Below are 136,409 nucleotides of genomic sequence, written 5' to 3' on the forward strand. Positions count from 1 at the left end.
TCTCCAAAATCTTATATAAAGGTAACATATGAGCTGAACAGGTTATATTTAGAGATATGTTTTATAATATTTTATTGTATGTTATATAATATACATGCATAAAATAATAATTAGTGAAAAAAAGAGACCAAGAATTTGAGGGACAGTGGGAGAGCAGTATGTGGGAGCATTTGGATGAAGGAAAAGTAAGGGAGGAATGTTATAATTATATTATAATCTCAAATATTTAAAAAAATACATAAAATTCTTCCTTTGTACACTTGTTTAAAGCATAAAAATCAACTGCTGTGTTACAAGTTAACACAGAAAAGATGAAACTATAATCATACCAACTGATTCAGAAAACCAACAAATTTCAATACTTTGTCTTGACAAATAGCATCTTGAGCAATTTAGATGTGAAAGGGAGATTCTACAGGTAGCATCAGAGTCATTGGAGAGAAACAGAGTTTCCTTCAACATTTGGCCTAAGACAAATACATCCTTCATGTCTCTCCTATTCAGCACTAAAAGTAATGCAAACAATTATATAACATGTGAGAGATAAAATGTCCACACATTTGAGAAGAAAAAGTAAAATAATCTTAATTGCAGGTTATATAATTCTGTACGTAGAAAATGATATTAAATTAACAAATTTCATGGCATTTTTATAAACAGCTGTGATGGGTTGAATGAAAATGTTCCCTGCTGTGAAATGTTTTTTCTGTACTTTGTGAATATGTATTGCTCTGATTGATTGATAAATAAAGCCATTTGGCCTATGAGAGGCAGCTTAAAGGCAGGTGGAAAATCCAAGCAGAGAGACAGGAAGAAGGCAGGGAGAGATGCCATCCCGCTGTCCAGAGAGCAGCACGTAATGGCACACAGGTAAAGCCACGGAACACATGGTGCCATGTAAATTAATAGAAATGGGCTGAGTTTAGTTCTAAGAGCTAGCTAGTAAGAAAATTGAGCCATAGGCCATGGCCATACAATTTGTAATTGATATAAGCCTCTGTGTGTTTACTTGGGTCTGAGCAGCTGAAGTACCGGGCAGGATGCAAGAAAACTTCAACTGTATTTGGTTGCCCAGTGTGTTGGCTTGACTTTCCACCGAAAACTTAAGAGCACTTAAAAAAAGATTTTAAAAATGGAGCTAAAACCAGCTTCTAGTGTGTCTATCAAGCTAGCCACAGCCTTCAGGCTTGTGCTACAGTATGGCAGGTTTGCAGTGTGTGGGCTTGACCTGCAGCATGGCAGATTCCTGCCACAATACACAGAGGCATCTCCAAGCTGTGCAGTATGCTGGATGGTAAATTCAGCTTTTGCTAGTACAGACAAAAAAAAATACATTTCTGGGTTACACACTCCTTGATAGAGGCATAGGCCCACTGCCTCCCAGAGTCAGTGGAGAGCATGGCTCCAAGAGCTGGCAGTGAATTATCTCCACCATGTTGGAAAGCTGAGGTGGGTGGAGCCAGCAGCCAAGGCTGCCACTTTTCATCCTAGCCAGAAGTTTAACAGTTTAAAATCTCTCCTGGTCAGAGAAGGATAATAGATTCACAACAAGGCAAATTCAGATGGAATAAACCTCTAAATGGTTTACATTATGTGTAAAAATGCATGTAGGCTTGGAAAAGAGAGGAAAAGGAGGATAGACAGTTACATAAAGAAATAGTTAAAAAAAAATAAAGCCCTTAAAGAGACAGTAAAAGTAATATAAAAAATAAGCCACATAAAGATGGAGATTATATTGTCTTTGGGATTTTTAACTGCAGAAAGACATTTGATTGTAAAGGCTGCTGGGTTAAGCCAATATGTGTATTTTAAAGGCATCTTGACTTCAAAGCTTATGTCTAAGGACATACAGTTCCCCATAAGCTCATATATTTATATGCTTGGTCCCCAGTTAGTGGAACTGTTTGGGAAGGAGTAGGAGGTGTGGCTTTGTTGGAGGAGGGGTGTCACTGGCTTTGAGGTTTCAAAAGCTCACACTAGACCCAGTCTCTTTCTCCTGCTGCCTCTCCTCGTGGATCAGGATATAAAGTTCTCGGCTACTTCATCAGTGCCACGTCTGTCTGCTTCCTGCCATGATGATCATGGACTATCCCTCTAAAACTGTAAGAAAATCCCAACATAAATGCTTCCTCTTATAAGTTGTCCTGGTTGTGTTATCTCTTCACAGCAATAGTAACTCTAGCTAAAACAATAATGTAACTTAAAAAATTAAAAATTTCTTTTATAGTTGAACCAAAATAGAATTAGTTATGAATACCTTAAGATATTTATGAATGAATTTTACCAAAGAAATGAAAGATGTATGTACTGAAACTAAGAAACATACATGAGAACATTAATGGCCACAGAAATGGAAAGACACCTTATACTTATGAATCAAAGAATTAATATTGTGAATTTTTCTTATTATCCAAAGAAATATAGAATAATTGCAACTTAATCAAATTTTCATTGGCATTTGTTATAGAAGATTTTAAATTCCAAAATTAATATGGAACCAAATATGCAAAATAATTCTGAGGAAGAAAAAAGAAAAGTCAAGTCAAAACAGAGAACAATGTTAAATTTAAAATTGTCTTACAAAGCCATGGTAAATTAAAACGGGATAATAGGAAACAAACCTAGGCATATATGGTCAAATTATCTTCATTTCCAAAAGTAAATGGGTAGGTAAGGGATAATTTCTTAAATAAATTGTGCAAGGGAAATTATATATGTAATTAAAAAAGTGAAATTTAATCTTTATTACATATCATATAAAAAACAAATTTAAAATGAGTGAAATGTCCTGAAACCATAAGATGCCTAAAAGAAAGTGGGGAGATGGCTAGAGAGATGGCTCAGTGGTGAAGAGCACTGGCTGCTCCTCCAGAGGACCCGAGTTCAATTCCTAGGACTTACACAGCACCTCACAACCACCTGTAACTCCAGTTCAAGGAGATCTAAATATCTCTTCTGGCCTCTTCCAACACTGTGTGTCCATGGCACACAGATATATAGGCAAAACACCTAGAGAAATAAAAATAAAAACAATTAAATGTTAAGATGAACGGATAGAAAAGAGTTCTTTGACATTGGCTTTGACAATGATTCTTTTGGTATTATGTCAAAAATTCAGACTCAAATATTTATTTAACAATGAAAGATAAGACCACATCACACCAGAAAGCCTCTGAGTAGCAAATAAAACAATGGCAAAACTGAAAAGATACTTCCTGGGTAAGGAAAAATATTTGTAAGCAATATGTGAGATATAGTGTCAGTATTAATTAGTTAGAAAGAATTCACACAAATCAATATTAAAAGAATAGGTGTTTTTTTTGTTTTTGTTTTTGCAATAGGTTTGCTGACAGAGGTAGCTGTTATGAAAAATCCGTTATAATTTCAAGCCAAATTGGGATAGGAAAATTCCCATACAAACACAGGCATAGCCATTGGGCATGTAAATTGGGGAAGTTCATACCACTGGCCATGTGCTCTCCAAATGTGGTAAAGTTAATAAACGGAAAACTGTGAGAAGGAGGCCGCTGATGAGACAGGGCTCCTTTGGGTGTGCTGTGGAGGACACAGGTTAATGTCAGATTTCTTGCTCACTTGACCTCCACATTAATTTTCTCTTACTGAGTCTGGAATTCACCAGTTTGGCTAAATTAGATGTCCAGACCTCACATCCTCTTGTTCTCATTCACCCATCTCCATCTCCAGTGCTGGGGTTACAAAAACATCAGAGAAAGAGAGAGGGAGAGAGAGAGAGAGAGAGAGAGAGAGAGAGATTTTTTAAAGGATTGTCCTCACTTTATCCACTGAGCTCCCAAGCTCCTTCCTCAGGTCTCTAATCTCCATTTTCATTTTTGCAAAATATCCTGAATTAAATCACTTTTTCCCTTGTCCTTGATAAGTCAATAGAATAAGCAAAGATGCAAAAATATAAAAAAATAATAACTAATGATCTCAAAGTCTGAGCTGTCAGGGCATGGGGTATATTAAGATAGATGCCTGGAGAAAGGCTGGCAAAGCCAGCTGAGGCCAAGCCCCAAGGCTCTCTTTCTCCCCAAGCTCAGCTTTGCTTAGGACTTAGTGAATCATAGTCTATTGAGGGAAGATGGTTGGCTGGATATGAGCACCCAGGATTGAATGAGTAGAGGTAATTCTGTTTACCTAGAACGGCGAGTGGAGAGAACCTCAAGATCTCACCACAACTAAAGGAGAATGAAAACATGAAGAATTCGGGGACATTGATCTGAATGTGTCTCCTGAAGGAGGGAGGAATCTGACATAGATACCAGTTTGCCCTGTCCAATATGCTTGGTCCTGTTCCTTTTGGATGCCTGTGTCCTTTTTAGTTCCTGGTTCTCATCTTAATAGTCTTTGATAGCAACCAGAGAATCGGAGTTGGCTCGAGTTCCTAAGGCAGGCTGGCAGGATTTGGGCTTGGTTGGAAACTCCCTGTTCCTTCTGTGGTGTCTCAGTTCAGGAAATTGTTCTTGGCCTCCCCGGCCCCACGCTCACTGCACTTGAGGAATTTGTCTCTCCTCCCTTGGTTACACATTCCCTCGCTGCACCTACAGAATCTGAGGAACTTCCTATCAGTTTGACTCACTCCTTGGCAAGCCTGGAGTCCTTTGTAAATCCTGTCATCATTTTGTTCTCTACAAACAAGCCTACTGTTGCTGCTGGTCCACTTTTTCCGTTCCTTCTTTTTCATTTACTTTCTGGAGGCCGTTCTCTTTCCTATAAGCAGTACAGTGCTGTGGAAGGACCCTTGCATGTGAGAGAGAATTCTAATCCTTGTTCTGCTGTTGCTGCTTGCTGAGTTTGAGACAAATGTGTTACCTCCTGAACTTCTAGCTAATATTCTCATGAAATACAGGATAGGGTTGAAATCAATGTACTTTAATATTCACCTTTCCATATTATTTTGGGTCTTATTTGCTTCCAGATGATCTGCCAAGCTGCCCACCTGTTCCATCTCACACAGATACTATCCTATGTTTGCTATCATATTTATTTTAGTGTATACAAATGATTATAATTTTTTACTTATGCAATAAAGTATCTTTTGAACTCATGTGATTATATGCCAGGTACTTAGACTAAGCACAAAGAATAGGAAAAGTGTGGCCAGACCTCCCAGTGCAACTTGGAATAGAGGTGCACATTCACACACAGATGGTAAAGCCAGAGGAAGCAGAAATGAAAGTGACCAGGTAATGCTAAACAGTGGCATTCAGGAGTCCTTTGTAGGAGGACTGTACACAGTGGCTGAAAAATGAGTTACCTGAAAAGGAAGAAAGAATATTTCGCATAAGGAAAACACTATAGTAGGAAGCCTAGAGATTAGACATTGGGTATTTAAAATGGGGAGAGGAGGTGTATCTAGCAGGAGAAGAGGTAAGAGAGAAACAGGCATTCATAGAAAACAGGGTGTATCCAGAGTTGCTTTTCACTAGCTTTAAACTTTGTTCACTCTCCTGTGGATATTAAAATGGCTCTGAAAATGTTGGACAGACATATGCCTTGGTCGTGTTTGCATTTTAAGAGCTTTAATTTGGATTCAGAATAATAACAAAGATTAAGTGTATAAATTTTATCTCATATTTACTATGGGCACAATTATAACTGTAAAAAAAAATTGATTTGGCTACCCAGTCTTTTGTGGTTCCATGATTTTTTCCCCCTGAGACAGGGTTTCCCTGTGTAGCCCTGGCTGTCATGGAACTCTGTAGACCAGGCTGGCCTTAAACTGAACTCAGATATCTGCCCGCCTCTGCCTCTTGAGTGCTGTGATTAAAGTTGTGCTGCCATATAATTACAATTACAATTGTAATTTCTTGACATAAATTGTTCTTTATCCTCACAATTGTGTTAATTTCCTGGAGTAACTACAGCAAGTTACCACATCTGGATGAGTTAAAATGAAAGGAATTCTGGTGCCTATAAGACTGAAACCATCAAGACGGTGCCCTCTCTGAAGACTACAGAGGTGGGCTCTTCCTTTCTTTTCCTGACTATCAGCAGCAGCTCTAGTTCCTGAGGTTCCTCCCCTTTCTGCCTTTATCTTCCCATGTCTCCCATCATACTCTCTTTGGCATGTCTCCAGGTTTAGATTTCCCTCTTCAACAGCACCAGTCACTGGAGCTGGGCCACACTTATCCAACAACCTCAAGTTATTACATTTGTTAAGACCATATGTGTAGATATGATCCTGTTTGCTTTTGAGGAGACACGTATTTTGGAAGGATGCCATTTAACCTAGTGCAATAATGTTAAGAGTAACTCAGCAGGGAGACAAGGAAAGACAGACACCTTGGGAAGTTAAGAGATATGTTCAAGGTCACAGGTTAACATGTGGCAGAAATGTTTTGGCAAGATAACTCATTAGGAAATTATTGCAGACCCACGGCAATGGTGGCATCAGGGATGAGAAAATATGGGTGGAGCTGTTAATTTAGACTGAAGGGTTACAAATAAGAGGGATCTAGAAAAACTATCAGTTTTCAGACCGTAGCAAATAGGCAAAAGTTCTTGTTTGTACAAAGCCCCAGACAGCACTAGACAAAGGAAGGGTTTGGAAGTTAGGTGAAAACTTGAGGGTTGGTGATGTTGTGCCTGTGGTACCCATAAAACATTTGCTTAGAAATGGATATAAGTGCTTAGCACCTAAGAGAATGGTCTGGGCTAAGCTATCAGAAATCAGAATCAAAATCATTCATTCATCAAATATTTATGAGCCCTTCCCATGTGTCAGCCACTATTATAGGCACAAGGACACAGCTGTGAACAGACAGGCAAAGTTCCCTCTGTTATGAAATACATCTGGATAGAGAAGGCATGCAATAAATCATAAAAATAACACGGTTTAAAATAGAAATAAGTGCTGAACAGATAATAAGAATATGTGGTATAAAAGGAAAGGGCTGGTAAAAACTTTGTACCTTAGTTTGCATGGTGAGGATGGGCTTCTCCAAGGAGGTGGCCACTGAACTGAGACTTTAGAAGGTTAGGTGCTCATCTCATGAATGTAAGTGCATAGTAGCTCAGGGGCAGGAACATCTGGGTGGTCTGTGTAGAACAGAACAAAGGTCAATGTGCTTGTAGCCCAGAAAGGGTAGAAGCAGCACTCATGGGAGTCAGTCCTGATGCTAAGTAAGCATTAGTGCATATGTCATTGTGAAATGGTTTCTGACAAAGACACACACACACAGAGAGAGAGAGAGAGAGAGAGACAGACACACACAGAGAGAGAGAGAGAGAGAGAGAGAGAGAGAGAGAGATTGATTTTTGTTTTAGTTGAAGCACTGAAATTGCCTAGGAAGACAGCAAAGGGAAGAGTACCATAACCCAAACAAGAGGTTAGACAAAAACTGAATCACTCTTCATCTTTTTAATGATTTTATTTTTGAGACTGTATTTTATCTTTTTTTTAAATTTTTTTTAGTTTTTCGAGACAGGGTTTCTCTGTGTAGTTTTGGTGTCTGTCCTGGATCTCACTCTGTAGATCAGGCAGGCCTCAAACTCACAGAGATCTGCCTGGCTCTGCCTCCTGAGTGCTGGGATTAAAGGCGTGTGCCACCACTGCTAGGTGAGACTGTATTTTAATTGCAACATTTCTCCCTTCCCTCTCCTCCATCTAAACCTCCCAATATACCCCTCTATATTCTCCTTGAAATTCATGTCCTCTTTTTTCAATAATTGTTATAGCATGCATATATGCATTTGTATATTCCTAAATATAATCTGTTGAGTCCATATGATGTTTTACACACACACACACACACACACACACACACACACACACACACACACACATTTTTCAGGGCTGACTATTTGGCACTGAACAACCAATTAGTGTGCTCTTTCCTGGGGAAGACCACCTCTTTCATTCCCAGCCTTACTCAGTTGCCTGTTATAATATGAATTGCTAAATGGTCTTAATAATACAAAACCCAGAGCCAGATATTGGTGTGAAAGCTGAAAGATCAGAGAAACAGAACAAGCCACAGCCAACCTCACCTTACCAATTCCTCAGCCTCCAAAGTGAGACTTACTGTTTACTCACGCCTTACATACCTTTCTGTGCCCTGCCTTCTTCCTTCCTTCCTAGTGTTGGGATTAAAGATGTGTGTGCTTCTCAAGTACTTGGTAGCAAAGGCATGAGACCTCAAGTGCTGGGACTAAAGGTGTGTGCCACCATGCCTGACTCTGTTTCCAGTGTGGCCTTGAACAGATCTAGACAGATTTCTACCTCCTGAGTGATAGGATTAAGGGTGTGTGCCACCACTGTCTTGCCTCTATGTCTAATCTAGTGGCTAGCTCTGTCCTCTGATCCCCATATAAGTTTATTAGGATATACAATATATCACCACATTTCTCCTTTTTTGTCTAAAATAATAAAAGAAAGGTTATAACTAAGAAAAACTATATACAATAAGTACTATAAATATATACAAAATATACAGTCAAGAATTACATTAACAATGTCCAGTCCATTAACATTTAGCAAATTCAAACAAAAAAACTCCATTATTTATCCTATCTTGGTGAGTCCAAAATGTTGTACCTAATTCATGTTCTACCCTAACTTATATTACCAACTGAAAAGTATCTTTTGATGTCTTTCAAATTTATACATATTATACTTCTTTAGTGAATTTCTTTTCTGAATTTGTTAACAAGGAACACTATAACTATCTAATCTTCAGCTCCCTCAGAGACCTGAGAAGGAAATAATATTAACTGAGTAAACAGGAAGTGCAAACAAGAAACTTACAAAAAAAAAATGTGAGAAGTGACAAAAACATCTGGCTGCCTAGACAGTCACCCAAGATTTCTCTGCAATGTTGGGGCATCTTTCTTCGGCCTACAGGCCTAGCATATCTGACATCTGTGAAGCAGGATTTTCTAAAGAGCCTTCCTACCTTGTCTTGGCTAAGATTGGCAGTCCTATCTTTTGTGTCCTGCTTGTCCATTTGGACAGCACACTGTCAGCAGTCAAGGCAAGGGCACTTTCTTGCCCCATGGCTAACTTTTGCCACAGTGAAAGTAAACTCCTTAAGAAGTTCCTTCAGTGCCCATCATCTTTTCTGAAGTAGATTGCTGCTGCCAGGAGCAGACACGTCTCATTGTCATAAAAAAAAAAAAAGGAAAAAAAATCTGTGGGCCGGGCTGTGGTGGTGGCACATGCCTTTAATCCCAGCACTTGGGAGGCAGAGGCAGACAGATCTCTATGAGTCTGAGGCCAGCCTGGACTACCAAGTGAGTTCCAGGAAAAGGCACAAAGCTACACAGAGAAACCCTGTCTCGAAAAACGAAAACCAACCAACCAAACAACCAACCAAACAAAAAAACTGTGTTATTAAAACATCTTAAATGCCATATTCTGTAGATCTTTGAAGTGTTTGAAGATGACCTATCTAAAATGTATTTCTACTTGATCTTGAAAACATATCTAATATGACTACAAGTTGGATTGTAATGATTAACTACTAACTTACGTTTCTTTATTATCCTAAATAGTTGGTAATAATTACTTTCAAGGACTAGCAACTTGCATTACATTGTTAAATGAACTGTATAGGTACAATACCTTGAACAAGATTAGAAATATATGTACAGTATTTTCTAACAAAATCAATCTCAAATTTGTATCAATATACATAATTTGTATACAATATACAAAATTCCAATCCAATGTAAAATATTTAAAACTAGTAGTTGCTTTTTAAAAGTACATTCAATAATCTACCTTTTTAAAATCTTATCAGCCTGCAGTTATTTGTGTAGGGTTGAGTCCTCGTGGACTTTCCCCCCATCCAGCTTGGCATGTTTATCGGTGTCATCCTTCTTCAGCTCATGTTTGGGTGGTCGTTTTGGTCAGAATTTACAAGTATAGCTTCTGATGTTACTAGGAAACAAAATATCACAGCAAATTCCCTGATCCTCTGGCTCTTAATATCTTTCTGCACCCTCTTTTGGAATGTTCCCTGAGCCTCAGGGATGGGAATGTTTTGTAGATGTATCCATAGGGACTGGGCTCCACAACTCTACATTTTGATTGGTTGTGGTTTTCTGTCGTGGACTCCATCTGTTGCAAAAAGAGCTTTCCTTGATAAGGGGTGAAGATCAAAGGACAAATACTTATGGATTGTTGTTGGGGATCATGCTGGTTTAGTAAATCAGTGGCTGTAGATTCTGCAATAACCATAAGTTTCTTTCTTTCTTTCTTTCTTTCTTTCTTTCTTTCTTTCTTTCTTTCTTTCTTCCTTCCTTCCTTCCTTCCTTCCTTCCTTCCTTCTTTCCTTCTTTTTTCTTCCTTCCTTCCTTCCTTCCTTCCTTCCTTCCTTCCTTCCTTCCTTCCTTCCTTCCTCCCTTTCTTTCTTGAGACAAGGTCTTTCATTGAATCTGGAGCTCACCAATTAGGTAAAGCTAGCTGGCCAGTGAGTCCCCAGGATGCTCCTGTCTCTGCACCTCCAGCACCAGCATGACAGACTTGTGCTACTGTATCTAATTTTTATGTGGGTTCTGGAAATAAGTTCCTCTTGGTTTATTCTACAATTGCTTTACTCATGGAACTATCTCCTCAGCTCTGAAAGTTAAATTTTTCATATCAGCTTCTCCCATTGAAATGGAAGCTGTTCCCACATATCCAAGCAATATAGTATCAATACATAGTGACTTCATTTCAAATACATGAAATACTATAGCCAGATGAAGTCTTCTCTGTGGCATTTTAATCAAAATCTTCAAGTATTTGTGTTTTCAGAGGTGGCACCATTTGTTGGGTAATTTTACTTCTCATTATTTACCCATTGAAGTGATTACTAGCTAGTAGCTAGCTCTGCCCTCTGATTCAAGGTAAACTTTACTGTTAGTCTCAGGAGTGGCAGAGTATGACCAAAATATCCCACAACAACTCAGTATTAAAAAGATTAAAAAAAATATTTTTAAAGCAACTAAGAATGGCCCGTCAATATTTCAAAATGCTGGAAAGAAGCTATTTGATTCCAAATTTGAATGTTTGAAGTTCAGATAGAGTTTGTAAGCCTATGAAATCAGCATTACATAAGTGAACTTCAACTTCTAAGAAACTGGGTTTGCCAAAAAACTTCAGACCTCATAATTTGAGTGAACACTGCAGTCTTTGAAGTCCATTACTACCTTGGCACCGAGGTCAGGCCTTGCCCAGGTGATCTACCTAGGGACTAATTGTGCTGACAGAGACACTAAGATCACTTGCTCTTTGCAATCGGGGAATTCAGTGGCTAATGATTTTTGGCCCATGGGCTCTGACTAACACTGACCAAACTCCCTGAAAAGGCAGGCTGTCTAGGATTCTCTTCTCTCCTTGAGCTGGTTGGCTTTTGTAAAAGGAGCACCTGGGAAGAGGGCATCTCAACTGAGGAATTAGCTCCATCAGATTCGCATGCCTGTGGGACATTTTCTTGATAGTTAATTGAAGTTGGAGGATTCAGCCCACTGTGGGCACTGCCATCCCAAGGCTGTATAAGAAAGAGAGCTGAGCAAGTCAGGGCGAGCAAGCCAGTAAGCAGAGCTCCTCCAAGGTTTCTTCTTCAGTTCCTGCCTCCAAGTTCCTGCTTCAGCGCTAGCCTTCACTTCCCTTGATGATGGACTGTGAGCTGTAAGGCAAACAAACCCTTTTCTCCCCCAAGGAGATTTTGGTGTTTTATCAGTACAACAAAAAGCAAATTAACATGTTCATCTTCTCTTCCTGGGTCCTTCATTCTGGCAGGATGTGTCTTGTCCTGGTTTTTCTTTGGGCCTTCTCCAACTTCCTCTCTATTTTTTTCTACATTGGGGTTTCTTACAATTCAGTTTTTCACACGTTGAATACCAGTTTGGGTCCCAGTTCTTGAGAGTCCAGTTTAACACCCATCCTTGCTGAGTCCTGTTTTCCCTGTGAATGGAAGAAAAGCTGTCCGATAAGGTGGTTGTAATACATTAAGTGTACCAGTGAGGAGCTTAAAGCATCATTACACAGCAGCATGTCATAAAGTTTTAGTTAATTAATGCAATTGTTTTATGAATATTTTTACACTATCTTCTAGTTAAAAAAAAAAGCTCCTGAGCAGTCTGTGCCTAGGGCAACACAGGATGAAATAAATGTAAAACAAAACAATTAAGACACTATGGGCAAGATATAGCAGTAAAAACCCACAGACAAGATTATCTTCTCTGTTACTCACTTATGTGAAAGGTTTTATTGATTGGGATTAACTCTCCTGCCTTCATGTTATGTGGCCCTTGGGGCTGAGTTCTTTGAATATACCAGAAATCAGGAGTTGTCAGTTAAACTGAACCAGCTTCTCACAGGTAGAAATATGAATGTCAGAAAGAGGGCTAGAAAGGGCAGCAAAATGCTTTTCCAGTTTAAATTATCCCAGTTATTGCATATATTCTACAGTTCCTTGATACTGAGGGCAGACATGTCATTGATGACCTTAGTTTGGCAGGGATTATAACTTGGGGATCATGCTTAATATTCTTTCCCCAAAACTGGAATAGGAGAATAACTTAAGGAGTGACCTACTTTTTAAAAATAGGAATTAGAGTTATTTAATAAAAATAAAAGAGGAGTAGAATTCAGTATTGCCTCCTGTTAAATTGAAATACAACTTTAAAATGTATAAAGACTGGAGGGCTGCCAAAGGATTTTTTTCTTTTACTTTTATTTATTTATTTACATTTTTTATTTACTTATTTATGTTTGGTACATTATGCATGGCACAATTCTCAACAAATGTTTTTCTTTATTTTCTTATATTGGGGTAGTTTATATATGTGTAGAACATGTAACTAGACTCATCTTTATTCTGCCTTAAAGTAAAGAATAGCTTAATATCCAAGGTCAAGTTCTATTGTCAGGGTGTTTCTGGTGCTGTGTGCGGTTATTTAACTAATGGTAAATTCTGCTTTAACATGCCCCTGTGTGGTCTTCCCATTTAGATTTTTTTCGAATCAGTTCATTTTAAATCAGTTCTGTCATGGTTGAGAACAGTTGCTCAGAAAGCTGCCACATCTGAAAGTGATGCTTTTCTTTTTTTTAGCAGATCAGGAACAGAAGCAAAAACTCTACTCCAGGACACCAAAGGGACTTTGCAGTGTTTCCGCTGCCTCAGAATGTTTAGGTCTGTCAGTCATGTCTTAGAATTCATAATGGCAGTGTTCAGAATTCAGAAGAACAAGCCTGCTCTCTTGGTATAAGCTGCCTCCCAGTGATCACTGGATTGAATGGTTATGATAGTGGTCAGTTATTTCACATTTTCCATTCCCCTTTCTTTGCCCTTTTGGAAACAAACACAAAGAAAACATGGACATGGCACTAGCTCAGTTTCTAGAAGTTGCATAGCCTCAGAGAGGCCCTTGGCCGTGTACTAATAGACGGTGACAGAGACAAAGTTGCACAGCCTTGGAGGGTCTTTGACTATGTGAATACTAACGGAAAGTCACAGAGCCATCACCCGGCTGGCAGTCCCATGTGCTACTTATTCTAATATTGACCTCATTCACTGTATGGTGTAGTTAGAGTTTTCCTTCCTGGTGCAGTCAGGACAAATCTCTCTTACCTGCCAGTCCCACAGTCGCTCAGACTCAACCAAGAAAGCACACAGAAACTTACATTGTTTAGAAACTGTATGGCTGTGGCAGGCTTCTTGTTATCTACTTCTTCTATCTTAAATTAACCCATTTCTGTTAGTCTATACTTTGCCACATGGCTTGAGGCTTACCAGTGTCTTTACATGTTGCTGTTCATGGCGGCGGCTGGCGGTGTCTCTCTCCAGCCTTCTACTTCCCAGAATTCTCTTCTCTCTTGTCCCGCCTATACTTCCTGCCTGGCCACTGGCCAATCAGAACTTTATTTACACAGAGCAACATCCACAGCAGTATGGCTGTGCCACCTTCATCCAAAGCTTAGCCTCAGGGACTAGTGTGAGAGGTCTACTTAGGCCAACTTTGTTTGCAAAACTTTCCTCTTCCCTTTCCTTCCTTTCCTCCCTCTCTCCCTTCTTCCTTCCTTTCTTTCTTAACTTCCTTTACTCCCTTCCTTCCTCCCTCCTTCCTTCATTCTCTCCCTCTCTTCTCCCCTCCTTCTCTCCCTCCCTCCCTCCCTCCCTTCCTTTCTTACCTCCTTCCTTTTCTTCCCTTCCTTCTTCTTATCTTTCTTTTGCTAACTCAGCACACAGAACCAAGGCTTTCATCATGGTGTTCTCATGCCCACTTGCACACTTGGTTTTCATTCACCCCTCCCCCATTGCCTTCACTGGTCCCTGTACAGGTCTTATTGATCCTCTTCTTCCCCCTCCCACCCTCTTCTGCCTACCCATTTTATTATCCTTTCTTCTTGTCCCTCTTTCTTTCCCAGCCCCCTTTCTCCTGGCATCACATACCAACCCAATAATCTCTGGCCTCCTCATTTTCTGTTTCCTCTCATTTTCATCTACTTTCTACATGACACTCGACAATCTTATTTTTATCATAGCGTTCACCTTAATGTTCTCAGTTTCCTTTTCTGTTTTTGTTTTTGTTGTTGTTTTTTATGGCTATGGCCTTCAAACTTTTTTGAATACTCAACCCTAACAGAAAATAAATGAAGCATATGCCTGTAGTACTATGTATATTTTATTAGTTATCTCTGTAGACTACAGGGCAGTTGTATTTCTTGTGTTACAAATGTCCAGCTACAAAACATTAAAAGGTTATGATGCAGATAACATAAATACTACTATAAACATCATGCTAATATGCTCTATGGTAATATTTTATGTCCAATAGACCCGTAGAATAAGGTGCAAATTAATAATTGATAGGGTGTGTCCTTTTCAGTTTACTTATTCATCTATTTATTTATGGCTAACATAATACAATTATACCCTAAGAGGAGTCAGGCACTAACATAGGGCCTAGAGCATGATGGGTAAACACTCTACCACTGAGCTATACTCTCTGCACATCAGACCAGTTTGTGTCATGAGTTTTATTCATGAAGTTATAACAAAAAGCAGTCTGTAGTCATAAACAGGACTGCCTCCTCTTCTCATAAACTTTGCCTGTTTGAGCATTAGTTACCTTTAGTCCATTGTCAATATCAACTGTATTTGTTTTCATAACAAATTTACAGTAATTTAGGGGCTTAAAAATGAACACAAAACTTCCCTCACAATTCAGAAAGCCAGAAATCCCAAATCAGTATCATGGGGCTAGAATTTGGAATAATAGGGCTGTAGGTTCCCGGGAGGGTTTAGAGGAGCAGTCATTACCTTTGGATTCTATTGTGTACGTACCAGCATCCCTTACCTGGTGGCTGTGCCACCCTAATCTCTGTCTCTGAGAGTCCTTTGCTTTCTTATCAGTCTGAACCACCTTTATGACTGCTTAGCTGGCTGCATTTATGGACTACCTTGATGATAAAGGACAATTTGTCTCACAGTTTTAGTCATTACATACTACCTTGTCATATACATATATGTACACATATGCATAGACATATACATCTAGCCTCTGGGAGTCCATCATTTGGTCCATTCAGGCTTTTTCTTTTTTTGCAGGGACATTAATTAGAGTAATATTTAATTAGTAGGAAGAATTCTACAATGACTCTTGAGATTATTGATCATGGGTATCCATTCCTTCCATATAATTGTTTGCTGAGTATATATGGAATGACCTAATAATGGGTTTCAGTATTAAAATCAGGATATGATATAAGAAAATGGCTTTCATTGATATAGTTAATGTCACAAATAATTTTTTTTATTTAGTCAAAATGAAATTGTTTGGGTAGATGCAACTTTAACACCCAGGAATTATTTCTCTCTCTCTCTCTCTCTCTCTCTCTCTCTCTCTCTCTCTCTCTTTTGTGAATGAGGGTTTTGGATTATTCAAGAACTTTCTCTTGATGGCCTTAAAGAAGAAGAATACCACCATGTCTCCTAGAAGTAAGAGAAAGTGAGTCTGACCAACAGGAAGAATGCCTTTGGAAGATGGGATAAAGGCTGCAGCTACCCCTTGGATGAAATCCATGTGAGACATGAACAGAGAAGCCATCTAGCAGGTACATGGGCTCCTGACCTGTGGATACTGTATAGGAACAAGAGGGTGCTGTTTAAGCCCCATAATTTATATGCATTGTTAGTTACCACTATAATACAGAAATAGCAACATAGAGCTACTTACATTCTTGTAAGAATTAGTTACCTAAACCCAAACCTGATTGTCTTTAGATACAGATTCATATTATAGAGATATGTGACAAAGCCGTGAATGTGAGTGAATGGCAGTGTTACTTGCCTCCCAGCTTGTGGACCTCTCCATTCATTCATTATAAAATACTTGATCGTATATAGTTGACATATGACTAGTAAACTGGCTGATCTAAAAGCAGAGCTCCTGACTAGTCTATCAGTGTGTGAAGTTATTAACATGAAACTTAAGGGCCTCCTCAGCCCAAGTTTTCATTCCCCTCCCTAAATTTACCTGTCCTTCCTTTTGAAGGCAATTCAGGGTACTCACTGATTTCAAGCACACTTTGCTTTATGCAGTATTAAACATCCCTGGAAGAGCTTTATGAACAAAGTTGTTGTTTCCCTTCATTTCCATTCATTCCCTCTACCATCATTTAAGATGGCTCAACACAAACAGGTCCTTTTCCGACACCTTCCCGATCTGTCTGTCATTCTCCTTGTAGAGCAGTTTCTGTCTATAGGCCTCTCACATGCTTCTGGTTAGTACATTACATGTGTTTACAGTTTATTTCTGTTGCATTGATTGTCAAATTGTGAATGCTGCAAGACTGAAAATTGGTTTTACCCATATCTCTTTTCCTGCTGAGCTGGGCATCTGATGGGGAGTTACCAGGGATGCTCCCATTCTTCTGTTAATAAAATCCTGTTTTCTTTGGAAACCTTTCTTTCTCCATGGGTTCTCCACCAAGGACAATTTCTGTTTATGGCAAAGCTTACAAACCACAGTATGTGGTATTCTAATTTGTGTATGAGATCCAAAGTGGTCACTAACATTTTGTAACAGTAGTGCTGGTAAAGAACAGGGCCTGCACAGGTTCAAGGCAGATGGGGTTCTAGCACTGAGATAGGGAAGTAGACATAAGCTCTCATCCCTAACCAAGAAGGTATCTCCAATTGATATCTGCTTGCAAAGGACAAGGTAGTTTTCTACAACAGATTCTCACTGGATACATTAACCACACATAAGGGTAGGCAAGTAGGCCACAGGCCCAGCAGTAGATGGCCAACACAAAACAAACTCAATAGTTTTTTTATCTCAATGTGCTGTGGTTGGGCATTTTTTGTCTCACTGGTCTTTTCTTTATGTATCTCAGTTTCCACTTTTGTGCTCTTGTGTATGTGTGTGTATTTCTTGTGTTATCTTGATTGTATGTGTTTGATGAATTTTGGTTTGTTTATTTGTTTCTGTTTGTTTTCTAAAGAGAGAGAAAGAAGGCTGTGCTGTTGGGTAGATGGGGAGGTGAGGAGGAGTTGGGGAAGTGGAACAGACATCGGAATATAGTGTATGAAAAATTTGTATAGATATTAAAATATAAAAAAATTTGCCCTTCTTAGGTGTGAGGTTGTGGGGAATGTATGCCCAGACCTGCTTGGAAATACAGACTTTCTAGAGTCATTGCTGTAAAGAAGAAAACAAACGGACAGAGAAGGGAGAGACCAGATGGGAAATCCTAAAGGTATAATGCCTTGAAGTGGATGTCTCTGGGCCTACCTCTCTCTATCCCTGTCCTTTGTGTCCCCTCTGCCATTTCCTGGGAACTCAAAAAGCCTTGGGGGTATTGTTTCTTTTTGGCTTTGTTTTGTTTTTTCCTTTTGCACAGGGCACTTGGATTCCTGCACACCTGTAAAAGCTCTGCTCAGTGAATCAAATACCTGGCCAGAGGTCTGACTTACAGGGAGTTTTCCAGTAATTGTTGGGTCAAAGCCAACCATGGTCTGTCTCTTCGGAGGCTGTGAGTCAGGGGGAGGACTGGGAAGTCAAGGGCAGCATGAGCTGTAGAAGGACACGGTCTTTAAAAGGGTCAGCTCTGTAGACTTACATGTGTGAGAAAGACTGAGAAAGTGTATTTATGTGTTTAGGGATACATACAAATGTGGTGTGTGTGTGTGTGTGTGTGTGTGTGTGTGTGTGTGTGTGTGCGCGCGCGATGGCAAGTAAAGAACAAAAGGACATGAGTTTGAAGGAAAGCAAAAAAGGATACCTAGGTGGTTTGGTAGGAAGAAAGGGAAGGGAAAAATGATACAATTACATTATGATCTCAAAAAATAGGACAAATGTATTTTGAAAAGTTCACTAAGTCCACACTGTTCTAACCAACCCTCCCTTCCCAGTTTTTGTTTTCAGTCACTGTTACATGTATTTGAAGAGAAGATTGAGACTCCCCAGCATATGTGAATCATTACAGTTATTTTTGAACTCCTTTGTGATAGGCTAATTCTTCCACACAACAAAAGCTCCCAGGAATGCAGTGTCTCTCACACACCATCATTACACATGCTCACGGGTAATTAAATGTCTCTGACAAATGGGATTTGTCATGGCTAGACTAAGAATCACTAATCTTTAGCAGAAGCCTTTAACTTTGTTGGCTTTATATTTTAATTGCACCTGAAAAATTCATTTCTGTGATCTCTGGTTGATGTACTTTTACCAAATATTCAACAATGACTAACTTGTTTCATATCCCCAGGATCAGATCCAGTCTTTTCTCCTCAAAGTTGTGATTTGGGAACATAAAGAGGATAAAGAGGTTCTGCTTATTTTTAGTTTTTTGGAACTTTCTTTTAGTATTATTTTTTCATTGATATTTTTAGTTGCCACACAAACTACTAAGCTTCATTATAACATTTTCATACAAATATGCCTTTGTACTTTGCTCCCGTCACACCAACATGGTTATTTTGGGGATTCTGAGGATTGAAGTAGGGCCTGATGCATGCTAGGGGTGGATGTGCTGTGGCCTTGAGCTGTAGCCCCTGTCTAGCTACCTGCCTGCTGACAAGTGTCACCACAGTGGGACGTAAACTTTTTAGAAAATACTCCTTGAGGAATAACCGTATAGGAAATTCTCTCTTTATTTCAAGCTGATTTAAAACTTAACAATTTAAAAAGAAGATATCAGATCTCAGATTCTTACAAAAAAGGAAAAGTTTCACAGCTTTTTCTATAATTGTAGTTGTAATAATAAGGACATTACTTAAAAATGATAAGCAGTTTTTCTAAAATCTTATTTTTTTAAAGTTTTTTTTTTCTTTGTAATCCTGTAAGAGTTAATACAGTCTGTATCAAGGGGATGTGATATTCATTCTAGTCCCAGTGGTATGTACACAGCCAATACTCTATCACCATAAAAAAGAAAACTTAAGTAGCTCATTATCCCAACAGCTTAGTACTAAAGAGAAAGAGAATCCCCAGGTACATGCTTAGATCCCTGATTTGTGAGGGTTTTTTTCCCTTTCCTTTTTTTTAAATTTCAGGATTACTTGTGCTCAAGTTTTGTAATTTTAGAATACTTCACATGAAGTAATTTAAAAGCATAAAAAACCAAAGTCAATCCAAAAGGAAATCAAGAGTGAAAGACAGAGTATTTATTTATCTCACAAAAGATAACAACACACCATTTTTTTTTCAGGCTGGATATGTACATTCCTTGTGTTTTACAGCATTTGAAAGCAAACAAGTATAAATAATATATTAATAACTTTATCTATAGATTATATTAAGAGTATATTTGTAGCATTAACAAACAAGTTTGAATATGTCCCCTGCCCCCAGACTCTCTGTAATTACTGATAAAATACTACTTTGCTAAGCCTGATGAAACCTAAATTCTATATTAACCTTCAAAGTTAAACAATCCTTGCTTCTAATAAAGTGTTTCTTTGCAAGGAACAGAGACACCTCATGTCTGGAGGAATCTGTAGATTTCAGACTAATTTGACTGTTGTTGAGAAGCTTTTGATTTTCCAGACTCAAATAACACTGTTGTAAATTACCTGTTTGTGGTTAGCCTAAGTCATGTCTGTGCAAAATTATTAGGTGGCATGTCCCCAACCTCATTTTTAAAAATAATGTTATTTGCACTAAATTGTTTAGAATAATTTTATGAAACTAGTGATGGGAAACATAATAAAACTACCTGCACTGAAATTTGAGGGAAATTTAGATTCTTTAAAAAGTATTACTAATCATTAGCTACATCTATGATGCTAGTTCTTATTCTGAATACTTAAAAATGATAAGCATTTAAAATGTTAACAGCCTATAAATGTAGATTAATAGAAAAATATTTTACAAATATAAAAAATAAAAGAAGCAGGGATATGATGTTTGCAAAGGGTATTGAAAAAGTGCCCTATATGAAGAGAGAATGTTAATGCTGTCCCTTACACCATAATCTTCTCAAGTAGTTATTGCATGTTATAAAAATAGAAGAATTGGGTCTGGGAAGATCACTTAGCTAGTATAGTGCTTTCACTGGCAGTGTTAGGACCTGAGTTCAATCCCATGCACCCAAATAAAAAAGCCTGGCATGGTGGCATGAATGGCATAGAAGTGTGGAGGCTGAAGAGAGGAGAGTCTATACGGCTTACTGGTCACCAACATTTCCTAATATAGGATAAAATACGTGTAATACAAAACAATAAAATAACAAACAAAACAAAACAACAACAAAATGCATGGTAAATGACACCCAAGGTTGATCCCTGGCTTCTATACTCATGAGCAAACCAGTACACACCTTCACACACATGATCACCTACACACATATGAACACATGTGTATACTTGCATATCAACAAAAATGCATGCACACAATTACAAGGATGGTTACCCCTGGAAATCATTTATGTAGTTTGGAAGTGGCAGGATGGCTCAGCTGGTAACAATGCTTGCAGCCAAGCCTGATGACCTCAGTTCCATCTCCAGGTCCCACACAAACTATTCTCTTGCCTCACATATAAGTCATAACATATGTAACCCTCCCAAATAAAAATAAATAGATTAAAAAATAAAATTGTTTTTAAAGACAAGTATCGATAACCACTTATTGTTCAGTTTGAAAATATTATACCATGAACTTATTGAACATTGTCTTCAAATTGAGAAATGAGCTAGTAAATTGTTATACAAGGATATCAGTATATTTGGAATCTAATTCTCTGTGTTTGACTATACCTATCCTTGTATTTTATATTCCAAAAAGGTAGCAATTGCCACTCAGAGTGGCTCATGCTTATTATCCTATCACTTGGAATGTAGAGGCATGAGGATGGTCATGAGTTCAAGGCAAGCCTAGGTGGGCTACAGAATGAAAGACTCTGCCTCAAGCAATAAAAGGAACCATAAAATGTTTATTACTGTTCAGCATTTTCAAAGTCCTTTTGATTGTGCCTACTTTAAAAGGACTCACGTTAGTCACAAAACACTGTTATTTTTGTGCTCAAATCTACATTGCTTCAATTTTTACAGATAATGTTCGGATGAAGTAACTACCCTCCAGTAGAGTGTATCCTAATAGCACATTTTGGAAGAATTCTATTGATGTGCTTCTAAAACCTGAAACCCATCCAAAACCATAAGAAGCTGGGATTCTAACCAAGATAACAGCTTGATTCAATTTGATCACTGAGCCATGCTCATCCTTAACTTAGAACAGACAATTTTGCTTTTAAAATCGTCCTCATAATTTGTTCCTGCATTGGGCTGTCAACAACACAGTTTCAAGCATCTTCAATTGTGCCTGACGAGAACAAAAGTCTCATTCTTTTTCCTCTTTATTCCTCCTTTCCTCATTTCTGCTCCTCTTTACATTTTATTTTTTTCATTTTACATACCAACCCCAGATCCCCCCTCATCCCTCTTCTGGCTCTCCCCAGCCTCTCTCCACAACCAGCACCCCCCTCCCCTCCATGGGGGTCAGCAACGCCACTCCTCTTTTGTACATCAGCTGTGAGAGATCTTTGCAGACACTGATACCAAACATGATCTTTAGAGATCCACATTTCCCAAAGACAAAGGACCAGAAATTCAGTACATCACTTCAATTCTCTGCAAAACAATCTGAATTGGGCTTTCAAACTTCTACTCTGCATCCGGCCTCTTCATACCCAGACTCCATTTCTTCTATCACATTCTCTTGTTTTACTCACTGTTTTCCATCAGCCCAGACTGAAAAATCCACTTGTTTCCTTCCCTTCGTAAACCTTCCCCTTCTTTATTACCGAGCTGAAGTACCACAGCCTGTTCAAAGGCAACTTTGACTCTCCCTACCAGCCATGTTTCATTTTCTGTCTTTCCTCAGCACTTCAGACTAGTTCAAGGGCTGGTGTTCTACTTTGATCTATGTGATCAGTAAGCATCTGTCTCTCACTGATTATAAGTGATCAATCCTTCCAAGAAGGGGTTATTCTTATGTTTGCCTTTTGTCTTGCTCGGGGAGCCCAGCAGAGACATCTACGTGTAAGTAGTAGACATCAGACACATTTTTATACACTGGGATCACAGCAGGATATGCAAACACATTGATGTTAAACCTTACAAAATAGAAGAAATGGGAGATCAATTCTATTCTTTATTTTCTCTTTATTTTTCACAAATGAAAATGGAGATAATTTGCTTTGTGATTTGGGGAAAATAGTTTTGACACAAATCCTTATTTTTTTAAATCTCAGAATGTAACTCTGAATTTTATATCATATTAATGATGATGAAAGCACTATAAAGATAACCCTGAGATAACCCTGAGATTAAGCATGTTGGAACTCTTCATGCACTTTCTTTCTGAACTCAGCAATGTTTGAAGTAGAAATGCCCATAAGGTCAAGTACTGCAAGTGAAATAACAGCCTGGCTAATTCCTCCTGACTGCAAATAAATGGACCAATCAAATGGAGAAAATAACTGTGGACCCTTTTCCATGGCCAAAAGGTAGATTCAGTGGCAGCAGTGTAGAATAAAAGCAAATGATGTGGGGTTTTGCTCTGCAAGCAGGACAAATATCCCATGATACCCTAATGTGCTCCCTGATGAACTTTTCCCGGAAAATTCGAACATGAATCCATTGCTCAACACTTCAACAATCCAAGCTGATTCTAAACAGTAGATGTTGGAATAAACCATCACGTTGAACTACCTGCCTTCAGTACATGTAATCTTATCATTTAAACCAATCCTGCTACAGATTTGCTTCTTTCTTTGGGTTGTCAACTTTGGGGGGGGGCAGGGCTTAGTTAGTTACTGAAGTTTGTAAATCTATTTAATATATAAGATTTCATAAATCAGAGGCCTTATAATTGGAAAATACTTATCATTTGGGACATTACTGAAACCCAACTTATTACCAAAGAAAGCAATTTCCAAGGTGTAGATGTTTTGTGTCACACTATTTAAATGCATATATCTACTCAAATTAATTAGTGACCCATTCCTGAATAGAAGTCTCTAAAATTTTCTTGAATATGGTTAGCTTATGTATAACTGAATGCCTGTTGTTAAAAATAAATTCAGGGTTGGGGATTTAGCTCAGTGGTAGAATGCTTGCCTAGCAAGCACAAGGCCCTGGGTTCAATCCTCAGCTCAAAATAAATAAATAAATAAATAAATAAATAAATAAATAAATAAATAAATAAATAAAATAAAATAAATTCAGAGTTGCAAAGAAGGAAACCACCACTCCAACTGAAATGTCTCAACAAGGCACAACTTTGCTCTCCTCTCTCTCTCTCTCTCTCTCTCTCTCTCTCGCTCTCTCTCTCGCTCTCTTTCTTTCTCTCCGGTTTTTTGAGACAGGGTTTCTCTGTAGTTTTGGTGCCTGTCCGGTATCTCACTCTGTAGACCAGGCTCTGCCTCCCAAGTGCTCGGATTAAAGGCCTGGCACAACTTTGCTCTTGATCAAGAAGGCACATGGCTCACAGAAGAGCAAGCACACAGGGCCAGGGAATCTACTTGGCTTTCATTCTAACACAAATGAAGACTATGTCTTTTCCCCATTGCTGGGACCCCACCTTACAGTCTTAGTCTACTGGGTGGTTTTAAAAGAATCAGAGCAAAGAAAATAGAAGGAAAAAGTTCAGCACTTAATTCACTCAAGTTGTGAGCTTGCAGCAGGCCCCTTCTATAAATAAAGGATTTACTGGCTGGGGAGGATTAAAATATTTGCATAAAAGTCTTACAACATGGGGGAGATAAAAGGATTTGATGTTCTTGTGGTAAACACAGGGCTTATAGCCTTTGATAGAAAAGATTAATATTTAATGTTTCTTATACTATGGTGCTACAGTTGGGGTAGTCAAGTGTTATCAATTGCAATTTTGTATGTGCTTTTATCTGCCTGATCTCTGGCAAAAAAAAAACCAAAAATATAAACAAAACCAAAATCAAATGGCTGAATAAAGATTATCATCAGTTTTGACATTAGCGGTTCAATTAACTTCAGGCAGGTATAGCTCACACATAGGACCTCTAAGTTTAACTGTTTGATGCCTAGCCGGTATTCCTTTTCCTACTCTTGCCATGCAATTATAGCTGCATGTGGGTGCTGAGTGAACTGGAGTTGAACTCAGGGACTAGAATCCAGTGTAACCTTACTGCTGTTCAGTAGTTGTCTATAACTATTCGATGATTATAATTCTCTTATTTTTGCAGAAATATTTACTTCTTTTTATTTTTTGTATATGAGTGTTTGGCTTGCATATGTGTCTATAAATCTCTTGGCATTCCTGGTACCCACAGAGGCCAGAAGAGGCATCACCTCTGGAACTGGAGTTACCAGTACCTAGATGGGGAATCCAACCCCATTCCTCTGGAAGAACAACCAGTACTCTTAAGCACTGAGTCCCCAAGTCTCTCCAACCCCCAACCACCATTTTTTTTATGTTTCATATTTTCCACTGTAACAAAGCTTTAAATATTAGTGGTAGTATTATGTGCAAAGAGAGAATAATGATAAATAAGACCTTGTTTTCAGCTGACTAGTGGAGGCAGCAGACAGTTCTGAGACCTGAATGTGATCTGTGCTTCTTCACTGTAGGGCTCTGAGGAAGAGGGGCTGGGCTCCACAACGGAATTGAACTCGGTATTCCAGGTGAATGAAAGTTTCCCAGAGAGCCTGGTTAGAGTATTTAAAAAAAGACGGAGCATAAAGATCAAATAAATGAAAGTGAAGGAAATGTCCAGGAAACAGGTGTGGCTATAATCTGAGGTTTAGAAGAGGCTGTGGGGCTGGCTATGAAGGGGTGCAGGGTCCAATTCTGGTGGTGCAATGCTGTGGATATTGCTCTGTGTAAATAAAGTTCTGATTGGCCAGTGGCCAGGCAGGAAGTATAGTCAGGACAAGAGAGAAGAGAATTCTGGGAAGTAGAAGACTGGGGAGAGACACCGCCAGCCGCCGCCATGAGAAGCAACATGTAAAGACACTGGTAAGCCACACGCCATGTGGCAAAGTATAGATTAACAGAAATGGGTTAATTTAAGATAGAAAAGGTAGATAACAAGCAGCCTGCCACGGCCATACAGTTTATAAGCAATATAAGTTTCTGTGTGCTTTCTTGGTTGGGTCTGAGTGACTGTGGGACTGGCGGGTAAGAGAGATTTGTCCTGACTGTGGGCCAGGCAGGAAAACTCTAACTACAAATGGCGCCCAACGTGGGGCAAGAGTTTCCACCTAAAACCTGACAAAAAAGATTCTAAGACGGAGCTAAAAACAGCTTCCTAGTTGTCTCCCTCAAGTTAGCGGCAGCCTGCCGGTTTGAGCTACTGTGGTGGGTTCCTGGCGTGTGCGTCTGATCTGCGTGTGGCGGGAATGAGGAGTCTACAAGCGGCACTTTGCTCTGCTGCATGGTGGATTTAGCCTTTGCCAGTTAAAAGAAAAGATTTCTAGGCTATGTGCTGCTTTGATAGAACTGCTTCTGATACTTGATGGTACACATGGCTTCAGACCCAGAGCTGGCAGTAAACTGTACCGCCGCCATGTTGGGAAGCAGGGGTGGGCGGAGCCAGCAGCCACAGCAGCATTTCAGTCTTAGAAAGATGGATATTACACAGAGAATCTGGTTTGTCTTGTCTTTGGGATTTCTAACTACAGAAAAAGATTTGATCGTAAAAGCTGTTGAGTTAAACAAGTATGTAAATTTTAAAGGTACCTTAACTTCAAAATTTGGATATAAAGATATGTTGCTTTGGAAAGGAGTCTCTGCTTTTGTTTCCACAGAAAACCAGAGGCTGTGGATTTGTTCCAGATTAAGATACATCAGGTTTGATCAGCCAAGACCACCTGAAAGGTCTCCAATGACACCATGGCCCAGATGATCCGACAACCAGAATGGTTTCAAGGCAACTGGCTCAGAGGTTCACCCTAATGGACTACTCCATAATCCTAAAACTTTCTTTGTGTCCCCATAAGATACAGCGCCCCCCTCCAGCAGGAAGTAGTAAGAGAAACTACGCCCACATTCCCAAAATTATCAAGCTGGCTTTGGAGATGGAATTGGCTCACTCCTTCTCTAAACCCAGACATATTTTTAAAAGAAAAGGTTAAGAGATTCTTGTGTCCCAAATCAGAAGAGCCCTCTGGTGTGGGACAGAGAAAAACCAATATTTTTCTTTAAAGCAGGTTGATTATAAATGCGATCTCTTTCTAAAGAAGAAAAGGGGATATGATATAGATATAATAGGATGAAAGGGTAGATTAAGGAAGGAACTTATTTCTAAAGAGCAACAACTTGTTTAAAATGTTTTACATTGGTATAGATTTTAGTCTATTGATACAAAGTTAAAGTTAATTTTGTTATACTATGTATATATTTCTACTCGTGTTTAAGGTATTGTGTTTGTATAGCTCATTTAAAATTGTAATAGATAATTAAAAATAGATTAATAATTAATCAGCTGTGATAATCATACTCATAGCCGTGTTAGTTAAGTCTTCTAGGTATACATAGAGATATTTCAGATAGATAGGTAATCTTCAAATACTTCAAAGACCTTCAGAATATGGCATTTAAAATATTTTTAAAATTTAGACTTTCTGGACAATGAGACATGTCTGCTCCTGGCAACACCGATTTACTTCAGAGACAACGATGGGCATTGAAGACACTTCATATCTTATCTTCACCTTGGCAAAAATAGCCATTTGGGCAAGAAACTGTTCTTGCCTGGACTGCTTGATTAACTGGACATGCAGGACCCATAGAAAGGTGACCACTGAACTTTGCTTGAAAAAATGGTCCTTCAGGTTCCTGCTTCACAGAGGAAACTGCCAGACATTCTACAGGACACTGAAAAAAATAACCAAGAGACTCTAGCCCTGTGGGCTGAAGACAGATGCCCCAACTTTACAAAGGAACATTAGGTGACTGTCCAGGCTGCCAGCTGTCTCTGTCTACCCTGCAAGACTCCTGAAAAATGTTTACATCCTTCTCCTGGTTCTCAGGTAATATTATATCCTTCTGAGGTCTTTGATGTGGTTGAAGACTAGATAGTTATAATTTCCTCAGTTATGATAAAAGATAAGTTAGATATAAAAACCTTAGACTCACAAATATAAGATAGATAGGATATCTTCTTTAATATTGTAACTGTAATTCTTGCTTGATAATTGTTTTGTTATATGTAATTGTACTATGTAAAAGTTAAAACCTCCCTTAAAAAAAAAAGAAAAGGGGAAGTGCTGTGGATATTGCTCTGTGTAAATAAAGTTCTGATTGGCCAGTGGCCAGGCAGGAAGTATAGTCAGGACAAGAGAGAAGAGAATTCTGGGAAGTAGAAGACTGGGGAGAGACACCGCCAGCCGCCGCCATGAGAAGCAACATGTAAAGACACTGGTAAGCCCACACGCCATGTGGCAAAGTATAGATTAACAGAAATGGGTTAATTTAAGATAGAAAAGGTAGATAACAAGCAGCTTGCCACGGCCATACAGTTTATAAGCAATATAAGTTTCTGTGTGCTTTCTTGGTTGGGTCTGAGTGACTGTGGGACTGGCGGGTAAGAGAGATTTGTCCTGACTGTGGGCCAGGCAGGAAAACTCTAACTACAGTGCAAACATTTTAATACTTGAGAGCAGGGCTTCCTAGCTGGACTAGGATGTGAGGAGTTCAACTGACCTGAGATTAAGGTATGGCTGACCCTTTGGGTCTAACCTGTGGAGAAAAGAAGTATTCTAATAGCAGTAATTGAAAGCAAGGACACAAAACTCCCACAGAAACCCTATGAATAGGTGCCCACAGAACCAGAGCAGATAGAGTCTAGCATGGAGAAGTATGTAGTCATCTGCAAAGGCGTGAGCTGCTTTTAGCGGGGGACAGAGGGACATCCCTCAGGTGTAAGGCTTCATTGAAGACTTTTAGACACAGGCGAATTGAGAGCTGAAAGGTCAATGGAGTGAAATTTGGTAAGAAAATAGGGAAGATAATTCAAGGTGAATTCTGTGACAAGATCCGGACGTTAGGAAAGCAGACTCAATATTGTTATGTCGAAGAGGCTGTTAAAGCAGACTGACTATTGTGACAAGTCAACTCATTCCAATGAGATGAAAAGAATCTGAACCAACGTAACATTACAAATGAAGATGGCGGCCGGGCAGTGGTGGCACTCACGCCTTTAATCCCAGCACTTGGGAGGGAGAGGCAAGCAGATCTCTGTGAGTTCGAGGCCAGCCTAGGCTACAGAATGAGATCCAGGACAGGCACCAAAACTACATAGAAAAACCCTGTCTTGAAAAACCAACCAACCAACCAACCAAATGAACATGGCGAATGGGACCCAGACAAAATGCAGCTACAGTTTTTGGTCCCTTTTTTTTTTTTTTTGAGCTGAGGATCGAACCCAGGGCCTTGTGCTTGCTAGGCGAGCGCTCTACCACTGTGTTTTCGGTCCCTTTACAATAATGTAATTGCTGATTTGGTTTCACCTCAACTTACTCCTATTAGTTTTTCATTATCCCCATTCCATCCTTTGTCCCTTCCTTGCTTTGTTTTTTGTTTGTTTGTTTGTTTCACCTCCTTTATGGATTGCCATTTATTTTTCTGCTTGAGAGTTACAGTTGACCTCTTCTGTTGCCCCATAGACCATCTCTTTGCTATGTTTTATTTTACTTACACGTGGGTGTATTAAAATGTGTTAAATTAACCACAGTCAACTTTGGAGTGATAGGCAACTCTTCATTTACAAAGGAACGTATACAAGTACATATGTATTTATACTTTCTGTTCTTTGTATTGGCTTTAAGGGAGGTAACCCTACCACAGTGTGAAACTATTCTTGCTTGACATTATCTACATGCTCCTAAAGAATTCATGTGATTTTTACTGGGAACTATGTTCTTCAGTTTTTTGTTTACATGTAAATGTCTTTATTTTACCTTTACTTGTGGTTGTCCTCATTAAGAGCAAAAGAAATTTTATTATAATCATTCAAGCACCAAAATCTTTAATGTTATGTTATTATTTAATTATACTAATTTTTATCAAATATGTACTATATGCTAATCACTTAATGGGTACTAAGATCTCAGATTTTCTTTTACTGTTTAGCAAATGTTCCTTATTTTTTTTAAATTAGAAAAATCATTTATTTCTGCTCCTTCCATACATCATATTGTGCAGGAAACAGTCTCCCATATGTGTCTGAAATGGCAGAGTACCACACACACCGTTTAAGGCAAAGCACCACTGAAGGAACTGACCAGTTGTCCAAGTATCTTGGCTCTCACAATATAGTTCTCAATTTGATTAATTTCTGAAAATCAGAAATATCATGTCCAAAAATAATAAGGGGGCTGTAAAAAATAATCACTTTATTCAATACCAAGGTTTTAGAAGTGGAGTATATTTCCTTTAGCAAATAAAAAACTAAGAAGAAAATGCCACTAGACATAGTTGGTACATCAGAATAGGTCATCAGACAAAATACTGGAATGAATCTGTCTCTGATGCCATGAATTCCAGGCCTAGCTTTTATGTGCTTGCTCTTCCTCTGCTCTTCACTCTGTTCCACACTGCACAAGGGAGTGGCTCAGCCTTTAAGGCTGTATCAACAGGAACCAATCCAGGACTCACTGACTTCTCAAAAGGCACTAGCCCATCAGGTAGCCCAGCAATTTCATTCTCATGAATACTCTAGCCATGAAGAAATTCAGCAGGACACAGACAAAGCCAATGAAGAGAAGAAGAAACCTATTGAGTTCGGGGATGTTTGATGCATTGGATCGGTCCAGGATTATGAAATCTAAACCTCCCATTGTAAATAAGAAGCTAGACCCAAGTCCTTCCATAACGTACTATCCATTTACTCTGTAAGCCAAGAAAGCTACTGGCCTCTGATGTCCGTGTTCATCAGTCATTGAGCCAACACTTGGAGGTTCAACAATAACATCATAGATTATTCCTCCGGTAATGAGGAAGTAAGACACCACCACCAGGGCGTACACCGTCATGGCCGACGGCATGTGCACGCAGGGCGGCTTCTTCAGCTTCAGGTTGGGGCATTCGAGCACTAAGAATGGGACTCGGTGCAGCATCTCCATGTCGGCGGCAGCAGGGCCAGCGCTCCGACCTCCAGTCTCCTCCAAATGTTCCTTATTAATCTGGCATTTGAAGAGACATTATTTCATTCATTCCTTGTTCACCCTCATTTTCAAAGAATATTTTTGGATTATAAATTTATAAGATAGATTTTTGTTTTGTGTCTACTCTTTAGTGTATTTTTTCTGTTGAACTTAATTTTTTTCTGATGAGAAATTAGTGTTTGAATTTTTATTTTCTGTTTAAATCATATTTTCTTTCCTTTTTTTCCTTTTTCTGTTGTTTTGTAGAGCTTTCTTCTTCTGGGTTCTTGTCTTCAAAACTAAAGAATGAGGCACAAGGATCACAAAGAGGGAGTCAGAAATGGAAGTTTTATTAATTTCATGATAAAGAAAACTCCTAGCTAAAGTGGAGGGCCGCTCCGGGGGTTTAGGGTGTGGGGTAAAAAAGTAGACCCTAGTGTACATGCTAAGGCAGAAAAAGTCCATCCTTGGACTAAGGGAGTCCATCCAATGATCTGGAGAGTTAGTTAGAAATGGAGATCTGTCAAGCCTTTTGTACTTCCTATGTACGAGGAAGTCTGTGAGGAAGTCGGTTTAGCTAACTAGGTAGCTGATGCAAATTCACTGGGTGATGGCAGAGTCCAACATGGAGGCCTCTTTGTCCCTTTTTAAATAATCCAGGGAGGCTGTTGCAGCCTATCTCAGTCAAAGGCATAGATACACTCACTTCATTGTGATTTTGAGCAGAGAAGTATTCCAATTTTTCACCTGTTTTGTATTCTTTAGTTATAAAAATGGTATCAACCCTCATGGTATCAATTATTATTTCTAATTTCTCTTTTCTCCTTATTCTGATTTTTTTATTTGTTAAATATTATTTAGGTAACATTTATTGACTTATCTTCTACCTCACTTTAAGTCCATTAAATGAATTTTATTGTTTCTGATTTTTATATTTATTTAATTTTTATTTTACTTTATGTGCATGAGTGTTTTGCCTGCATATGTGTATATGCACCATATGCATGCCTCATGGCCATGGAAGTCAGAAAAGGGTGTTGGATCCCCTGGAACTGGAGTTACAAATGGTTGTGAGTTGACATATGGGTGCTGGGAACTGAATGCGGGTCCTATATAATAGTGACAGTACTTCTAACTATTGAGCAATCTCTCCAGGCCACAATTTTATTTATTTCTAATATTGTACTTTCAATTTTAAGATTTTGTGTCAGATTCTTTTAAAAACTCCCATTTCTCTGTTTGAACGGTCTGTTTATCTTCATCATTGCCTGAAAATGCTTTACCACAGTTATAATCATTGTTTAAGCATTTGCCTAGGATTGGGGATGTAGCTCAGTGGTTACATTAACAGAGGTATTGGGGAGTCCCTCTGTGGTCACCATAAAACACTGGGAAAATCATCGTCCCTTTTTGGGGATATTAGTCCCATAATTAACAGAACATAAAAATTGCTTGAATGGAAGTTGTGGTGGTTTGAAAGAAAATGGCCCCCTTATGGAGTGACAGTATTAGGAGGTGTGGCCTTGCTGAAGAAAGTGTGTCACTGTGGAGGTGGGCTTTGAGGTCTCATGAATGCTCAAGCCATGCCCAGTGAAATAGTTCACATCCTGTTGCCTGTGGATGAATATATAAAAACTCTCAGCTCTAGCACTATGTCTGCCTGCATGCTGTCTTGCTTCCCACCATAACAATAGTGGACTAAATCTCTGAATTGTAAACAAGACACCACAATTAAATGTTTTCCTTTATAAGAATTGCCATGGTCATGGTGTCTCTTCATAGCAATAGAGGGTAGGCAAGCCATGAATCACAGAAGCTACCTGGAGGAGGAGAATAAAGAAGAAGAAGAAGAAGAAGAAGAAGAAGAAGAAGAAGAAGAGGAGGAGGAGGAGGAGGAGGAGGAGGAGGAGGAGGAGGAGGAGGAGGAGGAGGAGAAAAAAGTAGAAGAAGAAAAGCCATTCAAGTTAACACACTTGTAAATTAGTCAGATGGCAGCAGGCAGCCACATGGTATAGTGAGGGTGAAGGGCTTTAGAGGAAGAAAATGGGAAAAAAGACATCCAAAAGACAGAAAGAAAAGAAAGGAAGGAAGGAGAAGTTTTACCTTTCAATAGTGGTCAGACCCAGTATAACCTCATGATTTCTAGCAGGAACTGCACTAGGGAGCAAGAATTCTGGAAAGGAAAAGCACAGTATCTCTTTAAAAGACTAACTATTCCTCCTTCCTCTTTGGAACAAGTTAAGGTGAAATTGTCCTTTCCTAGTGTTGGTCCTGCCTTCCTGAGAGTCTGTTAGCCAGGTGATAGACCTTCCCAACTACAATATTAGGTCTCCACCCAAGCTAGAGTTTTCATTACAGTGACCAGAAGGATATAGCTTTATCTTAATGCTGCTGTGTCACTGGAGTGATGGCCAGCATGCACGAAACCCTACTCTACATTTTTATCCCTAGTAACACACAGGCATGCACACACAACACACACACACACACACACACACACACACACACACACACACACACATTCACACATGCATGCATGCATGCACACATTCAAGCATGCTCACGTGTGCATGTACAAACACACATAAATGAGAAGAGAATAAAGCATTTGTCTAATAATTCTAATACATCACAAATTAGTCTTGGTCAGCTCTGTGATAGATTTTTATGAACTGCCACTTTCATTACTGTTAGTTTTATTACCATTTGTGTTTCTGTTTCCTTTATTGTCAGAGTTCTACTGCAGATATTCTAAATGAGAGATAATGAAGACTTGGATGTGGGTTTAAATATGGTTTTTTAGATTTAATTTTTTCCTTTGCAATGAAATGGAGGTGCAGATCCATCTGATTTTTTCAAGAGTTGAAGTGATCTGTGGCTGTAGCTGTCAATGCATTGCTTTTCACTTATGGTACACCTCAACAGTCTATTCAGTGGTTAAGTGCCTCTTTCAGAGTCAATTATTTCTCTTTGTCATTAGCATATGATATGAAGGGATAATGCTTTTGTAAACTGATTTAATAAAATGCAGATTGGCCAATAACCAGGCAGGTGAGCAACTAGGAGAATTCTGGGAAGAGGAAGGCTAAGTCAGGAGTCAACAGCCAGACACAGAGGAAGCAAGATGTAAAGGCAGAGCTGAGAAAAGGTACCAAGGCATGTGACTAAACATAAATAAGAATTATGGGTTAATTTAAGTGTTAAGAGCTAGTCAATAGTAAGCCTGAGCTAATGGCTGAGTAGTTGTAATAAATGTGTTCACTTGGGTCTAAGTGGCTGCAAGACTGGGTGGGACACAGGAAAACTGCAGTTACAATTATATTTTGTTCCCAGCCCTACTCATACACCCATTCCCTGTCCCTCACTTTCTCAATTATAGTCCTCTGGGATCTTGACCAACTCCTTCCGCTGTGATTGAGTCTGTGTGTTCTTTCCAAGAGACATTTCTCTTCCCACACAGGTGAAGAATCAAATTTTCTGTTTGACATTCTGCCTACTCCAGTGATTCATTTTCATGCTTTCCTTCTAGTGCTTCCTAGAATGAGGCTGTATCTCAGAAGGTCCTTTTCAGTCTTTGGCTTAAACTATACACTGGTCAAACCAATATGAAAACCCACATGTCAACAATTTGGCTGAAGAAGCGATACTTTCACTAGAGTGGCATGGAACCTGAGCCATCTGGCAAGGTAGCTGTACTCATAACACCCTGGGTATGGATTTCTCTACTCTCATGACTTTGCTATTCTAACAGAATATAGGTCACAATCAGCTCATGATGGAAAGCTCTGGGCAAATGGCCCCTTGTGATCTTGTGAGTAGATTCTCCATCTCTGCGGTGCATAATGGAAATGGTATTTCACAGGGCACTGTTCTAGAGCTCCTCTTGGGACTTCCAGTAGCATCACAATCTGGTTGGCTCAAGCAGCAGGGCAGGCTACTCTATAGACTCTATATAATCCTTCATTGTTGTAGGTCCATGGGCCTGTTCAATCCTTCAGTCTTAAATGTCTGCTGGTAAATAATTTAAGTATTTTTTCAAACATGTAGTGATTGCCTTAAAAGAGGCTTCTGGCTGCTATCTTTCTTGTCTTCTCTTTCTTTCTATTTATTTATTTTGGAAATAATGTCTCAGCATACCCCCATACTGTGGAGCTCCTAAACTTCACTGATGTGCATACTCCTGAATACTTGAAGGGCTGTTTGCACTGGGATATGTACTCTCCCCTTTTTTCCTAGGTCATTAGGTTCTGTTCTTTGAGAATTGACTTGGATTTGAAAACTTGCACTTTTGTTGGGATGGTTGCCATCAGCCTTCTGTGTGTCCAACCTAGATTTGTCTTGTCCACGTGCATTAAACAACATGTCTTTTCATTTCAATTTACCAGTGCCTATGATACTATGATCTGGTGATGATCTCTCTCTCTCATTTTCTAACAAATTAATTAATTAATTTTACATCCCAACCTCAGTTTCCCCCCACTCCTCTCTTCCCAGTCCCTCCCCCTTTAATCCTCCCCATCCCCATCCCCCCAATCCACTCCTCTGTTTCTGTTTAGGAAAGGGCAGGTCTCCCATGAATATCAACAAGACATAGCATATCAAGTTTTCAAGTTGCAGCAAGACTAAGCATCTCCCCACATATTAAGGCTGGGCAAGGTGATCCACTATGAGGAGTAGGGTCCCAAAAGCCAGTAAAAGAGTTGGAGACAGCCCCTGTTCCCATTGTTAGGAGTCCTTCAAGAGGACTAAACTGACCTATTCTGGTGATCAGATGGCCAAACACGAAATAACTGTCATGCTGGAACTCTCATCCAATAACTGATGGAAGTGGATGCAGAGATCCTCGGCCAGGCCCCAGGTGGAGCTCCAGGTGTCCAATTGTCGAGAAAGAGGAGGGACTGTAAGAGCGTGAATTGTTGAGACCAAGATTGGACATTCAAGATTTTTAATTTCAACAGAAAATTTGAAGCCATGAGTTATTTTGAAATTCGTCTTATCTTTAGTTAAGACTGCCTTTCATATTGTGCTTTCTTTGGAGTTGGGGATTCATTTGTCATGGTGAAAGAGATCCTATTCACTTCTTTATTGTATAATAAAAAAACCTCCTATCTGTCCTGATAACTACAAAGGTTTATATTTTTAAATGTTTCTAAAAATACACAGTAAAACTTTTGATGTGATAGAAAGCAGGATAAATATTTCATTAGTACTTCCATGAAACAATCCTCCTCTCCTGCGACCTTTACAAAAATTGATATGTTACACACACAAGTTATAGTCATAAATTTTCTTTCCTTAGGAACTGACACACACATCAGATGAAACTCAATGAACAAAGACGTTTGGCTTATGAACTAGTAATTTGGTATATTGCTTCAGTGTAAATTTCTCCAATGGAGACATTCTTTACATGCATGGTGAGTAAGATTAAGGGATATATATACACTGGACTCAAAGTGTGAAGAGGTTGAAAGTTGTTTGGTTTTGTTTTTCCAAATACTCAGTTCACTCATTACCTACTATAGAGGTAGAGGTCCTCAGAACACAGACCTGATAAGAAACTCGTTTGTTGCCTGTACTTTCTACCCACATTTCACTGTGGAACTTATTAGAAGTAGAAGAGTGTGCTTTTCATGATTTATTTTATTTTTAATTATGTATAGGTGTATGTACTTGTGTATGGGTATGTACATATGAGTGTGGGTACCTGTAGAGGCCAGAAGAGTGGGTTCTCTCTAGAAATGAAGTTACAGGTGGTTGTAAGCTGCCCAGCATGGATGTTGAGAACCAAATTCAGAGGTACATGCTCATAATCACTGAAATATCTCTCTAGTTCCCAGTATGTTTAATGTACTTCTGGATCAATTTTATTGTTAGAAACTTTCAATAGCCCCAGGAAGGTCATGGGACAATTATACTAACAACACCTATGGAAAGTTGTACACTGCATAGGTTACCTAATGGTTATAGTCCCAGAATCCTTCTTGTCTTTTACTATAGTACAAATCTCTGCAGTTTAGTTAATGCCATGGTCCTCATGTGGTATGGGGCTCATATTACTTCTGGTTGCAAAGCAGTATGTGAATCGGAGACAATGGACTTCCAAAGTAGAGTCCAGTGGTCTCCTTAGTCTTCATTTCCTATACTGTTTCCTCCAATGAACAAATCCTAGAGAAGCATTGGAGGAAACATAGACTACCCAGTGTTTTCATGGGACTATAACCATTAGGTAACCTATGCAGAAGTCCACTGCAGTGACATACTTTCCTCAGTAAGTCTACACTTCCCAAATCTTCCCAAATATCACCACCAACTGGGAACCAAATATTTAAATTATGAGCCCATTGGGGACATTTTCATTCAAAACACTACAATCAATTTTCTTCTACTATAATGAAATTTTGGAGTCTAAGTGGCTTCTAAAGAAAATAAGTTCACTCAATTCACTGTTGTGAAAGCTCAGCAAAGTGGTCCAGCTCTGGAGAAGGTCTCATGTGGATGACAGCACTGTATGTACAAGAGAGACAAATCATGTGACCCAAATGAGAAGCCAGAGAAATGCCAGTGAAGGCCTAGGAATGACCTTTTTCTATAGTCAATCTCTTGAAGGTCCTACTGAGGACCTGAATGTGAACCTTTGTGGCACACATGCAAACCACATCCAAACAACAGTGGGATAGAAGCTAATGATTCGTACACTGATGTCTTCACAATTGAGGACAGCCATGGTTAGTGGCTCATTTCCAATCTCCTAAGACGTCCTGAATCAGAATCACACAACTAGCGTTATTCTGTGATCCTGATCCACAGAATGAAATGTTCATTATTTTAAGCTATGTCTATAGTAATATGTGACACAGAAGTAGAGACACAATAACACAGACAGTCAATTACTACACTTTATTCCTTTGCACTGAGAAAAACAGAGGTAGACATTTAACATACATTAGTTCACTTAGAGTGAGGCTTTCTTTGGGAATTATAACTTGTGGACATCATTCTATCATCTAGACTTTTAGTGTCCATAGCAAAGGGTAGGGCTTTTTCTTCCTCCCTTCCTTCCTTCCTCCATCCCTCCCTTCCTTCCTTTCTTCCCTTCCTTCTTTCCTCCCTACCTTCCCCCTCCCTCCCTCCCTCTCTCTCTCTTTCTCTCTTTCTTTCTTTCTTTCTTTCTTTCTTTCTTTCTTTCTTTCTTTCTTTCTTTCTTTCTTTCTCTCTTTCTTTCTTTCTTTTTGATAATGAGGAAAGACATTTAAGGACACAGCAGAAGATGGAAATACCTCTCCCAAATGATCTGTATATTTATTATGAAAAGTGACCAGTATAATTATCTACTGTTTGATTATTTACAAATATATTTCATGTCCATAGTGTACGTATGTTCACTTGAGTTCTGTGCTACCATTATTCCTTCATTTTTTTTTTTGTTGTTGTTGCTGCTATCTTTAGGGGAAATGGTGATTCGAGATCTCTATCATAAACAACTTCTTACAAAAGAACGGTTGGATAGTGACTAAGTCAGCTTTGTTTCTGTTGAGACTTGTTTATTGCAGGCAAGAACTAAACATTATTTTCTCTTGCTCAAATAAAAATGGGTGTGGGTAGATGAAATCTCTGAGGTCTCTATGAACTGAGTCAGAATTAGCACAAGGTTTCCAGGCAAACTTTTATTTTGACAACTGCTGAGACTCATAGAGAACATATTTCTTAAACTAATGGTGTTTTTCATGTGGTGGGTATGACAATGTGGCTGGCAGAGATTCAATAAATGTGTCCTAGAGAAGTGTCCAAGAGATACTCTTGCTTGTTCTTTTTGTGAATCATTACTATTGGATTCAAAGATGTGTTCTTGATCTTAAGAACACATGAAAAACTAGAAGTAGGTGTTTCTTTGATTTATCTGTAAATGTAAATGTATTGATTTACTTTTTAAATACATTAACTTACTTAAATGAGTTAATTTAACTTAGTACTTAAAAACTCATTAATGAATGATTTTGATATCATCTATCTATGTTAACAGTAAAAGCTCATTTTAATGAATGACTCTGGTATCATATATCTATGTTAACAATACTACTAAGTTAAGTTCAATTACTAAGCTCCTGGTAAAAGTTTAGGGCTTCAAGAAGTATCCAGGCAGGCTTGTTGGCAGCTAACCTGCATGGCTGACTCACTAAGACAGTAGCCTCAATTATGAACTCTTCGAGTGCAATCTGAAACTGGCAAAATATATAAGCTTGGGTTATAAATATACTCTTAATTGCTAAACATCCAATCTATGCAATTATATAAGAATGAATAAGCCATACATACATGTGGGTTAATTTTTTCCATAGTAATTTCCTGCTAATAAATAAAAGTGACACCAGGAGTCACTTCCCTGCTGCCTCACCCTGCAATCTACAGTCTGCTTCCCATGTTCATTTCCAGTTAAGGCTTCGAGACTGAGTGTGCTTCTGGTAAGAGAGCTTAATGGAGCTGTGCTAACAGTTAGGCTGAAAACTGAGTCAGACTTGATGGTTCAGTTTCCCTACTGACATCTCTTCTACATTATGGTCCTGCTTGGTACCTGAAATATCTTCTGGTTTCCTTTCAGTATCTAGGGGTGTAGGTATCTTTGTCTATTTTGTTCACTGATGGAGCAAAGCCTTGATTTCAAGGAGATATTCTATGAATCTTAGCGAAACAATAATTTAATCAGAATTCATACCAAAACCATCAAGCTGTGTTTGTATTACAAATTAACATTCTGGTAATCCCAATTACCTGCTAAATACCATTTCTTATCCCTTCTAACATTCTTCCTGGCTCTGATTAAGGCCAGTGACAAATTTCATGGCAGTGGAGACCACCTCTAAGTATTTGAACATCCACTTGGATGCTTCCTGTCCATGATGCTGTGACTGTGGTATATATACTCTACATTCTGAGCTGTTTGTCCCAGATTTCAGCCACCTGAATCTACATACCTTCTTTTATGTGGAAGGTGCCTACCTTTCTCAATTCTGACCTACTTTATTTCCCATAGGACACTGCACTTGAAGCATGGTTAATGAAAAGTTTGCATTTGGATGTAAATTTTGTTTTCCAACACTAAAGTTAAAAAAATTTCCCAAAATGAAAGATAGGTGGACAGAGAGATAGCTCAATGATTAATAATGTGCACTGCTCTTACCTAAGAATTTGGTTTGGTTTTAACATCCATCTCCAGCAGCTCACAACTGCCTGCAACCCTAGCTCCAGGAGATCTAACACATTCCTCTGGCATCCACAGGTACATGTGTGTATGTCCTCCACAATGCACACCTAGAGATTATATTTATTAAAAATAAAGCAAGTATTTATTTTCCTTAAAAAAGGAAGCTATTACTGTCAGCCTCTTTACCATGTCCTGGAGGATGGGCACCAATATCTTTCATGTCTCCTAAGCCTTGGAGACATTTCTCTGAACCTCATTTTTCATAAACATAAAAGAGAATTGATTGAATGAGTTACCTTTAGTAGAAGTATATGACATGGCTCTAGAGACCTAGCAATTATGTACTCAGTTCATTTCTTAGGGAAGAAAACTCCATAAGATTTAACAAAGACCTACCTGAAGTAAGAAAATTTTCCTAATGTAAGGGATTTGACCCTGCATCTGTACAGCTTTCCCTGGCCAGCTGTGATAGCACCAACCTGCACAGTTCCTGTTTCCTAAATACTGGTCCCTGGCTCTGATATAACTTCTTTTCCTTGGCACAGCTGCCTTCTGCTTTCTGTGTTATATATGCCAGACTCACTGAAATGTAATCCTTTGTATCTGCTTTCTGATCCTTGATGAAACTAGTCTAACTTTCTGTGTCTCCAAGATGAACTTTATTTGACATATGTGAAGTTCAGGAATTCCAATTAGAATGAGAAGCATAAGAGGTGAGACACACTCCCATGCTGCCCCCACCCCACTATCCCATCCCCACTTTGAAAAGTAGTCTCAAAGCAATGAGACTAACAATGAGTTAAAATTGTGTGAACTAAAGCAATGGTTAGATGTCTTGGTTGGTGTTGAGATCTGCAGACTGCTTGAATTAAGTTATCCATACCATGGGAAACCATGGATTATCAAATGGTGCCTTGCCCTGGGAGAATAGTTTACAAGCAGCTTTCAATTCCATTTTGAGCTAGCTCTGCGTCTTGGTGGATACGTGAACAGAGCTATGAGTTTGGCATCACCCACACAGCTAGCCAGCTAGCCTCCCAGATGACTTATGACTGAGAGTAGAAAGGGGATAGACTGGGACTCAATGGTATTTAAATATCAGGAAAACCAGGCAACAAAGCTTTTAACACATACCAGATCAAACAAACAAACAAAAACAAAACAAAACAAAAAAAACCCAAACAAACAAAAACAAAAAATAAAAAACAAAAAACCCAAACCAACCCCAAACAAACAACAGTGCAATTTCTTCACCTGGACCCCACAGGTGGGAGGTGGATACAGCACTGCCATGGTAAGGACCACACAGACTTGACATGTGACCACCTAGCATGCATATCAAAGGACCCAAATGTAGAAACACCTGACTGTAGCAGAAATTTCTGAGAGTTAATATTAGTAATAAAGATGGAGGGGGAAACACCACCTGAGTTTGCCTCAGCCTACCTTCCAAGGAAAATTGGTCTACTGAGAAAATTCCTGCTGGTAAAATGGTGGAACCATGTGAACTTGTTACTCAATAAATTCTGACAGTTTGGAAAGGTAAGAACATACTAATCTGGGGTTCTGACACAGCATGCTCTCAATGGCTGGTGAGAAATCTAGATATTCTAGCACCTTAGAACTTTCGTTCAGCCAATCTGATGTTCCTCGGCCATCTCCCTCTTCCCTCTCTGGGGTGGTGCTGGGCTTACAGCCAGCAAAATGTTTACTTCTTACCTATGATGATAAGAGTGTCTTTATGAATATTTCTGCTCATCACACTGACTAAGAATGACTTCTATGTTTATGAATGACTAGGTTAGAAAAATGAAATGTGTTCTTTGAATTCTAATCTGCTTAAAAATGCTTAGAAGGTTTTATTTAAGTCTATTTTTCTTCCTAAAGGCTCTGAGAGAAAGTGTCCTTTCTTGAACTTAGTAAGTGTGAAGAGTGGGCATGACTAAAATACATTTGTAATGCATTGCATTGAACTAATTTACGTCACCTTAAATAATGCTATTGTGAGCAAGATAGACTGTGTTCTCAGAGCACAGACCCTTAATCATCTCTAATTAGCTCGGATCTAGCTTCATGCTTAGGCAGCACTTTTGCCTTATGAATAAATTCTTAAGATCCAGTCAATGACATAGAAAATATATTTGACAGTGATATATACTTTAAATTATTCAGACTGTGCCCATATTTCTTAAACTCTAAGACAGGACAGTATTGTTCGGAAGTCTGGTAGGGACCTGTAAGGTTCTCATACATTTTCTGTGCAATTAAAAACTCATCTCATGGTAAAGAAACTTCCTACTCTCCCTCTTTCTTTCTTTTTGGATGGAAAGTTCCCAGAAGCCAAGCTTTAGTTGAGGTGCTTATCCTCTCTGTCTGGGTAATAAAAGATGAGTGGGGATGTTAATCAGGCACACATGAGCATGTTAGGTTACAGCCCCTACCATTCTTGGGACCTAAATAATAGAAGTTGTGGAGAGATCAAAAGGCAGCTGAAAACCTCTAGATGCCAAAAGTCTAGACAATGCTTCTTGCTTCCAGCATTATAAGGGGTGGTTGTGTGTGTGTGTGTGTGTGTGTGTGTGTGTGTGTGTGTGTGTGTGTGTGTGTGTGTGCACGTGCACAAGGACACACGCTCATGTGTGTGTGCTTTCCATAAGGCACAGGAACAGGTCTTTAATGTTTACAAGGGAAAATGTACAAGTTATCCATGAGTTGCATGAATTTCTTTGCCCAGCTAAACTAAAAATAAGAAACCTAAACTAAAGCCAGCTTCCAGCTTGTGAAGATGCCTTTGGAAGGAGTGGCGAGCTGTTTACCACTTCTCTGTCCTCCCACTTTTTCTGACACCCTGAGATGTTCCATTCTTCCTCACCCTGCAAGACTGGACTTGCTGTTGGCCATCTGTTGGCAAAGCAATCCTCTTGTGGTATGTCCTAAATCATGTGGCACACAATGTGTGTTCCTACCAGTGCACCTCACGTAGATCTAGACACAAAATTTATTAGTTTTGACTCTTCTACTCACATTCATTTAGTATTTTAAAAGGAAAAAATACTTTTGTTAAAATAAAAAGAACAGAAAATCTTTTCAAATCCCCTGAAGAATAAAATACCCACCACAAAATTTTAAAAACCCTACATGTAATGTATGTGACTTTTAATATAAAATTTTGTTCCAGGTTAAAGTATTATTAGTGAGAATACAAACAGCATAGATATTTTGATTATTAGAATAGACAAATTCAAAGTAAGCTTATCAACACAGGAGACATTTAAATAAGTTTATATAGAATTAGATTTGAGGACTTTGGTATATGTATTTATATTATTTTTGTAAAACAGGGCTTACAAATTTTTCATTGATATCTTGTGTTACAATGAAGTATTGTCTTTTCTTTTTTCTCCTTCCTGTACCTTACCTCTGCTATTTTTATTTACTCAATGAGATGTTTAAACTTGTTAGTGTGCTTTAGGATAAATGATACTCGGACCTTTTCCTTTCATATATAAGCCTTGAAGGTCAAAGAAATAATGTTTGTTTAATTACTTACTGATAGCATTTTTGCAAATGTTAACTGACCAAGGGATTTAAGCTGTTTCATTTTGTCTTTCTGACATGGCATTTAGTTTTACTTTGGTTTTTGAATGCATTGGGACCTCAGGGTTCTGAGTGTAGTATCATTGTAGTTCTGTGCTGAGTATCACCAAAAAATGAAGGCCACTGGATTTTGCTCAGTTGGTAGAGTGTTTATCTAACTTCGCCAAAGATTTTTGAGCTCAAGTTACAGTTCTGCATAAACTGGATAGTTTGGTGCACACCTGTGATCTCAGGAGTTGGATGCAGGGAGATTAGAAGTTCAAGGTCATTTTTGGCTATATAGTGAGTCGGAGTTCAAAGCCAGTGTAGAATACAGTGAAGTATTTCTCTTTCTAAAAAGAAAGAAAGAAAGACTAAGTTCTTGTCATACAAGTCTTTCTCTTGTTTAGTTAGAGTTACTCCAAGATATTTTATATTATTTGTGGCTGTTATAAAGGGTGATGTTTCTCTGACTTCTTTCTCAGTCTGTTTATCATTTGTAATATTGACTTTTTTGAGTTAATCTCATATAGTGCCACATTACTGAAGGTGTTTCTCAGCTGTAGGAATTCCCTGGTAGAATTGTTGGGGTCATTTATGTATACTATCATATCATCTGCAAATAGTGAAAGTTTAACTTCTTCCTTTCCAATTTGTATCCCATTGATCTCTTTTTGTTGTCTTATTGCTCTAGCTAGAACTTTGAGTACTATATTGAAGAGAATGGACAGCCTTGTCTTTTTCCTGATTTTAGTGAAATTATTTTGAGTTTCTCTCCATTTAATTTGATGTTGACTGTTGGCTTGCTGTAAATTGCTTTCATTATGCTTATGTATGTTCCTTGTATTCCTAATCTCTCCAAGACCTTTATCCTGAAAGAATGTAGGATTTTTGTCAAAGGGTTTTTCAGCATCTAATGAAATGATCATGCGGTATTTTTTCTTTCAGTTGGTTTATGTGATGGATTGCATTGACAAATTTTTGTGTGTTGAACCGTCCCTGCATCTCTGGGATGAAGCCTACTTGATCATGATGGATGACTTTATATATATTCTTGGATTTGATTTGCCAATATTTTATTAAGTGCTCTTACATCAATGTTCATGAGGGAAATTAGTCTGTAATTCTCTTTTTTTGTTGCATCTTTGTGTGGTTTGGTTATCAGGGTAACTGTAGCTTCATAAAAAGAACCAGACAATGTTTCTTCTGTTTCTATTGTGTGGAGCAATTTGAGAATTTGAGGAGTATTGGTATTAGCTCTTCTTTTAAAATTATGGTAGAATTCTGCACTGAAATCATCTGGCCCTGGGCTTTTTTTTTTTTTTTTTTTTTTTGGTTGGGAAACTTTTAATGACTGTTTCTATTTCCTTAGGGGTTATAGGTCATTTAAACTGTTTATCTGGTCTTTAATTGATTTTGGTATGTGGTAAATTTCTATCCAGAAAATTTTCCATTTCTTTTAGATTTTCCAATTTTGTGGACTACAGGTTTTTGAAGTATGACCTAATGATTCTCTGGATTTTCTGTGTCTGTTGTTATATCCCCCTTCTTATTTCTGATTATGCTAATTTGGATGTTCTCTCTCTGCCTTTTGGTTAGTTTGGATGAGGGCCTGTCTATCTTGTTGATTCTTTCAAAGAACCAACTCTCTGTTTCATTGATTCTTTGCATTGTTCTCTTTATTTCTATTTTATTGATTTCAGCCCTCAGTTTGATCATTTGCTTTTGTCTGCTTCTCCTGGGTGTGTTTGCTTCTTTTTCTTCTAGAGCTTTCAGATGAGCTGTTAAATCGCTAGTGTGAGATTTCTCCATTTATTTTTTTCTTTTTGAGTTGGGAGGCAGCCATTATCATGTAATTCAAAGGCAAAGTCAGAGAAGATTAAAGTCCCACGAAGACCTCAGGATACTGGAGATGCTGTGAAACATCCCCAGAGAAAGGCTTCAGGAAAAGTGAGAGCAGTGGAATGCCATGTGGACCAAAAGTGGCAGAGTTAAGAGGATTAGGTTGATAAACCAATTGGAACTCATGTGCCTTGGATGCTGTACACAGATCTAAAGGATGTAGCATCTGCCCTCCTGAGTTTCAGGAGGTCCAACCTGTCCTTGCTAGACCATAGCCCTCATTTTAGAATTGGAAGGTCTCTTCTGTGCCACTGAGTATGTTGAGTTTGTGTAAGTATGTGGTTCATGTATGTGTATGTGTGCATGTACATTCTTCTGTGTGTATGTATGTATGTATGTTCATGTGTATGTGGCATGTGTATGTGTGGTATACCAGTGTGTGTTTTTGTGTGTATGTGTGTATGTATGTTCCTCTGAGTGTGTATGTTTGTGTATATGTATGTTCGTGTATGTGGTGTGTGTATGTGTGTATATATGGTGTATGTGTGTGTGTAGTAATGTGTATATGTGTGGTGTATGTGTATGTGTATATGTATGTTTGTGTGTATGTGTAGCATGTGTGTGGTGTTTCTATATGTGTGTATGTTCATGTGTGTGTGGCATGTGTGTATGTGGTATGATATAGTGTATCTATGTGTGTAAAAGCTTATACCTGTCTTTCTTATCTTTTAGGATGCTACAGCTAAGATTTTGTCTTAAGTATCAGAAGTATTTCAGACTTTGACTCTAAACATAAACCATTTTAGAGCTTTATAAATTTTATTAATTTTCATTTATGTGTGGTGTGTGCATGTAAGTGGGTATATACTGTGTGTGTAGCTGCCCATTGAGCCCAGAAGGAGGCACCGGCTTTCCTGGAGGTGAAGTTGCAGGCAGTTGTGAGTTGTCTGACATGGGTACTGGGAACCAAACTCAGGTCCCCTGGAAGAGCAGCTAAGGTTCTTGCTGAAACCACTGAAACATCTCTCCAGCATTGAATGTCGACGTTTTAAAAGGACTCTTGGAGAAAAATTCAATGTACTTTGCAGAGCTGGCTATGAGCATTTGAGGGTGAATGATAAGACATTATGATTTTATGATGAACTGCCCTTGAAAGGCTCTTGTGTTGAATATTTGGTCTCCAGGTGATGAGAATGTGGGAGGAAGTGAACACTTTAGAAGTTGGGCCTGGCTACAAGAATTACTGCATTGAGAGCACCTGCTCCCAGGTGGCTGCTCCTCCTTCCGTTCCTCCTGCTTTCCATTGGCCACAACGCAAGCTGCTTAGCCTGCCCTCTACACAACAGTAGTCTGAAACCATGCTCTAAATCAATATTTCCTCCTAGTAAATTTGTTTCCGCCATGCATCCTTTCATAGTTAGAAGAAAGATATCTTATATACTGATCTAATACTGAGGTTTCAGAGATAAAAGGTACATCCCTACCCAAGGGGAACTCTCAAGTAGGCAAGGAAGAAAGAAACAGAGAGTAGGACAGGAAGGGCCCAGGGGAGTTGCCTCTTGTAGTGGCTTTCCAGAACCTCCTAGTGATTGAACAATAAATGGTGTTGACTAGAAATGACAGTCTCTGTGGGCATCTGATGTTTGATAGCAATTTCTAGATGATTCTGGTGAGCAAGCAGATTTGGAGAGTAGATTAGCAGTGAGATGATATGAGCAGAATGCAGAAGAAAGATGTGTTTGTTCACAGATGATAAGAAAGGAAAGCATTTTCCAGTCAAGAGGAGACTTCCAAGCACCAGGAGGGTGTTACTGGTTTAAAAGGCTATATGGATTTCAGAATGCCATCCAATGGGGTGTATGATAGGGCCTCATAAGGTGGGAATCAAGGGAAGGGAGCAGGAAGGCTCTGACTTGGAAAAAGTCTGCGTGTAATGTTGTATGCCTCATCTTCATAGTGACAAGAATCTTTTAAAAGGCAAGGGAGAAGCTGGCTTTGCGGGCACAAGACCCCAGTCCAACACTAAGGAGGCTGAGGGAGGGGACTGTCAGTCTGAGGTTTCCATGGGATACCCTGGAGAGACTCTGTCTCAAAAATAAAAGGCATAAAGCAAAGCAATCATTGTTACAGTGATTTACACCCAATGAACGTTTTTTATTTTGCCTGTTTAAGTTCTGTGCTATGGCTGTTTCACTAGAGTGGGGCCCCACATGGTTAATGACTTTCTGTTGTAATAGCTTGTTGTTTGGAATGCTGTTTTGAATTTTATCACTATTTTTTGGTCTATAAATAAAGTTTAGTTTAGTGCACCTTAGTTACTCTCTGGTAAGAAATCAAGCAAATAAGTAATAAAACTAAAACCAATGCCTTGAGAACATCTCTGCAATGTCCTTAAATCTCTGAGTCGGCTACTTAGAGTCACGTTATAAGTGTGGGCCCAACATCTTCCTCTCTTCTGCTTAGTAATCTGTGATCACAGAATGTCAAATGAAATTCAAATTTTGTATGTCATGAATGAGATGTGTGTGTGTGGTACTGTGGGTGGTAAGATGTTGAGCAGTTTCCCTCACTGTGCAAGACTCTTACAGGTGATGCCAATCACAGAGGACAGTCAGTGCTTGGGTTTTATCTGTGTCGTTAGCAGCTACTTCTCTTAGTTAAGATACTTTCCTTGAGCCCGGATTTATCTATAAATGAGGGGGCTGGCCAAGAAGATACCCAAAGTCCCTTTCAAGTTTTGGTGATAATACAAGGTAGAATTCTGTACTGTACAGTGGTGCTGTGATGTTGTTCTATGCAGTAAATCCTGGTTTTAGAGGTTTGATCCAATTAATTACTCCAGAAGAGGCTGTGGATTTGAGGTTGAGAGATTGTGGGGGACACAAGAAGAGTTGGAGGGATGGAAATACAGTGTACTTTCACATAGGAATTCCCAGTTAAATTTAAAAATGGAATAAAGACATAAACAACTACCTCCCAGGTCATTATTGCAACAGACAATAAAGTTAATATTATTTCCAAGAAAATGAGTTCTCAGCTGAGACTCTAGTGCAGTCCTAAAAAGACAGCAGCTGAGAAGACAGTTGAGGGTCTCAATATTAAGGGCCAGGAGATGGGAATGGCGGGGCTCTGGTTTGCAGAAGTTCTTGCTGAAGGAAGGTCTAACTTAGACACTGCTTCTGCTTCCCATATAAGACAAGATATAAATATAGCCACAGCTTCCACATTTCATGAGTAACGTGTTCCCAAGTGTGAGCTGGTTGAAACTACTTGACTGATTTAAGTCAAGGCCTTGAGCAGCTTGCTTCATAGTTTCATCAGAATGCTTTGTGGAATTAGACTGATAATCCACATGTCATTATTTCCAGGTACTAGCTCCTTCTGTTCAGTGGTCAGTGAGGAGAACTCATCTGAATCCTGGCTGAGGATCTCGGTGAGTCAGAAAATGTGGGCAGGTAGCAGAGGAAGTGGAAGCCTGCCTCTGAACAAGCTTTGGTTTTGAGTAGGCTTGGTTTCCTTGGGCAGATTTCCACCTTCCTGACTCACGGAGCTGACAGTAGTCTGTTCTGATTTGGTTTCTCTGTAGCTCTTTCAGACTGGATAAGATACTTACTTAGTAAATGGTCCCTGTGTTTTCTTCTCTGTAAAATAGTGATTTATTTCTAAGTAGTTTTTTTTAGCTAGCATAAAACAAAATAATACAAACAAAAACTTCTATATACTCCAGTTGAATATGACTGAAATGAGAAAATTTAATAACTTGAATATAGCTGGTATAGCGGTGCACGCCTATAATCCCAGCACTTGGGAGATGAAAACAGGACCAGCAGAAGTTCAAGGCAATCTCTCAGTTATATTGTGAGTTTAAGACCAGACTAGACTATGTGAGATGTGCCTCAAAACAACAGATATAGGTCACTGATGACCCGCATGGGAAGGAAGGCACTCACTCCAGCAACTGTCCTTTAGGTCAGAGGACACACACATGTCATGATGCACACTCCCTTCTTACACATACACACATACATACATAAAAAATTTAAAACAACAGTGGAGGAGAACTGAAATACATGGGCATAGGACTTTTACTCATTTTAAGGCATCAGTAATGAAATTTCCTGGGCCATTTTTAATTGCTTATGTCAAACCTCAGTTATACAGGGTTATTATCTACAATGATCAAATTTATTCAAGAACTGTCAAAAGCTTCACTTCTCATATTACCAATGAAAAGTTTAAGAAAATCAGTAGTATATGCTATATTAAAGTCAACTATCTAGCATTCCTGTCCACTGACATATCCTATTAATGTGCCTTCCCTCTTGAGAGTAAAGTGTATGCCAAACAAATGGTTTTGGCATGGGGTTACCACAGAAAGGTCTCCTTGAAATCTTTACACTCAATATGTCTTATCTGCCAATAGCAAATATATCTATAGAGATCCCAAACACGACTGGACCTTTCCAGCCCCAGAACTCCTTATTCAGTGGTTACTCTCTAGCGCATGGCATAATAACCAGAACACAGAATTCACTTTCATGTATGTGATGTGTATATACTGAAACCTAGCATTCAATAGACCAGGTTACACAGTCCCTATGTCCTTGGAATTCAAATTTTAAACACCCACTTCAGCATATGGGTTTCTATAATTACACAATCACTATACTTGGCATTGTTGGGCACTTGTACAATCAAGCCAAATAAAAGATCTTTGCTCCCAAATTGCTCATAGATGCTATGACAAACTCATTCCTCAATAACACAATGTACACTCTTTTTCCCTTGGTCAAATAATTATCACTACAAAGGAACTCTTTTCTTTCTTTTGTGTTTACCAAATTCTCTGTAGGAATTGAGCCAATCATAGTCCTTTCCAAAAAGGTAATGACTTTCTAGATGTATTAATTATGGCTTTATTTGTGCTCCTGAATCATTTGTAGAAGCATATTCTAGATTATTTGTTTGTATATGTGTATACTTTGTATATATTTATTCTTCCATTTCCTTGTAAACTATTTGAATGTATTATTATTATTATTAATCTAGGATACTAAGTGTCTACCTTGTGCTTGACATATTTCCTACTTAGTGACATCTTTCTTTTCTTCCAACTTTCACCTCTTCTCTCCTATCTTCTCCTCTCCATCCCTGCCCTCTCTTCCCCTTCCCTTCCTCTTCCCTTCCTTTCCCTTCTTTCCATTTTTGTCTTTACTAGAAGGCAAGTAACATCATCTAGAAACAAAGCAAACACAGAAATGCCTTGGGATAGTCACACACTAAACTGGGTCATTAGTGAGTAAAAGTTTATCATATACAGAGGATAATGAACCAAAGATACACAATCAGGTTTTTTTGAAGTTAATATTCATTCTTGATAGATGATTAGAATTATAATAAATGGAAAGAAATAAAATGTGTTCCAGAGAGAAGAAACAGCATAATAATCATATGTTCATAGACAAAAGTAATCAGAAATTAAGAAACAAAATCTCATGGGTAGACCAGTTGTTCCCAGAAGAGAAAGAGAGAATGACTAAGGGCAATGAGGGGTTGACATTTAACTGTCACTGTCACAACAGATATATATTAGTTGACATGTAACTGTCACTGTCACACAGATATATATTAGTTGACATGTAACTGTCACTGTCACAGCAGATATATATTAGTTGACATGTAACTGTCACTGTCACAGCAGATATATATTAGTTGGGATTTTTCAAAAATACAGAACCAATAAACATAGAGATCCAATAGACAAATAAAAAACAGAAAGTAAGAAGGGAGGGGGGGAGAGAGAGAGAAAAGAGAGCCAGAGAGAGACACAGAGAGAGACACACAAAGAGAGAGACAGAGATACAGACAGACAGAGACTGTCTAAGAATTTGCCCTTAATTATGAATGTAAGCTTCTCCAAGATCTACAGATTGAGCTGGTAGCCTGAGGCAAGCAGGGCCAATGAGTCTAATCCAGGCACTCTGGAGGGAGCTGGGATCATAGCTCCCTGCCACAGTCCCTCAGACTGTAGACTTGTTAACGTTTTGATTCAAGACCAGAGGTAGCAGTGAAGCCCATGTCCCAGTCCAAAACTGGTCACAAAGAATCCACCATACTCTGGGGATTATGTGTCATACTTGGGGCCTGTGGTCAACATTTCATTTTTTTCAGGCTTTTGGTGGACTGGCTTTATTACAATTACAGTGGACAATTTGCTTTACTCAGTCTACCAACTCAAATATTGACTTTATCCATATCTATCTCACAAAAACATCCCCAGAAATGTATTGTGGCCCAGTCAGACTGACATGTAAAATTAATCATGGCAAGATATACATAGAGAACTTTACAAAAAGTTTGCTATAGCACTAATCAAATATTTTCCATAAAAAGTAAAAAAAAAAATTATCAGCCATAAGTAGGTTTGAGATAAGTGGATTGGGGTATTGATGGGGGTCCCACCTGTTGGTAAGGACACATGAGCAAGGATGGAAGTCATGGATGACTATGGTCCCAGCAATGGTCTACCATGCTGAGTACATACAGCAGAAGGGATGCAGAGGGAGCCATTAAATGCCAGCCTCACCACTTCTCCTCCTCTATCAACCATAATGTACACTGTGGATTGTTTTCCTCTCTCCCCCCCTTTTCTGGTTCATGGCTGATAATGAAAACATGGCTAGCTGTATGCTCTGGAAAACCTTAAAAGAAAGAGAGAGAGAGAACAGTCTTACTTCTAAGTTAGTAGAATCTTTGGTCACATGCCCATGAACCAAGGAGACATTCAAGGCCTGGAGTTGCCCTTGGTGGGCAACAGTGAACAGTTCAAAAAAATTAACTATTGAAAGGTAGGGAGCAGAGATGGAACCCAAGATGGCAAGATGTAGCTACCAAAGGGGCTAAGTGCCTTGTAGAATATTAAGGTGAAATCTAGAGGATTCAAAATCAATTTTCAAAGCCAGAGGGTTGGCAGAGATAAATGACGAACCAAACATAAATAATAAACCAAAGTCTTACCATCTTGGAAAGCACTGGAAGTCAGGATATTGGTGAAGGGTGATGTGGAATGAAGAGCAAGGAGAAAGGTAGAGAAGGTAAGCCAAGATAACTTCCCCAAATATAGAAACCCTCAGACTTATGGGTAGTTCCATGTAAGTCTTTATATTGGTAGTTGAAATATCTGAAGTAAGAGATGCATTTAATATGTTTAGTGAACATTATAGCTTATCAACAAAGTACAGTGTAGATAGCACATCCTTGGCTTAGCTCTGTGATCCTGTGGCTGGCTAGGTACAAGCACTGTAATGCTGCTGCCCAGTCTTTGTAGAGAGTACATCACTGCCTTGGGCTAGCCTGGGAAAGGAACAGTTCAAAATATGGAATGCAATTTCCATACCACTGTAAAGTCAATGTGATCAGTCACACTGTAACATCTTCATTATTATATAATTGATTAGGAATGATCTGTATTAGCTTCATAAACTTGGTTGTGGGATGTCACTCAGTTTAAAGCTTAAAGTTTAAGGGCAAAGAAGAATTAAGTTTTTAGTTTACAGGAAGGAGCAGATGGATGCTTTGGTCTGTCTGATACTGGGTAACTTTTTTTTTATTGCTTCTTTATTTACTTTAGTATCAGGGATAGAACCCAGGGCCTTACATGAGATAGGCAAACCCTCTGTTACTGAGTTGCATCTCCAGCTCTTGTCTAGTGTCTAAACTCTTCAGTGGATTAGTGATGAGGTCACATCAATTCCAGCTAGAACTGAGACTCTTATAACTATGAGATAAGCATGATCTTGTATTTCAGCTTCACAGTCCCCTACTGCCCAAATATATGTTATACTTTGGACATAGGAGAACACATTTGGACAGTGAGAGAACAGATTGCTTCTTAATTTTATACTCTGTCCTTTTAGTTATAGGTTCTAGACTTTAATGTTACTTGCATCTCTGATACCATTCAGTTCTGCTGTGTGAATGAAACAGTTAGTCATCCACTGTCATAAGGAGAAACTCTCATGGCATCCTTGAAATTCCCGAGTGTGTAGGCAAGATTAGATGAGCTAAGAATCCATCAGATAAGATGAGGGCATCACATTGTAAGGTGGCCAAGAGGCCTGCGATAAGTGCACAACTGTCCAGGCTAGTAGTGTGCCTCTTAACAATCTCAGTGTGTCTTTGCCCACCATGAATTAAGGAGAGCCAAAGCATTCACCATTTGACTGACATTTGTTGTGGCTCAGAAAACAAAACTTCAAGGTGGAGGTGGGAGCCTCAGGCCTTTGGCAACCTCAGAAGCCAAGTGTCTCCAACCCTAGAAGCTCCAATTCCTCTCCCCACCCCAAGATGGGTCACAGAAACCAGGGCCCATATGCCTGGAATCAGCCACAAAACCTGAATGCATATATTGCTTTAAACCTCCATCTCCTTTCAGTGTTAGAGCTGGCCGTAAAGTCTCTGATCTACGCTGTATGATTGTGACTTCCATGACTGCAGTTCTAGGAATTGTCCTTCTCCTGCACCCGGAAGGAAGACTCGCCACAAAAGGAGATCCACCAGGAGCCTTCGCAGGCATGCCCTGCTGGCCACCCCTCAACCTTTTATTGCTAGCTTATGCCGTTGATCCTGTCGTATTTCTCTGCCAACTTGCATGGGTGTGTGCTGGGGGTGGGCAAGGAGGAGCATGTTTCAGGTATGGAAGGATGTATAACCTACTTGGAAGAAATGAAAATATTCTGAAGAGACGCCTTAGGCTGTCACATGATTGAAAACAAACCAACCAACCAACAAGAACTCCCCAAGAAATGGGAGTTTCCTCCGCAAGCCTCATTCTAGGACAAGAACAAGGGAGAAGCTGCAGAGGGAATTTTTCTCACAGAAAGAGGTTTCATAGTTGTAACAGCTTCTCAGCCCACCTTACAGGCTGAGACTGAAGCCCGCACCACGATGGGCCTGTTCTGGATGGGATTGCATCTTGGTCAGGGCTGCTTAGATATGCATATCCCTGGACTTCTATTTAAACTTGTATGTTATTTGAGGACCCCAAAGACGAATTTAAAGGGATCGCTGGGTCTCTTTGAACCTCTTCCCAAAGTGGCCATAAAATTTTCGTTTTCTGCTTTCTACTATGAATTTCTCTGTTTTAATTGACTTTGCAAGTATAGGGATACTTGCCAAACGTGGCTGCTTGGGATATAAACTGCTGTGAAACCAAGTTTCATAGCAGGTTCAGGTGCGTGCGTGCGTGCGTGCATGTGTGCGTGTGTGCGTGCGTGCGTGCGTGCGTGTGTGTGTGTGTGTGTGTGTGTGTGTGTGTGTGTGTGCATGCCATGGTGTGTGCACATAGGTCAGAGTGTGGCATTCCAGGAGTCAGTGCTCTTCTGTCCTTCTCTGTGGTAGCGTCTGTTGTTTCTACTGTCCCCTCCAGCCCACAAGTTCACAGGCACTCTCCTGTCTTCATCTACCTTCTCACTACAAAAATCCTGGGGTCACAGATAAGGACCACTGCACTGAGCTTGTTTAAATGGGTTCCGAATTCAGAATGAGGCCACCAGGCTTACTCAGCAAGTGATCTTACCTATTGAAGCCGCTTGCCAAATAGTTTTGAAAGAACCGTAGCAGAGAAAAACGTAAATTGTCCTACAGTCACATCTGTTACCTGTCTTGTAAACTTGCTAAAGTTCTTGTGTGTATGGATGGATGAAGATCAAGTTCGGATATATGTACACATACTTACTTTTGGCAGTGTAACTATCCTGGCAAGAAGCAAGCTATTCTAAAGAGAGACATTTTTCTGCCTCTATTTGGCTATCAGACGATTGAAAATTCAGTTCCAAGGAGTTGGAATTTTCTGCTGGCCAAAGGCTAGGGCACTGGTAAAAGCTCAGTAGAAATCCCCTTGCAGAAATAGACTGCACACAGTGCTAACAATGGCTTTGACAGCCTCACACAAGAAACTGGAGCTAAGACAATGAGGGAGGTCAATGGTAGACAGACAGGACCATGCTGTGGCCAGGACTGCTGGATTTGGAGGGTCACTGGACGTCTTTGTTCCTCATGCAATGTGGCCACATTGAAGAAATCCCCCTTCTCTGCTTTTCAGCCTCATTTGTTTCTTTAATTGGCTGTTGTGGGTAGGTAGCCAAGCCTAGCTTGTTTGCCTGCAAGAGCCTAGACTTTTAACTCTAATAACTTTAGTCACAGTTGCAGAATGTAAATCATAATATCTAGAATTTGCTGGTTATTTATTGTATTTTGTACTATATAGAACATTTATAAGCACTAATTATTTTTCGTAACTTCCTGAAACAATTCATAATTCTTATTTTATTGACAAGGAAGCCCCATAGGAAATGCTCAGTAGCTTGCCAAAGGCCTGACATTATTAATTGATGTGGCCTGAACTTGGATATCTGTGACTCTGCAGTCAAACTTGTAAACCAATAATTTATTTTGTCATCAGCCAGCATAGGTTTTTTAACAACAGCAATTGATTTTATTGTGCAGATTTCCCACCAAGTTCTATGCATTAAAAACAAAAAACAAGAAGGTTATTCATGAAATGTGATCTAAACTTGTTTGTTCTAAGGACTAATGCCATTATTTTCATGAATGTAGAAATGTCTCATGATGTGGAGGGAACGTGATTTAACCCAGAAACACTTAATTATGCTCCAGTGAAAGTGCGAGACTGCTTCCACCTGCAGACCAAAAGGCCAACTGCAGTATTTCCAGTTTCCCAAGTACATCCTTTCACAGACCAACAGTCAGTGTGCTGACAGACAGTAGGTATCAGCAGGTGTCTCTAGAGCCTCAGTCAGGATTTGCATCAACACCCGGTGATGAGACACAGAGGGTAGGAGTGATTGTCTGAGGGACATTGTAGACCATCTGACTCTGGAGCTGAAGAGGTGATCAGGATGCTTCCTCAGCTTGGGAGACTGGATGTTTCAGGACAGAAAAATCCAATATTGCTCCACCTGTCAAATGTGGGAACACAGAGGATTATATTGAATTTAATATATATCTTTGGGAGCTTACCATGTGTCAGACAGAGCTTTTAGTGTGTGGGTTGCACTGGAAAACAAAACAAAGATGTCTTATCTTCATGCATCCTTGATGAGATGCTGAATTTGAAAATATTTTTGTAAACTCCATGCAGTCGCTCACATAATGATATTATGCTTCATGTTTACAATCTGTAGAGACATTTTACATTTCTTACTGATGTCCCTGGGTACCGCTATAAGCAGAGTGCTAGAAATCAATGTCCTATGCCTTTAATCCCAGCACTCAGGCAGATCTCTGTGAGTTGGCAGTCAACTTCAGGACCTTAGAAGAGCCAGAACTATGTAGAGAAACCCTGTCTCAAACAAATAGAAAAAAAGTTCGGGCTGATGTTAAAGTTACCTGGGCAGAGCACCTTGCTTTCTATCAGTGTCTTGCCCATTACAGGGTACACTTCTTCAGGGCTGACACAAAGTCTTCATTTTTCATTCTTTATGTTGCTTTAAACCCTGGCATAATGCTTTGCACAAAGTCAGCTGTCCTGAAGTACATGCTAGGTGAAATGGTACTTAACTGTGTTGGAGCTAATGAAGCTGTATGATGGACCATGAAGAAGAGCCAGACTGGATAGACCCATGATGCATTGTGTCTGCACCCACTGTGCTCCCGGCTCCCTCACATTTCTCTCTTCCTCAGAAGTGTGCTCACCTCTCACCTACATCACTCTGCTGAGCTCAGTTTTAATCCCTGCCATACTGTCTTCTAACCCACAGAACTTAACATTTAAACATGAGTATTTTATTTTATTCTTTAAAAAGGGTAAACCTCGCCAGGTGGTGGTGGCACACGCCTGTAATCCCAACACTCGGGAGGCAGAGGCAGGCGGATCTCTGTGAGTTTGAGGCCAGCCTGGTCTACAGAGCTAGTCCAGGACAGGCTCCAAAAGCTACAGATAAACCCTGTCTCGAAAAATCAACAACAACAACAAAAGGGTAAACCTCAAAGCAGAATCAGTGCCCCAACCACATACAACTCCAATAAATAGTGAGAGTAAAATATATATTACACTATAGATTTTTCTTGTGGAAGAAAACTTTATTTCCAAAACCAAAAACTATGTGTATTTTTTACATATAGGAATGCTCAATACCTTGTTTTGTTTTAACTTTCTACCTTCTCTCAATTAGGTAGTGATATTGGATTTGAGACCTGCTAATACCATCAGTTAGGAAAAGTTAGGACAAATGATGCAGTGCAGACATTCCCTTTCCTACAACTCAGTGTGTCTCTTCAGTATAGAGCTCTGAAAGGCGGTGTGCCAGCCACTTTTCTGATGCTTATTTGTTTTTCTGAATCAATCTCTGAAGGCTTGATCTTGTGTCTTGGAAAAGAGTTTATATTAAACACAGATAAAATAATATGCATTCCTGGCATCCACTTCCAATTTCCTGAACCCAGGTCTCTCTGTGCAGTACTTCCTGGTCTGTATTTATAGCTACTGGCCCTGGAGATTCCAGTGTTCACTCAAGCTGAAGAACCACAGCCCCAGGGTATTCAGTTAGCTGGAGAAATAACATTGTGAGAGGTCCCTGGGCAGGAAGCTAAGCAGCTGAAGCCAGGCCTATCCTGTACTGGGCATGCATTTTTGGAATTGGTTTGGTCCCTTGGATCAGCAGGGCATGAGCATTTACGATTTTAGGGCACAGGCAAAGATTCACTTGTGACTCACCAAAGCTGCATGGTGTGTTGCTTTACACAATGGGAAATTTCCTGTTCAGTTGTAAAATAGAATAAATTGAATAAAATGAATATAACAAAGTAGAATAAAGGGCAGCTAAATGAACTTACAAATAAATGAAAATTACCACTCATTTAGGTCCTCTGTATGACAAAGTGTTATATTCTATTCTGTTTTCAAATTCAGCTTTGCATTTAAATTTAATTGTTATAAAATTGAGTGAAATATGTTAAAGTAGAAATAGTATACTCATTAGTTCACCATTTTAATATATCCTTTCTCTCTTATTTTAAAAAATTGAAATGGATTTTTTTTTTTAATACAATACATTCTGGTTATGGTTGCCCAACTCCCAACTCTTCCCAGATCTTCCCCACCTTCCCATCCACCCAAACCCACATTCTTTCTTGCTCTCTCTCATAAGAAAACAATAGGCATCCAAAAGAAAAAATAATAAAATGAGATAAAAATGAAAACAAACAAAACTGAATAGGACAAAACAAATATACTGTGTTTCTTGTGCTTTTTCTTTTCATCTGTTTTGTCTCAGTCTGTTTTTACATGTTACTTTTTTTTATTTTTCAAACAGTCTCATGTAATCAGGTTGGCACTCAGCTTATTATGTAGCCAAGGATGACCTTGAACTTCTGATCTTCTTATTTCTACCTCCTAAGTGCTGGGATTACAGGAGCTTTTTATGTGGTGCTGTGGATCTAACCTAGGGTCTAACCAAGCACTCTAGCACCTGAGACATATCCCTAGACCTATTTTAATATATTCTTGAAGGCTTTTTTTTTAACAATTCATTTTTTCCAGTTAGCCCTTTACTTTACTTTATATGCCCAAATATTATTAAATGAGAAATCAGGTAATCCAGCCGTGAGCCGATATCTCAATATTTGGGTATCTCAACTGCCTCTGTTTAGATGATGATTGGTTTGGAGTCACTCTCCACTCTCCCTTCACTTTTTCCCTCCTAATCTCACTGCGTGTTGCATTGTAACTATGTAAAATACATTTTTTACTATCAAAAATCTTTTTATTATCATAATTCTTTTTATTTTAACATACAGAAGCCTATTTGATGAAACTAAAATGTTTCTAAAGTATTGTTTAAAAAACCTCATGGCTACAGATCACTTAAAACGATAATGGCTACCCTCTCAGGTAGAGGTTAACTCCAGTTATTTATACCATGCCAGGATGCTTTTCATAAAACAAAGATTGGCCGTGTGCTGTTGTTTCATTAGACATAGTTTTCTAACATTAATTCAAGAGATAAAGGTATAATATAAGGAATTCTTGCTCATGTTAATTTTTACCACTGTTCCGCCTATTGTAAATCACCTTTCTTGTGTGCCATTGTTTTGCCTGGATATGTGTCGGTGTACCATGTGCATGTCTGGTGCCCAAGGAGGCCAGAAGAGAGCATTAGATCACCTGGGACTGGAGTTCTAGAAGGTGGTGAGCTTCCATGTGGGTGCTGGGAATGGAACTTTCGTCCTCTGGAAGAGCAGCCAATGCGCCTACCCTTTGAGCTCTCTCTCTAGCCCTCTGCAAACTGTGTTTAAAACAATTTGCTGTTAATTATCGTGTATATGTCAGGCTTTGTGTTTTTTATTTTTTCCTTTTTGACATGGTCTTACTCTGTAGCCCTAGCTGGCTGGCCTGAAACTGAAACTCACAAAGATCTACATGCTTCTGCCTCCTAAATGCTGGAATTAAAGGTGTGAGCCACCACATCCAGCTTTAATGGTACTTTCTTTTGCCAAACCAATAAATACAAAGAAAGCTATAAATATGTGATTGGTCCCAGTAGTTTGGTGGGAAGAGCCCAATATTTCTTCAGGACTTGAGTAAATCTGTATTTATCCCTGAACATTTCCAAGAATAGGACTGGCAGTGTGGCACAATGGGAAAGACTCATGACTAAGAAAGAGAACAGAGAGGTTGTTTGTAAATAGCTTCTGGCATTACTGGTGATATTAGCTTTCCTTCCTCTCTGGAAACCAAAGCATCAAAACAGGCAAATTTAAAACAATCTTAAAGAACTGATTAAGGAAAGAAAAGGAAGTGTTTATTCATCACATAAACTTTATCATAAATATGTATGTCCATCAAGAAGATTCAAAGTATGTAAAGGTTGAAAAAACCCTCCATTGAAAGAAGAAAAAGTCACATAGATTTAATTTATAATTGAGGCATCTACTGGTGTGGCTCAGCAGGAAGCACCTGCTTTGCAGGAGCAAGGTCCTGGGTTTAATTTCCAGTCCTCTCCAAATAGTATTAACAGAACTTTGTAATACTACATAACGCATCCAACACTACAGACTGTGTCGACATTCACAAAGGAAAGCAATGATCGTTTAAGAAGTGTCACAGGACCAGCAGGATGGCTCAGGAGGTAACAGAAGTTGCAGGGAAAGGCTGGGTGACTGAATTCCGTTCATAGGGAACCCTTGGTTGGAGGGCAGAATTGACTTCTGAAAATCATCTGCTAACCTACACACACACACACACACACACACACCTAAAATATTTAAAAGAAAAGAGAAGTTTGAAATAAATCAATAACCAAAGCATCGTGTATACAGTGTATAATGATCAAATCTGAGTCAGTAGCACAGTGACTGTACTCATTCTTCACCATTTTTCTATGATGGGAACACTCAAAAGCCTTACCGGCTAGTTTGAAATTCATATTATCATAGCTATAGTCACTCTGCTGTAAACTAGACTACTCAGATTCATTCCTACCATTTGTAGCTTTGTCTAAAGTCTTCTAGCCTTCCCTGTTGCATTTCCCAGTCCCCGATAACTACCATTCCACTTTATCTATTTTGAAATCAATGTTTTGGGGATCCTACAAACAAGGGATACAATGCGGGATTTTTCTTTCTGTGCCTGGCTTATTCACTTAATGACCTCCTGTTTCATCGGTGTCACTGCAAATGACAGGATGCCATCCTTTTTTATGGCTGAAGGGAATTACCTCATCTATAGACAGCACATTTTCTCCATGTAGTCATCAATGAGTGAACCCTTAGGTTTTATCCATCTCAGCCAAAATGAAGGACCAAGTGAAGAAGTCTGGGCAGGATCTTGACTGCATTTCTTTTGGATGTATATCCAGGAGTGAGAGTGCTGAATTACATTTTTACACTTTTAGTTTTTGAGGAAATCTCTATTGTCTCCCTCAGTGCCTGTACTGACTTATAACACAGCATTTAAATCAGACAAAACCATGTAAGCTCTTGTTCTACGACAGTAATTCTCAACATTCCTAATGCTGTGACCCTTTCAATACATACAGTTCCTTATGTTGTGGTGACTCCCAACCATAAAATTATTTTTCTGCTATTCATAACTTTTAATGTTCTTGCTAGTTCATGACTCACAGATATGTTTTTCAATGGTCTTAGGCCACCCCTGTGAAAGGGTCATTGGACCTCCTAACAAGTAGAGACCCACAGGTTGAGAACCGCTGTTCTAAGAGCTATGGATCCCGCACAATGGGGACTTAAATGCTATCTTAAGATGCTGTGGAGCCTGCTACCAAATGTCTGTAAGTCATTTAGCATGGTTTCATGAGTGTATTTTAAAGTAAGTCAACAGCAAGCCAGCTGAACACACACACACACACACACACACACACACACACACACACACACACACAGACCATATCTTGCATTAAGAAAGAAAATATTCAAATAGCTCAATTTTGTAGTTTTGTATTTGTTGTACAACTGGGTGTTCTTGAAAATCGTTGTTTTTACTTTTTGCGATTTGAGGGTAGGTGCTTGAGTTTTTATTTAAAGATAAAACAATAACTCACATGTGCACATTTGTTCCCAGCCCTGACCTGAAAGGTTAGGGTCCTTGGCCCTGCCTCCTGCCAAGTGTTCTGCCCAACACTTTGGAATGTGAACTTGCTTGAGCTAGTACCTTCTTAGCATAATTTCACTGCTGGCTTGTCTGTCTAAGGTAGTTGGGGGATATTAAAATAGTCTAACAATAAAATCGCAATCAGTCAACCGTACAGCCACCTTCCAAGGGGGAGGAGAACAGCTCCCTCTCCTAAGGGCCTAAGAAAGATCAGTTTACAGGCTCCAACCCTGCCTGGGATCCTTCCTCCGTCCTCCATCTTGGCACAGCCACAGGCCTCTGTGACCATAGGTTCCCGTTAGCCCACAGCCAGGGCTCCATCTCCCATGCACCACAATGTTCTCAGCTCTTCCCCTGCCCTGGCTTCTGATTGGGAGCCTGGCTGCTGGATAGTGACCTCCAGGACCCTCGCTCGATTACAGCCTGTTTGTACAAGTCTTTCTGCAGTTTAAGGTGCCTGCAAGAAGGGTGTGAGGAACAGTAAGAGACTGGGCACTGTTGTCCCCAGGGACCGGCATCAGAGGCCAACAGCATCAGAAGCCAATAGCATTCCAGCTGGGCTGGCATCTGCCCATGTGTCTCTTCTCGGGTTGCTAGCGGCCATGAGGGATCTTCTTCAGTATGTTGCCTGTTTCTTGGCTCTTTTCTCCACCGGGTTTTTGATTGTGGCCACCTGGACAGACTGCTGGATGGTAAATGCTGATGACTCGCTAGAGGTAAGAAGCCAGTAACCTCGATTTTGACCTAAAATTCCTGTCAGCCTTACTGCCAAACCCAAACCAGTGTGTTTCATAGGATTAATGCGAGCAAAGAGAGACAAGACAGCAAGGGTAAACTGATCCTTAATGAATCTTGACACAGTTAGCTTATTTAACCCTAATGCTAAGTGGTTATACTGTAAGTACTGTTGTCCCATTTCACAGATGAAGTAATTAAATAATCCATCTGTTTTTCTAAGGGTGCATTTTCACAAGTATAATTATATAATGTCTGCCACAGGATCCTCCATCCCTCCCCTTTTCTATATAGCAAGCCATGCATCGGGACAGTCCCAGTCTTTTTTTTCTAAGATAAATATGTCAACCTTGATAGCAGAATTCAGAGTCCTGTGAGAGCCATTCCAAAGGTAATTATCTCAGGTGTTGAGCCAGTGAACTCTGTGCAAGACTTTCTGAAAGAGAGAAAGTAATCCCAGCTCTTTGGGAAAGAAACTCAAGGTGTCTAAAATCACTTAGCTGATGCAGTATGGGGACAAGTTACTTTAAGCAGGAGAAAACATGGGGAAAAGTCTTCCCAGTGCCTCTCAGCATTCAGGAACAGCTGTGGACTGAAGAACTCCACTCTTAAACATGGTTACATCAAAGCTGCTACTGCTTAGGGTGAGATAACTGGGTGAACTTACCCTTGGGAATTTGATTTTTTTTTTCTCACTGAAAAAAATTGTAGAAAGCAAAGTTCAGAAGTTTTTACTGTGGTATAGTAGGGATATGAGCAAGGCAGAGCTGAACAAAATCAGATCTTCAAAATTCAGATCTTCCTTGGTGGGACTGAGAAAAATGCAGGTCAGACAAATATTATGGAGTGAGGAACTCAGAAGAGGGAGAGGTTAATCCATCTTTTCTTTTCTGTGTATCTTGGGGGAATGGTCTACACCCACCAATGCTCTGGTGTCACGTCTATGAAGGCTAAGGAAGATCCGGGGGGAGCTGACATGTTTTTATTTGAATTCTGTTTATTATACTCTTAAGCTGGAGTTAGAAGTGAAAATCACATTTAAAAAATTTTATTGTGGAATCTTTTTCATTGTGTGTGTGTGTGTGTGTGTGTGTGTTTAAATTTCTTCTGATTTCTATGTGACATTTCAAAACCAGTGAAGTTGTAAATGCCTCCTTAATGCTGTTACAAAATTGAAGTCCTCTGGGTTGTCTGCTTTGCAGTGAATCCAGGGATGCAATTCTTTTGCACAGTAATGAAGAAAAAAATATGCCCTTTGGATAGTGCTCAGGGCAAAGTGTAGATCTAACACTCTGCTACTGTTAGTTTGTCATTATTCAGGCTGCCAGTCATTGGTGATCAATAGGAAAATATGTTGCACTTGCGTATACTTTAAATTAAGTTTATAAAAATGTTTTTAAAATATGTAAAACCCCATTCAAAGCCATTGATTAAATATTTTCTGAAGCAGTTTGAAAGTCTTATTGCTCTGAGCGAGAAAGTTGTTAACCTTCTCCGTTGAGAAATAGAGTCTGAAGAAGAGCCAGGCTTGCTGAAAGGGAGGCAGGACACTGGCGTGGAAGCAGCATCTCCCTTTTACTGTAGCTTGTCAATCAATTTGCCCTCCACATTGCACAAGAAAATCCACCATTTCAAAGGAATGAGATGAGCAGCCCAGATTATTCACTAAGTAAATCCTAACCTTGGAAAAGTTGATATTTCTTACCTTCTTTTCTGTTTCCTCTCAATGAAATGTGTTGTCCATAGAGCCTGCATGTGGAAACTAACCCGTCCACACTAGCCTCCAATTTTCTTTTTATAATCTCCATCTATCAATACTTTTAAAGAGACATCAATCTCTCTTAATAATTTCTTTAATTAGTCGGGACAAAATTTGATATTTGGTGCAAAAGTCTGAAGGTCCTGATCATCATTGGCCCATTTAGGCTATTCTCTGTCTTTTACTTAATCACCACTAGCCCACACTAACATTTTACCTTCCTTAAACAATTGTTGGGAGAGAATGTAAGTGCAATAAAAATATGTAGATAAAAACATTTGAAGCGGCAGAAGAAGTATTCTGGATCATGGCCTTGTTAGTATAAACATGTGGGTTGGAAAATTGATTCTATGGTTCAGTTCAAGTCAGCAACTACATAAATTGTATGTCATGAAGAAGTGCAGTGCCCATGATACTGAAGGAGGCAATGATAAGGCAGGAATGCATCTTGCCTTTCATGAAGGGATGCTGAGTGCAGGTGGAAAAAAAGATAAGCATGAACTATAACAAATGACACAGATCAGTTCATATTTGAGGAGTAAATGAGCAGAATACCATCGGAGCAGACATGACCAAGCTGTCCTTCCCCATTAGGCGTACTGAAATGGGTCTTGCGGAAGAATGCGCTCTCAACGTAAGCCTCCAAACGATGCGATTTCAAAGCATAGAAATGGCAGCAGGGGCTTTGGATGACAGGCCAGTGTGGTACAAATACAGAATGAGGGAGAGCTCTGGGCTAGTAAAAGAATATAACTCAAAGCTAGAGGCAGAAAGAAAGGCACAAGGAAAGATATTCTTTGGTTTTACTATGATGCACTTGCCTTGAAGGGTGAAATTCTTTGTATTCAATAAAAACATTCGGACAAAAGAAACAGCACCCAGGAAGAACAGTGGGCAGGTCCCTAAACAATGGGCTGAGCTGCTGTCCTGCCCTCACTATAACCCTAAGTCTATTGTTCCTGGGAAGAGTTGGGTGCTGAAGAGAACTGGGCTGAAGGTTTTTCAAGCCTTTAGTCACTCAGCTCTTAGCCCACGTTAACTGCCTTCTCTCAGGTGAAACACGGCCTTTGTCTTCAGTTCTCTTTCCTCAAAGGTAAGATGGAGTTAAATTCAGTGGTCCCTTTTGTCACCTTTCTCTTTAGCATCAGAATGCCCCAACTGTCTGCAACCCCTGAGCAATGGTTAGTTATTAAGGGACCAAAGATATGCAGAGCTTCCTTAGGAAAAACAACAATAACATCAACAACAGAACCTCCATTGGGAGTTTAGTATGAATATTCTGTCACTTCACTCTATTCTATATACTCATTTCTCATCCCTACCTTACCACACCCTGGTCTTCAACAACTCCCCTGCATCCTTTGACTTCTTTCTCCCTCCTCCTTCTTTCCCTCACCTCCTTTGTTTTTTATCCTTCCCTCTCATCTCCTTCTCTCCTTTCCTCTTTATGTTAATCCTATCTCCTCTTGCCCCACAAATATTCCTTAGCATCTACAATATGGCTGTCATTGGAGTGGGTCCCTGGTTATGCGGATTGTGCACTCTAAAGCATATGAGGGTGATTCTCAGTGTAGTGAAGGATATGAATTGGTGAACACACAGTTCCAGTTTGGTGTGACAGGTGCTATGCCTGAGGATAAGCAGCCGTGAGTGAATATTATGCTTTTGTTTTGGATACTCAGAGGAGGAGTCTTCTGAGAAGTTACCTCTAAAGTAGGGCTGAAAAAGCAAGTCACTGAACTGAAGGAGAGAGTGTTCTAACTAAATAAATGGAATGTACAGAGCTATAGGTGTGGTAGTGCTGTATGTTTGTGGTGTTGTACATATTTTCTGATGTAGACAGGAAATTATGGGGCTAGGTAATCAAAGGTTTAAAGTGTTATGCAAAATATAGGTCTGATCCCATAGGCAAGAGTGCCTTACTGTAGGCAAATACACACGTCTTTTTGAAATATGAGGCTTTCTGGCTGCTCCTGGTAGATGTTTCAAGGGGGCAAAACAAGCTATAAAGAGACCATTTAGAGAATGTTTGCATAAATCAGGAGGAAAACAAAAGTTGTGTGAACAATAATGGTAGTAAGTGTAGAAAGATGTAGAAAGGTGTGGGAAACTATTTCAGATGGGTAGGGTTGGTGATTGACTGCCTAAGCTAAAGAAGGTTATAGAGAGAAAGAAGCCAAGGTTGAAATCCACCTTAAGAGCTTAGGGTCACTGGCAGGATTATGGAAACACTCACCCAGTGGTCAAATGGAAATATGAGTTTCTATACTGAAGTTATGGAGCATGCTCCCTCCAACATCATAACTTTTTCCCCGGCTTAGCTTAGCATGGTGGTAGAAACAGTTTGTCAGTGGGGAAGTATATAGACTACACCCAATGCCAGAGGTACCTGGGTTAAATTTCATTTGTCTCCCCTATCAGGAGAATGGTAACTCCTCTGACATAGCTTCTTGTGAGGGTTAAATGAGCCTCTGCATTACAAAGTATTTACCACAGCACCAGGTAAACACGGATCAGCCAATAAGCATCAGATATATTATGATTAATTTAGAGTTCATTGTTTTGTTTTGTTCTGGGGGAGGAGATGACATTTTTTGTAATGCTCCCTGAACTGAGAGATTGAAGAATGAAGTTCTGGCCTCATTTCTGCTATTGATCCTCTCAGAGGAATGTTGTTTGTTCTCTGGGCAGTGATTTGCCCAGCTTTATACTTATGACTGATTATTGCTTAACTTGAGGAGCAAGGCAGACAATAGGGTCCCATAGCAGAAGCTATCCGTCTACCAGTGAATGCTTACAATAAAAAGGGTTAGGAGGATTAATCACATTATTATGATGCTAACTGTCTTGCAGGATGTGTAGTTATTTATTATCTTGCAGGAGTAGAAACAACACTTTCTTAAGAAAGTTGCTGGTCTCTCCATTATTAGAAGGAGGAAAAAATGTTTTCGTAGGGTGATTCAATTTCCAGTTAATTTTTTGTTAATTATTTCCTGGGAATTGCTATACTCTGAGCACCGTTATGATTAAACTTTTATTACTTGAAAAGAAGGTTGTTCACATTAGAATTTATTTTACCCTCATAATCAGGTTTTCTCCTGGGATTCCTATTTGCCTTACTGATGCTATAATTCTTCCAGACATAAAGTATGTATTAAAATTATTATATGTAGTATGTGCTCTGATTATTTATATACTGCTTTGCCTCCTGTTTTATTTTAAGTTCTTTTAACAGATGTTTGAAATTGCATGAACTCCTATGCAGCTTATAATTTCCTACTGCACTGAGGTTCACATGAACTTAGGAAGCATTTGTACACATGAACTCAGGAAGAGTGTGCTACAAAATGTAGCATATTGCTGAGAGAATGAATGAAAAATGAAAGATGATTTAACAAAATAATTTATTTACTTTTATTTTATGTGCATTGGTGTTTTGCCTGCATGTATATCTGTGTGAGGGTGTCAGATCTTGGAGTTACAGATGGTTGTAAGCTGCCATGTAGGTGCTGGGAGTTGAACCTGGGTCCTCTGGAAGAGCAGCCAGTGTTCTTAACTGCTGAGCAACCTCTCCAGCCCCCAAAAGATGATCTTTGAAAATTGACATTGAACCCTAAGTAAGAACTATGTCTATAGTGAAGCAACTATATTTTTAAAAGCAAGGTCTTATACCTTGCTACAATTTAAAGAATTAATACATGCATTTGGTCCATCATTTTAGTAAAAACATTTTGTTTTCTAAGAGCTAAAGATCTATTCCTAGAGGCTGTTTAATGAGGCTGATTAAAAAAGTGGATTTGGCCTAAATTATGAGGCTTTTCTGCTTGATTCTTTAAAGAGAGAAAATTTTATATAGAAAGGGAAAAACTCTTTTGTTATTGAAATATAATTTGTGACCTCTTACACTGAGCATGCTTTTTAAGACAACATTCTAATGCATGCAACAAGAGCATTATATCAAAATCTAAGTGTTTTCGTAGGTTCTGGGTGTGTGTGTGTGTGTGTCAAGTCATTCAGTGATGAAGGGTTCTGGCAGCCTGTGCCATAGGACAGAATCCCTAAAGGACAACTGCCTCGACATTCTCAATAGCCAACTCAGAATTAAGGAACTAGTTTATGACACTATAGTTCACTGAGAAGAGTCTTCACTGATATGATTTCTAAGGGTTTTTAGAGAAACACTAAGTCAGTGTAAATCTCCAGTTAGAATGTTTTTCATCTCATGAACTTAACTGTTATAGTTTGTTGATTATGCTTAAAAGCACACATGAAGCCAGGCATGGTGGTCCATCCTTGTAATTCCAGAACTCAAGAGTTTGAGATAGGAGGATGGCTGCAAGTTCCAGGACAGCTTGGGCTAACTAACTGAGTCTCTGTTGCATCAAACGAAAAGAAAAAGATGAATTAAAAACTGAATGTATGTACATAAGAAGCAAGAAGTGCACAGTGTAGTGTTGGCCACTTTGCACTTCAGATCTCAAAGCAGAGTGTATATGCATTTATGTGGGTTGACAATAATCAACAGACTTTTTCTCCAGTTAATATCTATTGAGCATCTGTTATATACCAAGAAGGGGGATAACAAGATCCTTGAAATAAGGAGTCACATCTACGCTGATGTTGCTGTATTCCCAGCATTAGTTGACATGCCAATTAGAACATGACAAGCATTCAGTGATACAGATTAGAATATGACATTGTAGAAAAATTCCTGGGGAATCACAGAGTAGAAAGAGAGAAACTCCAGCTAGAAAGAGCATAGAGGGGTGCCTTATAGAAGAAGGAATGTCTTTGAAGGGGGTGGGGCTTGAATTCCAGGTAGAAATTTGACAAGTTGATAACAAGGAGCTTCATTTTTATTACAGACCAAGTTTGAATTGTTCAATGTACTGAGGAACCAGGCAGCTACTGTCCATGAGTAAAATGGAATTTGCAGGGACATGATAAGAACAACCTTACTTAGATGCAAGCAGCCATCCACTCTTGCTAAATGTTGCCATCCACAAGGTGGCCGGCCAGGAGACAAAGCTAACCAAGTGAGCAAGGGAAGCCAGGTGTCTGGGCTGTCTGTGGCATCTCTCCACTTTGAGTATTAACAAGCAGTCGGGAGATGTGCTGTGGCTTCTGCTTTCCTGATGCTTTGCAAAACTTCATCTCTTTGTGTGGGAAATGATCCACATCTCACTCTCGGGAGCAATGACGTCACTTGAAGCATCAATCCCTTCAGCATTGCTGGCTGTGTTATTTATAAACACATCGATCGTATGTTAAAAGGAGTAAGCTCAAAATTAGAATTTCCTATTTCAAATGACCCTGTGAAATTAAAATGATTAGTTCCAATTTTATAGTTTTTGCCCTTTAAGAAAGGTTAGCTACACTATTTAAGCACTAGTTAGCCTTTAAAGAACCTTATTTTAAGGCTTTCAAGAATTTCCGTTGACTTACCTTGTAAAACAGTTAAATAAGCCATTTTATCACAGCCAGTGAGGCTGGCTGAAAGTGATAGACTATACCAGGAGGGCTTTCCTAAAATGATAACATAAAAATCTTTTAACCTTGTATTTTGTGCACAAAGGCACCTTTAAGGGCGTCTGCAGTAAGTGCTGTATTAACACAAGTTTAGTTAATTACAGCCACTATTCTCACATATCTTAGCTGAGTGTGAATACCAAGCGATTTAACAGTATGCCCCTGAGCATTAATACCTAATGAATTGGATTCCTTGTTTCTTCTAATGACCTCATTGCTTTTCGAAATATGGTCATGGCAGGTAAATGATCAATAGCCTTGAAATTGACACCTGTACTGGATTATAGCTAAATACCCTTATTATTAAGGCTTGTGTGAGTTACATCATGTGTAGCAGGAGTGATCATGTATATTATAGCATGAATGTTTTCTCGGATGATTTAGACAGTAGGGAAATGTGAAAATTCACTGTTTGATCACAGAGCAATGCCTTCATATCCATAGTGTACCATTCAAGTTAGGATAAACTGAATCTGTGAGATGAGAGGCTGAGGATACAGACTACCAAGGCCTGCTTTCCTTCCCAGGCTAGTGAGTCAGTATGTACTCTGACTGTATGAGTTTTCTGAGGCCGCCATCATAAATGACCTTAAAGAAATTATTCTCTCATAGTCCTGAATGCCCAAACTTTAAAACCATGATCTTTGCAAGGCTCCATTTGTTGCCTCTGATGCTCCAGGGAGACTTGCTCTGGATATTTCCAGATTCTAGTGGCTCTGAGTTGTCTGTGACTTGTGACTATAATGTGACTCCCATCACTGCCGTGTTCCTGTGGCCTCCTCTGTGGCCTCCTTCCCCTTCTGCCTGTGCCTTTCATTTGTGGACATATGATAAGGACACCATTATCCATTAGTTCAGGATCCATCTGTACAACCCAGCACGGTGTCTTCTTTTCAGGCCTTTAAGTTGATTGTATCTGCAAACAGGGCCATAGTCATGGACTGGTTGAACCTTTTAGAAGGCTGTCATTCATTCTATTATGTCTAACTTTCTTCACTGTCATCATTTTTAGTGAAACTCTATATAGCCTCTACTTAATTCATGGTGTTTAGAAATTTGCCATCATTTTCATTTGAGCTAATAATTTATCCTCTGTATCAGTGACTTTTAATACTTTTAATCACCCTATTATTATCTCCCATATACAGGTGAGGAAATTGAAATTAAAAAATGGAAGATCTTGCCCAAGGTTACAACATAGCTATTAAAAGGGTCAGTCTGTGTTTCAAGCTTATGCTCATATATGTGTATATGTGCATAACTTTCCTTTAGAAATCATTGTGTCAGGTTGTACAAGATGGATTTTTCTTCTTTAGAGCTTTGACCTCTGTGTCTCTCTAGGTCAGGTTATCATCCATAAAATCAAGAGCATTACCATAGGGACATCCTGCCAAAGTAGTGATTTGAAGAACGAGAGCCTTCGCATGAGAATCAAGTTAGGGCCACTTCACCAGAGGCTGTCTTCCAACACTCAAGTACCAAGTACTGGATACCTTAGCTTGAAATAGGTTTTTTAAAAATGGGTTGTAAGCACACCACAAGCAAAGCTTGGGAACACACACACCTACAGTTCAGTTGGAGTTTTATCTCTGCATTATTATTGACTGTGCTGTTCCAGTATTTTTCCTTCCCCATGCCTCCATTTCCTTATTTGTGAATGGATGATAATATCTTATTAATTCTATTTAAGAAACAAGTGACATGATAATGTATTTCAATAGCAGATTCTTTAAAGTATAGACTCAATATGATTGTTAATCATTACCAATTGTAAGTATTTCACACAAAAAGCAATAATGAGAGTATCCATAGAGTTTTATCAAGCCCCAAGCAGAACATGTGTGAGAGTTTCAGAGTTGCTATGTTACTATGCTCATGTTAATGTGGTTTTCTTTTTTGAAAAATGTTTTTCTGTCTCTCCCTCCTATGGGTACCATTTCAACACCTCTCCCTTTGTGGCTGTTTACCCAGCCTACTATGTTATTTATTCTTTGGGGATGGGGTGTAAAGTGTGACTTTCCACAGTAACGCTACAAGTTTTCTAGGCTAGCTTTAGATTTCCAAGGTAATAGCATATGTTATTGAGTCTGAAGAAACAATCATATTGTCTCTGCTCCATATTCATGACTCTGTCAAGAACACTTGAAACCGCTGTCTGCTGAGATGTTTACCACTGTTTTTAAAAAGTTTATGGTGAATTCCAGTCCACCAATAAAAGATTAGAAAACTCAGGGCATGGGACCATTTAGCTCTAAGTGGACATTGTCATCTACAGGCCAATTCCAAGTAAAAGTAGTTTACAACTGTCAAATTTTATTAGGTTGATTCTCAGTTCTTTCATATTCATGCCATAGCTTCAACATTTGTAATATGTCAGTACAGTAGGCAGGAAGATGATCAGAGATTCTTAGTCATTTATTGCTGCCTTTTTTCCTTTATTGGTTTTCTTTACTAATTTTAAATTTATGAACCTCATATAAAACAGCATCTTTCTTCCTGAAAGTCAATGTCTGTAATGAAGATGAATTAATGTGCATTGCTGATAGACTTGAGACATTACCATCACCATCTATTGTTTTATAGATTTATTTATGAGTAAATGTTAGGACATGGAAGTGAAATGGATTGTCTTTATGTTAAAGCATGACTCAAAGACAGAAGAATATATTTAGTTCTGGTTTTATTCCTTTCAGCCTTGACTTATTTCTCCACATGCCCCCTCCAGACAGGAAGTAAATTCATTTCTTGGCTCAGAAAGCCTTTAATTGTCATTGTTTAAGGGAAACTAATTCTAATGTGCATTACTTTATACACATAGAATTCTAATCATGCCTGTAATCACTGTACTTTGCTAGCAAATATGATAGCTGAGTTCCTATTTGACCAAGAGGAAATGAAGTTGGCTTCATAAATTGTTTCACACAGTGTCTTTTCTCACCTCCAGGTGAGCACAAAATGCCGAGGCCTCTGGTGGGAGTGTGTCACCAATGCTTTTGATGGAATTCGAACCTGTGACGAGTATGACTCCATATATGCAGAACACCCCTGTATGTACACTGTAAACCTTCCTGTTTGCCAGAAAGGGTATGCCAAGGGATACTGAGCTCAAATTTCTATTTGTTTTGTTTACTGCTGTATGGTATTGATGCTTTAATTTGAAATACTGGCAATTAGAAATTGATATCATTTTTGAAATGTTGAAATGTGAATTGAAACATGTTTATCATATTTCATCTTCCCCCCTGATTTTGTAAATCCCTTTATAGTAAAAATATTTGTCTCATCTATGTAACAAGGAACCTGACACAATACCTTATATATAGTGGGCTTATAGTAAATATTTCAGTAATTGGAACTTATCCTTTGGGTGTTGTGATTTTATCATTGGAATTGACAAGGTAGATGAATAGCATTCATAGATGTGTTACAACTATGACTTAGCTCAAGTGGAAAATTTATTGGATTTTCTTTTTGTAATTTGCTAAAATAGAGTGCCAGATGCAGAGAGAGAGAGAGAGAGAGTCAAAGAGAGACAGGATATGAGATCAGGACATGAGAATACCAGTAGATGTGAGGGATAATCACCCTCGGTGTTGGAGTCGATTCTTTCAACTTTCTTTTAGCTCTGAATCCTACCTCGATATTTACAAGGTCATGTTCTTATAAATAAAGCAATCTTTAAATTAACAATCCATTGTTGATGGCCTCAATCCTTCTCCAAGGCATTGACTTATTTACTTAGAACTTTGAACCATGCCAAGAAATACCAGTCCTGCTAATAAAGGCAAGTGCCATTAGTGCCTTTCAAAGCCAATGATGGGTGGTAGTGCCCCATGAAAAGTGGGTCCTGTGCAATGCTCGTTTTCCTTAGACATCTGTCCAGAAAACAAAACAACAAAACACTTACACAGAGCAATCTTCAAAAAAAAAAAAAATCTTCATCTGTATTTTTGAAGTTAGGTGTCTGAAATATTCTTGCCATAATTTATAAAGCCTTTTATTAAATTTTTGTTTAGAAAATGTTTCTTTTAGATTTTTTAAGTAATTTTTTATTCATTTTACATACCAATTGTAGATTCCCCCTCTCCTACTTCCACTCCTCCCAACCTCCCCATCCCCATCCAGCCCACATCCCTGCCTCCAAAAGGGTAAGGCCTCCCAGGGGGAGTCAGTAAAGCCTGAGACATTCAGTTGAAGCAGGACTGAGCCCCTCCCCACTGTATTTAAGATGAGCAAGGCATCCAACCATAGGTAATGGGCTCCAGAAAGCCAACTCATGCACCAGCGATAGATTCTGATCCCACTACCAGGGGACCCTCAAACAGACCATGTTACACAACTGTCTCCTGTATGCAGAGGGCCTAGTCCAGTCCTATCTAGGTTCCACAGCTGTTGGTCTAAAGTTCATGAGTTCCTACAAGCTTGGTTCATTTCACTCTGTAGATTTCCTGACCATGAACTTGACCCCTGCTTGCTCACATGATCCTTCTTCCCTTTCGTTGAATGGATTCCTGGAGCTTGGACTGGTGTTTGACTGTGGATCTCTGCATCTGCTTCCATCAGTCACTGGATAAAGGCTCTATGGTTACCATTAGGATATTCACCAATCTGATTATTGGGGTAGGCCAGTTCAGGCACCCTCTCCACTATTGCTAGTAGTCAAATCTGGGATTGTCTTTGTGGATTCATGGGAATTTCCCTAGCACTAGATTTTTCCTGTACCCTATAACATCAAGCTCTATCAAGATATCTCTTTCATTGCTCTCTCACTCCATCCTTTCCCCAGCTCAACGATCCCGTTCCTTCATGTTTTCATCCCCCATCCCATCCCTTCTATTGCCCCCCTTGTCCCCAGTTTAGTCAAGGAGATCTCATCTGTTTCCCCTTCCCAAGGTGATCCATGTGTCCCTCTTAGGGTCCTCCTTATTTCCTGGCTTCTCTGGAGCTATGGATTGTAGTCTGATTATCCTTTGGTTTACATCTAATATCCACTTATGAGTGAGTACATACTATGTCTGTCTTTCTGATTCTGGGTTACCTCACTCAGGATGAACTTAAAAAAGTTTTAAGAGGGTTGGGGATTTAGCTCAGTGGTAGAGCACTTGCCTAGCAAGCATGAAGCCCTGGGTTCGATCCTCAGCTCAAAAAAAAAGTTTTAAGAATCTCCCATTTCCTCCCTATATTCAGTTAGTTCTGTCTACACACATACACACACACACACACACACACACACACACACACACACACACACACACACACAAATAACCAACATGATTTGATGGCCAAGGGAATGGCCAAGCTTTCAACCTATTCCAAAAAGGAAATGTGTAGATAAAACCAATGAGACAAACATCTTTATTTATTTTTATTAATTATTTATTTATCATGTTATTCACTTATTTATTTACTTACTTATTTGTGTGGGTTGGGGCTGGGGGCATGAACATGCCATGGTGTCATGCAGGTCAGAGAGTTAGTTCATTTCTTCTTTCTGGGTTTCAGGGTTTGAACTCAGGTCTTCAGGCTGGGAAACAAACCCCTTTATCTGATGAGACATCTTGTGCGTCTTGGAAGACAATAACAAATTAAAATTTTTAAATGCTAGTACACACAGTGGTAGAAGAATACCTAGAACTTTTCTTGAGGAAAATGACTGTTGACATTTTAATATGCTACTTTTTATGCTTTGCCTGTGCTATCTCATGTCTGCCCTTTGTTCTTGCTTGTTTTCAAAAGTTAAAGAACTTTCACTTTTATTTAAATATTGCCCTATGTTTAAAGATAGCAATGACAAAGATGTGTTCTAGAAAAATAACATCTCTATATTCTATTGGTTAGGACGCTATCTATGATGAGTAGAGATTTCTCCTTATTTTATCCTAAATTCATAGAATTGAGTTAGATAACTCCTGCAATTTGCCCTGTATAGCTAGGGTGTGTGACTCAAGATGGACATTTGTCCTATGGAGCTTCACTTCACAAAAATAGGTGGAGCAACCCTAAATAGGAAAGGTAACTCTGTTTGGTAGCTAGAACTCAAACCCCTCCAAATGAAATTCTTCCATGGCTAGCATGAACATTTTACTTGCAGGTCTGCCCTCATGGGACCAGGCTGACCATTGGCTCAAATCCTAGAGCTTCACAAAGACCCTCTGTATGGAACAGAATGTGGAAGAGTCTCCAGAGGAAGAGGAAACTGGGGACCATGTAGATATGGATAAAATCAGACTATGTCAGCCTAATGGCATTAACGCCCTTTGGTGGGGCAAAGTTTTCTCAGAAGGGGGCCCACTCATCTCTGCCAGAGATAATCAAGAAGGTGTACTAAAATTAAGGAAAGTAAATCAATCAATCTCATAAAGCTTAATATTCTTCATCTTTCTTTTATTTTTGAGGCAGGGAAGTCAAGGAAACAGGGACTTGAGGCAGCTGGTCCCATCACACTCACAGTTGAGATGCAGAGGAGGGTAGACACTTGAGGTCAGTTCACTCCATCCTTTTTATATAGCCCATGACCCAAACCTGGGAAACAGTGTTGTACACTTTCCAGATGGGCATTTTCCATCCCAGTTAACCTCACTGATGAATCCTTTGCAGACAGGCCTAGAGACAAAGTAATCCCTCAGTCATGTGTCTGGAGGCTTGTCTCCTAGGCAATCCCAGATCCTGTCATGTTGACAGTTAGTAGGGATCATCACAATAAAAATAAACGGACATATATAGAGTCTACTCACCTGTTGATAAGGTAAGAGGAAATTTCGTGCAAGTAGACGAATTGTTAAATGGTCTTATTAAATAAAAAACATGAAGCCAGATATAGCGGTGAAAACCTGAGAGATTGGGGAAAGAGGGAAAGCCACAGCTAATCTCACCTCACCAACTCTGAAGCTTCCAAAGAGAGCGTGACTTGCTGTATATCCACATCTTTATTCCTTTCTGTTCTGTTCTCTCATTGGCTCTCTCTCAGCCCAGCTACATCACTTCCTCCACCTGCCCAGCTCTGTCCCTTCCTGTCTGTACAGACATCCAGACCTCTGTGATTGGTGTTGGGATTAAAGGCGTGTATCACCATGCTTGGCTCTGTTCCCCAGTGTGGCCTTGAACTCACAGAGATCCAGACAGATCCCTGCATCCCAAGTGATAGGATTAAAGGCATGTGCTACCACTGCCTAACTTTTGTGTTTACTTATAATGGCTGGTTTTTTCCTCTTATCTCCAGGCAACCTTTATTTATTAGAGCAAAAATAAAATATTACCACACATGCATTGATTTTTTTTTTCTCCTGCTGGTATATCATACACATCTTAACATTTTGAACAGGGAAGATTGGCTGTGTTTCCACAACATTAGCCGGAATTTTATTTCCTCACTGGAAAAAAATATTTAAATATGGGGAGGTTCCAGATTATTATGCATAAAATATAATTAGTATATAATGAAAGGAATAAATCCATTAATCTTTTCTATGATCCAGGTAACATAACAGTAGTTCATACTCTATTTGGGATATAATTTCCCTTCTTTTTAGTATTTAGGATGAAACACAAGTTCTACTGTGTGCTAGTACAGTGTTCTGTCTCTGAGCCATATCCCCAGCCCTTCTTGTGTAGAAGTCTGTGTAACTGTCACTCAGAGTTTTGATCCCACCATAGCTACTGCTTCATGATAGTTTTGAATTTCATGAGAAATTATAGGCACTCATGTTGAAGCCTATATAAGTATGAGTTCTGAATTCTGTGTGTGGCCTTCTGTTGCTGTGTCTACTCTCATATTCTGTGATGTTCTTGTGGGAGTTACCATGTCTCCTCTTCTCCATGCTTTCTCAGTGAAGTTGGTGGCAACCCGGGCGCTGATGATTACAGCAGACATTCTTGCTGGCTTTGGATTTATCACCCTGCTCCTTGGTCTTGACTGTGTGAAGTTCCTACCAGGCGAGCCGCGCATTAAAGTCCGCCTCTGCTTTGTAGCTGGGACCACATTGCTTATTGCAGGTACTGGCTTGGTTTGTTATAGTCAGAGACTGTGAGTCCCTGATCATTCTTGGGTTGTGCTACCAGAATTTATCATTTCTCTTTATTTAAGGCACTCTATCCATAACCTGCCTCCTCACAGTGTACAGCTCTAATATATACCCATGAATTTATTTAACAGACTTAATGCTATGTAAGTTTGTTTTAGAAAAAATTTTAAGGCTTCACTAGATACTCTGTTTTCCATAAAATGATAAAACAAAAATTCAAGTCACTTAATAAAATCCTTGTAGGTATTACAATAAATGTGGTCAAATTAAATGGCCCGAGTTAACTAAGGATTGAAAGCATTGTCTCAAATTAGTTTGCCACACACACAGAATTTTAAAGCACACGTTCTGCTTTGAAGTTTGCAAAAAGGTCTTTCTAAATTAGTTGGTAAGTGTAACAGTATGGTAGAAAGTGATGGAAACATACCCTTTTCTAATGGTTATGTGTTTGAATTGCTTGGATGAACAATTAGAATCATAAACCCAAATAATACCAAAAATAGATAGTAGCAACTCTCCAGGCAGGAAGACACATTTTCAGAGGGCAAACGTTTTTTCAAAACACCCTTTTCAATTCATTGCTTTGCCTCCCACTTGTCACCTTTCTCTTGTAGATCTGGCCTTTGATATGCAGTTCTTACTTAGAATAGTGGAACCCTGTGCTCTGCTATCATTTCAATCAAGTCAGTTGCTAAGGGGGCTAATCTGTGGGTTTTAGTCGGAATGTAAAAGGGATGTGATTTCTTGCCCTAGTTTGACATGGTGTGGAATATGGTACAGCGATTATTAGAAAAGAAAGACAGTTTTGTTTTACATGGGATGTATTTATCTCCCCCTCTGCCCCTAGCACATTGAATTGAACGGCATTAGATACAGTTTACATGTGGGTATTGGCTGCATATCTGGGATAGCCCACTTTACCTGTGGATGTTGACCGTATCTGGGATAGCCCAGTTTATATGTGAGTGTTGACTCTATATCTGGAACAGCATGATTCGTAGTTAGGGTTATTATTGTTATGCTGAAACACCATGACCACAAGTAAGATGGGGAGAAAAAGGCTTATCTGGTTCAAACTTCCATATCATAGTCCATCAAGGAAGGAAGTCAGGACAGAAGCTCAAGTAGTGCTGGAACCTGGAGGTAAGAACTGATGCAGAAGCTGTGGAGGGGTGCTGCTTACTGGATTTCTCATCATGGTTTGCACAGCCTGCTTTCTTATAGAACCCAGGACCAGCAGTCCAGATATAGCACCACCCACCATAGGGTGACTCCTCCCCTATCAATCACTAATTAGGAAAACGTTCCACTATCACATCTTATGAAGGCATTTTCATACTTGAGGTTCCCTCCTTTTTAGCTTATGTAAAATTGATAAAACAAACAAACAAACAAACAAACAAACCAACCATGTAGCACAGCAAGGTTATCCATGGGTCTTGGCTGTGTATCTGTGACATCACAGTTTATATGAGAGTTTTAATTGTGTATCTGGGGCAGCATGATTATGTATGGGTGTTGGTTGTGTATCATTTGGAATAGCATTGTTACATGTGAGTGTTGATTGCATATCTTGGACAACATAATTACATGTGGGTGTTGACTGTGTGTCTGAGACCACACAGTTTACATGAAGGTGTTGACCATGTACCTAAAAGAGCTTCAGACAAGAGTCTTGGAAACAGAATTTTTTTTTAACCAAATGTACTTTCAATTGAAAATTAACATAGAAGGCCTGGAGTATGATGGTGTATACCTTTAATCCCAGCTCTCAGAAGCAGGTGGATTTCTGTGAGTTTGAGGCCAGCCTAATCTACATGGTGAGTTCCAGGATAGTGAGGGCTGTGTAGAGAAATCCTGTCTCAAAAAGCAAAAATTTTAAAAAGAAGAAAATTAACATAGAATGAAAACATGTTCTATATTATTTGTGTTTCCTGTTTTCAAATTTTGTTTTAAATATTTTCATTTATGAAATGCTCATAAGCCACATAAAGCATTTTGTTAAGGGACAAGACATACATATGATGGGAGCCTCATGAGAGCATAATGGAACTAATAATTCATTTTGCCTAGGAATGCAGTAACTGTCATATCATCCCAGCATAAGGCATTTCTCAAATATTTGTGGCAATGTTGGCACAGAAAAACATACACAACTATAGCACACGCTACTTGATGATAATGCACAGTATGTTAACTGCTGATATAATTAGTATATTTTTATAATTATTTTATAGTGTACTCCTTCCACTTAAAAATGTTTTCTATAAAGAATCATACCCTGCTACAACAGACTTCTGTCACTCATGGTTATTGCATTTCTTCACTGCATTATTTTCTCCTGATATTGACCTCAATTTAAAATTGATTTCTTCACTGTGGCCTTGGAAGCAATGAGCTGTGATATTTTTGTATATGTGTGTGTGCACATAGGCATGACATGTAGCTCATGTGTATAGCATGCCACCACACAAATTTCTCTGTTAAGTGATACATGGCTGAACAAAAATAACTTGAGAAAATGGGAAACTTTTAAAAAGAATCATAACAATCATTTTAGAGTTACACAAACAGATGAGAATTGTGTTATTTCATTTCACTGTAATTGTACCACATTTCCTTTATCCATTCTTCAGTTGCGTGGGGGGGGGCATCTAGGTTGTTTCTAGGTTTTGGCTGTTATGAATAATGCTGCTATGAACACAGTTGAGCAAGTGTTCTTGTGGTATGATTGAGAATCCCTTGAGTCTAGAGGTAAATTGATTCCCAATTTTCTGAGAAGTTACCATACTGCTTTCCAAAGTAGCACTCCCACCAGCAGTGGAGAAGTGTTCCCCTTACTCCACATCCTCTCCAACATAAGATGCCCTGAGTGTTTTTTATCTTAGCCCATTTGTTTTGTGAAGAGAGACACTGAACAGCAACAGTAGAAGCTGTTCAAACTCAAATTGTTCATGAATCACAGTAGCAATATCACTGCTTCAGAAAATACCATGTATTTTGAATAATAAGCAGGTCCTTGTGACTTAAATCTGAAGAATGCTCTGCAATATTCTTGAACCCTACCCCTGCCCACATCTCTTTCAGGTGCTCCTGGAATCATTGGTTCTGTGTGGTATGCTGTGGATGTTTATGTCGAGCGTTCTTCTCTGATTATACACAATATATTTCTTGGGATCCAATATAAATTTGGCTGGTCCTGCTGGCTTGGAATGGCTGGGTCTTTGGGTTGCTTTTTGGCTGGAGGCCTCCTCACTTGCTGTTTGTACCTCTTTAAAGGTAAGGACAAAGCAGAATAAGAGCTTCTCTTTTATGGTTATCTTTCCCAATCCAAAAGAAACACATCTCATCAGACCAAATGGCTCTGATACCCTTCACAGTTTCAGTTGTTCAAAGACAACTGAATTGCAGTATTCAAGGTCTATTTCCCAGTAGTAGATATTAGTAGCCAAGAAAACCCAGAGTTGCAACTCTGTCTAGTATCCAAACATGCACCAGTAGTTCATGTAAAATGATCATTGTTATGCATCTAGCCTCACTAAATCAATTAAATTTTATGTTTAGGGTTAAATGGAGAGCGTGCTTGAGGGCCAACCAACTTTTTTTTTTTTTTTTTTTTTTTTTTTTTTTTTTTGGTAAGCAACTTAATATATGATATTAGTTTTCTAAAAAATCTACCTGAAATACTTTTATCTTGTCATCATAAAACAAAGGATGTTATTCAGCCACGTTTTTGATGTAAAAATAACTTCAGTTTGAAATACTCAGAACTTCATCTGAGATTTAGGATTCCTAGATGATTTCAACTGAGACTCGTGTGTGTGTGTGTGTGTGTGTGTGTGTGTGTGTGTGTGTGTATGTGTGTGTGTAAAAGAGAGAGAATATATATGGATGTGTGTGAATGTGTCTTTGTGTGTTTGAATGTGTGTGTATATATTTGTATGTGTGTGCATGCATGAGTGTATATGTGTCTGTGTGTGTAGTGTGTACACAAGAGTGTGTTTGTCTGTGCATGTGTGTCCTGGTCTGTTTTGGAGAATAGCATATAAAATTACTCTAGTTTTTTTGTTTGTTTGTTTTTGAAAATTAACTGGGTCATATTTATTTTCATTTTTTTGCATTTATCTCTTTGAAACAGATGTTGGACCTGAGAGGAACTATCCTTATACCATGAGGAAGCGGTATTCCACTGCAGGTGCTTCCATGGCTAAATCCTATATGGCCCCTCGGACAGAGACAGCGAAAATGTATGCTGTAGACACCAGGGTGTAAAATCGGCCAAATGTCAATCTATGCTTTATGTTGTTTAATTAATCAATCAATGTGTTCAAGTTAATAAAAATAACTCATCAATTTTGGAGCATTTTGTTAACATTTCAAATTCAACTCAATTCCTGGGTCAATCAAAATATTTGATTCTGTTGTCACATCTTCTATGAATCTCTCTACGGTTCCCTAACAGGCACACTATATTTTGAGTTAAGGCTGATAGAATGTAGAAATATGTTTCAGATATCTGTATTGCTTTTGGAGATTATCATGTGGTGATATTAAAGTGAAATGATGCTTCAGAAACACAAGGCAATTTTAAACAGGTCCAAGGTTCTAATTTTGAAAGGATCGAGGAGCTCTTAGCTGTTCCTGACTCAAAGCACAATTTTTATATCCTCAGGGAATTCATCAATAACTTGAAGGAAGGTTATTGTTCTAAATTTAAACTTGTATATCAGAATCTAACATATTCAAATATTATTAAAATGGAAGCAGAAAATACCAGCCTCAGATACTAGCCTCCAGTGGGAGCTGCAGATGGGAACTTCCCTTCCACATTCTAAATGTCAATGGCAAATGCTAGGTTGGAGTCAAGGGCGATTTCTCCTCACTAATGCAAGAGATCAGAGGAAAATTTTCATAGCACCCCAAATCTGCCTACATATTGCCAAATTATGTTCTATTGTATAATGTCTTGACCAGGGAGTCATTCACGTATAGATTGAACATCCAAAATGTACCACATTAGAATTCACCAGTGAAGATGCCCACTCATCGCCAGATGCTCAGAGTCTAGCTGCTAAATATCTAGTATGTAACAAAACATAGAAAATATGTGTGGATTTTAATATTCTCAAGTTGTTCCTCCAATCTACAGAAGAAATTCTTCATAAAATATATGAGGTTCGTTTTGAGAAAGATAAAAAAGAATAACATAAACACTTAAAGGAGTCAGTGAAGGCTCTTAATGAGATGTATGCATATTTATAACATGATATATTGAATTTTTTAATCATAAATTTCTTTAAAAGGATAGAAAATTTAGTATCAATTTTCCCAATTTCTTCTCATTCAAACAGATAATGTGAATACTCTTATACTACCTTAAAAACTGTCAAACAAACTAAAATTTAATTCTTCGGGAAAAGAGAAAGGAAGTTGTGAGTTTATGGGCAAGCCCACCCCAAACAATTGCTTCTAACTCAGAAAACTAAGAGTAATATGAAAATGAAAACACTACTGTGTTTGATGAATTCATGGAGATGTCGCAGAGTATCCTCTTAATGTTTGCTTCTGGAGTAATTATAATCTAATCTTACTACTAAGAACAGCTAGATTCTCCTGCCTCACAGATGTCATTAATGTTGTGGCGGACACATAAAAATCTACATGGTCATAATGTGGATATTATTCTACACATTTCCAAACCTTTTGCGCTTTTTTTCTCTAACTTGCTTTTAATTTCGAATGTCAGTTGGGAATGTTTTGGGTATATGCTTGTGTGACCATGTATACAGGTTTCTTCAGAGGCCAGAGGAAGATGTCAGTTGTAATAGTGTTAATTCTTAATTTGACACAGATTAGAATCATATGGGAAGAGAGTCTCAAGGAGGGACAGTGTAGAGTAGGTTGGCCTGTTGGCATGTCTGTTGAGGGTATCTTGACTATCTTAATTGAGATGGGAAGACCACTCACTGTGGGTGACACCATTCCTTCAGCAGGGGTTCCTGGACTGTAAAGGAGCTGAGAAAGCAAGGTGAGCTTAAGTCCACATGCACTAATTAATTGGCCTCTGCTCTTGACTATAGATGGCATGTGACTAGCTACTCCATGTTCCTACACCCTTGATTTTCCTACAGTAATGAACTGCAGCCTAGAACTTGGAGCCAAATAAACCCTCTAATAAACTTCTTAAGTTGCTTTGGTTAGGATGCTTTATCGCACCATGAGAAAACGAAACTAAGGTATTAGTTCCATCACTCTTACTGCACTAAAACAGGATCTCTCACTGAACCTGAGCCTGGTGGCCAGCTAGCCTCATCAATCCTCCCATCTCTGCCTCCTACCACAACCTCCCACACTGGGGACACAGGCTTGTGACACCACTCCCAATCTCTCACTTGGGTGTTGCGGATCCAAACGCAGCTCCTCATGCTCAGCAAGAGTTCTTAGCCACTAAGTGGTCTTTCCAGACCTTCAACCTTGTATTTTTGATTCTACTTTAATTTTGTCACAGTATCTATCACACTTTAGCTAGTCTAGTAAGAATCTTACAGTTCTTCCAAGGAAAGACAAGAAAATTAAATAGTCCTCTAGATTATAAATGGTTTTGAATTTCAAAGATTTCATTTGTATGAGACTATTTCAGAGACTGGTTATAATTTATATGCATAATTATTTCAAATTTTTTATTAATTAAAATGTTTTAAAAAAATATATCAGTATTAAAATGTATTAGTAATTAAAATATATTTGAGATTTTTGAAAGTTATTTGACATATTTATTCTTAGTACACTATAGTTTAATGAAACATTGCAAAACTAAGCATAAAACGTTTTCTTGAATAGTAGCAGATGCAAAACAGATATTAGTTATGAATGAATGGGACAGAGTGGTCACTCAAAATGCCAAGAAAGAAAAGATAACATAAACCCAAGTGCACACACATGATGCTCTTAGGCTGATGCATGAAAACAGTTAATATACTGAATTCTAGCATTTAATTGTTGCTGCTCACCACAATACAAAAGATAGGATGAGATAAAACTGCAATGTTGTTTACCTCCCTGCCCACATATATTGAAACTTGCCTTTTGCCATTATGCAATTATATATGCATCATAAGAAGATGTAAACAATCAAAAATATGTTTTATTTAAATACTGTGTATTTAGTATTATTTTCACTATATCCAAATACCTGAGAAAAGATTAACAAGGGAGGCATTGTTTATTTTGGTGTTGCTCAGTATTATAGAGATGTTAGTCCATCCTCATAGGGAAAGCATGTCAGAACAGAGAACCTTCATCCTGATCACAAAGCAAAAAATAGAAGGAAGAATCCAGGACAAGATGTAGATGCCAGAGTCACATCTCTAGGGACACATCCTCAGGGACATGCCTCCAGTGACCTTCCAACATCTCATCATCCAAATTGGGACACTTGTACAGTGAAGTTTGCCTATACTCATGTGAGGGTGACATGGGGACAAAGAGGTGTGTCCTTTTGTCTGCTGAAAATGATGTGTACAGGTTTTCAGTGCTATGCATTTTAAAATATCATTGGGGACCCGGAGTTTCTTTGATTGAATCCATTCTAGTTATTTTATTTCCCAAATTATTGTGCTTTGGTTAGGAGAGGCTTCATCAGATACCTCAAATGTTTTCTATTTACAATCTTATCATTAGTTTTTCCAATAATGTTACTGTTAAAGTTATATGCACAAAAGAATACTCAGTGGCCACCTAGTCACAGCATGAATTTACCTGTGCAATCAGACGTATGCTGTATCAGTCACTTTGTTATTGCTGAGACAGAGTATCTGAAAATATTTAAACTCAGGAAGGGTTCATTGTGACTTTCAGCTTCAGTCTATCCTTGTGTGGAAAGCCTGCTGGGGCAGAGTAGCTCAGGTCCAAGAAGCCAGAAGCAGGGGGAAAGTGTGCTACCTGACTTTCCCCATTCTCACCTTTACAATAAGCCTGGCCAGGTTTGGGGTAGGGTTTCCCTCCTGATAAATCTGCTCAGGAAAAGTCCTCATAGGCACAGCCAGAGGCAGGCCTCATGATGACCTTGGTGCTTCTCAGTCTGGTCCAGTTTTCAATCAAGGTTAACCATCAAGGGTCAGAGAAGAGACGATCCTTCCACAAGGTTTGGCTCCTGCTCTCCAGCCCTTACTCTCTTGGTTCCTGGAGTAATGACTATCCTGTTTCAAACACAGTTGATCAGTTTTATCAGTTTTTGAACAGTTGTCACTTTATCAACCCTGTCCAGCTTCTTTCTTTCATATTGTGAAGTGTAAGACACATCTGCATAGTTGCATGTAGCTGTATAGCTTATTTTTAGTTTAGGCTTTGAATTTTGTTACTGGACATTGCTGCATTAACATGCTCGCAAACTCCATTTTAGTAGTGATAATCTCCCTAGTGGATAGTGGACTGTTATATACTGTGTAAGTTTAACTAGTCATTTGGATATCATAAAAATGAGTTTAATATTCAATGCGTTTACAAGTTTTCCTATTGTGTTCTCTGTTTTTTTCTTATTGATTTTTAGGTAGTTATCATTTATTTCTTACATAAGGCCCTGTTCAGAGATATAAAACACAAATAGAACACATTATTTTTTAACTCTATGAATGGTGCTTTTGACTGAAATTATTTTAACATGATCCAGCTCTTTATATTTCTTTGGTAGCTATTATTTTTTCATGTTCTAATTAAATATTTCTGACTTTCTGGGGATATTCTCTTCAGCCTTTTTATAGCCTACCTATCATAATAATTGTTTATATTTTATTTTATTCAAACTGTAACATATATACAAAAGTGTGTAAGTCTCAAGTTCATTGAATGATAGTTTTAATAAACCTAACATACTACATACTATATAATTAGGTTTGAGATCAAGAAACAATAATAGAGTAAAACTCCTGACTTATTATTTATATACATCCTGCATAATTGCTCTATAATGTGGTTAACAACTGACTCAATTTTGAAAATCATGTTTGGTAGCTGAGAGAAGATAATTTCCATAAATTTTTATTGTGCAATACAACCACATAGTTTCTTCTTATATCCTTTGCCTTTAATTTCCTTGTTTGTAGAATTGTGAACTTCAAATTTTCAATAATCTGAATTACAATGTGATGATGACATTGTTCAATTAAATGTATTATTTAAAAAGTTGATTGTACACAAACACACACATGCCAATGTATCTACACATTTGTGTTACTTATTGATATTAATGTCATATAGATTGCTTAGAGTATAATACAAGAGAAAATTTTTTTCAGGGTCCATTGTTAATGCCTCTGAATACAGTTTGCACTAGAGAAATGCTTCCTACACATTGGCATTTTATTTTGTTTGAAAACACGAGCAGTTGTTTGATTTTTTTTTTTTTTTGTCTCTTTTTGTTAAGGAATTTTTTAAATCGTTTTATATACCAATCACAGATTCCCCTTCTCCTCCCTACCCCCTTACCCCCCCAACCCACCTTCCATTCCCATCTCCAAAAAGTCAAGGTCTCCCATGGGGAGTCCCCAGAGCCTGGTACATTCAGTAAGTGATGTGGCAGGATACAAGATTAACTAAAAAAAAAAAATCCGTTGTTTGATTTTTAAATATCAACATCGTTGTCATCATTATTATCATTGGAGGAGGAGGCATCCCATTGTCCATGTGTGAAGATCAGAGGTTAATCTCATGGAGTCAGCTCTCTCCTTCAACATTTATGTGGGTTCTTGGGGTCAAATTTATGTTGTCATAGTTGTGTGGGAAGTTTTTTACCTAACAAGTCACCTAGCCAGTCCTGTTTCTTTTTAAATGCAGTAGAATTTTCAACCATTTATTCCTTTAAGCACTCAAGTTTTCTGCTTGATTTCAGGATGAGTATATTTTAATAAACTTATTTAAAGAATAAAATGAGTGGTTCTGTGGTGGTTTGGATAATTACGTCCCCTATAATCTTACATAAGTGAATGCTTAATCACCAGGAAGTAGCACTATTTTAGAAGGAAGAAGAGGTGTGGCCTTGCTGGAGGCAGTGTGTCATTAGGGGTGGGCTTTGAGGTTTCAAAAGGCCCACACTGGTCTTGATTCCTTTGTCTGTGGATCAGGATATAGTTCTCAGCTTCTGTTCCTGTGCCATGAGGGCCACCATTTTCCCATTATGCCCCCACCAAGGTGAAAATGGACTAACTCTGAAATGTAAACAAGCCCCAGTTGAATTCTTTCTCTTTTATGACAGTCACCTTCATCATGGTGTCTCTTCACAGTAATAGGACAGGTTCCAAAGGTAAGAGTGTAAATTCTAAAATGACTGTTAACTTTCAGCTTAAAAAAAATAGAAAAATAAGAATACAGAAATACATAGAAAGGAAGGTAGTATTATTCTAAATTTTTCTAATAAGAATATAAAAGATGGGGAGGATGTTATGTGGTTACTGAGTTTATGAAGTAGCCAACCATCATAACATCTGCTATGCTAATTATACATCACACCTTCACCTCACACTTACTTTGGGAAAGAAGTGATCGAAGAAGGAAGAACAAACACCACAGGGGGTCTTAACATTCTCTTCACAAGATAAATAAACAAACAAGCAAATAAATAAGTAAATTTGAACAAACAGTTATGAATAATGATAGCCAGAAATGCAACTATTTCTGCTAAACATTGGAAAAGCATAAGAGAAGAAAAAAATTAAACTTGGAAAAGAATCTATCTTAATGATTTAGAAGTATAGACCAATATCAATGCAATAGTAGACTGAAATTTGACATCATCTTATTTAATTCCCCAATTTTATAAAGGTGCTATTTTGATTTTTTTTACAACATGATAAAATAATATACAAGACTTTAAAACCAGTAATAGTATATACAATAATAATGCTATATCTAAATCTTTAAGAACCTGAATGTTATAAAAAGAGTTACATCATTCTGTAGGCTAGAAGGCAGATACACTATGACTAATGCATATAAAATAATATATCTTATTCCTTCCAAGATAGGAAAATTAATAGGATGTTTAAGTAAAAAATCTTCAATATCTTTACTAGAATGAACTCTAGAGTAAGTACCTGTACTATCCGTGTAGTAGTCTTCTTAAGCTAGGCTTTACCATCAAGCACAAAACTCTGATTTCCTAATGAGTCTCCTCACCATATCCTTTCCTTTACATTTTAATCTTCTTTCAAATCAGTTCTTTTATCTTTTTATGATTTTGTTTCTTTATCTTAATATTCTTAGTCTTTAGAAAACCATCCTAATCTTCCAGTAGGGGAATAACCTGGGAATTAGGCATAAAAGCAACCCCAGAGTAGGTTTTGAAGTCCTTCAGCTCAAAAATTGTTGCTCTCAAATAAGATGGATCCTGAAAACCAGTAATTACCTGAAAAAGTACTATACACAATCAGCATTGTTCATATTCTTTTTTTTTTTTTTAAAAAAAAAAGCTGGTGATTTAGTCATTGTAAGATTTTTCTGAACTAGTACTTATTTCCCTAAAGAAGAAAAAGATAAACAGAAAGCAAATAAATCCCACCACAGCAGCTTTGTTAACAGGAGAAATAGTATAAACACAGGTTTCTTAAAGATGCACCATAGGAGTATTATCTATCTTACCTGCCCAAGTTCCTCCCCAATACCTTTCTCTTAGTAGGTTTACCTACTTCTAATTCCTTACATCCTTCAAAGAAATTAAATAAAATTATAGCAAGTATAGACTCTTTGAAATTGCAAATACCATGTCATTATTCTGTATTACCCATTAACAGTAAAATTACTTATTTAATATTTGTTGAGTTCCTATAATCTTCTTGGTTGTGGATACATCTCATCTCTCACTTCATTTTCATTATTGTTATCTGTTCTGTCTACTCAAATATCCCCATCACTGAAGGATTTTGCTGCTAGAAGCAATGTTAAAGTGAACGTAATTTTAATATATTTTCTTTATAACATCAAACATTTGTCATACACTATTATATTTTCTATATTTGCCATTTGAGTATGTCATTTGAAGATGGAAAACATACATATGTTATCTTAGTCGGTGTCTTTTGCTGTGAAGAGACACCGGGAACAATGCCAGTTCTTATAAAAGAAAGCATTTAACTGGGGCTTGCTTACAGTTCAGAGTTTTGGCCCATTATACTCATGATAGGGTTCAGGGTGGGCAGCACAAAGGAAGACATGATAACTGAGAGTTCTACATCTGGATCTGAAAACAGCAGGAAGGAAAAATGAGATACCGGACCTGGCTTGGGTTTCTGAAAACTCAAAGCCCACCCCCAGTGACACACTTCTTTCAACAGGCCCACAATACTCCAACAAGACCACATGTCCTAATCTTTTCAAGTAATGCCACTCCTCATGAATTTCTGCGAGCTACTTTCTTTTTTCTCCTTCCTTTTTTTTTTTTTAAAGATTTATTTATTTCATGTGTATGGGTATTTTGTCTGCATGCACAGGTATATGCACTACCTGCATGCCTAGAACGATGGATTCCTGCAACAGGAGTTCAGACAATTGTGAGCTGCCATGTGGATGCTGGGAACTGAACCACGGTTCTCTAGAGAGGCAGCCAGTGCTGTTTACTACTGAGCTATCTTTCCAGCCCGGGGAAATTTTCGTTCAAACCACCACATATGTTTTGTTTGTTTGTTTGTTTTGCTTTTTGTTTCATTTTGGTTTTTATTTCTACCTTTGCTGTGTGCCCAATTGTAAAGCATGAGTCAATGATCTGCTCAAAAACTGACATGTATGGCCATGGTGTCTGAAATATGTTCATGTCATTAGATGTTTGGATTTTATATCCACCTATTTACCTCTATGTGAATTTGAAAGAACCGAGAGGATTTTCTTGATGATTTGACTTAGAGTTTATCTTAAAATGTATCACAAATTAAAATGTAATGAGATTCTGTTTGTAAGCAATTGAACTTGGATGCTCATTGGGTTAATTCATATTATTCTTATAATAAAAAAACTCTATACAAAAAGTAAGATAGTTTATTAATTTCCATTGTTCATATAAAGAGTTATGAGTGAAGATTAGAGTTAACAAGCATAAAGTGAACTTACGGTGAAATTCAATGCATAATAATTATTAAGAGCCAAGAAATAGGAAAAGCAAAAAATATTTATTTGGTTACTTAAAACAGACCTCAGAAAACATATCATGTCACACATAAGTATTACCCTGTCTTGTAAGGAGTTAGTAAAATAGCTAAGAACAGCATTATCACAGCTAATAATAATACCATTTAACAGTTCCTTATATCAATCTCCCCCAGTGTTTGTTCTAATCCAGGTGTCTGCAAAGTACCCTTGTCATTGTATGGAAAAGTCCAAGACCTAACATGAATTGGTAGGATTCAAATGATACATTGCAATTTAAATCTCTGGTTTAATTGAATTGAGACACAATCAGCCAACTCAGCTCATCCGGTGGAAAGTGAAATTTGCTGAACATAGAGAAACTAGGGATCTATGTGGAAAAGGATGTGGAAAGATATGTAAGAGCCAGAGGTGGTGGATGACTCCAGGACACAGCTTCTTCCGGAAACAAAAGGGCTGATGCACAGATGAACTCACAGAGACTGTGGCTGCATGTATAAGACCTGTACTGGGTCAAAGGGATCAGAATCCCAACACTGAGAAAAGGAAGTTTCCACAAAATCTCACCCCTAACAAAGAAGCTATTTGCAATTAATAACTACTGTGAAAGAGAAAATAGTTTTCTCCAGCTGAGTGACACTGAGTGGTGGGCCAACCACACTCCCGCAGGCCCCATGCTCAGGAGTTGTTGACCAACACAAAATGGACTCTTTTATTGCACCTGCTTTTGTTTGGTTTTGATAATTTTGTCTTGCTAGTGTTTTGTTTGATTGATCTTATCTTTCTTTCTTTTGGGGAGAGATGGAGGGAGAGGGAGAAAGAGTGAAAGAGTAAGCATGCAGTTGGGTGTAAAGAGATCAGGAAGGGTTTTTGAAGGAGTTAGGAGGAGGAAAATATGATCAAAATATACTGTATGAAAATAATTAATACCAAAAAATATGGGGAAACTAAAAATGTACACTATCATTGGGGAATAAAAACAGAAGAGCTAAAAGCCAAGTGCAGACTCATCGCATGGAAACAGTAGTTCAGTAATTGCTGCTCTGAGGTGATTCTTCTTGTCTTCACAATGAAATAAAATTATAAGAAAATTACAACATTACATGCCAATAATAATCTGCCATCTATCATCTATTGTCTATCAGTCATCTAACTTATCTGTCTGTCTATCTCTGTAACTGTCTATCTGTCTATCTATTGTCCATCTGTCATCTAGTATAAACAAACTGAAAGTCTTACACATTTAGCCCTCAAGTCTGTACACAGTATCTAGATTTGCCCTTATCAGCAACCATCTGTTTTCAACCAAATGTGTCTGTGGATGGCAGTTCCTTCCCGTTAGCAGATTACCAAAGTATTACTTCCAACTGCAATACTGTCCTTAGAGCAATGAAACCACCGTTCTAGAGGTATCTAGTCTTTGCACTAGGGAGTTTGGTACCCCATTCCTAACCCAGGTTGCTTCATATAGCATTAGTATATTTTGTTATCAATTACAGATGACAATCATCACACAGATAGCAAGTAAGCATGCAGTTGTCCACTAATTATTTCTAATAAATCCCTGGGCTTTCTCAGATTCTACCTCTCAAGTTCTTTCAAGGGAACATACTGATGATAGACCTAAATGCAGAAGGAAATTTGTCAGTGTTAGCTAAGACTTCCATCATTGTAAATTTACTTGGGTATGTATGCTCATTTTCCTACCCAGTGGAAGAAGAAACCAAAACACCACCAACACTGTTTATTAAATGTAAATAGATATTAATTATAAGAGAGATAGAATTATATAAATTTGCTTTTTTATAGCTTCTAAATAGATTTTCAGAGTAAGACCTTCCTGAAAAATATGAAAATTATTTCATATGAAAAATATGAAAGGTGTGACTCTTTATTCCAAAATCTGATATCTCCCCTGACAGGCAGTGCTTCTGGTATAAGTCATTGTGGCCACTGATATAATGTGGGTGGTGGGGAGCGTCAAGAAGTATTTTCCAAATACACAAGTTTACAATAATTTGTGTTTTTTATGAAACTAACCCATTTTTGTAAAGGAACATTATTTGTGTTACATTTTTCTTGGAATTGCAGTTAGTAAAATGTCGTTAAAAATGATACTATTTTACCAGAACATAAATAACATAGAAAATTTTTAAATGCTTGTATGGAATAATTTTGTACACAATCACAGAGCAAAACTAATTTCAAAGTGAAAGTTTCTTTTATAACTTATATTCTATTTCCTTTCTTTGTTCTTATCTAAAAAATGAAATCTCTACCAAGAATAGGGTTTTACAGCAACACATTTTTCATTGTTTCCTCTCCCCTTGTGCAATTCCAAAGGATTCCACATTTTGTTTTAATGTGATATTCAAGGTGAGTTTCATTTTACAGTCCACACAAATGCTATCCAAGCTGATCAGGCATCTATTTCATTTCCGTGAAACTATTGAATTTTAAGGTTCCCTTTTACAAAAAGTTGTGCTTCTAACACAATGACATAAACATGAAGCTACAAAACAGAAAATAAGGAGAATGTGTGGTCAAGTAAAGGAGGAATGAGTGGACCCATAATGTCATGCCCATAATGGACAGCATACACTGCAGCTTGCCAACCAGCTGGCAGCTCACACTTGGGGGAGTGGTCTTCTGAAGGTGACTATTGTGAATTCTCTACACTCTGGCTTAACAGGCATCCACCAATGCTCATTTTCAGTTTGGTATTATTCAATGTATCAAATACCGCTTATCAAATTGGAGCTTCATTATTATTATTTTATTCTTTGTGAATTTTAACCTCCTTGTTGCTTTGTTTTGCTTAGACTTGTTAAAAGTTTGGTATCAATAATAACCTAACTTCAGGATTCGCTCACCCATTAAATTAAGTCCAGCTAACTGGCTGGAATTGTAGGTAGGGTTTTGCCCTCTGGTGGATGCTTGGGGAACAAGCTACAGCAGAGAAAAACTAAACATTCACTAACATGGGAAGAAAAGCTAAAATATAATTCTATTCAAAATCTGAGACATACAGTTGAAATAGAAATGTTAATGGGTAATCAAGCAGTCAAAATGTAGGGAGAGATTATGAAGACAGCGGAAATGCAATGGACTTGAATGCCTGCTTTAAGTGTAGGGCAACCATGGGATCCAAATCAGTGCTATCATTGTAATCAACATGGCATTTCCATGGATCATAGAGGATATCTATTATTGATTCCCTGAGTCTCTCTCTCTGGAAGTTAGAGTCATTTCCACTTACCTTTCATTGTTCAAAGGTGGCTGTTTCTTTGAAATCCCATTATTGTGATTACGCATAAGCTAGCAACATTTGCTGCAGATATATTTGGAGAAACATTGTTGCTTAACACATAGAAGACATTGGGTATCTTTTAAACACCAAATGAAAGCAACCATTGGTATTTGTTCAGAGACCTTTATTTTTAAAAAAATTTCTAGGAAAATAAATGTTTTATTTTTCTGCCACCTCAAGCCACTTGCATATACCCACCCTAGTCTCTCACACACACCCAACTATGTCTAGTCAACAGTATTCCATCCAGACAACTATATACCCACTATGTGTTTTGACTAAGCTTGAACTGACACACTTGTACAAGTAGCTTTGGAACAGGTTCTGATGACTTCAACTATGGTGTTTGCACCTAGACAGAATCTAGGTACTGAATCATCATCCCCCATCTGTAGATTCTCCCATCATTTTCTAGGTATAAATGATAACCACTGCCTGACGTCCACATGGAGTGTGATTTGAAATCCTTATATCATAGGATATAAATAAGAATTCTTTTCCTAAAGTTACTTACTTGAGGTAAATTTAATTTTTATTTTCATTCTCTGGTTTAGGGGATAATCCATTGGTATGTTATTTGTAGTTGATACATACATTGTACATATTCAAGAGGTACAGAATGTTTGAGCCCATATATAATCAAATCAGAGTGTGTGGCACACCCGTCTCACCAGACACTTAAAAAAGAAGACGGAGCTTTTCTTTTCTTTGTTTTCCCTCTTCTTATTTTGCCCTTTTCATTTTTTTTTTATTTCTCATCTCCACTTATTTTATTTTATTATTTTTTATTTTTTACACATCAGTCATGGGTTCCCCTGTCGTCCCCCCTCCCGCCCCCACCCCCACCTTCCCCCAGCCCCTCCCCTCCATTCCCATCTCCTCCAGGGCCAAGACTCCCCTGGGGATTCATTTAAACCTGGTGGATTCAGTACAGGCAGGTCCAGTCCCCTCCTTCCAGACTGAGCAAAGAGTCCCTGTGTAAGCCCAAGGTTCCAAACAGCCAGCTCATGCACTAAGGACAGGTCCTGGTCCCACAGCCTGAGGGCCTCCCAAACAGATCAAGCTATTCAATTGTCTCACTTATCCAGAGGGCCTGCTCCAGCTGGGGACTCCACAGCCTTTGGTTCATAACTCATATGTTTCCATTCATTTGGCTATTTGTCCCTGTGCTTTTTGCAATCTTGGGCTCAACAATTCACGCTCTTACAGTCCCTCCTCTTTCTCAACTATTGGACACCTGGAGCTCCATCTGAGGCCTGGCTGAGGATCTCTGCATCCATTTCCATCAGTTATTGGCTGAGAGTTCCAGCTCGACTGTTAGGGTGTTTGGCCATCTGATCACCAGACTAGGTCAGATCAGGCTTTCTCTTGACCATTGCCAGCAGTCTACAGAGGATGTATCATTATGGATTTCAGGGGACCTCTCGAGCACTCTGCCTATTCCTGTTCTCATGTGGTCTTCAAAATCATCCTGAGTGAGGTAACCCAGACTCAGAAGTACAAACATGGTATGTACTCACTCATAGGAGGATACTAAATGTAAAACAAAGATGACTAGAGTGCTACACAACTCCAGGGAAGCTACCTAGAAAATGGGACACTAGGAAAGACACAGGGATCACCCAATGACAAAGAAATGGATGAGATCTACATGAACAACCTGGATGACAGTGGGAGTAATGAAGGGCAAGATTTGAGGGAAAGAAAGCTTAGGGGAGCAGGAGATCCCAACTGGATCAAGAACAGAAAGGGAGAACAAGGAATAACAGACCATGATAAATGAAGCCCTTTTCATTTTATAGACAGAGGCTCAGTATGTAGCACAGACTAGCCTCAGACCTTAAGCTGGTAATTGTCTCACTTCTCCAGTGTCCAATTTACAGGCATAGAGGATCATGTCTGCTTAAGATTTTTCAACTAAGTAAGTAATTATCCGGACAATCAAACTCTTAGTCCTGGAGTGTGTGTGAAAGATGAAACTACCTGTATTCCCATCTCCTATGCTCCCTTAACATCTTGTGTTTCCTTGTATTCTGACCTCCTCTTTGGGCTTGCAATTGAGAATTATTACTGCCAAGGCAACCAGTTGCTTAATTGTATGTCTAAGTAAAGCAGCACATACACTTAAGTCCAATAACACTACAGACTGGAGATGAAAACAAATCAGTGCTCTCTGCACTGCGTTATCCCCCACACAACTACATTGCAGTACTGTTTCTAGAAACACTTTCCAATTCGCACTGTTTTGTTTCAGATGCCCATGGCTTTACAGATGATGCACTTGAATGTTTTCATTCAGCATTCATTTTCTTTCTCGCATCTGAGAACAGACTGTAGGCCTGATGTTACAGCCTGCCACTTTATTTCACATGTAATTTTCTGTCCTTGCTTGGCAAGTTACAACACACTTTAAAATACTAACAATTTTAATTTTTCTAAACAATATCCGTTATATTATCTATAGTCAATCATTTAAAAATAGTGTCATTTATATTAGTCAGAGCTTAATCATCTCTTAGTTCATTCGACTTCTGTATTTTTGTGGTATTTAATAATTGCTTGCATACTTTGATCATTTCCATTTTTTCAATCACCAGTGTACAAACACCTTTGCATTCTATTTCTTTCTGATCGTGGCTCTGAGAACATTACTGCATGCCACCGCATTACTGCATGCCACCGCCATGCATGTTCTCACTGGAGTGACTCTCCTCTAGCTGGCTGTAATGCTACATCCCTTCATTATATTAATTAATTAATTAATTACATTCCCCATCAAGTGTGGATGAGCTCCACATTTCTGCATTGGTGCTTCTGCGTGCTTTCATCTTGGAATTGCTCACTTATTCTCCTTTTCTTCTCTGAAGGCGCTGAGCAAGTGGTGCAATGCGGAAACCTCCATCATCTCTGAAGACAGTTCTGGGCTCTTCTTTCTTCTTTTCAGGTACCTCCATTCTGTGGCCAACCCTCTTCTGTCCTCTTTTCACTACTGTTGTTTTTCTTCTGAATTAAATACTTAAGTGCTTTTTTTTTTTTTTTTTTTTACACCTTAACTGCAGTCATAATGGCTTTCTGAAAAGAGGGCTTGTCTACTGTACCATGTACAGCTCGAGGTTAGGAGTAGCCAGGTCATAAGACAATGAGGAACATAGAATCTGATGATATAAACACAGACAGTTCATACAACACAAAGTCCTGCAAATCCACCAGGCAGATCACAGCACACTGATACATTTCTCTAGACTTCTTTTGTCAATGGACTCAATAGAGTTAGTCTGCAGCCTATGTGGATGAGCCAACCCTAATATCCCCCCATGCTCATAACCATGAGGTTTCACACCTATTAGATGGCCATGTAGCTGTTTTTGAGACTTCCTAGAACAAGGGAATGGAAAGTATAAATTTTGTTTGTTTAAAATACATACTAAGTTCCCAGTAACACACAGTAGACACACAGTGCAAATCAGTGAACAATGTTCCCTTCATGGAAGAATCACCATTCTAGCAAGAGAGCACATACATCTGTCCACTAATAGGCAGTTGAATTTCAATGTTATTAAGAAAGAAAATGTATCTGGAATTTGCAGTCGGAGAGCTTCTCTCTAGCCCCCACCAAGCCCTATTAGTCCAACAACTCACTTATAAAATAAACACACAGACATTCATGTTATTTAAACTGCTTAGCCATTAGCTCAAGCCTATCATTGTCTAGCTCTTACTCTTATATTTAGCCCATTTCTATTAATCTATACTTTGCCACGTGGCCCATGGCTTACCAGTACCTTACATCTTGTCATGGCAGCGGCTGGCTGTATCTCTCTGCCTTCACCTTCCACTTCCCAGAAATCTCCTCTCTCCTTGTCCTGCCTATACTTCCTGCCTGGCTACTGGCCAATCAGCATTTTATTTATACAGATCAATATCCACAGCAGGAATTAGGAGATGGGGTTTGCCAAAGGAAGCATTGGCTGCAATTTAATTTAAAGTAGGGTAGTTAAAATGGGCCCTATGGAGAGGGTGGCATGTTTAAAAAGACAAAAGGAAGTGAGGGGTGGCAATGATTCTATTATATGGGCATGGCGAAAGCAAGCAAAATGAACAGCAGAGTTAGAGCCCAAAGGCACAAAGGACAGGTTAGCATGTGGTAGCATTCAGAACATCCTAAGAAAGGGAAAACAAGATGAGGTTAGATCTCATGGAGTTATGTGCTAAGGACTTTTAAGTTGCAGCATCAATACAGGATCAGATGGCTAACTTTGTAAAAGACCACTCTCCATATCAAGGCATGGTGTGAAGTCTGTAAGTATGTGATTAAACCATGGCACTTCCAGAGAGCAGCATACTCTTCAGCACTGAATAGTTATCAAGCCATGAAAGACACAGAAGAAACTGGAAGGACTCAGAAGAAACTTATATACATCTTAAAAACAAACTCTAAAAAGCCAAGCCCCCCCCCCCAAAAAAGGCTACATCTGTTCATATAAATGTTCCACTGGAAAAGGCAAAACAGGGGAGACAATAAAAAGATTGTGGCCAGGAGTTAGAGTGGAGGAAGGGACTTGGGTTAGTAGAGCATGGAGTTTCCCAGGACAGTGAAACTATAAGATATTGCAATGGTGGTGCTGGATGTCATAACAAATCTATCAATCATGTAGAACTACAACACAATATTGAATGATGATGACGTGTCAATGGAACATCACCAGGTGAAGGATGTAATACTATGAGACGCTGCACATATGTGAGTACAGGGGATATGGGAAATATCTCCACTTTCTCCTCAGTATGTATGCAAATCTAAAACTGTTCTAAAACTTTGAAAGAGTTTCCTGGATACTGTGCTGTCAGTAGGATACCTGAGAACAAATGTGGGGCTACTGGACCAGTTTAGATCTATTGTAGGACTCCAGGAAGGACTTACTGAGGTGGTCCATACAGGACATGTGCTAAGTAGGAAACCTTCAGAGTCTGGAAATTCTGAAACTGGGGCCAACAAGACTTTCAGACAACAGAGTAACATGAAGTAATACAAGTCCTTGGCTGAGCTAGAGGAAGGTTGGAAACACTTTCACAAATCAATTTTGAGAAAAGACTGGAGTTAAGTTTAGTCAAGTTAGACTGACAGTCAAGTGGGTAGGTCAATTATTTTATAAACAAATTAACTATCTGTATTCAGCTAGGGTGGTTTCTGGCATGGGATGCTTAGAAATTTCAAGTTGCTACTTCTCCCATCAGTCCTCAAGCAGCAAGAGGCATCTGTAACAAAGTTTATTTCTATTCTGCTGCAAATCCTAAGGGACTGGGGAAAGACCAGACTCTGGAGTTCACATTCCCCAAGGACAATGACATCCTTCCCCTTCTCTCCGCATGCCCTCATTAGCCACAGTTTATATCTTAGGTAATCTTCTGCTTCTAGGTACATGTTCTCTGTTCTCCAGCTGGGGAGCAGAACTTTCCGTATTGAGACTTGTAGTCTTTCCTCTTCCTTTCCATTTCTTCTCTGTCCACGTCAAATGCAGGACTTTCTTCCCATTCTCTCATTTTGACTATAACCAAATATTCTTCCTCTAGTCACACCTGAATCTATGCTTGAGCCATTGCTAAATTATTTGTGTATTTATTTATTTTCACTGACTCTATTCGAGGCTTGATGAAGACGGAGATGCTGGAGTGAGCATCAAAGGATACGCTGTGGGAGGCAGTGGGAGGCTGAATTAATGCCCATGATTCCGAGCGCCTGTTGCTGCCTCCTTGCCAAAGAAAATGTGGTTGTTATCTAGTCTAAACGTGTGAGGAGGCATTGCTACAGAGTCAACTAATTCACTGTCAAAACATCACTATGGCCATTTTTCCCCTCCCATCCACTTTTGTTTGCTTGTATGTTCAGACTCTATAATAGACCTCCAAGAATTTCCACTAAGCCAAAGAATTTGCCTAAAATTTGTTGTCTCTGTTTACAAATATTTCTAATGCATTCCACTGTTGATCCTGGCTACAATCAACTTGTTTTTGGTGCTTCTTCATATGGAGGTGGAGGACCTAAGGCACAAAAACATGGAGCAGGGCACAGTTCAGCGTTTGGTGTAGGAAGGCAGATTCCAGCCGTTCGACTTCCAGCCATTTCTATACCTGGAAAAAAACACAGGGGGTGTGAGTCACCTTTCAGGCAATGCATGGAGGAGATGAATCTGGCCTTTCTTGCATCACTGGAGAAACAGAAATTTATTTGTGCCCTTGAGAAAAACATTCACATCACCTTTCTCGCCACACTGATAGCTGAGTCACTGCAAGGATAAAATACCCAGAATGATTTGCTTTTACAATTACTGACTAACCCACCTGGAAACTTTACAATATAGCAACTGAAACCAGAAAGAAATGTTCTTTTGGGGACCATGGAGATGATTCCTCTAAATATTAATGCTGTTTTTGCTAATGCTGTTTCACTAATGGGAAACCGAAGTCTCACTAGGAACATTAGACTATTACTAAACTCCATTGTGCCATAAATTTAGGTTTTCAAAATACAACAAATACAAATAGTTCAGTGTTTCCATGTAATAAGCATGTTGAGATAAGTGGTGACAAGTTTGCACTTAAAATGCATACATAATAAACAAAACATTCTAAATAAATAAGAAACCTTTCAAATTGATGTCCTTATACCTAGATCATGTACCATACAGCCGTTAAACAAGCATTTCCTTTTACAAAGTGGTAACCTTGAGGGACCTTGAATTTTTTCCAGTGGCTCTTTCAGAAATCAGGATTGCCTTGAAGGATTATTTTGAGTCACTGGAAAAATCAATAGTAATATTTTATAACCCTCTCTTTTTGCATACTTACTATTTTTATCCTGGATATTTATCTAACTCTGAATTACTTTGACATTTTTATATATTAACTTTAGCTGAAACACAAGCATTCTCACATATTTACATATTGATTATGTCTGCTTTTAAATTATAATGACTGGGTCATTAGTCCCTTTAGAACCTCTATGGGTTACAAAATCAAAATTGTTTCTCTCTGTCCTCCAACAGAAGAGGTTCACTAATCTTCCTGGTAGCATCTGGAAGAATGCTATATTGCAAAGAATATACCATAGTTACCAGTGAATTCAGAGTACTAGACATTAGCTCACTGACAGAATCCATATGCAAATTATCAAAATGATTACTTTGTGTGAATAATGATAACTTAGAATCATGTTTTCCACACGTGTATTTGCCTTATTTCATATCTTGCTGATCCTCAGTTATTAGCATTACATGAGAAAGAAATGTATTGAATATGTTTTACTTCTTGTGCCAGGATTTTTCTTAGAATCCTTTTTTTTTAAAAAAACTGAGTAACTCACCCCTATGCTATTACATTTATTTAGCTCACTTTTCTCTTCTTGAGCAAAAGGATAATGATGGTATCTATCTCTGTAAAAGCAACCTTAACTCTCTGGAGATGTGGTGGGGCATTTGATTAGCATGTGCAAGGACTGAGTTTAATCCCCAGCATTGAAGAAGGAAATCTCAGGAAAACCAAATACATGTCTAATGTTTAAAATGAGCCAGGCATCCAGTAAAGGGTTACTGCTCTTACATAGCATCAGATACGGTGCCATGTCAGGGACGTGTAGCAATTTAAATCTGTAACATTATTTTCTTATCAATTCTATATTAATGGTTATTTAGTGATTTAAATCATCATTATCATTATTAGATATGAGAAAAATCACTAAATAAAAGTGTAGACGGTAAAACCTTATGAAGTGCATAATCTTGGACTGAGGTCAGCTAAGCTGAGGGACTCCATCAGATAGAGTTAAAGTTGATTTTATACAGTCCTCTTATCTCAGTAATTACCTCCATTCAGAACTCAAGCCATGAACGGTAGCCATTCTCCCTGTAGACTGCTGCTAATGTACTCAGCACAAAGTCAGAAGTCACTTAGCCTGCTGCCTGGGAATGTTTGGCTAGTGGCTTGACACATTTATTTTTTATGTTAGTTTTAATTGATTTCTCCTGCTGTCATCAATATTGTGATCCCAGTGATATGATCCTGACAATTGGTCTCTGTGGACAGGGAAATAGAATTTCTTGACTGCGAATTTGCCTGTTACTCTTATGGTTGTTATGAAAACCATAGGTGTTTTATTGATAAACTAATTAAACCAGTGATCTTAGAAAACTTGGAAACTGAAGATATACCAATTGTCATCCTTTATTGAGTATGTTAATATACAATTGCATGTGTCTCAGAGTGGGTGGAGCAGGGGATTTACTTATTTGCTTGTGTATTTATTTAGAGGGCATGCATGGGGGTCAGAGGACAACTTGTTGGAGTTAGTTCTCCTCTCCCACTATGTGGCTCCAGGAACTCAGGTCATCAGGCTTGGCAGCAAGCACCTTTACCCAACTGAGACATTTTGCTAGTCTTATGTTTAACTTTATAGCAAGTTAACTCAGTTTAACAGGATTGAGAAAACCCCATGGATTTGCCAGAAAACTGTTGGTTGAAGGACCCATTTACTTTTCACTTTTGTAAAATCCACACATTTATAGTTACTATAATTAGAGTCCAGATTTCTTACATCATTGATAGTAATTCCAATAGATTTGTACTTATGTTAACATACTTTTTCTACCTCTTTCATTTCTTACCCCTCCTTGGAGTGTTGGGAAGTGGGGAAGGAGGAAGTCTCACCGCTTTCCTCCTGCAGGCTTTGAACTTACTATGTGGTCCAGGCGGCCCTGGAACCTGCAGTCCTCCTGCTTAACGCTCCTGAGTGCTGGGATTACGGATATGAATCACCCTGCTTGGCTGCACACCCATTTCATCTCTCCCTCCTCACATAGAGGAATGGCTAAAAAGCCTGAATGTGAGCCATCATTCTACCATACACTGAGCATGTGGCTTCATCTGTGAGAGCCCTTCTCTCTTCGTCTTCAGATTATGAAGAACGGTAGCAAAGTTTTCAGAGTGTCATTGGGAAGAAGATGTAAGAGTTGCAGTATATACACATGGGAAACACTGAATCATCTGTCATTTGCAGGTCTTCCCACAAGTGTGGGAATGAAGCCCGCCCTCTTCCCTTCTAAATATGCCATAAGATACTTACATGTGGAATATAAACCCTATGTAGAAAATCTTTAACAGATCCTGTGATAAAATAATCCTGAGCCACCGACAAGAAGAAAGACTTGGATACGCAAAGGCTTGCTTCTTGTCTACATCCCTCCAGCCTTCCTTTCTCTTTCCAGCTGAGAGCACTCACATTTAATCATGGCTGGAAAAACCGTGAGCTCTTTTTCCTTTCTGAAATATGAAAAGCAGAAAATCATCTGTGAAACTGCAGAAAAAAGATGGGCCTAGAAAGATGGCGTAGCTGGAGGGCAGCGTACCTAGGCCGCCAGCCCCAAGTGGCTGAGGCAGTGGGGCTTCTGGAGGGAGGAGAGTCAGAGGTCCTTGCCAGGGACAAGTGGACCGGTGGAATGAGGACAGGTGGACGGCTACAGAGACGTCATAGTGAACTGCTGTTACTGGTTACAGTGTGGACAAAGCCGGAGTTGTCTCTTAGGCGCTCTTCTGATGGATGCGAGGTCACTTACAAACTAACTGTCTTCCACCAGCCTCCCAAACCTCCAATTTATCTCCCTTCATATCATCAAATGCCTACTTCCTCATCAAAGTGGGCTCCTATTCAGCTTTATCACCTTGCTTTCCATGAGATCACAATTTTACCTTTACTTTTAGAGAATTCATTATTTCTGTTGTGAATACGTTGTAAAAGCCACTTGACGTTACTTTTCAAATAAAACTAAAACACAATCTAACAAACTAAAATTCTTTTACTTACTTTTTTTTTCTATTTTGAAATCACAGCAATGACTGTTTCATGGTTTTGCTGTTCTCACTTTACATAATGGAATATAATAATAACTGATAGTTGCAAACCTTCTGTATTTTCTGTTCAATTATCCACTAAAATAAAGCCCCCCGCCCAAAATCATTAAAATCATAGATAACCTAGAGTTGACAAAAGGTTCAAACAAGTTATCTTTTTACCCCTAATTCAATAGGAATTAGAAAAAAAAAAACAGCTAAATATCTGTAGGATTAAAGCCTGGGAGAAACAGGAAGGAGTAAGAGAGAGGCTAGCTCATAGCTGGTGGCACTTGGGAAGACCCAGGGCTGAGTGGACATTGTGGCAGAGATGCTGATGCAGAACTGGACACAGAAGATGGTGTAGGGTTGGGATGAGGATAATGAAGGAAGGAAAACTACCTAGCTGAGTCTGTGGCCGGGGACAGAACGAGGAGGTATGGCCATAGCAGGACAGAAAGGGGTGGTTTAAAGTCTCTATGAAATGAATCCATGCCAGGAGCTTTTCATATATCCAACTAAGATTCTTGCTCTACGCCTTTAACTGCTGTCCTTCTTATTCCTTCTATTTTGTGGTGACCCCTCCTCCTGCTGAGATGCTGTATGAGTCTGTTAGGGCTGCCACAGCTAAGTACCACTAGCTGGGTGCCTTTATCAGCAGAATTTTTTTTTTTCTCATGACCCTGAAGGAGACATTCAAGATCAAGCATCAGTTACCTTCTTGTCTTGGGAAGTTTCCTTCCTCAGCTTGTAGATGACGCCATCTTCCTCTTGTGTCTTCACAGTATCGTCCCTCTGTTCCTGTCTGGGGGCTTTTATTAATATCCCTTCAGAGGAATGCTAGTCAGACTAGATTAAGATGCACACTTGTTATCCAATTTTAGTTGAATTGGCTTTCTCAAGGCTGTGGCTCCAAATATTTTCATACTCTGAGGTACTAAGTGTTGTGAGATCATCTTTTTGTACTGTGAAGATGTGTGTCTGCCTAGGCACCTTCTGATTCACTTAATAAAGAGCTGGCAGCTCCAACAGCTTGGCAGGACATAATAGGTGGGAAATCTGGGCAGAGGTAGGAACTTTGGGAAGAAATTAGGTGGGATCTGCCATCCGGACACAGAGCAAGTGGGACACATGGTACCGAAGAGAAGTACTGAATCACATGACAGGATGTAGATTAGTATAAAAGGGGTAATGTAAGTTTTAAGAGCTAGTGGGGAACAAGCCTAAGCTATGGTCAAGCTTTCATAATTAATAAGAAGTCTCTGAGTCCTTATTTACAGAGCTGGTGGTCCAAAGGAAAGTGCTAACACAACTAACCAATAGGACCTGATAAGATGAATTTAATGGACACACAAAGTGGCTCACAGCAAGCTATAACAGAGGGATTCTTTCTTCCTCTCCTATGAATAATGAATATATAGCAAGCATAGACACAAAAGGGAAGATTGAGTGCAATAAATGTCAAGGTCTCTTCTGTTGGATCCAGTGGCTACATAGGGGGCTTCTGACTCTAGACTACTTCATTCAAGGGCATAGGTGCTGGGAGGGAAGTGGGTAGTATTCATTTACCTGAGCACCGAGTCAGCAGAGTACTGTGAAAAGATGCCATCACTAGATCATGAGATGTTCCCAGGGTCTGCAATATTTTACTGAGGTCCCAGGGAGATTTCTCAGAGTTGACATCATATCAGACATTGCTATGGTCTGTGCTGGCAACAACTTCCTTAAGTACATCATAATATATATATATATATATATATATATATATATATATATATATATATATATATACTTATATGTATACATGGATGTAGAGCCTACTCTACTTCTCTTTAGTATTTCTAATCAAATAAATTGGCAACCTGAGCTATGTAACATTGGCAGAAAATGCATGTATATAAAATTGCCTATTTTATATATTTTTGTAATAGTAAAGTTCAATCAATTCCAGTCTTTAATAATCATAAAAAACATTTCTTCTTGGCTTTTCATGTTTGAGGGCAATGTTTGTGAGATCCTGAGTGTCAAACCTCTGCCCCTTATGTCAGAATGACAGAGCAATTTCAATTAATATATGCAATAAGTAGTGATATTAAAGTGAAATAGCTTCTAAAGAAATAAAATAAAGGTCCAGGAGGAAATGAAGGTTAATACAGCGGTTGTACTGTGTCCATTAAGATGTTTCCAATGGCTTACTTCCCACATCCTGTGCCCACGGGGAACATCCTCTGTGTGTCAGAGATGGCAGAGAGTCAGGAGCCCTATTCTATATTCTAGTTGCTCATCAGTGTCCTTCACGTGATTTCTATTTATTTATTCCCTCTTCTTAATAGTGGATGTCAGGAAAACTGAAAAATGTACTCCCATAACCTCGGAGTAGGCCCATGAATCACTCAGTGGCTGGGGTTGAGCTTGGGCTTGGGCTTAGGCTAGGGCTCTGGCTGTGAGCACATGCTTTGTAGGAGTTGTAGAGGTAGGTATGGTTGTTTTGATCCTTCCTGGATCTTGCAGGAACTGCAGGATCAAGAAAGGTTCTTATTCCTGGGAGAGTAAATACGTAAAAACAAAACAGATGTGTTCAGAGTGTGAAAATATAATTACAGTTTCATCTACTATGTAAATACAACATGGGTCCAGGCTGCAAATTGTCCCCAAATATTAATTCTCTGGAATTTACTTCCTGAAATTGCTACTTAGCACTCCCTGGAATGACGGAGAATGCCACTGTCTAAATTGCTCTCCTGAATTTTGTTCCTGAAAAGAGAAATAAGTATGCTGAAAGGCACAGCTCTACATCAACATTTGCATCAGAGACTGCCTTCTCAGGAAGATGAGCCCCTCAGACGGGCTGGGGAGGAACAAAAGGAGGTAGGGCTGCTTTCTGCCCACTCTGAGCTGGCTAGATAAATATCCTTGAGAAGAAGCAATTGAGCCCATGTCTTCCATGATACACAGTAGTAGAAGAGACATCGCAAGAGCGTTCAAGTATTTCTTTAAAAGTAAGAACCAGAAGCTTTACTAGCAGGCTTGGGAAGAAAGGATGGAAAAATGACAGGAATTAAGATTCTAGAATGTAATCCCTACCGTCCAGGATGGGTCTTTCAATATCTGAATGTTGAGATGTATCATGGGATGAGTTGGCTAGGATACGAGCACTCACACCTAGTTTGTATACCTAACTACTCCCATTTCATAGCAAAGGTCTACTAATATATTAACGAGGTGGTAGGGGGAGAGGGAGACAGGATAGGGAGCAGATCTTCTCTAAGAGAACTGATGAGCACTCCCTGGAGATGACATTTATGAAATAGAGATAAGGTTGGAAAAGTCTCAAACTATCGCTTAGGTCTTGGTAGAACTGAAATAAATATTAGCTTTTTTAGAAGACAGTTTCTTTCTGGTATTTGTTTATTTATGTTTATAATGACTTCAGCCTAATACAGAGCTTGTAATTCTAAGGCCCAGGTCTTAGAGACATCTATGCACATTACTGTTGTGTTAGATTTAATGTTTTTCTTCCCCCACTCTGAGGCTGTACAAACAAGTTCAATAGCAGATATGTAAACCACCATGCAACAAATAGAAAATCACACAACCTTGGCTACAGCAGCAGTCTTTAAGAATTGTAACAGATTCATTAGGCAGTGTGATGTTGAAGATACAGGAGACTTTACTTAAGGTTGAAGGTAGCCTAATGGAAGTGTTTTCCTCAGAGGGAGGGAAGAGTCTAGACAATAAGGCTGTGTGTTCTTCTTTAGGGATAAAAGTTTACTCGGAAGAAAGAACATTACATTTATTAATTAACTCTATTTAAATAAAGAAAAGGAGATCAATATTTCCATGTATATCCCTTTGACAAACATTTTGTTAGGTTAGTGACCTTAATTCCCTTGATGCCACATGAAAAGTAATTTTTATTTTAGGAGAAAAATCTATTTTTTTTATAGTAGAATTTAATTATCCTTTCCTAAACAACAATTTCTCAAGTTGATAGTGTCTTTTCCTTGTTAAGTAATAACTTCATGCTGGGAAGCGTATAAACAAAAATAATCACTAAATATTTTTCTTTTTAATATATTTTGTTAATTCTTTGATAATTGCATTCACATGTACATGATAATAATTACTCTAACTCCTTCTGGAAACCACTCCCAGGCCCACCCCCACGTCCCCACCCACTCCCAGATCCACATCTACCTCCCTCCCTACTTTATTTTTTTTTATTTTTTATTTTTTTTGCTAACCCACTGAGTGAGTCCCATTTGTGCTGCCTGTGGGAAGAGACCATCCCCATGATTGGCCTACCAGGGGCCACACCCTTAGAAACTGTTAATTATCAACAGCTCCTCATCTAGGAACAGGGTCCTGTATACCTCTCTCTCCATGCTGGAATGTTGGCTGACTTGTGTTGAACAGGTCCTGAGCAGGCAACCACAGCGGTTATGAATTCATGAGGAAGTCAGTGGTCCCGTTATGCCCAGAAGACACTGTTTTGTTCTGGTCCTTCCTGGGCCTCTGGCTCTTAGAATCTCTTGGCTCTCTCTTATGCAGTGGTTCCTGAGCATTGGGAGGGGGTGATATTGATGTCCCCCTTTGTATCTGAACACTCCAAAGATGCTTAAGAATCACTAAATCTCAAGAACACTCCAAGGTTAAACCCTCTTAGCTTTTTTTACCCCTTCAATGTAGTTGTTGCTTTTCTGTTTTATGTATTGAAAATTCCACATTGGCCCAAGTTTCTGAAGGGTAGCCAAGTTAGTTTTTATGAAGAACTCTGTAGGTAACTGTGTGATAGAGTGAAATCTAGGAGGGAAATATCTCACCATCTCTGGGTGAGAGGACCATGCTTAAGGGTTAAGAAAGGATTATCAATTGTAGCCACTTGGAAACAATCAAGCCATAAGTGGTTTTTACCCAGCGTACTGAAAAGACTGACTGCTACAAATAATTCTTTTTTTTCTTTTTTTAACCCTAGATGAAAACTGGAAAATGATGGGCAGGGCATGATTTGGGATAGACAAGGTGAGTGCTGGCAGATTCGGGATTTCTTGGTGTTTCTGCAGAGAAAATACACCACAACTGATTTTCTGCCGCCCGATGCTGATGGTTTCAGACTCAGCACTGGCAACTGATACTTCAGATAATATGCTTCAGATAATAATGAGTTATCAAAGGCTTAATGATTAAGATTCTAACTACAGCGTAGGATCCAGGGACATCAAAGCCAAGAGATGCTCTTCTGAACTGTAAGCCCTACCACTCACTTGAAGTGTTCATCTCCTCAAATTTCTATTTGTGGGAGACCCAAAACAGCTTGACCACACAGCTGCCATGACAAGCTTACTGGTAGGTACCACCCAGTCACCAGGAAAATCCATAAACTGACCCCACCCAGGGAGGGCCAGCATCTAAGGGGAAATACCTGACATTCCAAAAGTTCCATTCCAACCATTATAAGATATTACCAGGTGTCCTTTAGCCCAGGCACACATCCATTTCTCTTTTATCAAGATGTCCCTAGCCTGTCAGAGTCCTGAACGCTGGAAATTTCCTCACCCCCAACCTCTGCTGTGACAGAAACCCCTCCCTGCCTGGGGGGGGGGGAACTCTCCAATCCTACCCCTGAGTCGGACACACTGAGGGTTCAAGAGCGAGCAGGCTTGAATAAAGGCTCTTTGATTTTACATACGAGATTCGGTCTCTGTGGTGGTCTTTTGGGGGTCGCCATGATCTGGGCATAACACTCTTCATTTGTTGATTGAAAAAATTGCTTAGCCTCTTTTGCCATTTTCTGTGAGTCAGTGAGGCATATTTCTTCTCTGATATCTCTTTTCTTCTTGTGTGGTCTCTCTTCAATACATGTCTTTGATTCTCCCAATAGGTATGCGTTTTTTTAAGTGTATAAATGTGCTTTCAATGATAGTTTTTCAAGATTTCATAGAGGAATCCAGAAATATGCAGACAACTCACCGTAAATGGGATCCAAGTCACCAACAGCAAAAACAGCTACGGTGCGTCTGGGAGGGTCAGTTCGGCACCTTTTCAGCCAGCACTGGAGACAGAGAAGCGCTACTCCACTGAGGAGAACCGCCAAGAAAATCAGCAATAGGAACCTGGCACCCAAAAGTAATGGGGGAGAAGTGAGGTGGAGCATGTAGGAGTTGGAGTTTCTGAAAGTGCCGGGGAAGTACACAGGGACTCAGCTATGCTTAAGTGCAAGCAAGCCGGAATGCCAAATTCTTGGGGCAATCCCCTACCATCCTACACTGCCAGTGCACCTGGAGGTCTTCAGGCAGGGTTGGTGATAATCATTTGTTCCTTGAAAACTAGAGGGTTAATCTAAAAAGTGAAGTCTTTTCTGCTTCCTTCTTTTTTTCCATTTTTTCTTCCATTTATTCAACATTCTATCCACTTAATTAGTATTTAAACAAATGTAAATATTTGAGATATTGCGGCTAAGGATTCAAGATAGACAAGACTGTCTCTGCCTTTGAGGAATTGAGTATTTTATTAACAGAATTGCTTAGTGTTAAGTTTGGAAGGTATAAAAGTTGTGATTTAGGGAATTAGAACTGTTTTAAATTTTCTGGAGGAGTATCTCATTAAAGATAGATTTGGCTATGTTGAATGGGTTTTACAACCAGAAGTGGAAAAATAATTTAGAAAAATTTCAAGAGAGGACAATTATTTTATCATTAACAAACTCGAGTTATAGAATAAATTCAGTCTTGAAAACAATAGATTCTTTATCACAGGAGGCATTTAGCAAATACTGTCCTGATATTGATATTTCTACAGCTGTTGATTCACACTCTCCTAAATTTCCCTTCAACTGTTGATAGCATGTGCTGTTTCAAATTATCTAGGAGAACAAGTATACATGGACAACCACATGTTTTATAAAACAATCTGAAGAAATCCTTACCAGATATACCAGCCATCAGGATGTTGGTTATCATAATTTACACACCTAGTAATAAAGAAAGAGCATAAGTATCTAATTCTAGACAGCTAAAGACTATTCTTTGGTGCTTTAAAGTTTATACTCAACACATCTATTTTCCTGTAATACTCAGCTGCTCAATGCCCTACAGATCTGTTCCCAACAGACTAAGAGAATATTTTCCCCATGTCTACTTCATTCAAGGTACTGAGAAGACAGGGAAATTGGAAACCACTAGACGTGCAAAGAAAATGCCTCATTACAGTAGCTTCGATTCTAAAAGCAGATAGATTTCTGCCCCCCCCCAGGTCTACTTGTTTATTTAAAGTTTGTTTTGTTTTTTTTTTTCTTTTCCATTTTACATACCACCCACTGTTCCTCCTCCCTCCACGTCTTGTCTTAAGCATGGAGAAGTTAGTGAGGAGCATTTTAAGGTCAAAATGCCAGAGACATTAGGCAGATAACCATTCCACTATTCTCAGATATCCAGAGTAGAGCCCTTTATAATTCAAATTCCCTGAGAAGGGTTTATAATCTATGGGATTAACTTCTAGGGTGTTACCATGCATGTGTTTTATTCAATTCAGAGTGCCCCTCTATTCGGGGAAGTACGGTACATCGAATGCGAGGGACTTCTTTAAAGACCTGAATACACCAAGGAAGGCTGTCATGGCTTCCTTATCGTGCGCAATATGAATGACTGGAACCCAGAGCCTGATCAGCTTCTGAGATGCAGCCGTTTTTAGTCATGTTATCTTCAAGCAACATTAAAGTCATTTTGAGCTTGAAAGCATTCATCAACTACGGCTCCCAGCAGCCTCCAGGAGGTGGTACACCAGGTGTTCCATTACAGTAGTCAGAAGTCATCTAAAGTAACACCACGGATTTTTTCCCCCAAACGTAGAAGACAAAAATAATTTCACTAAGGCAGAATGTGACTTAATTTTGATTTTTTTTGAACTTTGAATTTGAGGCTTGTTGTCAGTTTTGGATACCTGCAGTTGCTAGAAAAGTTCATAAACTCAAGCGGCTAAGAGAAAAATGGACACTCAAATGTAACCCTAAAAAAGGTGCCTAAGAGGCTGGGTTGTGGTGGCACTCCACCATTAGTCTCAGCACTCGGGAGGCTGAGGCAGGCAGATCTCTGTGAGTTCCAGGCCAGCTTGGTCTACAGAGTGAGTCCCAGGACAGTCAGAGCTGTACAGAGAAATGCGGGCTAGTAAAACAAACAACAGACAAACAAACAAATGGATCCTGAGCAAAGTGAGTATCAGAACAGGATCTTGAAAATCATCGGAGGCACATCTTAGAAGGGGACATGAGTTTTCATTACAAGTTCTGTGGACTGAGCTCAGATGCAGGTGCCTCTGCAGTGAATATGTTTCCAGCCCTGCACAAAGAATAACTATAAAGATCAAAGAGACAAACCATCCGTGTAAAGCAGGAGCCAGTCCACAAATAAGGAACCTAGTTGGTCTTATAGAGACATAAATTATCACATGTAAATTATATCCTTTGAGATAGTGTAATATTTTACAGTTGTGTGTGTGTGTGTGTGTGTGTGTGTGTGTGTGTATCTTTTGTTGTCATAAAAGTCTAAAGTACTGATTGCAAAAATCTTGAAAACATAGTATGCTACTTAAGCTATGCTGTCCTAACCCCAAAACAAAACAGGAACTCTTGTTTTAGACTCTTGACCTCTGAGCTCCTAACTAGAAATATGGAGCATTTCATCTTTCTTTAAATAAAAATCTCTGCCTCTATTCATTTCCATTTAAGATGGTCCACATAACTTAAAGCCAATTATAAATACCAAGTATCTCATCGTTAATTGCAACTTTTGAGCCACTTAACAAGGATTTCAGTGTTAACCCACCCAATGTCCTTTCATTTTCTCCTTTTGAGGCCTTTGCACCCCCTGGTGGACGTTCTGATAAACAAAAGGTCAGGCAACCTCACTGAAGAAATGAAGTCGTGGCTTATTTGCACAAAGTCCAGCATTGAGGGAACATTTATTTCATTCTGATCATTTCACACAAGCAGATCTGATATCCAGAGTGAGGGTGGACATCGGTTCCTGAACTTGAAGAATTCTGGAAGAAGCCTACAGGGTTATTCAGGAGCAAGTCTTAGCTGGAAGATGGTGCTTCTGACAGAGGGGACATCCTTCCTTCTTGGATTCCAGTCCTTTCCCAAACTGTGTTTTTCAAAAGCAACTTTTAAGTTCTTAAGTGCACTCTAACAATATTATAATTGCTCAGATTTTAAATGTAATATTTTCAGAGTAGGAAGAGTTCGCATTCTTGAAAATAAAGTTATCATTGAAGAATAGTTAGCCTAGGAGACTGAGGTTAATTGTAAACCAACCACCAGTCCATTTGCAAAGAAAGAGACCATGGAGTGCACAGATTGAAATGGGGCAGCCATAGTACATGCCTGCCCCACTACCATGGTGAGCCCTGAGGGCAGGCAGAAAGGGCATAAGAGCCAGGGGGAGTGTGTCTGCAGTGAAACAGTATTTGATGGATGTGGCAGATAGACACAGGAGCTCACAGTGGCTGGGAATGCATGTTCAAAACTTGCAAAATATTAAGCCAGACAAATTCCCAGCATGAATAGGGAATGGGCTCATGAAGTCCCACCCCCATGTTAGGAGCTATGGACAGTGGTTAGCTACTGTGAGAAGGAGAGTCACTTCTCTTCAGGCTTGCAGGCCCTGAGAGACTGCTCATTCTCCAGGAATGAAAGTCCCACACCCACGCACATAGAGTCAGCATTAAATGGTCTCAATGGATATGAACAACCCAGACAGTGAACGAGAGAGGAAGGGGAAGGAATTGCAAAACGTTGGAAGGGAAAGGTAGAAAAATTGGAAGTGTAGATTGGATTCAAACACATTATATGAAAGTATGAATATTTTGTTGTTGTCTTTTGGAGACAGGGTTTCTCTATGTAACATTCCTGGCTGTTCTAGACCTTGCTCTGTAGATCAGGCTGGCCTAGAACTCACAGAGATTGGCCTGCCTCTGCTTCCCAAGTGCTAGGATTAAGGGTGTATGCTGCCACCACCACCCAGCTGAATATTAAATAAGACTTTCAAGTAAAAGTTTTCAAGAAAAAAGGAAAAGATGTTTGAAAAAATAAGAGCTACTAATAAATTTGAGGAAATATTTGTGGTGATTATAATTCTCTTCAAGTAGATGTCAAAGGAAATTGCTCTGTGAACCAGAACATGTAGGCTTGTCTTTATTTGGATGTTGGGGAATGGTTCCTGCTTACACAGATGGCTAGACTGCTCATTACTGTTCTTTGTGCTGTAAGTGTGTGGACTGGAGCTGCAAATTCATTAATGTGGTAACTTCGAGAACTTTGGAGAGCTGCTGCACTGCTCCTCTGCTGCTATCATCCAGCATTTCCTATAGCAGAAACTATTATGGATGGCTGCATAGCTTCCTATGAAGTTCTTTACTTTCAAATTCCCAGTGACATAAGGAGGGAACACATTTCTCTGCTCCTCCTGTAAAACTGAGGAGGCTCAGTCTGAGGTGAAATGACTTGTGTGGCATAGCTTTTTGGGGAGATGCAAGAGCATAAATGGAAATGACCTGGCAATGGAGTCCTGTCCTTTAGCATCCAGTGATACTGCAAGTGGGAACCTCAGGCTTCCTATTTCCATATGGAGTCCACACCCAGAAGCATGTTCCAAAAATGCGTTAAAGGAATGCTGGAAAAGAACTGAGGGGCAAGTTCAGGGAGAGTATCTGAAAAGAAAGTGACATCAGTTTGCTGACTGAATGCAGAAAATCCCATATAGAACAGCAAGGGGGGCTGATCTCAGAATCTGGCCTAAGCTTCCCGCAGTTAATAGAAGGAAAGAAAGAAGGTCATAGGGAGAGGAATGAAGAGTTGCTTGTCAGTTGTACAGCTACTCCTTGTATAGAAGCCAGAAGAAAATTCTGCTAATAAGAGGAACAATGTCTTTATAATACTCTTAAAATAAATGAAACAACCGATTTCACTTTTTTCTTTTGAAAACTAAGTTCTCAACATGAGTGCAATTCAACTATAATAATTTGGAAGTGGGTGAGGGGGAAATTATATTATCTAAAACTTGACTGTAAATTGTATGATCTCTACAAAAAGCATGGACTGCTTATCCTTCAGGTATTTCACCAAGTATGTAAGAAATTGAATTAAAAGTTGAATATGATATGTGTTTGCAGTAAAAATGCGGGGCATTGAATTCTCAGTTCTGGGTAGAAATTCTGCCTCTTATTTGCTTTCCTACTTTATTTAGTTATGTCCTTACTTTCTATGACAGGGTCTCACTACATACACCATGCTTGTCTTGCACTGATTTTGTAGTTTAAGCTAGCCCTGACTTGAGATGCCTCAGCCTCCCCTCAGAGTTCTGGGATTATAGGCATGCACCATGCCACCTTGACCTTTTCCTACTATTAAACAAAATATTTAACCCACTGAACCAAGCAAATTGCTGACATCTCATTAGGAAATCTATTCATGTAATTAATTTATAAAGTCATTTTATATATATTCATATTGTGTAAATCACTATATACTCTTTGACAGTGTAATTGGTTATTTATAGGGAGAGGAATGGATTGAAAGCACAACTAATTAAAATGAAAGGGGTCTGCATCATGTTTCATTTCATACAATCAATTATAGTATTTAGATTTTATACAAAGCAGAGCAATGTATTATTTACACTAAAATTTCAGCTACAAATATAGAAAAGAATAATTTATATCACAAAAATATCCAGTATTTAAAAACAAATTTAAGTGGAACTAATAGTCGATCATTTTATAATTCATATAAACTGTTTTGGGGAATCTTGGAATGTAAAAGTTGAGGCACTAAAAAAATGATATCTAGCTAATCAGAACCTCTCTTCTCGGCTGGGCCTCCACCCGAGCACGCCTCCCCCTCCCCAGCACTGTCCCTCCTTATTTTCTACCATCCAAAAGTAAGTCTCCTTCTTCATGTCGGTTTGCACATGAACTTTGGGCCAGCCTTTTTTTCTCTTGTTTTTCCTTTCTAAAAGATGTTAAGAGTTAACCACACATATAGACCTTTTTTTTTACCTGTAATCTAGTGGATTTGTATTACTCTTTAACCCCCAAACTGGTATTGGATGATGATATAATCTTTTAGTCAAGTACTGTATTTTTAAAATAATTGAAAGTCCTTCGGAAAAAGAGAATCTTGTTTGGATATGGGACGTTTGCTCTCTCCTACAGTAGCATGTCTTCTTCTTCTTCTTCTTTTTTTTTTTTTTTAAACTCATTCAACTAACACTGCTTTGTGCAAGGCATTTTGCGCAAAGGACTTTGTCCGTCATCAATAGATTGACTTCTTTTGTATTATTTCCCTGGAATACCAGCCACTTCCTTGTCTTTTCTACCTTTCTTTCCTGCTATTTTGAATGTTAACTGAGGCAGTTTCTGATTTTTACTTAACAGAAAATAAATGAGGATAAATATAACAGATGCTGAGATGTAAAATGGCTTACTAAAGAAAGCTTATATTTAAGCATCATTTAAAACTGTGCTGTGGACTTGATTATCCCCCTCTTCTCAGTTTATTCTATATAAAGGGAAAGCAGTAACCTCGGAAGCAGTAATGCAGCTTATAGGCTTCCCAGTACCATCCCTCCTTGTCCTATTGACTGGCTTGTAGAGCCAACATTTAAGGTTCTTCCCAATCTTAGGAGTCTATTATTCTGGTTCAAAGGCAGAAAATCAAGGAGACAAGATGTGGGCAACCTTGAAGTTCAGAGTCAAGCAAACGCTACGAAAAAACTGCTCAGTCGCAAGCAGCAGAAGACAGAGCATAATAGTAGGTCCCAAAATTTATGTAAAGAAAGCAATAGAAGGGCACATGCGTGCGCGCGCGTGTGTACACACACACACACACACACACACACACACACTGTTGACAAGATGAACTGAAACAGTGAATGATTCCAAGGCTAAGGACAACTCCCCTCAGCCCCATCTCTTTCTTTAGAGGCAATGCCCACAGGGCTTTGAGAGGATGAGGCCATGATAATTGAAAACAGCTGGCTGGCGGAGGCAGCACTGCACCCAGAACACGGACAGCACTTGGCAGAAGTCCTTTTTGACACTTGCACTCAGCCACATGGCATTACAGTTCCCGTTCATCATCATCAGCATTATTAATGGCACCTTCTCATCTCCTGAATAGAATTCTGAGAACCATTAAGTAAGGAGATGAATCAATTATTCACATAATTTGCATCTGATGCCCTTTGAAATGCACACGCAACACAGGATAAGATTTGAGTTCATTGGTTGTATTTGAAAAGGAACTGTTTTTGAAACCATTCCTTGAAACTGCCATAAATAGCAATAGCATTTCCTTTTATTTATTTATTTTTTTTAGAAATCATGATTTGTTATTTACTTACATTTCATTTTCTTCACATGATAGATCTGAGAGCACCAGCTGAAATACATATTTAGAACAATGAAATCCAAACATTTCATCGGTCTAATCCTCTAATGAAAGCAGTGCCTGGAGACAGTGTGATTTTACATCATTTTTTTTTTTTAATTAAAAGCTTTGTAGCATAGTTTATTGTTGGTACACAGAGGTTTAATTGGGAAAATTCTCTGGGTAGATTCTAAAACTCAGCAGGAGCAGGAGATCCACTAAAATTCCTTTGCATACCCCAAGAGATGGATCAGAACAGTATATTGTTTTCTCTGTAGATTTTGCTTATCTAGAGAGTCATGGGTACCCTTGAATTTCTTTGTTTTCATATTTCAGTGAGAGAGAGGAGAGTCACGATCTGAGTATTATTTTCATGCAAAGGAGAAACTTTCCCAGTCATTGGAAAGAGAAGTCAACCTTGCTGGCATGGACAGAAGTTAAATATATGTACAAATGGTGTGACTTTAATCACTGAGGTTAATTTATGGTCACATGATATTTCTGTTTGGGAAAAACTCATAAAATAAAATATTCTCTTTATCAAAGAGGAAAAAAGAAATAACCTTTGAAAGGCCCAAACCCTAAGCAATCTAACAAAATTATCTTAGTTCTCAGGGTTGAATATTAGAGGAGGATACAACATTTCACACCAATAATCACAAGAAAAGAGACATTTCTTTCTGGAATCTGTGTTGATGTTTTACTCTAACTCTATGACTTAAGATTCCTTTGTACAATGAGAAGACTTTTCAAACATCACCCGCACGCACATAGACTTGAGGGTGAGTGAGATCAGCTAAAGCATTTACTTTTCCAGACTACTATATATAAATACAAATACAAGTAAGATGTTACAAAATTTCAAGTGATGCTTTTGGATTTTGCATGGGGTCTGTGTTTCCCCCTTGATCCCAACTGTACCTTTTTCAGCACCTAGTATTTATGCCAGATGGAGCAATGGATTGACCATCAGAGGGCATGATAATGAACAATTTATAAGCACAGAAAATGAGTTGCATTCTCTTTTGCTGGAATGCTGCAAAGAGATTTGCATACTAACTGAGAGGAAAATGAACATTCAAATTCTGTCTATAAAGAAACTTTGTTTATGAGTAGATGCAACCATTTGGAATCTCACTTAGCAGATAAAACAAATTAAGCCAGCATTTTCCTTTCAAGTCAGCTCCTAGTCTTCTCATTCTGCTGTACTCTTACTGGAGTGCATGGTATCTCATTATTACTACTGAACTGCCAATGTATTAGCTGCTGGTCTCCCAAGTTGTTATGAAATAGTGAGAGGAGAGATTAATATGCTGTAGACCTAAATCTTTCAGATGCATCACATTCAAGTAATACTGACACAAAGATGCCATTACAGGTTAGAAAGAGATACTGGTGCAGAGCAACCACACAAACCCTAAAATGGTTCTGTCTTCAGAAGACTGAAAAACTGTCAAGAGTCCGGTGAGTTGAAGAAATTGATAAATATTTTCTAAATTAATATAGCCATAGCATCTCTGTGTCAACAGCACTGCTGAGTTTAAAAACATCCCAAAGTATAACAAAGTGAAGTAAAGGGTATATTGCACCACTTAGTTCCATAGCATTGCAGCTAAATAACAAAGAAATGAGACTAAGGTCTTGAATGTTTTGTTTTTCAGTCTTGAAGCAATAAATAATACAATGCACAAGGTGCTAGCAACACCTGGAAGGGAACATCCTTTACATGCAGGAGTTACACAAAGGACAAACTCACAGCAAACCAAGCCCTGAAGAGAAACCCAGAAAGCTCCCAGAAGTATTGACGGTTACCTGGAACAGCAGCAAACACAGGCTTCCTACTGTTGGGATTTTGGAAGTGGCCCAGAAAGGACTGGATCTTGACATACTCAAAGGAATGATCTGCCCGGATACAGTGACTTGCTCACTCCGATGAACTCTCACAAAATCTGTTAGCTGCTCTATGCTATGTGTCCTGCTGCAGTATGCATTAATGATGGACTCTGTGACCAATAAAGGGCATCCAGGGACAGAATGTTAGGTTCATGCTCTCTGGTACTAAGAGCTCAAGGAGTTTACGGTCAGAACCCTGGTACTGTTTGTCAAGGCTTTTAAATGCTGACCTGCAAAGCCAGCTGGCTGTTTGAATAACTTTCCACACTCAAGCATATTTTTTATTCCAGGGAACATATGAGGTCTTTCTCTTTTCTTTTCTTTTCTTTTCTTTTCTTTTCTTTTCTTTTCTTTTCTTTTCTTTTCTTTTCTTTTCTTTTCTTTTTTTTCTTTCTTCCTTCATTTCTCCCTCCCTTCCCTCCCTCCCTTCCTCCTTCTCTCCCTTCTTTTTTCCCTCCTCTTTTTAAATAGAATCTCTTATCTGGAAATATTGCTTCAATGTTCTATGCTTTACAAATCTCATCCATGAACATCTTTTCCTACATAACATAGTAGCTGTTGACCCCAGCCTTGAGTCTACAGTGATCAGATTAGCATGTTTAAAATTTGGAAATACAATGAGAAGTGATAGATATGGAGAAACATCCTTTCATATATAATTAAAAAATATTAGATAATAATTATTGGGCATTATCTACTAAATTAAATAGCACCATTTGGCCAAGACTTTACCTTCCTAGAATGTGTCCTATGCCTTTGAATTGTTTAAACCTACATGCGGTTTACAGTAATTTGCAATGCTGTCTACTAAAACACCAAATGTCTATCAACATGATCAAATGCAAAATGGCTATATCCATTGCTACAAAATAGTTGGGGGCTGTGGTGGTTATTTCCAGGAATTTGTTTTTAAATCTGTGGGCAGAATACAGAAAATATTATAGAGAGAGCTTCGGGTGCTATCTTTATGCAAAAGGAATAAATGCTAGGACTTTGCCTATACCGTGTTACATTTTTTTTTTTATACAAAAAGAAAGGCATAGATAGGGTGTAAAGATTTCAATGTAAAATTGGTGGCATAAATTTTTCAAAGTGATTGTAAATGAGAATGGGACACTAAGAACAGAAGTGTGGAAGGGGAAACTTCTTTTCACGGTTAGTTTCTTGTCTGTTTGCTAAGTGTATATTTTGCAGTATTCAAATATTTTATGCATTCGTAGTCAAAGGGCCAGAGATCGGGTATCTAGAATTCAGAAGCACATCACAGCCTAACTCCCACTATAGGGTTAACAAATTCAATGCAAACTACTATATAGGAACCCACTTATGATCACACACATAGATCACACTGGAAACAAATGGACCATATTAGTTAACTAAACTCCAGCTCTGAACTGGCCATTAAGGCTTCTGGATTATTTGAGCTGCATCTGGACAGGCGAAGCAGGCTCAGTGGTGGCCATGGTCTATTTAGTATGCAGACACAGACACAGCCATGAATTTCAAAGCAGAGGAAGGGCTCTGTGCCAAGGCCAACAGGAGGAAAGTAAACCAAGCCTACAGTATTATTTGTGCCTGAGACAGCCTCCATTTTGAGTGTCTTTGAAGCCTGTAATTAAACAGAATGAAAAATAGGCTTTTCACTGGTGAACTTATTTATTAGTCGGTCAGAAGCCTGACTTCCGTCAGCGAAGTCAATGATCTTAAGAATTTCTGGAAAGGAAGGGAAGGCCAGATGATGAGAAAAGAAATGGAATGGAGACAAGGGCAGCCTGCTCCAGTTAGCCTTAGAAACCGGCACAATGACTAACCAAATACGAGCGTTAAATAGTTCTTGTCTAATAACATATGACTGTGCAGCAGGTGGCTGGCTAAAGGCACAGCCACTGAATGGAGATGCAATCTTCAGGCACAGTGATGCTGCAAGCACCAGAGCTCCATTTCTGCTGGCATAAAAAATCATGCTCATTACTCCTTTCATCCCCTGGCTTATCATGAATTTACTTCTGACTTCTCTGTGCTGCTATGAAAGTGTGCATGGTTCAGTGGACCTAAGATGGTGCTTTCTCTATGTACTGACTCCCAAGGATCAGCACACTTGGGTGGTCTTGTGGGAGGAGTGGTGATGATGAATGACATTTGATCTGAATTCTTGTTTGGCTATTTATTTGAAGGTAATTGGAGAGCCACACCTCATTTTAAGAGCTAGTGTGGTGCTTGTATCTCCCTTTCACCCAGTTTTCCCTAGTAGCAGCATCTTCCATAACAGTTGTATGGAACCACAGTGAGGAAATGCACAGGGACAGAACAACCACCCACAGGATTTTTACTATTTGTGTTGTATCATTTAAAACATCTCTTTAACTGTGCTTATGAGCATGGGCATGTGTTAGTGCATCCTAATGACAGGAAACTCTAGTTGAACATGGACAATTGATTTTGCTACTAATGGGGTCACTTAGGTTCATACACACTTACATCTGAATATAAGGATCGGAGGAAGCAAAACTCCCAAGAAGAACTGAAGAGAAGAAAAAGGATAAATATTGTTATTGTAATAACAGATGAAACTGAGCACTTTGGATTTCCTGAGTACTTGCATGGTGAGACTTAGATCTTTAAGTTTGTAACAAGAGCATGGACACTCACATTTGTCTGTTCAGTTTCATTTCCCTGGGTCTTCTCTTTGCTACAGAGAATGAAATACTGTCCAAATGGATGGCAACTGTTGACTATGAAAACTATTGTTGGATTCTGAGCCTAGCAAAAGCCCCAATTCCCTGAAGCTCAGAAGTCATATTGATGTTTATCCTTAAAGGTCATAGAATCCAGATGTTCAAAAGGGCTAAGGACTGAAATTCAAAGGATTAAGTGAGAATAAATAAAAGGTATGAGTGTGTGTATGCCATGCATAAAGAAGATCCAAACAACGAAAAAGAAGCAGTCATTTGCTTATTTCATGGAAAGTGAGGGAGCAGAGTGAGGCTCTAGAAGTTGAAAGATCATGACTGAAGACAATACTATCAGTGTAACAGTGAATCAGTTATGTATCTTTTAATGGAATGCTTTATGAATGTGGGAGTCACCCTTACATGCCCCCTGCAACCACTCCAATTTTCGTACACATGTTGCTGCTTAGGCAAGTGTTGAAATAGTTATTAATCTTTGGTTTTCGTTTCTCACTTTCTTTCAATATCCCTGATATGCTCCTGCCTCACAAACAGACTGGAGTCTTACTTTTCTTGTTTTTGGAAATGCATCCCCTCGTGTATCAAGGCCACTCATTCCCTGGCTTCTTTTGCTGTGGCATTGCATAATCTGCTAACATTTCCTTCTCACTCTGTGTGACACCACAATAATATCCCAGCCAATACTCTTGATTTGTTCTGTGGGCCTCATTTTCCAGAGTTGTTTTTTTTTTTTTTTTTTTTTTAAATACCAAGTCACAATACCAAATGAATGACAATTCTTCATTGTCTTTCTCCACACTCTGGAGTGGAAACTTGACAAAAAGAAGTATTTTCTTGTTTTACACACTGTGTATCTGAAGTACCTTGAACAGTGCCCTCTACACAGTAGACAGTCAAAAACACTTGGTGACTACATTAACTACCGGATTGCTTGTTAGTGTACTGTCCTAGAAATAGGGAGATAGGAGGAAGACATCCTCCTGCTGTGATGTCACATTCCAGTTCATGTGAGGGCAAAAATGGGCTTCAATTTTGGATCACTTTTGCTGAAGTTTTATTAAGCTAATTCTATATAAATATGAGAAGGTGTCAAGCAGATCAAGCTGAAGTGTAATAGGAAGAAGCAGATCAGGCCACTTTAGAGGAAAACCATTTAGAATCAAACAGCAGGTTGGGGACACAGTGTGTCTATTGCATTTTGAGTGGAAAAACTTGACATTGGTTTGTTCTACACTCATTACTAGATTGTACCAGCTACTAAGAGACCATGTCTGAAATGAACCGTTAAATGTAGTCCTCTGCAGATTTAACACAAATTATTCCCCTTTGAAAAGCGCTTTGACATAACTTAGAGTTAAACATTTGCTTTAAGTGTGGATGGTTATGGTAATAATTGACAGGCCATGCTTAGTCTGGATGTGTGTAAGAGGAAAAGTTGGTTTATTTACTCAGGACATCAGTGAATTCCTGAAAAATAATGCATTCTGGTTATGTTTCCAAAGCCACTGAATAAACATTGTTGTAGTACATATTATGTGACCAATAATAAACTGTAATTTGCAGTTCCTTGCACAAATTTCAGTAGACTTTATTTTCTGACCTATTTGAAGTATAGGATTCTCAATTCTAAAAGCATTTTTATAAAACACTACAAAAACCTTTGTGAATACATGAGGGATTCTGCTCTTAGGTTTTTTACTTCCATATTATGTTGCTTCCATTTCTAAATCCAGTTGGAATGTTGGTGTTGGTTTCTCCTCATAAACGTTCAAAAGATTAAAACAATTTCAGAGCTATTTTGTTATTTCAAAACTAGAAGAGATAATGGATGAGTTTAGCATTTAACTAGATTATTTTTTACCTGATAGTTAATAAGTGGTACATATGACTTGTCATTCACATCTATTTTTAGGAAACTAGCTCTCCTTAGATTGTGGATAACACGCAACTCTGGGAAACATATTTTGTTTCTATACTCCAAATTGACCTAAATGGCCAATGGTTTTCTGATTCAAGCACGTCATATTTAGCTATGCTTTCTGTGTCCTGAGTTTTCACTGCTGGTCTGTGGAACATTTTCATGGGCTTTTCTGCAACTGATCTTCATGGAGCCATTCCTTATCCATGTGGGGGGTTCCACCATGGAACTTAGACAATTTGCCAACATTCCTCTGCTGAGGAGAGTAGACACAGAATGTGCAGCACAGATGACAGTCTGCCAGCAGTGTGTGTAACAAAACATTCTCTCTTTATCTTCAACTTACTGGCTCTCACATGTGGGATATACACAGAGCCATCATTTGCTTTTTCAAGGATATGTGGGATATTCTCTCTTGAGATTCACGGACCTTTTGGTTTCCATTGTATACCAGATCCTGAGGATCAAGAGATAAATCTTAGGAAATAGTAACTAGAGAAGCCTGGGGACTATGTAATGTTTTAAGTGTTCCATCTATTTCACAGCAGATTTTGTAGAAGAGAAGATGTTGGAGATGAATTGAAACAAAGTTGAGATATGTAAGACTGTTGGAGGATTGGATCCAAAGGTTATCATATAGCTATGAGCAGCGGTATAGGGGCAGCTCACAGGGGCTTACATTGCCAGAATAAAGAAATCAGTCATGTTTTCACCTTTATGAAAGAAACTGTTCAGGGGGTATTTTATCAGCATCTTATCTGGTTATGGTTCAGGCTGAAGAAAATGCCAAGTGAAGGGCTTGCCATTATTAACATCTTAACCAGAAAGTAGCTGTACATACTTCAAATATTATTAATGATTATTGAACAGAATTAATAATCAATCATAGAATCACTCAGTATTTATTCAGATGTTAAACATACTAGTAGTTAATTTGATTAAATAGACTTTAGAATATAAATGAAACAGTGTCCAAGACCTAAAACATTTATTTACTTATCACCTGAGTTTGTCAGAAATTCTTATGAATGATTAGTGCAAAGGAAATGAAAGGTTGACTTGTCAATGCTCCAGGGAGTAATTCCTGGTCCATGAGTTTGCAGTTCCACTGTGGCCGAGGGAATGAACACTTTGTCTTTGTAATTTAGACTATAATTTGGGTTGTAATAGGGTGACACTAAGTGGCTGGAAATGGAAAGGCTTTGTCAATGCAAATCAAAATAAGAACAAAAAATTACACTTGTAGTGACATTTATGACTCCCTGGCAACAACAGGAGAAAATTATAATCATAGTAACTCAGAATCATTAAAATATCTACAACTAGCAATTTCTTTCCTTCTGTGAAACTTATGACCCTTAGAAATGGGTGGTCAAAGCCAACAGAAATGGAATCATATAATCTGAATTGGAAGATAAACCCTTTACTTTTAAGTGAAATATAAATACTGCTCTTTATTTTTCTGATACTATAGTCAGCTCATGTTTTTATTGTCCATAGTCATTTTAGAAATGTTTTTGAGAAATAATTACATTTTCATACACTGAAAATCAAAAGTTCTTCCTAGTCCAGCATTCACTCATTTGTTTATTTAATGAACATTAGATTGAATCATTAAAATGATCACTTTTAATTAACTTGCTTAATATTGCCAATTATATCTTATTCAATATATTATTCACTGCCCTGTAAGTACATCTGATTGATGGTGACAGGTTTGTATGTTGTCTACACATGGACCATTCAGATCAACATAGTACTAAAATTTTTTCCAGAGGCTCCCACTTAACCTTTGAGTAATATTCACAAAATGCAAAGATTTTTCTCCTTAAACTGGGTTCTTTGTCAAATTTCTGTACTAATCCTGGCTTCAGGAGTCATTTTAAAAAGCCTAATCTGTTCTATCCTGCATTTGATGAGTCTTTAGACATTAGGCCTCCAGTTTTACACTTTTTTCACACATATAGTCTTCACTTTTATGTATTAACTACTTTGCTTGGCTCATCTGAAATGTGGTAGTCCCAAATCCATGGGGAAAGGTTGGTAACTTCATTTCCCCCAGTTTTCCTAGTCTGCATTTCTGTGGCATGCCTCTTTTGGCTTTCTTGCTATCTCTCAGATGAGGGCTATTATTTATTAAAAGTCTTCTGAGTAGCCCAGCACTGACTGCCTTGGTCATTAGGTAGAATTTGGATAATGTCACTCTGCCTTTGGTATCAATTATCACCTGTACACTATCCCTACTCACAGCTCTCACTGAATGAGAACTCTCTGAGCAGCAGCCCATGTCCTCATCTACCATACAGCTGTACCCTTTGCAAAGCTACACACACTCTTCCAGCCAAATCTATCCACAGAATCCTATATTCAGGCACCACTCATTCTGTATTGTCTGTGTGATATTTCTCCATCCACCCCATTACTCAACAAAGAAACATATATGACTTTCTTGATAGCAGAATTTCTTGTTTTGTTAATATATGTTATTTGTATGAAATGAGATTTTCTGTGAATTTTCATATACATAAATAATGTAGTTAAATAATAACGCATCCATCATTTTATTCCTAGCTCTCAGTCCACCAACACACAGTTTCCATTGCCTCAAATATCTCTCAAAGCCTCCTATTTGCCTTATATTTATACTAATTAAGGACTAGTCTCTTCAACCATTTATTATTTTTAATATAGATTTATTTTGATTTTACTATTTTTTTTTTTTTACTTCCTATCATTCTCTTCATCTCCCATTATAATTTTCTAGGCAGACTGAATTTTCAAGCTTTAAAGTTGATCACATAATTCGGCCCCTTAAGAAATACATACTGGCTCCCAGCAGCTTCCGGAATTAAATTTCAGTCTCTCTAATTTGGTGCATGAAGGGAAGAAGTAGGAGGAGGCAGATCAAGTGTTTCTGGATCGTAATGAGTCGATGTAATCCTTCTTAAATATGGATGAGGAAAGAATGTAGTGGAGGGAGAGGAGAACAGAGAGAGAGGGAGTAAGAGGGGGGTGAGGAAAGACAAGCAGAGGCAGGGAGAGAGGAGGAAGAGGAGTGTGTGCGCATGTGTGTGTGTGTGTGTGCATGTGTGTGTGCATGTGTGTGTGTGTATGTGTGTGTGTGTATGAGTGCGTGCGTGTGCATGTGTGCATATGTGTGTGTGCATGTGTGTGTGAGCATGCGTGTGTGCGTGTGTGCATGTGTGTGTGGCAGGGCGTGGGTAAGAGGCAGCAGTGAAGAGAGAAGAGGAAGGAGGAAAGAAGATGGAACAAAGCTAAGGGAGACCCGAGTGAACTTTATTCTGTGTTTTCTAAAAGCCTGTGGTTAGACTTATATGGATGTGTGGTCACAGTCAACGCATTCACCTACAAACTTAAAACAGAAATTCCAGGAGCAGAAATAAATGTCTGTCCTTTTTCTTACATGATTAGATCTCTTTCTGGGTGACTGTTACTACCTGGACATGTGTCAATCTAAAGAGAGGTGAGGGCAAAGGTGGGGTTAGTGGCTGGATGGAGAAAGGGAACCTTCTTTACTGCTTCCATCCAGTCCATCATGCTCATTTCAAAATTGGCAAGTGATGCATTACCTATGCTTTAGTTGTCTAATGAACCCATAGAACCATAGACTTCACACTTTCTGTTTTGACTAAAGACTATGGAGGCTTGTATCAAAATGCACCATGACTTCATCGGTTCTAACAAGTCATCTAAAGAACTGCTTGAAAGGTTAGGTCAAATAATGAATAGTTTGCTCCAATTACTTTATTTTGTTTCATTTTTACAAGTTGATTATAACATATTGAGTATTCAATAAATTATAAATCATCTGTAGTTCAATTTTTACCTATTAGGTACCTGTGTCCCTATTGTAATAAAGATATTGAAAAATCCCAGATTCTCAACATTCCCATAGTTGCTTTGTGACATATTCAGTCCTCCAAGTTCTCAGGCTCATTCTCTGGATTCTGATACACTGATCACAAGAAGGCTTCAGAAACTTATGTAAATGGACTCATACAGCATGAGCTTTATATGTCTGGCTTCTTTCACACAGATTTATACTAGGAGACAAGCAGTTTCATATTTTAATCATTCACTTGTTATTGCTGATTAATATTTTACTTGCCACAATTTATTGATAGAGTCACTTATTTGTAGACAATTTGTCATGTACCAGTATAATTGATTAGAAATATAAAACTTACATGAACATGCACAAAACAAGCTTTGTGGGGAACATAGGGTTTTATCCCTCTTAAGCAAATGGCCTAGGTGTGGAATGGGTATGTGATTAGGGAGGTTTGTACTTAACTATGTAGGAAAAATTTAAATGTTTGTCAATGCCTAATATTTTACATCATCATGAGAAGTAGATGACTGTTAAAACTAATTAATATTTTTGTCAAAATTTGATTCACTCAGTTGCTTACTGATCAAAGGACATGTGTTAACATACTACCTCTAAAAAATTTTTATTACTGTAATGACTAAAGCTATTAATCACCTTTCCATATGTTTATTAGCCATTTATACACAGAGTAGGCTACTTTTATGTTAACTTGACACAAGCTATAGTCATCAGAGGGGAGGAAGGCTCAACTGAAAAAATACCTCCATAAGATAGGGCTGTAGACAAGCCTGTAGGACATTTTCTAAACTAATGATCCATTGTTCAGAGGGCTTAGTTCATTGTAGGTGCGCACCCATAGGCTGGTGGTCCTGAATGGTATAAGAAAGCAGGTTAAGCAAATCATGAAGAGCAAGCCAGTAAACAGCACTCCTTTATGGCCTCCACATCAGCTCCTGCCCACAGGATCCTGCCAAGTTTGGGTTCCTGCCTGGATTACCTTTGGTGATGAACAGATATGGAAGCATAAGCCAAGTAAAATTCTTCCTCCCCAAGTCACACTGGTCATGGTGTTTCATCACAGCAATAGTCACCCTGACTAGGACATATTTTTATTATGTCTGTTCAAATTTTACCATTTCAAAGAATGAGTTGTAGGGTATACGGAGTTGTATAAGTTTTATATATTCTGGATACAAACAATTTGACATGCTGCAAATGTTTCCTCTTGCTCACTTGTTTGCATTTTTATTTTTATAAAATCCAATATTTCTTGTCTTATACTTCATGATTTCTGTGTATTTTCTAATGAATTTTTGCCTGCTCTAACTTAGCAAGGAAATTGCTCCATGTTTTAATTTCAAAGCTCCACATTTGTTTCATATTTAACTCCTGGACCTGGTAGAATGTATCCCAGAGTGGCCATGCCATGCCATGTTGCATTCACACCAGTGGTCCATGAAGGTTGAGGCTTCATTTTCTTCTTCTTTGACTTCATCTTCACCTTCTCCTTGAGTCAGGTTCCTCCTGTGTAGTTCAGACTGACAATGAACACATCATCTCCCTGTCTCAGCCTCCCCAGAGCCAGGACTACACAAGCCAACAAACCAGTAACCCAGGGGGACTGGAGTGTTCTCTTAAGGGTTTTAATCATGAATTTAATTTATACTATAGGTAAACGACTAGTCATGTTTCTAGAAAGTAAGTTTGCACTACTGGGTTTTTCTACAGATGCAATCATTGAATTGGTTACCATTGAAATATTTCCAAATCAGTCTAGCAGTGAAAGGGCAAGAAGGAATTTTGCAAATATAGGTAAACCTACTCTACTTATTGAGATCCACGGCAACCAGAGTGGTATAGGAAAACCATCTCAAAAATATTTAAATGATGTTTTTATTAACCTTTGAGAATTTCATACAATACATTTTAATCATATTCATCATTCCTAATTCTTCCTAGGTCTACCTCACCTCCATACCCACCCAACTTTATCTTCTCTCCCCCACCATAGTGCTGAATTATTTTTACATTTCTAATATATTCATATTTTGAGAAGACGTGGTGTGACCTTCTTCCCTTCATAGTAGAGTTATCCAAAGAAGCAGAACCAGGAGGACATAAAAAACCATAGAAGGAAGATTTATTGTAGAAGTCAGACCATAAAATTACAAAGATTAGAAGATCTACTATAAATTATTTGCAATCTAGAAAATTAGTGAAATCAGTGGTGGAATTCAGTCTACATCCAAATGCTGAGAAACTAGATTAGGCAAGGCTCAATTTGAGGTCAAATGATTGAAAACTGTAGAGCTACAAGGCCCAAAGACACAGGGACTGGATGTCTCATTGCCAAATGAACAGGTGAATTTGTTCTTCTTCAGCTGTTTGAGTCCACTTGTGGGATTCTGCTGTAATTCTCAGGATGGTGTTTCTAATTTTCCTTTTTAGAAAGCCTCCTACCCAACTGTACTTAGATAATAGTTTTGTCTCACCTTGTAAAGGTGATGGGTCCATTGAAATCTAGTTCTTTAACAATGACCGTCACTGTTTGACTCAGTCCTGGACATGTAGTTAGGTGGGGAATTGTGAAAGGCCATTCCTTCTTATAGCTCTCTTCCCTCTATCTTCATCCCATCCATGCTTCATTGCCTTTCTTATTTCCTATGGCCAGAAATCATGGTATGTGGTGCGAATCTGAATGGCATTGGGTTGGTCCAGAGCTGTGGTTTGCCTTTAAATGCTGCCAAAGGGCTAGGAGCTGGAAACTTCCTGCATGCTTATATCCATTTGCTTCTCCATGTATCAATTCCTCTCCATATGCTATTGTTGATTGTTTGCTCTGCTAGTGACCAAACCCAGGGCTTTAAACATTGCTGGCAAGTTCTCTCTGAGTAAAGCTATATCCCCTGCCATATCTACTTTTTTTTTTTTATCTTATTCTCTTCCTAAACACTAGGTTATTAAATTGTCTGGCATTTAAAATTATCATGAGCATGAAGTTTTGGCTTTTGGAAGTCTCTCACAACCACACAGAACTGACACACTTACAGTTTGCTGTGTAAAGTGTTCAATTCAATTTCTGTCGTATATTCCATAGTTAGTTACACAGTAGACGATATAGGGAAAGAGAGAGGTGAAGGTCAATGACGTCCTCAGTGCGTCACTGTTTAAAGTGGGTCACAGACTAAAAGAAATCTATGTTTAGTCCTATTTGAATTGCTTGTGTCCCAGGGAATCAGTTTGCTTCCTACATATCAGTGTGCAAGGATTCTACCACCAGACCTCTGTGGCCATTCTCCATGGGCTTCAGACATTTGCAGTGCATTATGAAGCCTTTTATTTACAATCCCACACAACCGGGTCTGTACACAACTCTGCTTGCTGTCTTCAGTTGTCCAGAGGCATTTAGCATTAATTCATCCCTTCTGCAAAACCAAAGGAAGTTCCTAAGATGCATTTGGGGGTTTGAGTTTTAATTGGCATTGCTGTCAATCCAGCAGCTGAAGATGAAATAACCACAGACTGATGTGTTGTGGCCCTTAGCAGATTTTTCCTTTGCTTAGATTTCAAGCCAGCTTGGAATGAAAGATCTAGAGCAGAAATTATCCTATCTGATAACTAACTTATAGAACTGCTTCATTTTTTTAAGATAAAGCAATTAAGAATTTGATGAGCCCACAGTCAGAGTGGCTGCCGGAGAAGCCTTTTACCATCCTCATCACATAGAAGAATAGCAGTGCAATAAAATACAGCTGAGTGTTATGGATTTAAAGCTTAAAACTGTGACTATAATTCTGGATCCTAATAAGCTTTTTACTCTTCAGTAAACGAGTAAGGAGGAATTTTTAAATTACATTTGATCTCTCAAGCAGTTACTTTTTAGCTCTGCCTGCCTACATCATATCCGTTTGTTCATTAGAATCCATACTCAGATATAACTTGTAATTGGCATATGGAAACAAAGCTAGGAAAAAATAATATATTTGGGATTTCAAGCTTTAAGCTGCACTTAATCCTGCAGAAGAAGGAACAGGAGAGAAGGGGGGAGTGACTTCTGATATTTTTTTCTGATGATGATTTTTATTCCATTTCTGAGATCCTGATGGATTTTTAGTTTGGACTTTGAAATCAGATGACAATGGTGGCACATTTCATGAGGCGTTATCTAGTCAAGTTTCTTGCCAAAACCATTTAACAGTGAATACTTAAATATATTTTGCTCTAAGGTATTTTATCAGCTAATTCATGCATAGTATATTTGAAATTTCACATTTGTATGGTATATGAATACAGCATGATAAATACCTTAAAAGCGATTGTTGGGAACCACAGTATTTCAATAGCAGTGAATAATTTATTTTCTTTTTCATTTCAGGTTTTCAAAGAACTTGTCTGTAATTCTTCTTCTAATACACTTTAGCCATCATTAATTTTACTAGTGATTCTTTTCTTAGAAGCACCCCTGGAAACACTATGTATGATTGGCTACATTATTACAAACTGACATTCATTTATAGTCTTGGAGATTAGATGATGTATAGGAAAGTCCTACCAGTGAAGCCAGGAGTTCTTTACTGTTCTCAGTCAGAAGCCTGGGTTATACATGAGAAGGAGAGAGAAACAGACATACAGAGACAGACCCAGAGACAGAGAGACACATAGAAAGATATTGCTCTAACAATACTGACAACATTGGCTCACAGAACCATAAATGGTGTCGAGCTTCAAGATCTGCTCTCAATGAATGGAACAACAAAAGACCAATGTGGTTCCAGAAACCACCAGAATTTCAACTTAAGAGGGAGGGAAGGACCCAAGTCCTGCAGCAAAGCAGCCAAACAGGAGGGATGTTCCCCTATTCAGCCTCTGCTGTTTCCATCTGTATCTGATTATACATGGCAACCTACCTTGGGAGGAGTGAGGGGGGAGGGAGAGAGAGAGGGGGGGAGAGGGAGACAGAGAGAGATAGAGAGATAGAGAGAGAGAAGCTGCTTTACTCAGTCTATTAAATGAGGCCACAGATATAGTCAGAATGTTTGATCAAATGTCTTGGCAATCTGTGGTCCAACAAAATTGACATATCAAATGAACTATTGGAATCAATAACAAACAGACCACTGTCATTCTTTATCTGTCCAGCCCAAACTACTTTAGAGAGCTTACTTTTCTCTAGTTCTGGGGAGATAAGATTTCTTGAACCTGTTTTGGGCTTTTGCTTTAACTATTTTTGTGAGATACACTAGAATTTAAAAACAAAATGCAGGGCATGAATACATATTCAATAACAAAATTATTGCCCTACCCAAATCAGAATTTAATTACATTTATTTAAAATGAAAAGATTTCCTTAAATTCCTTTTTCACAGCTTCTGAGGATTTTTCCATGAAGTTATTTATATCCTTACCACAGCATTTAATTTTTATTCATTTATGAGATATTTTTCTGAGTTTTTACTGTTCTCATTCTATAAAGTTTTTTAAACTTATATTTATAATCTCCAGTGATAGATTGATACTGATTGATTGATTGATTGATAGGGTTTCACTATGTGGCTGAGCCTGGCCACAAACTCATATTCACCTTGCCTTAATATGTGTGTGTGTGTGTGTGTGTGTGTGTGTGTGTGTGTGTGTGTGTGTGCCCTTATCTTAATCTCTTATTTCATTTGGAAGACTTCTGTTATTTTTTTTAATATTTGATTGGATATTCACATTTAATACTGTCACATTGAAATTTAGAAAGTTTTCTATATAAAATGATGTTGAGATCTCCATAAAAACAAATTTAAATTTACATGTCAAGACTTGAAACAATGAAGAAGAATGTTTTGTTGTTGTTGTTGTTGGTTTTTGTTTTGTTTGGTTTGATTTGGTTTTTTTGAGACATCGTTTCTCTGTATAGCTTTGCACCTTTCCTGGAACTCTCTCTGTAGCCCAGGCTGGCCTCGAACTTACAGGGGTCTGCCTCCTGAATGCTGGGTGTGTACCACCACCACTGGCTGAAGAATGTGTGTGTGTTTCTTATTTTTTATTTATTTTTTTTTGAGCTGAGGATTGAACCCAGGGCCTTGTGCTTGCTAGGCAAGTGCTCTACCACTGAGCTAAATCCCCAACCCTGGAAGAATGTGTTCTTAAAGAAATATTTAATGATTCCTAAAATTTAAGGTAATAAGCTGTCTCTAAACATGAATTTTGGTTTCATACCTATATTGGCTAATTCTAATACTTACACGGAAGGCTAGATAAGTAAACACATATAAAAACTAGGAAAAGTTGAGAAATAGAAGATAAACACTTTCATACGTGGATTTTGATAAGACTATATGAATATAAAAGATGCATTAAAATAAAAATGTAGCTGACTTCCTATCCCACTTTCTATACTCATAAAGGTGACAAGAATATTAAAAAATATAATATGAAAATTAAGCCAGAGAAGAACCAAGAAAAATATACAAATTATGCAGCATGTGCAAGAACACATGTAGATGTAGACATACAAGATGGGATGGAAAGGGGCTATTCCTTCTGAGAGAAGCACTAACAAGCACACTAATACTACAGTAGATAGATTTACAGTTATTTGAAGTTCTTAAGAAAATAGCTAATTACCATTCTGAGATCACTGCTGATGTAAAACCAGTCATTCAGCTTTTGCCTTGTCAACCTGTCATTTTCCACAGAGCATAACTCTCCTCTTCCTGAGTGGCCTTGTTTCCATGATCTTCTGGGGCTCTGCCAGTACCCAGGATCTGACTCATCAGATGGGACCCTTCAGGTAGAAAGAGTCCCTGGTGGCTCCCTCCCAGATCTTCATATGTTTTTCTTTGTGACAGTGAGGATATATATATATATATAAAGTTCTAATCAATTTAGATTCTAGCAAATTAAACTAAGAAGGACAGAGAGCATTTCTTCCATGGCAGGTTGAAATTGAAGAGCACAAAATCAGTGTGAAGACCTCTCCATGAACCCACAGAAAAATCACAGTGTCAAGGTGAAGGCCCCACCACAAACGCATGGAAGAGCCCAGAGTCAGGTGAAGGCCCTACCATGAACTTATGGAAGAACACAAGGTTACCATGGAAGTGCACAGGGCCAGTATGAAAATCCTACCATAATCTCAAGATGGGTGGTGAGCTCACGGACTCTGGCTAACACAAGTCCATCACAAGAGGCCCACAATTTATCTGGAGTTAAAAGAAAACAAAAACAATGCTAGAAGACTTGGGTTGGAAGAAGGAGAGGAAAGAGGAATGACAGGCATGGTGAGTGGCACTTGAGGATGGCACAGGGGGCCTTGAGGTTCAGGAGGTCAGGACTGGGATGTCTCTTGGCCTTCATAGACCATCAAGAATATTCAGACTAGCTAAGGAGCCCCCAACTGGATCAGGCTCTCTGGATAAGCGAGACAGTTGATTAACTTGAACAGTTCGGAAGGCCCCCAGGCAATGAGACCGGGCCCTGTCCTTAGTGCATGAGCTGGCTGAGGCCTATGCAGGGACACTTTGCTCAGCCTGGGCGAAGGGAGGAGGGGACTGGACCTGTCTTGATTGAATCTACCAGGCTGAGCTGAATCCCCAGGGGAGTCCTTGCTCTGGAGGAGCCGGAATGGGAGGTGGGCTGGGGAAGGAGGCGGGGGTGGCGTGGGGGTAGGGGACTGGAGGAGGGAGGACAGGGGAATCCGTGGCTGAAATGTAAAAGTAAATTGAATTATAAAATAAATTTTAAAAAGTATTCAGACTAATCCATTGATTTTCTAAATGGGTAAACGAAGCCCAGAGTAATTAAAAGACTACTACACCAGTTGATGGTGGCTGTTTTGGCTTTTGAGACAGGTTCTCACTCTGTTTGGCTTAGCCCTAAGAGTATCTGGAATTAAGGCTTGTGCCCCTGTGTTCTACTAGAACTTGATATTTTCAAAGTTCCTAACTTGTTTATTATCAAATAACCTATAAGATACACAAAACTTTTTAGAATTTCTGCTTTTAACAAACATACACTGTAGACACTATTTGTTTGCATTTTTTATTAAGAAATTTTGACTCACCCTACATACCACCCACAGATCCCACCTCCTACCTCCTCCTACCCCCCAGTTCTCCCTCTGAAGCCACCCCCAATCACCACATACTCCAAATCAAGGTCTCCCATGGGGAGTCAGCAGAGCCTGGTACACCAGCCAGGCAGGTCCAAGCCCCTTCCTGCAGCACCAAGGTTGCACAAGGTGCCACACCACAGACACAGGGCTCCCAAAAGCCTGAGCATGCACCAGGAATGGATCCCGATCCCCCGGCCTGTGTGTCCCCCAACAGTTCGAGCTAAACAACTGTCTCCTGTATCCAGAGGGCCTACCTAGTCCAGTCCCATGGGTGCTCCACAGCCTCTACTCCACAGTTCATGGGCTTCCACCAGGGTGGCCGCTCATCACTGC

General features: G+C 38.8%; 2 protein-coding genes and 1 pseudogene across 2 annotated transcripts; 1 reads left to right on the forward strand and 2 right to left on the reverse strand.

Moving 5' to 3' along the window:
* Window positions 1-30,070: 30,070 nt before the first annotated feature.
* On the reverse strand, window positions 30,071-30,566 carry LOC118594289 (annotated as a pseudogene).
* Window positions 30,567-62,402: 31,836 nt separating this feature from the next.
* Window positions 62,403-82,153, forward strand: Cldn16 (claudin 16). The gene is made up of 5 exons (XM_036203222.1): window positions 62,403-62,553; window positions 72,805-72,907; window positions 77,688-77,852; window positions 80,969-81,160; window positions 82,020-82,153. The coding sequence occupies exons 1-5, from the start codon at window positions 62,440-62,442 to the stop codon at window positions 82,151-82,153; spliced, it is 708 nt and encodes a 235-aa protein (XP_036059115.1). The 5' UTR covers window positions 62,403-62,439.
* An 18,164-nt stretch (window positions 82,154-100,317) lies between these two features.
* Window positions 100,318-119,508, reverse strand: Tmem207 (transmembrane protein 207). The gene is made up of 5 exons (XM_036203472.1): window positions 119,434-119,508; window positions 117,596-117,633; window positions 111,124-111,168; window positions 110,169-110,311; window positions 100,318-100,448 (listed from the first exon to the last, which is right to left on the reverse strand). Exons 1-5 carry the CDS (start codon window positions 119,506-119,508, stop codon window positions 100,318-100,320), a joined length of 432 nt encoding a protein of 143 aa, XP_036059365.1.
* Between the last annotated feature and the right edge of the window lie 16,901 nt (window positions 119,509-136,409).

The sequence above is a fragment of the Onychomys torridus genome, chromosome 12 (assembly GCF_903995425.1).
Source record: "Onychomys torridus chromosome 12, mOncTor1.1, whole genome shotgun sequence".
Lineage (NCBI taxonomy): Eukaryota > Metazoa > Chordata > Mammalia > Rodentia > Cricetidae > Onychomys > Onychomys torridus.

Excerpts from the sequence above, each read along its gene's own strand:
- Cldn16 (XM_036203222.1), top strand. The coding sequence starts at position 62,440 with ATGAGGGATCTTCTTCAGTATGTTGCCTGTTTCTTGGCTCTTTTCTCC. Across the intron at positions 62,554-72,804 it reads ATGCTGATGACTCGCTAGAG|GTGAGCACAAAATGCCGAGG; the intron begins GTAAGAAGCCAG and ends TCTCACCTCCAG. Across the intron at positions 72,908-77,687 it reads CATATATGCAGAACACCCCT|TGAAGTTGGTGGCAACCCGG; the intron begins GTATGTACACTG and ends ATGCTTTCTCAG.
- Tmem207 (XM_036203472.1), bottom strand. The coding sequence starts at position 119,508 with ATGTCAAGATCCAGTCCTTTCTGGGCCACTTCCAAAATCCCAACAGTA. Across the intron at positions 117,634-119,433 it reads TGTGTTTGCTGCTGTTCCAG|CTGGTGCTCTCAGATCTATC; the intron begins GTAACCGTCAAT and ends TATGTATTTCAG. Across the intron at positions 111,169-117,595 it reads TCATGTGAAGAAAATGAAAT|GTGTGTAAATTATGATAACC; the intron begins GTAAGTAAATAA and ends CTTTATTACTAG.